A 125,083-nucleotide genomic window follows, 5' to 3' on the forward strand; every position below is an offset into this window, starting at 1 on the left:
GGGCCTGTGATTCATATTACTACTTAAATAATAATCACTAAATACCTACCTATAATTATTACCTATATCTAAAGCAGTGGCGTGCACAATGTTTTTAACTAGGGTATGCACTATACGAACAGATTATACACAATAAAAAATTTCTTCTCCAAAAAATAGATTTATCAAATTTGATAACTGAAATGACTTTAAAATAATATTTATTGCTGTATAATACATTCAAATTATCCTATACTAATTTAATTAGGTAAGAATTTCGCCCTCTGCACCATCCTCTCAGCCAGCAGAGAGGCAGAAATCACGCAGTTCCAAAACATGTAATTATTTACATTTAGGTCCTTTTTTATTAACTATTTGGTAACTGCGAGACGCTATGATGTGTAAATGTGTCATATTTTGTTAATTTTCTTGTACCCCTCTAGTAGTAGTACAGGTACTGTTAGCAAAATTTACCGTGGAGTTATTGGAATTTTATTTCAATCCTGAAACCTCCCTCAAACCTTGATGGGTTTAAGGCCCATTGCTGAACTCGGGCATTCAGCATTACAAGGCAAAAGAAGTAATAAGAAATACAATATATATCTTGTTTTCTCTTTACAAGATTCAATGGTGAAATATTTGGTTATTGTTTTAGTGGTGATCGAATCTTAGATATTTACTTATAACAATTCTAAAAAGTAACAGGTTGATATTTTAATAAATTCCGCGCACGGCACTTTTGAATGTCAAAAAGGAACCGGATATCCGGTTAAATAAACGTTGAAGCCTTTGAATATTAATTAAATACTAAGCAAATAATAATTATTTATTTATGTAGTAGAAGATAGGAATAAATATAAAATTACCTCAAGCCTAATCGAGTTTTAATATAAGATTATGATACGTAGATAACTATAGTTACGTACCTACAATTACCTACATTCCTAACACCTTGTTAATCATTATTATAGGTACCTATGTATGTATGTATATATGTATATATACTTACATTGTAAGACAAAAATACAGTTTTTTAATGACAAAAAATATTTTATAAAAAAAATTGTACTTGGGTTTTACACAAAACGAGGACGCAGCATTCGGAAAATACATATTAAAACATTTTTAATATAGCGCCATCTCTTGGCGAATCTCTATATTTCTTCACCGTACTATCGTATAAATGAACCACTCGAACTTTTAAGTGCTGCCATCTATTTAAGAGTTTACTTAATCAGTGTTGCCTCCAACAAATTTTGTATTTAGATTTTAACATGCAACACAGATATGAATGTCATTTTAATTAATTAAATTTTTTTACTCTGTCAAGAAACAGTGATCGAAGTGGTTGTGTTTTTGGAAGTTATAATTTTCCCAAGAGTATGATCGTTCCAATATGAAAATATTACGCGCCCTGTAATCGATTTCCTTTCCTATATTTGGAACGCTATAGCATGTTGCAATTCTGAAATTGTATTCTGAAACTGAGTAGCAAGAGATTACAGAAAATCTATCAAAATGGCAAAGTAAGTGTATTATATTTAATTTCAGTAGATGCAATGATTAGCTAAGGCTAGACATCGACAATTCTGCGGTCGAGCTCATGAGAAATACTAGAATCCATAAAATATCAATTTACAAAACCATTGAAGTGTTATCTTGTTCGATTTTTGAAGTCGCTCATTCGTTCGTAATGTTTCTTTCGATAAATACAGAAAAGTAAGTGTGCTCATGCAATTTGTTTTTATCTATAAGTAGGTACATATAAACAAATATTAATTAAAATAATGGGAGACTTCAGTGAGAGAAATTCTTCAGTGGTTATGTATATCATTAAAAAGGCATCAATTTAACAACTTTCACTTCTCGAGTTGTTACCAATGTTTTAGTAATGCTTTAGTAATTTACAGGTATTTACTATGGATATAATTGTAATTGCATTATTTAAATGTCTCTTAGTTCTGTAAACAAACACTACTATTGTTTACATAATTTACAATTTTATTTCATAAATCTCAAAACTTATTGAAATATAAGATATAAAAAGCTCAGATACTCATATGCACAGTTACGCTTTAAAAAGTAAAGTGCAATATTAACTAAAAAATATGGCTTATTCAATTAGGTATAGCACAGGGCACAGATAGTGATGTTTTTGAAGTGGGTCACTTAATATTATTAATAGGGATGGCCTTCAATATTGGTTAATTAGGTCATTTTACAAATTCTGATTACAACCAAGGCACACCAGCCTCGCTCAACTATATTCTAAATAGTGACATTTTCCAAACATTTAAATTTAGTTGTTTCTGAAGGTTATTTGAATGAATTCGAACTAAAATGCAATCATTTATATTCAAATGAAACAAGTATTCTATTTTTACATATTCTCAGGAAAATCTAAAATTTATATACTTAGAATTATTACTGCAGATGTGTTTATCTGTATTTAGTGTTTTCACAAAAAAAGTTAACCTGGATTTGCCAGGGATAAACATGGTAAGATTTAGTATATCTCAGTGCTAATTTAGGGTCTAATCTATCTCCATTCTGTAACACCCAAGTGATTTAGCCTTCCGGTATAATGTTTAGAAACCAAAAAGTGTGTGGATTTCACTTTCCTCCTAACCAGTAGTAGTGCTAGTAGTAGTAGCCCGCTTCCATCTTAGATTGCATCATTACTTACCATCAGGTACTAACTTGTAAAAAAAAATGTAACGTTTTGTAGTTGCAATGTTAAGGACTGACAAGTATACACACTTAAATACAAACATTCACCTTTATAATATTAGTGTAATCTACACTAATATTATAAAGAGGTAAGATTTGTATTTTTGTATGTAACATATAAACATAAAAACTTCTGGACCAATTTAGAGAACTCTTTCACCAATGGAAAGCTGCATAGATAGTGAATAATTAATGATATTGTTTGCTCTCATATTTCCACGTTAATGGGAACTACACAGGTGAAACCGGGAGTTCTGATAGTTCTGAATATAATTTGGTTTTAAAACAGATTTGAATTGTATATGTCTAGACAAATTTAATATTTATTAGTAAAGTTGTGTGTATCAATATTAAATATATGTATTATAAGTAACTAAAAATTTATAGGTGGTAATAAAAGAAGACTATGACATATAAAAATATTGATGATTATTAAAATTTTGAAATATCTGTTTGTATTCACAATGATATCCAAAACGATTCAAGGCTAAAGCTATTTGTTTTATATACTAGAAAATATCTAAATCTTCTTTTTAATTTTCAGAATGTAGGTCTTTAGTTTTTTTTATATGTATATATTAGTTTTCAAAGCAAATTTTGTATGTCTATACATTATAATAATTTATTTTCAAATTATATGTATTCAATGTGTTACGTTATATATATGTATATAATATTAGGTATGCATATTGTGTATTTTAGTTCCTGTCTAAATGAATTAGTGTACTCTAGTGGTATTACCTCATTTCCTTTTGTAATTGGATTCACATTCTGTCTGTATAACAGGATTAACTATTCCAATTTATTTCTGCATATCATATGTACTTTTTTGTACTTATAGTACTAATTACGAAATCTTTTTTAAATATTTCTGTAAAGTATAAAAATTTTAATGTATTTTACAAGATCCAAGAATGTTGAAGAGTTTGGCCTTTGCTAATAATAACCGATAGTCCCAGTCAAATACATGAATAAATAATTAAATTGAAGTATCTGTGATTTCAAGATTTAACTATGTTTATCAACTGATTATAGTTGTTTACGCAATACCAAAACACAAAGGCAGATAGACAAACAGACAAAAATACATTTTTAAAATTTTTGTCTGTTTGTCTATCTGGGCTAATTTATGAAACAGCTGAACCGGTTTTAATGGCTACTTTTTTGCTGAAAAAATACATGATTTGGTTTATGAAAAACTGAATTTCACATGGACACTAAAAAGCTAATTAAAAATATATTTTGTGCGATTTATGTAAATATATTAAACAATCAAAGAAATTTTGGTTATTTTACTTATTTTATAGTGGATAGGGGGACATACACAAAAATGTTAAGATTTTATGTCTATTACAGAGAGATGATGATAGTGTTCGTGTACGACACCGCGTGTTGCGTGGCGGAGGAGGACGACCCGGCCGACGCGGTGCTCTACTTCCACCCGGGGTGGGTGTCGGACACGCAGCGGCTGGCCCTCGCCGGACAGGTGTGTTCGTGTCCTACACTCGGTACAGAGAGATGATGATAGTGCTCGTGTACGACACCGCGTGCTGCGTGGCGGAGGAGGACGACCCGGCCGACGCGGTGCTCTACTTCCACCCGGGGTGGGTGTCGGACACGCAGCGGCTGGCCCTCGCCGGACAGGTGTGTTCGTGTCCTACACTCGGTACAGAGAGATGATGATAGTGTTCGTGTACGACACCGCGTGCTGCGTGGCGGAGGAGGACGACCCGGCCGACGCGGTGCTCTACTTCCACCCGGGGTGGGTGTCGGACACGCAGCGGCTGGCCCTCGCCGGACAGGTGTGTTCGTGTCCTACACTCGGTACAGAGAGATGATGATAGTGCTCGTGTACGACACCGCGTGCTGCGTGGCGGAGGAGGACGACCCGGCCGACGCGGTGCTCTACTTCCACCCGGGGTGGGTGTCGGACACGCAGCGGCTGGCCCTCGCCGGACAGGTGTGTTCGTGTCCTACACTCGGTACAGAGAGATGATGATAGTGTTCGTGTACGACACCACACCGCGTGCTGCGTGGCGGAGGAGGACGACCCGGCCGACCGGGGTAGGTGTCGGACACGCAGCGGCTGGCCCTCGCCGGACAGGTGTGTTAGTGTCTGATCTGATAGATCTGATCGTTATATATGGCATAACGACAGACCTCATGGCCTTTAGATAACACAACACACTGGCCAAGTGCGGAAAAGGCAAAATGAAGAAGAAGAAACACAACACACAGCTTCTTCGTCTCCAAAGAGGTGGACCTCGATTTTGTATATCACCCGGACTTACATTCCAACCACGTTTCTAGAGGCGTCTGCACTGGTTACTGAGCTCACAAACCTATCGATAGAAATGTCCTCTTTAAGCCAAAGTTCGAGTCAAACAGGAAACACCTTGAAAGAGACATTACATCAACCTACATTCTTCTAGCCTTCGGGCTGAACTCTCGCAGAGATTCTCTGTAACTGGTTGTGGCGAACTCTTTCGTTCGCCCACTCCAGGTCTGGCCACCAACACTTTCATATTTAGAATTCAGGAACCGCGCATTGTTTAATAGATTGGGTTTGTTTTATTACCCAACAATTACCCATTACTCCATTTTCTCTCCGCTCCGCTACTCAGCAAGACCTATTTTATACTCCTTTTATTTTATGTTCTTGTACATTATAAATTATACTTATTCCTGTAACAACCTACTAATCTCTTCGACGATACGATGATGCTGGTGCGATCTCGTTTAAGTCAGAAAGATTCATGCATAAAAAACGTATAGGCTTCGTAAATTGTTGTGCAATGTTAGAAGAGAAACCGGTTCTTTAGTTTGACCCAAACATCGTTAATGTATTCCAACAAGTCACTAATGAAATAAATTATAATGTTGCCTAATCGCCTCTGGTCGACCACTAAAATGTTTTCTTTCTAAACTTATTCTGTCGGATTTAATCATGCTATTAATGTATTTTTTAAATAACCAAGAAATGCGGTAAAATGTTAAGATGTTTTTTCTACAAACCTATAACAACAAGAACCCTATTAGCTCTGTTAGATACCTATCTACATTTTATTGGCACCACGAAGTATCTGAAATAATCAATTTTTTTTTGAGAATTTGTTTTAGTGGTGTTCATATTTGGTGCCTTTCCTCTATTAGTTTTATATATTTCTGTATCTAACAAATAAATTTCTATTCTATTATTTTTACAGCCCAATATAGGCTATAAAAAATACCTCTAATACCGGATTATGTGTGTGTATACTCTACTTAACTAAACTTAACATATGTAAAAATTATAAACTCAACAGAGTGCATCAAAAAATAGTCGGAAAATGCACATCGCGGTATAAACGAAGAGCAATTCGTCGGATTGCTGACTGGGTCAAAACGCGAGGCGCGTTGACTTTAATTCGTTGAGTGTGTTTTCAAGTTGTTTTACGTGAAGTATGAAAGAACAACCCATTACTATGTTACATTGGTGTTTAAAGTATGATTACAAAGTCAACATAAATATAAATCAGTAGGTACGTAGGTCGGTATTATAAAAGTTTTAGAAATAGTAGCTTTTGTGACAGCCGCGCAAACCAGCCTCCGTGACGCAGTAGTTTGCGCGGTGGATTTAAAAGACGGAAGTAATGAGTTCGATCCCCGGCTGGGCCGATTGAGGTTTTCTTAATTGCTTCAGGTCTGGCTGGTGGGAGTCTTCGGCTGTGGCTAGTTACCACCCTACCGGCAAAGACGTACTGACAAGCGATTTAGAATTCCCGTACGATGTCGTGTAGAAACCGAAAGGGGTGTGGATTTTCATCCTCCCTCTAACAAGTTATACCGCTTCCGTCTTAGATTGCATCATCACTTACCATCAGGTGAGATTGTAGACAAGGGCTAACTTGTAAAGAATTAAAATACAGGCCGTGTGGGGAAGCGTGAAAATGTGTTTTGGTCAGAAATGCTTGGTTGCCGGTATAATTGCATGCAAATCCGATGACCAACGCGGCAAATCCGCGAAACTGTTGACAACGCTCAAAGATGTAAAGAACAGTTTCATTTGGGTGAAGTTGCCGCGTTGTTTCATCGGATTTCTCGTGGAGTATTATAAATAATTCATAATAAGTTTTTGCAAAGTAACGCTTACGAGTCTACAAAAAATGTAACATCTGACAGAGTCTCTTGAATATCATTCTGTGTCGCAAAACTATTTAGAGATATTTTGAGTCGTGAACTATGAATTATCTACTCAAACCTCATTATTGTGTTCTACAAACACTTTGTCGAGTGTTTCTTTAAGCATCATAAAAGAATTTTTAATTATATTCCCTCTGCGCATTTCTACTCCCTCGGGAGTTTTACTAGAGCTCACTTTTGTATGCCCCGCGTATCTGAAGTACGTATTGACGGCGTGCATAATGCATATTTTTTTGCTAAATCTGCATTGGAATGAGTTGTTTTATTATGCGTACTCAGGCCACAAACGTCCTCAACTAAAACATTTTTTTTTATTATTCTACGACTGCCTTGTTTGGTTCATTAATAGCGATCATATTAAATATGAGATTAAACTTCATAGAGTTTCAGTCTGTGAAAGAGCTGTGATAGCCAAGTGGATATGACCTCTGCCTCCGGTTCCGGAGGGTGTGGGTTCGAATCCGATGCGGTACATGCACCTCCAACTTTTCAGTTGTGTGCATTTTAAGAAATTAAATATCACGTGTCTCTAACGGTGACGGAAAACATCGTGAGGAAACCTGCATACCAGAGAATTTTTTTAATTCTCTGCGTGTGTGTAGTCTACCAATTTGCATTGGGCCAGCGTGGTGGACTATTGGCTTAACACCTCTCATTCTAAGAGGAGACTCGAGCTCAGCAGTGAGCCGAATATGGGTTGATAACGACGACGACGAGAGTTTCAGTCGATGAGATTGAATAAGGAAGTGAGTCGTCATTCTGTAGCCTACGCGGAGCAAGAATATAAAAAAGTATTATGGAGGATAAGAAAAATATTAACTGGCGGTAGTGTGTGGGTAGTCTAATGGTGAGTATGCAGTATGATTTAAACTAACTGCTAGTTATTCTACGTCGATGGTTAATGCAAAACAAGTCGACTGAATGACTGTAAGTCTATTGCTTTTAATTTGGTCGTCTCTACCACCATCCCTCGGGGAAGCCTTTGATATCATCAAATCCGTTTCAAGTTGTGGAAGTAAAATATACAGAAGTTAAAAGTCCTATTTTCTGTTACGATCTTGGCTCACACACTGCCGTGTCTAGAAACGGTTGCCGCGGCCGAGCTGGAAATTTAATTATTGCGGAGTGCTTACCATTGTAGAGATTTGTATGCGAATTAAATTCTATTTCTAGCGGTTTTAGACCACAACACACATATAGCGTGTTGTATGAAAACGTGTTTTCGCATGGGCTTACTACATTTTGTGTAACCAAGTGTTTTAATGTTTTAAAAGAGAGTAGCCTGTACGCAACAATGAAACATGAACAAATTGTTCCGTTACATATTTCTGTAAAATACTATTTTACTCTCTCTCTCTCTACTAATATTTATTCATGGCCATACTATAGGTACTCTATCTTAATAATATTATGAATGTGGATATTCGTGAATAATCGGATAAAACTACTAACGTATACTAGTGGTGGGGCGTTTTTTTTTTCAAACTATCTTTCAGACTTCGTTGCAAATATGCCCCCTGAAAATAATCCGACTAGGTTACCACTTTATTTTATTTTGACAAGTCGCGTAGCTGAAATGGCAATGGGTAGGGCACATATTTCAAAGAGCCGATGGACGTTGAGGTCCCAAGGTACTGGAATAGCTCTCACCAGATGGGCTGACGGAATCAAGCGAGTCGCAGGAAATGACTGGATGCAGGCTCAGAATGGTGATGTTTGGAAGTCCCTACAAAAGGTCTGGACATCCATCTTCTGATATGATGATGGTAATGAATAATTAATGCCATAACATAGTTGTGTCCTAATGCTTAGAATACTTTTGGTTTTTGACTTGCCTAAGTGGTCTGGTACAACTACAGTACTACAATAGTGTTAAGGGTTAAGTGTGTAACACAATTTTTGGAATAAATGTTTATTTCTTTCTTTCTAATTGGAGGTCAAAAAATATAACAATAAAACGAATTGGAATCTATATCTCCATTGTTTGGTCAGGTGGTTGGCGCCGCGCACTGCATCAAGTCGCTGTTCTCCCAGCCGCTCGCCATCACGCTGCAGAGCGGCAAGTTCATCATCAGAGAATATGGCAGATACATATTGGTAAGAAACTCGTGATAGCTCAGTGGATATGATTTCTGCCTCCGATTCCGGAGGGTGTGAATTCGAATCCGGTCCGAGACATGCACCTCCAACTTTTCAGTTGTGCGCATTTTAAGAAATTAATTTTCACTTGTCCCAAACAGTGAAGGAAAATCATCGTAAGGAAACCTACATACCAGAGAGTTTTCTTAATTCTGTGCGTGTGTGAAGTCTACGAATCCGCATTGAATCAGCGTGGTGGACTATTGGCCTAACGCTTCTCATTCTGAGAGGAGACTCGAGCTCAGCAGTGAGCCGAATATGGGTTGATAATGACTATGATGATATTAGCAAGTACCCCGTTGGTTCAGTAGTTAGTCTATGTAGCTATCACGTGGTCCAAGGCTGGTCGACACTGTGCTGTAAAAGTTCTCTGCCCGGAGTTAGGAGTTGATGGTTTTACATCAAAATGCCTCGAGCACGTTAATCCATCTAATAACATCTGATAGAGGTCGTTAATAATAATCATGTCAATCATACTGATAACATTATTATGGGTTTAGTAATAGTTAAACATTTGGAAAGTCTGACGTTTTAAACATAACCTAAGACAGTTCTTCTAATTTCCGCAAGTCCAAGCAAAGAAATGTTTACTTCGGCTTGCGGAAGCTACGAGTTTTTAAGCATCTAGTTTACCAAATCTAATTAGTACCATCATGGTATAGTAGAGTGAGCTTGCTCTTACTCGCTCCCCTTTGTCGTCACACCCAATACCATGCGGGTGATAACTCAATTTAAAACTTTCATTCGCTCTTGAAGACTTTAAATTCAGGGTTCGTCAACATTTTCCACCAGGCAATAGGCAGCGACCGGAACATACCCGACTGGGTGCTAAAGAACCGAGCCAGCTTGCTCACGTCCATGATCAAAGTGTACCACGGGGACCTGCAGGCGCTCGCCGACAGCTTGGAGGACCAGAAGCGGTTGGCTGAGAAACTGTACCAGATCTTCGAGACGTATCTGCCGGTGCTACAGTATGGCTGTCATATATTCCAAAGGGTGCCAATGTTGAGCCTTCCAAAGGTTAGTGTTACAGATGTTACTGATTGAATAGACGATATATCTATAGGAAACCCGCAGTCAATGTCCATATTATTGACAATAATAAAAGTTAAAGTTGCCCGCAAGGAAATTATACTATCAAGTCGATATTAATAGACTTCCAGAACACGTAACTACATGAGTACAGTGTTGTGCTCCTCACCATATAAATTGAACATCATTATTATGATCTAAAGTTTCTTAAACTTCAAGTTTGATAATGAAAAAAATAATCTTAATACAGGCCATAGTGCAATGGTTTTAGTTACGCATGTCACATATTAAAATTAAATCGTATTTCTACACGTATGTCTTTGCTACTTTAAAATGCACTACTTTTAAACGCGGCCCGCGAACGTATTTGCATGCTATAGTTTGGCCCAGAACATGTAAAAAGTTGCGCATACCTGTATTAAACCATATTTTTACACTTATATCCATTCAGTTAAATGCGATTGTGGTCAAATGCAATCCCATCTTTTGTAAAAAAAGTCTGTCTCTCACCGACGAAGTTTGACTATAATGTCGGCCTTTTTGCCTTGCCACGTGCTGTGGCACATAATCACAAAAATTAACCTTCACCCTGTCATAACCTTCACAAATGTAACCTTATTTCACCTTTAAGGCCTTAAATCTTATTAACGCATTGGTCAACCACGCTACGGTACTATAACAGGATTAACGAATTACTTTTTACCTGTGGGTAGGTATTTATATTTTATACCTACGAATAGGTACATACTACGTAACGACCTACTCTACAGTGGTTAACTAGTATTTACTTATATATTGAACATTTAAGTATAGATTTTGCTTACAATTAACAAGATAGTAGCAGATAGTACCTTATTAGATAGATAGGTGTTAGGTTTCTTTAAACGATCTTTGGTTTCTGATATGTTAATTAATCGACCATCATGCAATCTCTCTCTGTGCTAAATTTCATAAGCGATTATAAGCTGAAAATGGCTAACACACCAAGAAACAAAGTCACTAAACATTTATAACAAAAGCATACTTAATCAAAAAACAAACAAGTCATACGAATCGAATAGCGCGCATCTTTCTGTTTCACACCTCTGTCCCTTTTTCGTGATAGGAGACACAGATATAATCGATCGAAAAAGTAAAATCTATTCAAGAAGCCTATTCTGTAACATTTTCATAACTCTACAGCGGGAGTTTCGAATTCGTCTACACCTCTCCCTAGTAGGTACTTACCGATAGATAGAGACGAATTCTATCGAGATCGAAAAAAAATATTCCGACGAATTGAGGACCTCGTCCTTTCTTGAAGTCGGTTAAAAATATAGATACTGGAGACCGCTATAGTATTTTTTTCAGTTCATACTTGTATTGCGTATGATAGAGTTTTCGAATGATACCGTTTTGTAATAATTAATATAAAGTCTTTAAGTTATCATTATCAACAATACTGATAAGATATACTATAAATAAACACTTGAAACATCACAGAGGCAGCTCGGAAAGTTTCTGGATTAATGGATTACAGGCATCATTATAGGCAATAGTAGATTAATAGTACAGGAAACTTACTTCGCTACTACTGATAATGAAATTGTTACTCTGCAAACAATACAATTCAGTTGTTTGAACGAACAAGTATTGTATTACCTTATAGTGGTAATATTGAGATCCAGAGCCAACCTCTATTTTCTAATAACTCAATAATTTCACGCAATTTATATCAGTCTCAACGTAGGACAAAACTGCTTAGTTAAGGATATAACCTTACTTACTCTTTTAACTAAAATTCCTTGAGGCAGCAAAGTCTAGACGAGTGACTTTAAAAAAAAGAAAAGAATATTTGACCAATGACCAATATTCCCATTACCCTCCAACTAATCGGGAAATGCTATTAGTAGTGGGTACGACAATAGACCAACGGGGCGGGGATCGAACCAACACCCCTCGGTGATGAGTCCGACCGCTCCTTCCGTTGAGCTATTGAGGCTCTAATTAAAGTAAACATTTCCAGAGTGCTACGTCCGTGTACATGGAGTCAATGCAGATCTTGGAGCATTGTCGCAGGAGTAAAGGTGTATTGGGCGGTGTCATACTTTACAATAACAAGTAAGTAATTAGATCATAGATGATAAATTCATGAAAGCAATCGGCTCTGTTTTCTTCTGCAGACAAGACGTGCTGCCATAAACTGTTAGGCTGCCTGTCCACAAGAATGAAGTGAGGGAGCGTAGCGGAAAAACTGACTAATGCGGAGGCGAGTTGCGTACCGTCTGTTCACCGGGGCGGTGTTGCAGACCATGTTAAATAAATAAATGTTAAATTTAATTTATTTAACCTCTCTCCGTTTCGGTTTTATATGATTTTTTAAACTAGCTCACAAGTCCACTTAAGAGAAGCGGAGATTTTGTGCAATCCTATTGGTTAATATTTCTCCGATTCTCGGCTCCGCTGCCTCGCTCCGCTTCGCTTTTAAATTTTGAATTCACAAAACTGACAAATTTACCACCTTTGGGCAAGTTGCGTCATCTGGAAATAAAAATAAAGTCTTTCAAAATTCTGTCCAAAGAAACTTTTAAAAGATTGTTACAGAGTTAACTTAACGTTCGAATTGTTGCAGAATCATTTCAACACAACTACCGCCAAGTTTGACCTCATATTTAACAGTGGTGGACCCATATCGGATAAAATCACCCGCCGAGAACCTAGAAACTGACACCCCTTTGCCTTTAGGTGCTCAACTTTTAGTAGTATATGTAGGAAAAAAGACTTACAACGCCCTAAGGAAACAAACAGACAAACTACAAGATTTCTACCAAAAGGGAGACGAAGTTATCGCTAAATACAAAAAGGTAATTTTTATACTTATCTTTTTAGACGTCAAAAAAAAAGTACTAAAGACTGTGTATAAAACTTTGTTATTTACGCGTACCTTTTTATTTGTCTGATAATTTGAATACCTTATTCTTTTATGTCTTCTCCCACAACAAGAATTAATAGAGAAATATCCTATAAATAGGTCCTTGTATTGGACTTACATAACAACACATAATAATATTAAACATTGTAACGTAAATGTGAACACACATTTTAATGAAAAATCTTTTAACATTTACTGTCCCTTCGATATTGCATATAACTATTAAATTAACCAAACAAATTATGAATTTGATTGTAGTTACAAGAAGCAGAACGTGAAAGAGCTCGGGACCATCCCCAATCGGGTATGAAGAGAGACAAATCCCTTCTGTTCACTGCGGTACCCGAAGAAGATCACACAATGATATCCCCGCCAAATAAAGAAGAAAATCCAGGTGTAGAAAGAAAACCCAGCATGCCTGACGTAGTACCGTTCACCAACAAACCAAGGCCGCGCCCAAACAAATTATCTCTTAGTTTCAAAAATCAGAAATCGTTGGATGAAGACGCAAAAGAAAACGAAAACGTGTTTACGGGTCAAACCAGCGTATGCTCTACACCCATGGTGGAATACAAACGACTGCATGGAAACATGCTATCTATATGTCAGAATCCCGATAAACCCGATTTTATCGCAGACGAACGAGAAAACGTAGAACCAGATGTGCTTAAAAATATAGAGAACACAACAAATGGCATGGATGATGAAAAAAGAGATACCAAAATAATTTTAGACAGCAACTGTATAGGAGAACATTTTATCAATAAACCAGAGCCGATAAGAAAGCTAGCCAGCGTTACAGATTTACAGGAGACGTTTAGAAAATTATCCACAAGGACATCGTCAAAGATGAAGTTAAAACGTTCCAAAATAGACGGGCAATCTGATCCTTCTCCTGAAGAAAAAAGTCAAAACACAATGACAATCAACGATCCGTTATTCCCAGTGTTCAGAAACGACGGGGTCGCGATTTCAGAGTCCCTATTCAATCAATACCTAGAGCAGTATTATTCTGGTATCAAACAAAAAACGAAAGAAGATAACATGTTTAATTTCAACCTCAAACTTTGCGAACTAGACAAGTTCAAAGATTTTGATTCAGATTTGATAAAATCACCGCAGCGGACGCCGAAGAAAGTTGCGAAAGATTCCACAAAAACAATACAAAGTGATCAATCTCGACGGAAATCATTGTCTTTACCTCTAAAATCATTATCAGAAAGTAGTGAAACTCAAATTGGAACAGAATCGGAAACTGTTAGTTTAAAGAAAAAGTTGTCGGGAGTACAACTGACGCCTTTAATGGAGAAGTTAAGTCATTTGGCGTTTTCGGACAAGTCGAGCGGGTACAGCAGTAGAGTTATGACACCTTTAGAGCTAAGAGAATTACTGACACCTGCTTTGGAGAAACAAGTCACATTTTCGGAAAGGTAAGTCGTAGTCAATGCTTCCACGCAATCAATGTTGAAATTACGCGATGTTATATTTGTGTAACTGTAGAATGTAATTATGTATAATTATTATAGAAAGACAATTAGTTCAGGCAAATTTGACTATCAAACTTGTCGATAATAATAATCTAACTTCTCTACTTTACCAAAATGCTCTCATTTAGTGAAAACGTACCCAGTCGATACAAATCTGCAGGACCCCAAAAACATTAACAGGCATTCTAAAAATACACACCATTTGCATTTAAGGTGAACAGGTTCTGAAAGTATTTTTATCGCCATAAGGTTACATTTTAAAAATAAACATTTCAATGCGCTAAAAATAAACGCAACCCGCTTTTGAGGTAGACTGGTTTTCAAAAGTATTTTTAAACCCGTCCGAGATGCTAAAAATAACCACAGTTCGACAATGACCGTTACTCGTTATATGGTAATGTGTCCAATTTCAACATTCGTTTATATTTTTACTTTATTTGTATTTTTTTGAAAATTCAGAATAACTAATGAGCACAGCGTGTTTTTGATTTAAGAGGAAATCCTAAACCAATGATGATTAATTTTTGTAATCCGAACAAATCGGGGTCAACTCAATTTCAGAATTTTATATTATTTTAATTGGAGGTGCTGATCGATCTAACTTACTAGTTAACGCTCGCGACATCGTCCGCCCTTAGACCTTAATCCGACCCTCTCGCAAAATTACAGACATACTCATAGCATCTACTATAATCCAATCTGCACTACTTCGCTTCGATACAGGTCCCAAAAATTAATTTTCGTCTATGTATTACTATCGATGATTTATTGTTTCATCAGTTAAAATGACGATGATTGCTTGATTATATATTTTATAGGACACAAGTGCGACACGAAGAAAGCGAGGAGTCCGAGTCGGACGGTGACAGCGACGTGGAGACGCTGCCCACGTACAGCGCGGAGGCCGTCAAGTGCGCGCTGTTCGTGAGCGGGCTGCACAACATGGCGCTGCTGTCTTTGCTGGACCTGGACGCCGCGAACGACGCTGACACCATCAACTCCTTGGTAAGTGTAAATTTGCGGCAGCGATTCACGCTGACACTATCAACTCCTTGGTAAGTGTAAATTTGCGGCAGCGATTCACGCTGACACTATCAACTCCTTGGTAAGTGTAAATTTGCGGCAGCGATTCACGCTGACACTATCAACTCCTTGGTAAGTGTATATTTGCGGCAGCGATTCACGCTAACACTATCAACTCCTTGGTAAGTGTAAATTTGCGGCAGCGATTCACGCTGACACTATCAACTCCTTGGTAAGTGTATATTTGCGGCAGCGATTCACGCTAACACTATCAACTCCTCGGTAAGTGTAAATTTGCGGCAGCGATTCACGCTGACACTATCAACTCCTTGGTAAGTGTATATTTGCGGCAGCGATTCGCGGTAACACTATCAACTCCTTGGTAAGTGTAAATTTGCGGCAGCGATTCACGCTGACACTATCAACTCCTTGGTAAGTGTAAATTTGCGGCAGCGATTCACGCTGACACTATCAACTCCTTAGAGGTAGATTACCACCTTGTAATGTCATGGTAAAATGGCGCGGAAGTTACGAAGTCAAATAACTTCTGAGCACATGTCTTGTAGGTATTTCCCTAATACTCGTTTTGCGTAAATTTACTATGCACGGCTAGGATGTGCAAAGCCCTTGCGAAGTCTGTTTTCATTGTATATTGTATTTCGCTTGGGTGTGTTTAGAACAATATTGAAGAGGGATTTTAAAAAAATATATGCGCGTTACATCTTAGACATCACCTATAATGAAAATGTTGTTTAATTGTTGTATTGAAACTGTTTAGAATAGTTGCCATTTGCAACTTTATTTAAAGGAATTGAGATAGAGTGCATTACAGTGTTGAAGTTAATTAATGAATTTTACTTTATTTAATTTAACTTTTTTTTTCAGTGGGAAACGTCTTTGAACGCGTTAGGGCCAATCGAGCAGAAGTGCATAGAGCCGCTGACGACGGAGACGGACGCCTCGGACTACAGCTACCTGGTGCTGGACCCGGACTGGGGCACCGTGAAGAAGGGCGGCCCCTGGGCGGCGCTGGACATCGCCACCATGGGTTACATACACAACGAGTTCGAGGAGCAGCCTGATCTCACCGAATTTATACTGCGGTAAGTCCGATTTCTAGACAACTATTAAATTTTGCATCTCACTTTTTTCTTACCGTCTAATAAGTTTCCTAAAAATGGTAGGTTTTTCCTCCCTTTAATAAGTATGAGACGAATATCTTTGCATTCCATGGATGCACCGGGCCGAGTCCACCGTGTGGCAGGAGAAAAATTCTAACATTCCAGGGCCTTCTTTAAGGGGCCCTTTTAAGAGAATGTCAGCACTGGCCTTTACTGCCCAGCCAAATTCAATAGGAGCAGCTTTGAACGACTGTTTTGAGTATAGTCAATCTACCAATTTTCAGCACTCCTAGTTGGACCAAGATTTTATTCAGATAGAGAATAATGTGTTATGTGATAGTGTGCCTCTAGCACCCACTTATACACTAACCACACAGCCATATTTAATTAGTTCACATGTTAGGTCATAATGCGGTTGTAAGTGTAAAAAGCATATCAAAAAAGTAAATAATTTAGATATAGTTTCGACGTGTTTCTCTCGTCATATCATCATATCGACATTGTCACAGGAGCGAGGACAGCGTGGTGCTGGGCGCGGCGTGCGGCGGCGCGCAGATCTACTACCAGGAGAGCGGCGCGCGGCAGGCGGGCCCGCCGCCGCCCTCCGACATCCTCGCCACCGCGCCGCTGCGCGCGCGCCGCCGCCTGCACCGGGACCACTCCGCGCTGCTGTTGTAAACTACCCCACGGACTCAAAAGGACTTAGAACTCAGAGCCGCAATTAACTACCCTACACCTACTTTTTGTAAACTACCCTCTTCAACTACAACTGTCAGTTTTCAAGCTCTTTTTACTGCTTCACCTCTGATACATGGGACCCAACCTCGTTGGTCCAGCGGTTAAACTTATGTGATCCGAAACTCACGAGGTCCCTATGTTTGTAAACTACCCTACATATAAAACTACAATTGTCAGGTGATATGCTACATTTCTCTCACCTGAACTGCTTTGTTGGTCTACTAATTAACTTGGGACTTCGGATCACATAATTTTTCATACAATAACTGCAGTTAGTGTTGTTACAACTCTATCTGCGTACCTGCAGTAGGTAATCCTACGTTTTCAGAAAATGTAAAAAAATCAACAGTCCAAGTATCAAGTTTGCAATTGCACGTTGTAGAGTCAACATCTCCTGAGGATGCTCCGGTTTCGGGGTGAAACGTACGTAGAGAGTATTTTGTCGGACCTGGGTGACGTTGTCGCATGGGTTCGCCGAATTTTCGCGGATAATAGCAAAATAAATAAATCATTAAATAATCATGATGAACTTCCGCAAAGTAACGCCTGCTTCTATCCAAGTATCAAGTTGAAAAGTCATATGTTTCTTCGCTAATAACTGTTTGTATTATGGTGTAGTTTTGTCGAGCCCGAATCAAAAATAAATGAATTTATCAATACCACGTGTACTGAAAGGTGTTAGTTTAAGTACTTGCATTACATTGCCGTGTACAAAGGACACTATCATTAACTGTGTGTAAACTCTGTATGATATTATTTACATTTACTACTTATTGTTTACATTTACTAATTTTATGGACTACTACTTTTAATATAATAGGCAACATTGTGATACATAGATTCAGTATATCAATAAATGTAGGGATACCTATAACTTAGAGAGAGTATGGGCGGTCGCAGACAAGTGCAACTCGATGACTTTTTACGTTTTTAAGCAACTTCAAAAAAGGGTAAAGGTAGGTAAAGTTAAAGGGGTAAAGTAATCAAATCGACGCGTATGATTTTTTTAATGTTTGTTACTTCATAACTTCGTTATATTTCTTAACCAATTTAGAAAACTTTCATGAAAAAATCAGTTCAGTACTTTTGTGTTAAAATGAAAATTTCAGTAATTTTCATTTTAAGTAAACGAAATTGCCCATGTGGTGTTTTCGGTCACTATAGACATATAGGACACACTAAAAACAGAAAAAAAAAGCAAAATGATAAGTGTCTATTTGGCATAGCACCGTTTTCGATAAATAGAAAGGACATAGGTATGATGGTATTTTTCGCTTTTTAGAGTTATGCATCTTTGAAGTTGGTTACTTTTATTGATAAAAAGATTTTTGCAGTAATATTATCGTACGAACGGTTCGATGGACAACGAGTATGCTAAAAACTATTTATATGTTAAAAAGTATAATGTAAAAAACGGGCAGGAAAATGCTGTGTGTAGTCGAAACCTGCGAATTGCAACAACTTTTTTATAATGCTTGCTAACATAATAAGGCGGTGAAATAAGAAGCATAGTATGAAATGCAGATAACAGATAGTTCCAGATAAAATAGTAGAGGCAATATTCTGTATCAAATCTCAATACGTGACAAATACCTATCGTGATGTTTATTGATAAACTGAATCTATTAACGCTAATATGATATTTTATTTTTAATATGTAAATATTCCTTTTATTTGTATATTTTTATCAGACTTACAAAAAAGAGGAGATTCTATATTCTAAAAATAGTTTCGATTTAGTTTTAATTTGTTGTTTTGTTGGTCTAATGTAGTCAAAATGTGGCAAGATATTTGAATTTGATAGATTTAGCATAATATAGTTATGGAAGACGATTTTTTAAAATGAAGGTAGATGTAGTTTTGTCGTTTATAGAATAGATATTGGAAGTAGACAATCCAAAATAAATTTAAAAGACTAATCTTAGTATTAATACATAGTTGCAAACTGAATAAATAAACATTCCAAGCCAAATTTAGTAATTTCAAAAAAAATATCTAGTCTAATGAGAAAGCATTCTGAACTTTTAAAAAAAGCCGTTTCCAATATTTCATTGTCTACTATTTGCCATTTTCCTATTTAGTCCGTAGTAAAGTTTACAGGATCAGTACATATCTTTGAATCCATCTTGAAAATTAAAATAGTAATTTATTAATCTTTAGCAAAAAAAAAAGAAATAGTTTGCTGCCCAAAATATTGCAGCTTGATTGCCAATATTTCAGAGTTGAGCTTATATTGCGTTTTGAATATTGTATAGTTTTGAATTTCGCGATCGTTATTGCCAAACTACGTTCCGCCTATAAATTTCAAAAATACATTATATACATATTTATTTTGTATAACTTTATCAACATTCCATTTCAGAAGAAAAATTACTCTACATTCCAATCATACAGATTACGTCACTAAGTTGACAATCTTCTTGTTCAATTTAATTTTTTTTTTGTAAATAATTTGTATCTATAGTTTCCGTCTACAATGTTGAGGTACAGATACTTATGCAGATCCCCAAACCGGTTTCCAGCCGAAATCATATACCGGTTAATCCTACCTACCAAATCGCTTGACAGAAAAATAACAAAAGTGGACAGATAAGTGCCCCTTCACACAGACCGGCTCGGAAAGCATCTGACGGCGTTTTTTTCACACACACCGCGCTAAACTGCACGCAAACGGAGCTACGCGAGGGTGGAACATCTTCCATTTCTCTGATAAATACAAGCTATTGCCATTCCCCTCCAATTAGTTGGGAAAGACCACAGAACAGTCAACGATAAAAACTAACGCTTTTAGCAATAGAAGTAGCAAGGGGGCGAGGCCCGCGTACACCCGGGTGTGCGGAACATCGCAAGCGTGCCCGCGCATGTACTAGCAGTCTTGTTTTGTTCTGTGACAAAAGGTATAAATAATATTCAACTCTAACGTAAGGGTGGCTACATTTTTCACTAAATATTAAACAGCCATTTAGGCCACGCCCCTGGGTACGCTGGTTTCAATACAAAGAATTGATACTTTATAAATCCAGTTACCTCTTATATCTGTGGAAAAGACTGTATTACGGTACGACAATAGTCCAACTGAGTGAGGATCGAACCACCACACCTTGGTGAGTCTGACCGCTTTACCGTTGAGCTATTGAGGCTCTAAATTATACAACACTATCCAACCCTTTAAATTCTGACACACCCCAGCTCTACTCTCTGAGCCGGACGCCTTAGGTGCTTATAAATTACACCTACTCTATGGACTAAAGAGCCTGCAATAGCTAGACATCTCTGGCTCTGACGGCCTCCGTGGCGCAGTGGTATGCGCGGTGGATTTACAAAACGGAGGTCCTGGGTTCGATACCCGGCTGGGCAGATTGAGATTTTCTTAATTGGTCCAGGTCTGGCTGGTGGGAGACTTCGGCCGTGGCTAGTTATCACCCTACCGGCAAAGACGTACCGCCAAGCGATTTAGCGTTGCGGTACGATGCCGTGTAGAAACCGAAAGGGGTGTGGATTTTCATCCACCTCCTTACAAGTTAGCCCGCTTCCATCTAAGACTACATCATCACTTACCATCAGGTGAGATTGTAGTCAAGGGCTAACTTGTAAACAATAAAAAAAGACATCTCTTTTTATGAAAGCTGTTAGTTTTGATTGTCTGTGCCTATGCTTCTATCATAGACAAGTATGGAGTTTGCTCTAGACCATAGTGGCTTTGTTACATAGCAGGTACAAAGTCAACTGTACACGTTTAAAGCATATTATCACACTAATATTTTAAAGGCGAAAGTTAGTGTGTAAGTGTGTGTTTGTTCGTCCTTTGCGCTGCGTCTACTGAAGCGATTTGACTGAAATTTGGAATGGAAATGGATTAAGCTACTTTTCATCCCGGAAAAATCCATGGTTCCCGCGGGATTTGTGATTTTTACGCAGACGAAGTCACGAGCGGTTGCTAGTTGTTAAATATTTTCGCTCTACTACTTAATAATTAATCGCCGTGCTGGAACTAAAGTCGAGTTTTAAGAATTGTATTCCCAGCATACATCCTCTGTTCAACTTCTGTGATGAAATCTGTATAAACCGCAATATAAACTCAATTCCCACATACAGTCCACCCATTTTTAGTACTCTACTAGTTATTTATGTAGTCTATTGTAGCCAAAAAAGAAAAAATTAGTCTCTTGTACGCTCATAGTAATCTCGCCACTAGTTAGTAAGTTCCGGCCACGTAGTATATATATTGCTATTTATTCTGTGCTCAATCTTGCCATCTTGTAGCTTATTTATAAATATAGCCCGATTTATTTTTTAATTTATTAACAATAGTCATCGACTATATGCCTTAAAGGTATTAATAAAGCTGTTTTTTTTACTGCAAGGTGCATATTAAAGTTCGATACGTTTCCGTTGGATTAGTTAAACGCCAGCCACACAACGGTCACATATATAAGTCTGCATCGCACTTTGGGGTTATAGTTGTAGGCAGTGAAAAAAATATCGAAACCATACCCATAACCAAACGATACTTGAAGATAAATCTTAATCGTGTGTGGCTGACGTTAGGGAGCTTCCGATATGGTTAAAATTATATTGGTAAACTAATTCCTTAATCCCGTTTTCTTTAAGATCACTAACAGCAAAGAAATCAACTAATTGAACGATCTATAGAAAAGTACATTTAAAAAAAACTCTAAAGAGTCGAAAATAATCCCACAGAATCTACACCCGTCCACTGAAAACCCTGCTTCAATAGATGAACTAAGCTTACTTTGCAGTACTGTTGAATTATAGCAAAGTAAGATCAATCCTAAACACCGATGTTAGCAGTGAAGTGAAGTATTAAGTTATGTATAGTTTTTTAACATTGTTTTTATTTAGTGCGTAAGTACCTTGAACTTTAATCATTCCCAAAACTATTCTATGTATTTTAATTTATCAAAACTAAGATATTCTTCAAACGTGTCAATGCATACGAATCGCGTCCAAAGCCAGAACTCTTGCCGCTTTAAAGTTATTTTTGTTATTTTCTTGTTTTGTATTTCTACCCTCTTTAGTCATAAAAACAAAACCTAAATAAAACTTGACGAATTACTCTTTGACAACATGGTAAAAGAAAGACGTATAGACAGCGTAAAAATTAACGTAAGAGGGAGGGACAGCGGGGAGGGATATCTTTCGCGCCTCAGACCAATTATTGTATAGGACCTGAAGACTAATTTACTGTCGTGACGTATGCCAGTTGATTTATATGAAATTGAGATTCTATGTAAAAATGTCATCCGGTACTTACTGATGGATATCACAGTTCGTAAACGACATTTTGTCAATTGATTTGATGTTTATTTTAATAGGTTGTTATTAAAGACCAAAATAGTGAATAGGCTAGCCGCCTTGCTAAACGTTACTTTCTGTCAAAGTATATGATCAACGATCTAATGCGATTATAAAAACTGTCTCTTTAGCATCGATGTTTCATAGTTGTAATCATGTTCGTCGGTAAAGACCTCCGTAAAAATACTTTTTTGTGAACAACTTAGTTTTCCTCAAAAAAAGTTGAGCTCGTTTTCATGACAGACAATTTTTTTCAGACAAATTCCTTGTGAAATTGGATGATACTGGTCCCTCTATAATTGGTCTGAGCTCCTATAGCCTATGCAGCGCTGGCAGGTAGTTATTTATGGTTTTCCTATAATATGTTTAAGTTTGTATTTTTATGATTATGTGGGTAGATATATTTTTACTACTTACATACAGTGAAACCTTGGACTTGCTTTTAATTATTTCTTTAATCAACACAGAATATTAAGTGCAGCGCCTGTATTCCAAGGTTTAACTGTATGTATTGGAAATAATGTTAAGGAGTGCCAATGCGTCACAGATATGTGGTGTGTATTTATTTATTATTCTACATAAATAATGTAAGTTTTAATAAAACCCGATAGTGAGATTTTGTTAATTGTACGCCAGTGTATAAGTATACTCCAAATAAAGTTAATAAATAATATTACAATGCATTATGATTTATAAATATTCTGATTACATACATATTTCAATGTTTTATATTCTAAATTACATAAACGACCAAATCTAAATGGTATTTGAAATCCCTTTAGAGAACAGAACAGTTAATTTTATAGTGAATTTTTAAAATACAAAATAATTTTCACTTATTTAAATTGCCATTGGATAATGTTGTATTCAATCCCAATGATTTAGTATATCACCACATAGAGGTATATGGAGGTCAATAAAGGACAGAAAATGGAAAAGGATGGATAGAATAGAATTCATGAAAGAAGAGTCATTGTGACATTAAAAAACTATTAATTTTATTAACAAGTCGCTCACAACACAAGTCTAAAACTAGAATATATAACGGTGACACTACAAGCTACAATATCTGACAAATAGATACATATAATGAAACAGATAAAATGCATAAGGATCACCATAAATACAATATGTTACTGTGTTTTGTTTGTGAGTTGGGAAAGAATATGATCAGTGCGTCAGAGCGCCTCCGTGCTGCGTGCTTGAGTTGGCTACAAACCGTGACTCGATCATATTCTTTTCGACTTTTCATGCGCGAGCGTTCGCGAGAACTTCGCTTCGGCACCGACAGTTTCTTTTCGGCGCCCACCGGCCCGGTCCGGATTTTCGTAAACCGCCAGTTCGAAAGCTTTTCAATCAAACATTTTCAAAACTTCATTCAACACAGTTAGTTTTTTCAAGGAACTTCATCCTTTACTTCTTGTTTCAATACCTTTTCAAACAAAACAAAATCATCATTAGACTTAGTATTAGACCTTTATTAAGAGCTATCTTTACATCCTAGAGGCGTCGCCCGAGGGCGTTTACAAACTAACTTACAGCTACACCCTTTGTATCACTTCTACAGTATAGTAACAAACGTGACTTTGGACTGAAGTGCGCTCGTTGCTGGGCAACGCGCTACTCGCGTCTTACAATAGTGAATCAGCACTAGCCGGCCCGGACAGGTACGGGTAAATGCATTAGTGGCCGGCGGGCATTTGCTAGTGATGGTGTATCAAAAACTATGCTACTCTGAAGATGACCTCAGCGTCACGATATTAATACCGACCTGTAAAGTCAAAGAGGGGAATAACCATAGTGTCCAACATCATTAGAAGCCTTAGCAGCGTTAGCGGACTTTCGAATATAGTTCCCCCACATATTGCTCTTCAAACCAACATTTTCGCCAGTACCTTGTACCATTTTGGCGCATGTGGACTATCGTACATACAACAAACTGAGTTTAAACAAACAACTATTCTCATCTCAAAACTTCTTTTCCGAATCATCTCACAAACGTCTATGAAGCTTAATTTGATTTTAATTTTAAATGAAACATTACCACTAAAGAGTAACCACTGATTGGTGCTTCGTAAAATTCGAGTTAGCCTTATATAAAGATATTTGAACTATATTTGAATGTCTGTTAATGCTGTTATTTAACACATTTGTTTATACTACTGCTGCTAATTTTCTTCCCTGGATATGTGATACCCTCAATCTGAAACAACAATATGCACTCATATTGTCTTGTCTTCTCAAATCGTCAAATTACCTACAGTAAAGTTTAAATTAATTCGCTATAAAAGTTATTCCACATAAATAAACAAGAATAATTATGCAACTTTATAGTAAAATCCATATTGAGGAAAGAAAAAAAGTATGAAGTAAGTATGAGAAAACTCAATACTTTTTTATGATCTAAATATTGTCTATTAATGATGTGCTAACCAAAACCTAGCTTATGGTTTAACCTTTGGCAAGTAGCTAGTTGTCAGATGTGAGATGAGATTCGTTCATTGATCTCAAATAAAAACTAGATATGCATAGAATTATTTTAAGCATTGTATCACATATTTCTCATTTGTAGGAAAAGGGCTTATGAATGTAAGCATCAAAAACAAAAACAAAAAATTTGAGGAAATTTACTTTTTCATAGAAAAAACAGCTGTTGTTGAGTCGGTATATCGGTTTGACTTCGAATAAGTATGTACTTTAGGATTTTGTGCATAAACTGAACAAGCAAGTTTGTGTGTACAAACAATCCTTTTTTAAAGAACTTTCTTCATTTATTCACCACATGCGTTGTCTGTAAACAGTTGTCTCTATTCTCTAAAACACTACTTGTCTCTATTCATCACCCAAAAGAAATGAGATTTTCAAAACAAGACAAACTTGAATGTCCTTGTGATATTGAAATATTAGAATGAACATATATCAAGTTTGATATATCTCAGCTGAACCTCTTTTTTATATGTGATCAATGATCAAATCATGCACAATTACAAATTAAGAAAACTAAAGTTCATTTATATTTTCCTACAATGACATAAATCACAATAGACCGGAGTCTATTTCATATTGAAGATAAACCTGACAAACTAGGATATATCAATACACCGATCACATTGAGCCTCACGGAAAGGCATATTTTCCAACTCTTCAAACATCAGAAATTAAATGATACGAAAGCTAGTCTAAATGATTTATTAATTTGCACCTGGATTAAAAAATTTGCATAATATCCATTTGTTTATAAAAATGTAGCTACATATTTCCTATCAAAAATTTATACCAATATTATTATTTTTATATTACTTATAATATTTATTCCAAGTGCAAAGTTTAGTCATAAAAAGTAAATAAGTCAAATCACCAATAGTAAAAGATATATGAAAGTGTTAATACAAAGACGATAAAATGATCAATTTTATGTTATATTTTACTAAAGGTGTATGAACAAACATTGACGATTAAGCCTTGGTATATTTTAAAATTCCTTCAAAAAGAAAAATAATAATAATTATATACATATTAAGTATGTACAAAAATTATGCTTTACCAAAGCTAAATCATCAATGAACATACCGGTTTCTTATCTTACTTATAGATGAAAATGATTACCCAGAAAACACAGTCAAATCATAATTACACAGAATCAAATTTAAATACATATAATGTGTGTTCTGAGCTAGAAAAAACTATTCTAACAAAATAAATGTGAAAATCTGCAACAGTATGGTCAGTATATGTCTCAGTCATATTCAACTAAAGATTGATAAAATAATAATAATTGAATGTTTGTAAAATAATAATAACATTTTAAATTTTAATGTAAATGCAAAGAAAAAAATTCCTTGCCATAAAACAAATATATGTTGTAACCAGAGTGAAATATAATTAAACGAAATTGTAAATCCTTACATGAGGTGATCGAGGTAGGTCCTAGATCGATTGTGATGAAAGTATTTATTCAGTAGGTAAATGTTTCCTACAAAACTACTGCTATTGACCTCGCCTCGTTGTGACCAGCCTGTGACGGTCTTTTTCTATTGCTGTCGAAGCATACTGAAGAATTATGACACTTTCGAATTTCCAATTTTATGGGACAGGGATTTTAATATGGTGGATTTGTGGCAATTTCATTATGAATATGATAGGTAGTCAACTCACATAGTAGTCATATAACGGTCTAGATCTAGACTTAAAAGCAAGAAGAAAACTATCTGAATAATTTGAAACAAACTAGCCAGTCAACTGTCAGTTACATGTAGTAGTGTATAAAGTTCCCAGTGAGACTTGTGCAGCGAGAATAAATCACACTATAGCTTGGCAAACTCATTCAACACTCCTGATAGTTCGCGGGGGCGGGGGGCCGGGTAGCGATAACGAATAAGTTGACCGCTTCACATAAGTTATTACGATACAAATAAGTCTTCAGATATCTCTGAATATCTTAAATGACTCATACATAACATACATAACTCGATATACAAGAGTATGTGTATTATAGAATAATAAACTGTTTAATTAAATATTATACTATAATAATAAATGGCGGTGTAAAGGTTTTATTTGTTGTAAAACATTTAATGAATTGAAAAAAAGGACACTATTAAACAAAAATAACAAAATTAGTTTTTTCATTATTAATATTTACAAGTTATTTGGTTGTCGTGACAACCAATAACTTAGCAGGTTGTCACTCATTTTCGAATATGAACATCATGTATATTTTGTTCCGACAGCTGCAGGTCATTTCATAGGAGTAGTCGCCGAAAGAGACCGCCCGAGTTTGATGCACCTGACTTAATACCCCTGCCCCATCCCCCGTCGCCCGCATGCCAAGTTGCCAAGCTATAATAGAATGATCATGAATGGGACTAGCGGTCAACAGTCACACAACAGTCGCGTCGGGCAGAGACTAGGGTCCCCAGTAAGACTTACGCGGCGAGTAGGAGCGCTCGCGCTCGTAGCGGCGGCGGCGGTAGTGCGGCGACGGCGAGCGGTGGCGGAACCCGCGCGCGTAGTAGTCGCGCTCGCGCTCGCGGTAGTTGCCGCCGCGGTAGTAGTAGTCGCTGCTGTAACAAACAGACAACAATATTCAGTTTACATTGCTAAATGAAATAAAACAGCGTCAGAAACTAAAAGTTTATTTAGTTTGCAACTAAATATTATACAATACTACGCTATTATACGCCCGCGACTTCGTCCGCTTGAAAGTCGATGTAAAGTTTTAACTACCCCTACCCTACCCTCTCCATACCCCTAATTTTCTTTGCTATAAACCTCACGGAGCCCGAGACCTTTCCAAAAAATGCAAAACCGTGAAAATCGGTTCGTGCGTTCTGGGTTTATAGCGTCAGGAAGAAAAACCCGATTTATTTTTATATAGTAAATACACAGTAGACTAAATCTTCGAACAGTGCGTGTTGCCAGTGATGACTTACGGTTCCGAAACTTGGTCGCTGACTATCTATGGGCCTTATTAGTAGGCTCAAAGTCACTCAGCGGACGATGAAGCGAGGTATGCTTGGAGTTTCTCTGATAAGATAAGGTAAGTCCATATCCAATGGATCTGTGACAACATCAATTGAGTCACTGGGAGCCACTGGATTGTAATGTTTGGAAGTCCCTACAAAAGGCCTGTTAATATGATGATGAAGAGTCCATATTATAAGAATATTCACATTTATTTATAGCCTGACCTGTAGGCCTGATGCTCACAAATTAGGCCAACATGACATCTGATACGAGAGAAAGACAAAGCGGCGGGATCAAAAACAATTGAAACATATCCCACCACAACTAAAGAGGGAGATTTTCGATTCTAATATTGAACAGACAGCCCCTATCCAGGTATTTTTATATATAAAGTCAAGCCATACTTGGATATTAATATCAGACTAATCACATATGGACTAGCATCCACCCAAATTCACAAACAAAATTGTAATTTTTTGAGAAAAACAATAAACAGTGGTGAAGATTTTAAACTATTCACTACACACAACATTAACACAAAGTATTTCTAGGATTGAAATAACCAATACTTACTCTCTATCCCTACGTCTGTCGCCATAGCCATTATCTCCTCTGACACTGTAAATGAAATTTAATTATATTACCAACTGAATTTTGAATATAATATATTGCTTAAGTAGAGTCTTAGAAATGTTTAAGTAGGCCTTTAGTAATCCAACAAACTCTAAGCTGGCTTACTCTAAATCTACTTGTATATTTTATGTACCAACACACCTTAATACAAAAAGTGAACAAAAACACCCTTTGTTTAAAATACTCTTTAATGTTGGAAATATTATGTGCAAGTCACAAAAATTAGTACCTCCTAGGCTACTAGTAGTATTAATAGTCAGTTGAGAATATTTGTGTTTGTGCAAAAACAGCTCAGAAACTTGAATTTTTTTTTTTTTTTTTATTTTTGTTCTAAGATTTTTTAAGGATACCTATGCAATGATACCCCAAACTATGTAAAAAATGAGTAAAAAAATTCATCCCCTTTACATGTCCCTACATGTACAGTGGGGATAAATTAATAATAATAATAAGAGGTATCCTAAAATAAAACATTTTGCAAGACTATGTTACGACTTTGTTAATATTTTTAAACTCTTTCATGCTTATTTACAGTTTTTTAGTAGTAATAGTATCTGTACTAAGCTATGGACGGACGGACGGACTGACAAACGGACATGGTGAAACTATAGGACTTGTGGAAACCTACGTAAAAGGGAGACAGCAGAAACATGAAGAGAATTTACAATAATCACATACGAGAGCAATGATAGAGGTTCAATCTTTCTCACTATAGCTCTCTCCCACCTCTCACTCCATAGAACTGTGCGTGATACGACGTTCGCTCTGTCTCACTTTTTCTCTCAATCTTTCTCACTTGCTTGCCACTACTGTCACTCCACGGCTAGTTGCTTCATGCCACGTTCGCCCTGTCTTACTCTCTCTCAATCGGTCTCGATCGCTCTCTCTCTCTTTTTCGACACTTCCATTGCATACCGGCGTGACGTTACATCCGTAAAAATTTTACCCTCATGCGTCTAAAGAAGTTTCACTTCAAAAAAAGAAGACAAGCTTACTGTGTGGGTTTGCCCATGTATATGCCAGGCGTAGGCGTGTGCGCGCGCTGTGTGATGGAGAAGTCGACACGGATCCGGCGGCCGTCTATCTCCATGCCGGTGCATTCGTTCTTGGCCACCTTGGCGTCGTCCTGAGATTCGTAGTACACGAAGCAGAATCCTCGGGAGCGACCAGTCTGGGGACACAGAGTTACAGTAAGCTAATCTTCTTGTCAGAGTTACAGTAAGCTAATCTTCTTTCTCTCTGTAAGTTGACTATGCTTTCATTATCAGGTATTAGACGGCAGTAAACATAGGAAAATCGGCAATTACATACGCGTACGAAATTTGACATCTTTAACTGTTAGATGTCCACAGATACGAGTAGACATAGGCCTACTGTAAAACACCATTGAATAATATATATTTTTTTTTTTTTTTAAATTCATTACTATTGTGCAATCAGCTGCAACAGCTTTAAGCAAATTGCTTGTGGGTACTACATGGCATGTGTAGCTGACCTTCCATTGAAGGCCATGCTAATTTATTTTATTTGTTAATTTTTTGTATTTCATTTGTACATTTGTACATTCTTATTATTTTGATTTTTTTTACAGGAGATCCCATATGTAGGCGCGCTTTAGCCTTCTAACATCTATTGGATGACCGAGGGCAGTAGCAAGTTTATTTTCATGGGTGTTTATGCGATTTTTATAGCACATTGATCTGAGTTCAACCACTTCTTTTACTGTTTTTATGTCAAGATACTCATGTAGTTCCGATATCTTAGTGAACCATGGAGCATTTGTGATGGTTTTTAAAACTTTATTCTGAAATCTTTGTAGTATTTCCAAGTTTGAGTTTTTGGCTGTGCCCCACAGTTCAATGCCGTAGGTCCACACTGGTTTTATTACTGTTTTATAAATGAGCAGTTTATTACTGAGTGAGACATGCGAATGCCTTCCCATAAGCCAGTTAAGTTTTCTGAAGGTTTGATTTAGTTCATCGCGTTTTTTTTTACTATGTGCGTTCTCCATGTTTGTTTTTTGTCTAGGTGTATCCCAAGATATTTTGCGGTGTCACTGTGGGGGATAATATCAAGTCCCAGTTTAACAGGAGTACATTCGTCCATTCGTAAGGTAAATGTCACATGTGTTGACTTCGTGGAACTAGCTTTGATACGCCATTTAATCATCCATGAATTTATCTTGTTCAGGTGTACTTGTAGAATATTTGAAGCCATATTTGCGTCTTTGTTATTACACAATACAGCTGTATCATCAGCAAATGTAGCGGTGAGTACGCTGTTTGAGATAGGAATATCTGCAGTGTATAATAAATAGAGTGTGGGACCCAAAACGGAACCCTGGGGAACACCTGCTTGAATGTCATGGAAGTTCGAATATGCGTCATTGATTTTCACTCGAAATATTCTCTGATTGACATATGACTTCAGTAACATGAAGAAGTTGTGTGGGAGGCAATGTTTGGCTTTAAAGAGCAATCCATTGTGCCAGACCTTATCAAAAGCCTGTTGAACATCCAAAAAAACAGCAGAGCAATATTGTTTACTTTCTAGGGCTTCTCTAATTTGTTTGACTATTCTGTGTACCTGTTCCACAGTGGAGTGTCGGCTTCGGAATCCAAATTGATGCTGGGGAATAATTTCCCTTTCATGAAGAATGGTTTTGAGTCTAGACAGAGTTATTTTTTCAAATACCTTGGACAATGTTGGTAGTAGGCTTATTGGTCTATAAGATGTGACTAGATGCGGTGGCTTCCCAGGTTTCGGTATCATAATAATTTCCGAAATTTTCCAAATAGACGGGTAGTGGGATGTTCTCAAGATGCCATTAAAAAGCTGAGTCACAAAGACAATCGCTTTTCTTGGAAGTTGTAGTAAGACCTCTGCCGTTATTAAACAGAATCCTTGAGCTTTGTGAAGTTCAAGTTCTTTTATTACTCTCCAGACCTCTCTGGGGGTGCAGCTTTTTATTGGTAAGCTTAGTTGAAGGTCGCTATCCAGAAAATCTGCGACTTCTCTATCAGTGTCTGGGTCGCCGTTATTTGAAGTAAAAACTTCACTTAGAAACTTGGCAAAGGCTTCCGCACGTTCATTATCTTTCCTGGCCCAAGTACCATTATCTAGTTTTAGTGGGTGTTTTATGGTTACAGGCGAAGCTTTGTTAGTCTTTACGGCTCTATACAATGAATATTCATTGTTTTTCGAAGCAGACAGATTAATCAGTTTATGTTTCAATGTGTCATTTTCTACGTCTTTTAAATAGGATGTAAGTTCCGCTGCTGCCAGGTTTAGCGCCTTTTTGTCCAACGGATGACGACTAGTATGCCAAACTCTTCTGAGCCTCCTTTTCTCTAGTACCTTATTTTTGATATCCATGGGTAAGTTGTTACTACCTGGCGTGTATCTTATAGCCGGTGTAGAAATCCATGCTGCAGTTTGTATCATGTTTGTTATGGTTTCTGCTGCTTTATCGATGTCGTCATTCGTTTTGAGTGAAACTTTTAGCGATAGATTAGTATCAATATATTTTCTGAATGCTGACCAATCAGTTTGTTTGTTGTATAGACATTCTTTGGCGGGTCTTGAAATTATTGATGTACTAACCGTACTTAGTACTGGTGTATGGTCTGAGCAACTATCATAGCAACTATCTATACTTATATACAAGTTTGATAGCCCTTTATATATATAGAAGTCTAAGAGGTCCGGTAATTTGTTGGGATCTGTAGGCCAGTAAGTTGGTTCACCTGTACTTAAAATACTGAGGTTATTTTTGATTATACTTGAATTAAGTTCTCTGCCTCGAGGTAGAGTTAGTCGTGATCCCCATTGCACGTTTTTGGCATTCCAGTCACCACCACAGATGTATCTATTTCCAAGCGTTTTAAAATATTCTGTGAAGTGAGTTTCCTTTGGGTTTGGTTTTGGGGGGCAGTAAACAGCTGAGAGAGTAAGTGACCCATGATTATCGTACAATACAATGGTTGTAGCTTGTAAGTGAGGTGTTTTGTAGTCTTCAAGGATATCATGTTTCAAAGCTTTCCTTACAATTACTGCTGTTCCAGCATGGGCAGTTCCATCAGGATGGGGTGTTGTGTATGTTATATAGTCTTTTATAGCAAAATTGTGGTTGGTAGTAAGATGAGATTCTGACACCAGTAGTACGTCTATTTTGTGGATTTTCAATATTCGACGTCACTCTTATGTCCAATCAGACCATTAACATTCCATGTTGCCAATCTTAGAGTAGCCATTAGATTATCTTTTGTATTACTGTGGTCAATAAGTTCATCATTATTGACATTTGGTCTATTAATTTATCTAGCTTTTCAGCTTGTTTTGTGAGTAGAATCTCTAGCTTAGATTCTGTTGTAGTTTCATCTATGCTCTGAATTTTAGCGACTTCTGCATATGTCCTAGTATTAAACTGGCTTGAGGAGTGTTGTCTAGTATATGCGTGTTCCTTCTCCTTTGATGCGAAGGGTCTATCTAATTTTTGTATATTTTCTCGTTTTCCAGTGCTTTGTTGTTGGTCTTTAGCCTCTGTTTGTTTTCTTGGTTTTATATAGTCTCTTCGTGAAGTATTTCTTTTTCTTTTGTTGATTTCTACATAAACTTCACAGCCTTTGTAGTTTGCTGGGTGATTACCTAAACAGAGGCAACACTTTGCTGGGGTATTCCGGTCTTTTTTAGGGCAGTCTACTGTGTTATGGCTCTCTGCACATTTCACGCATCTATATGGCCTAAGGCAGTTATTCTTAGTGTGGCCATATTGCTGACACCTTTTGCATTGGGGCACATTTGCCTTTCTTATTGGATCTTCAATAATGACCTTTGTATTGAATATATGGGTAATTTTCTTAACCTCTGTATTGTTTGGATGTGGGTCTAGGTTTACAAAGAATGTCGATAGTGGTATTTTATTAGGTCCATATCGAGCATTTATTATTTCACCACAAACTGTGTTTCCGGACTGCTCTATAGCTTCTTGTATTGCCTCTTTAGGTGTACTTGGATGGAGCTTCTTAATTACAATTCTGTAAGGTCTTGTATCCTTTCTAGAAAAGGTGTGTCCAATCAGATTGTTTTCTCTTACTATTTTCATAAGGCAGTGATAAGACTCTATAGTCGGACAACTAAGTCTTAATTGGTTTCGGGTAACAATTTTGATGGTGAACTCTTCTTTATCTAATTTTGATCTGATTAGTTCTGTCAGTTTTGCAACATCTTCAATGCCATATAGCATGATGGGTGGAGGTTTGAATACATGCTGTTTATTGTTTGTAGGTAGGGTTTCAGAATCATCTACATCAATATCCAATGATCCGAATTGGTTTGACACTGGCGTGTTCCCTTTTGGTGATGGTGTGGCCGACATATTCTTTCGTTTTGGGTTTCTGATTGTAGGTACCCTCTGCCACTCAGGGTGTTGAACAGATGTATGTGTTTGGGGTTCCTTGTTGTTGTGGTCAGTGAGATCTATAGGTGGTTCTGTTTTACTAAAGCATGGTGCACTACCTGTAGACATACTCCTTGTTCTCACAAATAGGCTGGGATGAAAAGCCTGCTGAATTAGTTTCTAATAATATATAAATACATAAAAAATACTGTAATATACTATATCCAGTGGCTATATAAAATTAATCTTAATCTGCAATAATATAATTAAAGGATGATTTTTTGTTTGTAGTGAATAGGGTCTGTAACTATTGAACAGATTTTAATAATCCTTTCACCAATACTAAACTACATTATTCGCGAATAACATACGCCATATTCTATGCCTGTATTCCTCAGGGAGTCGGCTTGTATTAAATTAAACATGATATATACCCTGGCATGTACGTAAAACCAAAATGGCAGTTGTCTGCATAGATACAATTGTTAGACGCGTGTTCTGTTGTTGCCCGATACATTAATGAGGATGATGATGATGAAAACAATAAAAGATGATGATGAATTATACATACCTTTGCATCAATAACAACTTGAACTTTGTCAACGGGGCCATACTTTGAGAAGATGTGATGAATCTGCTGCTCAGTGGTATAAAGGCTCAAACCAAACACACCCAAGCACCGGGATGGTGTAGGGTTTTCCTGTAGACAAAATACGGGTAATATACACATTTTTTTAATTGTAAACACAATAAAACCTTAAAACTAGCTAGATGATCTTCAAAATCTTAGTAATAGAATAGAGATGAAAAAAATGTCAGACATATATACTATATTAAAATAGTCAATGCTATACTGAGTATTTAACTGGTATGATTTTATGTAATTTATTATCACACCAGCAAAAATCAATCATTGTAAACTTTTAACCCCTATTTCACCACTTTAGGGGTGGAATTTTAAAAATTCCTGAATCACATTTGTAGGAATTAGTAGAGAGTACGGGGGGTACCGATCGGTTGGCTGGAACGACTTGCGATATAAGGCGCTCGTCGTACGGTCGGCTTCAGTATGACTTGAACGCCACGTTCAAGACCTACACATCTGTTGTTGTTATTTATAGGTTACTTGGGATAGGCGAGAGTGATTTGAGTGGAAAAGGGGAGTGTTTGTTACCTGTCAAGGGTCAACCCTACACACAACGTTTACAGGTGCGTGACTAACTCAAGGTCATTCTCTGCCATTCTAGGGATCATTTTGGTTACAGTTTGATTTATTAATTAAGTTGGCCTGACAAATGTTGTGAATCATAACCTTTGTTCGACATTGGTTTTATTTTTCTAATCCACTTCTGAGTCTGCTAAAACATTATATTTCATATTTTTTTTATAATTTTTGAACAAATTTTTAAATCTGTAACTCTTAAAAATGATGGACTTTGCAACCCCTATTTCACCCCCTTCTATTTTTATTTTAGGGTCAAACACTGCCCAAGTTTTGCCCCAAGGTCCCATTTATGATTATACCAAAATTCATCTTGATCGGTTCAGTCATTTAGGTGTGAAAAGGTAACAGACAGACACTTACTTGCACATTTATAATAATAGTATAGATCTGGTGTTTGTAGATGAATTATTATGAATAACTTTAACATAATAATGTGATATTTATAAATTTGATAGGTAATATTGAGTGATTTTATCCTTAACTTAAATAATTAACTATGCTAATTAAAACTATAAAAATAGATGAACCTCAAAATGTACAGAAATATAATATTTCCTTATCAACTGTGTTTAATTAAAACACCACATTAAAAACAAGATTAAATGGATCATATTAAATTTATATTTCCCAATACAAACCAGCATTCAAACAAAACTATGTGTGGTCTGCCTGTTAAAAGGCAAAGATACATGGAAACATTTGTTTAACCTGCTTATGAAATTAATACAAACTAATGTAAAACCATGGTTATTATTACTGTAATTTTTTTTTTAATTTTGTGCAATCAGCTGCAATAGCTTTAAGCAAATTGCTTATGGGTACTTCATGGCATGTGTAGCTGGCCTTCTAACACTATTTGAGCATAATAAAAAAAATTGTTTTTAAAGTGTAAAATGAGGCTAATTAAAAAAAAACAAATTTAATTTTATATGGATTTAAGGAATACAAAATCTGTACAATTTGATATCCATCTATTGGTTTTAATAAAAAAAATTGTGTCTGTACCAAAAGTCTCACCCGATCACCTTGGTGGCGCTTTCGGGATGACATGGGGCTGTGCGAGTGCGAGCGGCGGTAGGAGCCGCGCGGCGAGTACGAGCGCGAGCGGCTGCGCGAGTAGCGCGAGCGGTAGCCACGCCGCGGCGAGCCCGAGCGGGAGCGGGTCCTGCGACAACATCGACTGTCGTTAGTAGAAGTAGTAGTAGTAGTAGCACCTTTTGTGACGGAGCTCGTCCAGGGAAATCCTTGAGGGAGTATCAGGTCATAAATGCAGGATCTGAACTTTTTTTTAGTTATATATCAGCCATGAGCTTGTCCAGAGAAATTCTTGAGGGAGTATCATGTCATAAATGCAGGATCTGAACATTTATTTTTGTTAGTTATATATTAGCCATGAGCTCATCCAGGGAAATCCTTAAGGGAGTATCATGTCATAAATGCAGGATCTGAACATTTTTTTTTAGTTACATATTAGCCATATCTTTTAAATATGACCAATATTCCCTTACCCCTCCAATTAGTGAGGATAGACTGTTTTAGGAGTGGTTCAACATTAGTCTGCCACTCTTCTGTGATGAATAAATTGCTTTACCATTGAGCTACTGAGGCTCAATTAAGTTTCAATTTTCAAGCGCAAATTTTAATAAATAAGATTTATATTTATAAAAATCCTCATATCTGGTAGCTAACAGGATAACATATCACAAAATTTGTAGGACAATGTTACTGTTAAATTACTACCTCAACAGCTCAACAGTAAAAAGGTCAGACTAATCACTGAGAGGTTATGGTTCAATCCTCGCCTAATAGATTATTGTCATACCCACTCCTATCAGTACATTTGGACTAGTAGAAGGGAAAAAATCAGCTTAGATATTAACAATTTGCATATTAGTAAAATTTGGGAGGTCATCAAGGCATACAAGACTCTTTAAATCTTATTGCCAATTATTTCACTGGCAACTGTGCCATCTAAACCAAAGCATCCAGTCCAGTTGCTTGTTATATTTAATTATAATCATTGTTATCTTTCTATTTGCATTCTCTGGTAGTCAGTTCAACTTATTAATTATGATTTTCCAGCACAGTAATGTATGCCCTGAATTTTTTTAATAGCATTTATACAAATATCTATCTGTATACCATTCATAAGTTTCTCAGCAACATAGGTATACAAATTCTTTATATCAATAAAAAATTAGAGTTGATCAACCTGACCTTGTATTTAATATTCACAACTCTTAGCGATAAACAATAATACTTAATGGTTTAGAGATCCACTGATTTTTATGATTGTACAACATATTTTTTTATATTCAAATTAATCTGATTGTATGGCATCCATTTTCAATGGACATACAGATAAACATCTACTCAAGGCCTCTCCTGGTTTCCTAAACATTTAAGAGGTTATCATATTAATTAAACATCCCAAAACCACTGTAATTATGATTAGATTAATTGGTAATGTATAAATTATACAGTTGTGTAAATATATAGTTTTATGGTTAACTACATTGTCAGTGTAACAAACTAGTACCCTATAAAACTGATGAAACTTAACAGATATTAATTTTATATCAATTTATACTTTGTAAAGAAATAAACTAACTCAACAAACTCAAAGTCAACTGTGCAATTTATTATGTCAAGTAAATTGATACAGCTGAATTGTTTAAAAAAAAAACATGTCAATCCAAGAAGATGTATGTACACTACAATATGTGAAATATTACTATAAAAAGGTAATCTCTGGATCTAATGATCCAATTTTGTAAATTCATTTAAAACTAGAAAGCCATGTTATTTGTGAGTGTCATACTATGAAACAAATATCTTAGCATTCCATGGATTCACTGTGCAGGTGCCGGGGTCCATCGCATTGAATCCAGGTCCAGGACTTGTGACTACTGGAAGTAGGGTTAAGGACTTCCTGCTTCCCATGCTTGTGTTGTTCTCCCTGCCTAGCCAAATTTGGTAAGATCCTATTACAGCAGCTTTGAATACTCATTCTAATATAGAACTTGCTGCAGTTCTAGAGACCAAGGTCTTTAAGCAAGTTATAGAGAGATTTTGCTGGTAATCCTCTCGCACTCACTTCAGGCATACAGTAACTACATAGCCATTTTTAGTTAGTTCATTTGTTAGGTCATAAAATTTATTCACTTTTATAGTCTCCCTCGGCACAGTAAGTTCAACAAGTACTATACGCTTAGTTTGCTTAGAAAAAAGAAAAATGTCTGGTCTAGATCTCCGAATAGCAACATCCTCTGGGGTTTTATAATGTTTTTCATATTATATTTGTATGCATTAACAAAGTCCAGTCAGACTAGACTAGAGGAATTTGATTTATAGCCTTCTTTGACAAAATTAATTTGTCTTTTAGTTGTAGTCAATCCTTTTTGAGCTCTAGCTGACACTGAAACTGAAAGGCTTATAGCTTCACGTATAATTTTAAGTACTCTACTGATATTATAAACGTGAAAGTGAGTGTGTATATTTGTTAGTTACTCTTAACGCCGCAACTACTGCACCAATTTGGCTGAAATTTGGAATAGAAAGATTTTACTCTGGATTAACATATACTTTTACCATACTAGAAAAATTCATGGTTCCTGAAGGATTTGTGAAAAACTAAATTTCATGCAGTCATGGGCGTCCACTAGTAGCTTATATTTAACCCCATATTCAGAAAATGGCAACTATGAGGGTGAAACTGTGTAAAATAAAATGAAATATTTTTAAACATGGTAACTATAGTACAGGGTACTGTGTAACTACAGTAAGTTATGTTGGATAACATCCTCCCTATGCTTATCAACAGGTTTATTGATAAAGCTGTTGCTATAGTATTGACGCATGAGTATTGATAAAACAACGCCTCCTTATGTTGACCAATGACTCTTATAGGCACATAATTATGTACATTTATAGTATTTTGTTTAATAAAAATTGTTAATTTTACATCCACATTTTAATATCAAATGGTACAAATGTAATATACCACAGCAGTTTTAAAATGTCCAAGCAAATAAAACATTAGTAAAATTTAAAACATTTTGTAGGTGTGTTAATTAAGTAATGTTCTTCCTAATAACACATCATTAACAGAAAAAAGCCCATACATGTTAATACTAAAGTATAGATGACTTAACAAAAAAAAAGTGAAATCTAATCATACATAAACATTATTATTCTATAGAACCGACGTCCATACGAATGTTTTGGTGGCGTAAATACATTTATATCCTATACATACTTATAGAGCTATAAATAATAATTGCGCAACGTTTGCCTTGACGACGAGGTTATAACAAAAAATTACACGGAAAATATGCAAATTGGCAAAAAACACACACACAGAATACCCGAAACTATATTAAGATTGCGGAATAAGATAAAACAACTCACGGGCTTCTATATTTTCGACTTGTCGCTTTTGGCGGAGGTGGCGTGCGTGACCGGCTTCTGCTGTGTCCCCGTGACATCGCAGCCGCCTTGGGTGCAGGCTCCCGGGACCCGTTGTGAGTCCTCGAGCGACTCCTCTGAAACCACCCAGGAAGAATTGTGAATATTTCGCTTGACCAGCTAAACAAATGAAATACGCATGAGGCGCGAGCGAGTCACTCCGCTCCGGTGCTTAGATAATTATAGTACCTCACGATCCGACATGACGAGTATTACAATTTACAATTCAAACAACAAAAGCGTATTAACACTCAATAAATCAATCTAATAATAAACTTTAAATTTAATAAAAATAAATCACTAAGACCCAAACAGTCTCAGCGACAACGCGGCGGCAACGAAAAACAAAATGGCGTCAGTCAGTTTAATTTTTTTTTTCAAATCCGGCAGACAAACTTGGCAGTTGGCATAGCAGCAACATTGCCTGAAGGTATTATACTAATTCCCCACTAATAAAAGCTAAATTCCTCAAATTGGGAAAATAAAATATCCCAGTTCCCCATTTGTAGAATTAAAAACTAATACTGTTTTATTTAGTTACTAGCGGAAGCCCGCGACTCCGTCCGCGTTTTTAAAAACTGTTAGCTTGATGCACGGCTTGGATGTTAGGTTTTATTTTCGGATTACGGAATATCGTGACTATCATATCTATCCAATATATAATGTCAAGGTTCATTTGAATTCATTTGGTAGTATCGGCGTTATGCGCGGTCAACAAAAAGACGGACAGACAGGCAGAGAGACACGTAATCCAATAAACTATGCAACGAGCTTGAGCGATGTGTTTGTTGGATTGTATTAAAATTACACATGTGTTTATAGCGAATAGAATTTTTTACTTACTTGTATTAAGAACACAATACATATATATTCTTGTTGAATATTTCGATGTATGAGTAATTGAGTATGAATCGTCCCCTTTAAAAAACGACAGACAATTTTGTTAGTAAAATTCGTGCGATACTAATAACGCACCTTTTAACATAAACTAAATATGACTAAATGAATATGTATATTAATATGACTGAATATGACTAAAATGGACTTGTCTTGTATTTGTTTTGAGCCACTAGTAATTATTAAGTGTCGTGCAAAGTATACGTCGTGCTTTGTGTTGTGTTTACTTGCTGACAATGAAAAATGCCTACGAAAGAACCAGTCCCCACTATTGGGGAATGGTCCAAAATCGAGTTTAAATTCCCCGTTATTTGAGGTATTACCAACAGTTTGGCAATGTTACTTGGCAGGCAAGAGACAAAATCGCCAAGCGTGACGTCAAAACCGGCGTCTGTAATCATGCGCGCCAAAACTCGTAAATAGAATCATAGACTAATAATTATTTTGGTAGTTTTGTTTTTACCATTTATTTCATACGAATGAGATCTTAGTCTAAGATTTTTAAAGATAGTCCAACATTTATATTATCTTTTTAGCCGTTTGTGATTTATATGTAGAAAACTACGAACAAAAATACTTCCTACTATTCTTAGTTGCACTAAAGTTTGGATTTTCGTCTATCAATATTAAAGTAAATGTCAATTTATAATATTTTTAGCCTACAGTCTACTAAAATGTCAATTGTCAACTGTCGTCCGCAATGTCAAATGTATAGACTTTGACTGACATTTCACTTGTCATGTCATTGTCAACCTCGACTGTCTGTCGTTGTCGTGTCGCTCTTTTCTTTGAAACTTTGAAATTGATTGTGTCTGATTTTATGCAGCATGGTTCATGGTTATAAAGTGTAAATGACGTGTTTTTCTTGCGGATATTGTAGAATACGTGATTTCCAATAAACATGACAGACAGCGAACCCCAAATTGGTCCAACAGAAGACCAGCCGCAGGAAAAGACCGCAAAGCAACTGGAGAAAGAGGCAAAAAAGGCTGCCAAGTTGGAGAAATTAAAGGCAAAGTTGGATAAAAAGAGCACCGCACCAGCTGTTCAAAAAGATAAGCCTGAGGTAAAAATAATTCATTTTAAAATATCATTGTAATTTTTCAGACTTACAAGTATATATGTTAAGGAGCTATTTCTAACTAGATTTATTTTGATTCTTCATGTATGTACAACGCGACAGTGAAAGGTGTACGTGTATTGTTTTAAACATTGCATCAGTTCCGCGGGTATTTGGTGTGTGTTTTTTTTTTTTGTATAGTTCAAGGTTATTTTATAATTTATATTGGTTAATATGTAGAAAATAACCATAGTTTTCAGTTATCTTTTGACTTATATTCCTAGTTTTGTTTCTGATGTTAAAATTTTTGCTTCAATATTTATCTGTTGATTTGGTATCTAAGGTTGAGTATTTACCACCGTGCCATTTAAGAGTCGCTGGAGAGCCCAGTGGAATAACCTCTGCCTCCAATATCTGAGAGTATAGGTCTGAATCGCTTCAGTTATGTGCATTTGAAAGTAAATATCACATGTCTCAAACAGCGAAGAAAAAACATAGTGAGAAAACCTGCACACCTGAGAATTTTCTTAATTCCCTGCGTGTGTGAAGTTTGCTAACCCACATTGGGCCAGTGTGGTGAACTATTTGGCCTAAACCCTCTCATTCTGAAAGGATACTCGTGAGCCAGAAATGGGTTGATAATGATGATGATGATTTGCCATCACAGACACCATCACATTTATAGCAATTGTTAAGACAAAGTGACTCAAATGGTTCTCTTCAAGTCCCTTGACAACCTTTTTAGTACTCAATTTTTTGAGTACATGGGGTCTACCTAACTATCTGGGCTTTCATACTCTTCAAAGGAGCTCAGCCCTTGAGGCTGTGAGCTTAAAAATAATCAAATATTTGAAGACAAATATGTGATGATTTTTCTAGAGCCCTCTCTAACAAATTTACTGTGGGCTCTCATACAGGGTGCTCGGAAGTATTTCCCATAACTCTGGGATTCTACTCTTTACCAAAAATTAATTAAAAATGTTCAAGGAACATGTGTTGTAAAATTAATATTTTGGGGGAATAAAGAAATACTTCAGACAGTTTTTTTAAATTTTTTTATTTTCTTCTAAAGACCTGAGACATAATATAACTATAACATAATATAACTTTACATAATATAATATTATCTTAGGGCTAATTACTATTACACTTATCTAAATTATCCTTCACTATTTTTATAAAACCATGCATTTTGGCTGGCAAGCTTCTTAAAATAACTTGAAACAGATGATAAACAAAATTTGTATAATATTTTTCAGAAAAAAGTAAAAGAGACCAAGGAATGTGCTGTGTACACAGCTAACACTGCAGTGGGGGATAAGAAGGATATATCTGATTCTATGCCCGATGCATACAGCCCACTGTATGTAGAGGCTGCGTGGTACTCTTGGTGGGAGAAACAGGGTTTCTTCAAACCTGAGTATGGAGTAAGTTTTGATACTATAATACAAATATTTATTTCAAAATATACTTCTCATCGAACTACTGTTCAGGAGGAAAGTTTAAATGTTTTTTTTTTTATATGAAAAGTATATTTTTGGTCTAAACATATTATTTGAAATTCCCATATTTTTGGGGGTGAATTAATAAATTATAACCTAATTCCATTATGTAATGGCAAAAATTTTTCAGGAGAATTTAATTAAATGATTCTCCTGAAAATTAAGAGATTTACTTTAATATACAAGAAATCTATTCTATTTAATTTGATCCTATACTGCAGAACACTTTTTGCAGTATACAAATTTCAAAGAATGTTCAGTTTAATTTAGTTAGACAAGCTTTATATCACAAAGTGAAGCAAAACATCCTGAGGAAACCTGCATACCAGAGAATTTTCTGAATTCTCTGCGTGTGTGTAGTCTGCCAATTACCATTGGGCCAGTGTGGTGGACTATTGACCTAACCCCTCTCATGCTGAGAGGAGACTCAAGCTCAGCAGTGAGCCAAATATGGGTTGATAACAACGATAACTACGAACAACACAACTGTACAGGGAAAATTTTATCATACAATTTATGCAATTTCAGAGAAAGTCTGTATTGGAACCTAATCCAAAGGGAAGTTTTGTGATGGTGATCCCTCCCCCCAATGTAACTGGGTCTTTACATCTCGGACATGCACTTACGAATGCTGTAGAAGATGCTATCACCAGGTGGCATAGGTATGTTAATGTCACTTGTTCACTTTTATTGTTAATTGCGAGTTGAGCACCTAAAAGCTGGAGAGTTAGTAGAGCAATGGCTCTCCTATCAGAAACTGCCGTAATCTTACACTTGAGGGTATTTTAATGTTTTAAACTCACACAACTCATACTCATCTACTTAGACTTAGGCTAATTGCAGATGCCAAGTAATCTTAATTCCTACTTACATTATGAATGTGAAAATATGGATGTTTGTTTGGATGTTTGTTACTCATTAACACTGCAACTACTTAACCAATATGCTGAAATTTAAAATGAAGATAGATAATACCCTGGATTAACACAGGCTTCTCTTCATCCCAGAAAAATCCATGGTTCCCGGAAGATTTGTAAAAAGAACGAAGTCGCGGGCGTCCGCTAGTATTTTAAAAATAAAAAAAACAGCAAAATAAAATCAGTCCAACCTATTTGAAAGACCTGGTGGCTAATTAGCACCCTACCGGCAAAAACGTAAGCGATTTACTGTTCTGGTACGATATCCTGTATAAACCGAAAGGAGTGTGGATTTTCATCCTACTCCTAACAAGCTAGCCCGCTTCCATCTTAGATTGCATCATCACTTACCATCAGGTGAGATTGTAGTGGCTAACTTGTAAAGAATAATAAAGAAAATTACATCTTCCTCTTTAGTTTTAATTTAGATTTGAGTGTACATATTTCAGGATGAATGGTCGCACCACACTGTGGAACCCGGGCTGTGACCACGCTGGCATTGCCACTCAGGTGGTGGTGGAGAAGAAGCTGTGGAGGGAGGAGCAGAAGACGCGCCACCAACTGGGGAGAGAGGAGTTCATCAAACGTGTGTGGGATTGGAAAAATGAGTGAGAACACTTTTTATTCTACTTGATATTCTATAAATAGTATACTAAGTGCACTTAAAATAGTGCTGTTACTGTTACAGAAATAATAAGACCCTAAAATACATGGCCAAGAGCTAGGCCAAATTCATGAACAAAATTGTCTGTTATTTTTTGAAACGAGTATATCTTAAACGAGTATATCTATCTTATACTAAACTAGAAGTTGTTGACTGTTTATACCATTCAAAAAGGGATATAAGGGAAATATTTTTAGGGAGCTCTAACCAACGAACATGATTACAACTATGAAACATCGATTCTATAGAGACAATTTTTTATATTTGCATTAGATCATTGATCATATACTTTGACAGAAAAGTAACGTGTTGGGTGTCGCGTATCTGAGGCCGAAATTTTGCAAATTAAGCTAAAATAGTATAATTGAATTTTTTCAGAAAAGGTGACAGGATTTATGAACAACTACGCTCACTTGGCTCGTCATTCGACTGGTCTCGCGTCCGCTTCACGATGGATCCGTCCATGTGTCGAGCGGTCAACGAGGCGTTTATACGGCTGCACGACGCGGGCGACATCTACCGCGCCAACCGACTCGTCAACTGGTCATGTACTCTCAAGAGTGCCATATCCGACATTGAGGTGGACAAGGTGGATCTGCCCGGGCGGACCATGCTGTCTATACCGGGATATGACAGCAAAGTAAGTTGTTCCACTCACCGAAGTTAATCGTCGCTCAATTAGATCATTAGCTTCAAGGTAAGTCACATCAAGGATTGAAAAGATATATACAGTGTGATAAGCTAAAAGCTATTAAGCTAAAAGGCTGGTTATATGCTTCTTTTTAAATCAATGAACAACTACGCTTACTGGGGTCGTCGTTAGACTGGTCTCACGTTCAATTCTCGATGGATCCGTCCATGTGTCAAGTGGTCAACGAGGCGACAACTGGTCATGTACTCTCAAGAGTGCCGTATCCGACATTGAGGTGGACAAGGTGGATCTACCGGGACAGACCATGCTGGCTATACCGATGACAGCAAAGTAAGTTAAAGCCACTCATTTAGATTCTAGTGACATATGTCTATTATAAAATCTTTGGTTTTAGTAGTATTAGACATGTGATATTTAATTACTTAAAATGTACATAACTGAAAAGTTAGAGGTGCATGCCCCGGACCGGATTCGAACCTACGCCCTCCGAATCGAAGGCACAGGTTATATTACGTGTCTCAAACGGTGAAGATAAAAACACCGTGAGGAAACCTGCATACTTACCAGAGAATTTACTCAATTCTCTACGTATGTGAAGTCTGCCAATATACATTGGGCCAACGTGGTGGACTATTGGCCTAATCCCTCTCATTCTGAGAGGAGACACGAGCTCAGCAGTGAGCCGAATATGGATTGATAATGATGATAATGATGATTCCTTAGACATTTTTAATTAAATTTCCTTAACACTTAGGGACCCGCGCTTCAAATTGCAACACAAACACTCCCTACCGGGTCCTACGGACCCAGAAAATATTACGTGTTTATTCAAAAACTTCTTAATAAAAGTGTTTGGTAATTTTAAACATTGTTAATGATGTCCAAAAAATAAACAAATATTTAATAAAATATGATGAACTTCCGCAAAGTAACGCCTGCTCCTATCGTATATTTATTGCTTTACTTAATGAATACAACTCTAGAGTTATGGGAAATATATCCGAGCACTCTGTATATTATATTTACGAACTAATTTGCAGGTAGAGTTCGGTGTGCTGGTGCATTTTGCGTACAGAGCGGAGGACTCGGACGAGGAAATAGTGGTGGCCACCACTAGAGTGGAGACCATGCTAGGAGACGTGGCAGTCGCCGTGCATCCCAACGACACCAGGTAATTGCCTGCCTACTAGTGTCACCTGATGGTAAGTGATGATGCAATCTAAGATGGAAGCGGACTAATTTGTTAGTAGAAGGATGAAAATCTACTATTTTTTCTAAACATATTAAAAATGTGGGTGTAGATCGCTAGTCATTTTACAACTAATAATAATTATAATTAACCAGCTGACGCCGCGCGGTTGCACCCGCGTGGTTCCCGTTCCCGTAGGAATATGGGGATAATATATAGTCTAAAGCCTTCCTTGATAAATGGGCTATCTAACACTGAAAGAATTTTTTAAATCAGACCAGTAGTTCCTGAGATTAGCGCGTTCAATCAAACAAACAAACAAACTCTTCAGCTTTATAATATTAGTATAGATTGTTCTTATATTAATAATTTAGATTAATAAGCTCAGAACAATCAATTAAAGTTTTGAATAACATTTTATAAAAAAAAATCCATAATTTAAAATAAATGAGTTATGAAATGACATGTGTTTTCTACCTTCATTTATAATTAATTTGTTTGTTAGTAAACAATGATTATTGAGTATGGCTTTGTTAGTGTACTTGTAGTTGGTAGCACAAATGAAAGGTAGACTTCTTTACCAAAGACAATTTTACAAAAATGGTTGTATAAAATAAATATGACAGTGTTTTAATCTATGTAGGATTTACAACTTTTGGGAGCACGCATAACTCCGAAAAAAAAAACGGTTTTTTTATGGGTGATACGGCTGATACGACGGTAACTACGCCCCTGTGTATGACATACGTCAAGGTTAATGAGTTGGTCTGTGGGTTATTAACACGTTCGCTGCGGTACGGGGTCGATTGACCTCGTACGTCTAGCTGCTTCCAGAGTTACGGGGCCGATAGACCTCGTACCGCACTACCAAGTTTTAGTACGAGGTCAAAAAACCTCGTACCGCAACAGAGGAAAGTACAGAAAAATCAGGCCGCAGCGAACGTGTTAAGTCATAGGGCTTATTAACATAGGGTTATCTCCTCCGAAGTGAGGTCGGGCCCAGGTAAGATTCCTCCCCCTTTTAAGTTTTCCAACCCCGTTTGGGGTTGATGCTTTAAGACCTATGGGTTGGTCAGAAGGCTTATGTGGCCCGCTACAAGTTGATTGAAACATGTTTCCCACTAACGCCGATGGATGGCGCCACACGCCAGTTGTGTCGCGCTAACGTTTTTCTACTTCTGATACCGTAAATACATTCGTACACTGCTTACGAGATTGAACGGATTTTGATGAAATTTGGACTTTTTTGAAGATCATACTTCTGTTAAAGATGTTTATGGTCTAAGAAATTATTATGAATGTGATACTGAATCTCTGATTTCACACTGTGCACTCTAGTGTTGGGTAGGACATGACTTGAAAAAGAGTTTGTAAGTGTTGCCTCTTTTTTGTACCGAGGCAGTACAATGTCCCACTTCAAATGAGGCGAGGCGTACTGAAGCTTGGCACTACATTTGAATTTTGAAGTAACGAATACAAATGTCATATTTGAACTTTGTTTGAAGCAACGTGTACAAATGTCATGTTTGTACTAGTACAATAATATAGCTTAGTAATCATAGATTTACGATTCGGTACAAGTATTCTATGTTAGTAATAGTTTGTCTTACATACTGATATTAAATGCCAAACTTATTTTTAACCTATATAAAATAGATCGATTCACCTTGGTTATTATATTTCAGTTTTTAAATTGTTAAGTAATTTTTATTTTTATAAAATGTCAATTGAATAAATCCAAATTCAAAAAATAATATTTCTAAACGCATCGTATACTATTTCCGTCGCGTTAAGGGATATAGTACAAAATTATATGACAGGACCACAGAATGACGTCCCATTCGACTTTTGTACTAGTGTCTCGCTTTCTCTCGCGTACGGGTAAAGCAACTACCGCGACAGAAAATGTGAAGTAGTACATTTTTAAATGTTGAGCCGCTCTTACATTGTGACGTCATGTACGGGACAAATGTCCTGCCTCTTGTATGTCCTACTCAACGCTAGTGCACTCACAGTTCTGAGTTCATAATCATAATCATACGTTACATTGTTGGACTCATAAGCTAGAACCAGAAGTAGAAGTCAGAACTGTACAAATACATGACTACAGGCAACTGTTTTATCATAATTTCGTATACCTTGCCTGTTGTTCAATAATGTTTAAGTATAGCAACAAGAATGTTAAACAGCCTATAAATAATAATCAATTGTAGTATTTTGCTAAAATTCCGCCAGAACTCTGCGATAACGTCACCCAGACTTTATAAAAAAATTGTATTTTTTAAATTGCCAAACTTCGAAATATTTACTTCAATAAAGTGTTTATATGTTGGTAAAAGTTTTAATAACATTGATTTGAAGGGGAAATAGAAAAACAAATCACTTATTCATCATCATTCATCATAATAAGCAACCCATATCCGGCTCACTGTTGAGCACGATTCTCCTTTCAGAATCGGGATTTTGATATTTTTGATTAATTTCAGATATAAGCATCTCATTGGGAAGAATCTTGTACATCCAATATTAAAGAGAAAGCTGCCCATAATAGCTGATGATTATGTTGACATGAATTTTGGAACAGGTAAAAGGAATGATATAATTTTAATATTGAATTTTATTTTTTGAATAAAAACATTCTTTTTTCATGTTAAACCTACCGTTTGTGGACCATTTTTCACACATATGACTTGAAAATGTTAGATTTTTAATTTCAGAAAAATTCCAACCTCTTTAAACCTGGGTTGAACTTTTTATTCCTATTGAATTTCACATTATATCGATAGTCAATGTAATCTATTACCGTGAGCAAAATTTGAGTAATGACGGACTTTTATAAAAAAATTCAACCCTTTTTAACCCTTAAGAACTTACTTCCTTTTTAATGTTAGACAAAGCGTATGAAGACCAATTTTACAAATATATCTTGATAAATGACTGATTATTATTTTTTCACAAACTTCAACCCTGTTTAGCCCTTCAGGGGTTGAATTTTAAAATTTTTTACAAATAGTCAACTGACGTGTCAAAAGTGCTTGTAAACTGAGCCTACTTGAAATAAATGAATTTTGAATTTGAATTTGAATTTTTTGAATTTGAAATTTGTAGGTGTGGTGAAGATAACCCCGGCCCACGACCCCAACGACTACGAGATAGGCAAGCGCCACAACTTGCCGTTCATCACCATTTTCGACGACGAAGGCAGAATGTTGGACAACTGTGGCCCATTTGCTGTAAGTTTCATAATAGAATATTTAAAAAAAAAAACTTTTATCCATTGGAATAAAACATTACTCGCTCATGATTTTGACAGCCTCCGTGGCGTAGTGGTATGCGCCGTGGATTTTACAAGATGGAGATCCTCAGCTGGAACGATTAGGGTTTTCTTAACAGGTCTTCGGCTGTGGCTAGTTGCTACCCTTCCGGCAAAGACGCACCTCCAAGTGAATTAGCGTTCCGGTACTATGTCGTGTAGAAACTGAAAGAGGTGTGGATTTTCATCCTTCTCTTAACAAGTTAGCCCGCTTCCATCTTAGACTGCATCACCACTTACCGGGTGAGATTATAGTCAAGGGCTAACTTGTAAAGAATGATAATAAAAAAATTAACAAAAATTCTTTAAAACCGGTTAATTGGTTTAAGCGTGAATGAGTAACAAACTAAGCAACATAAACCTCACTTTCGCATTTATAATATGGATTCCAGGGCAAGAAACGCTTCGACGTGCGACGCGAGATCATCAAGACACTGGAGCTCGCTAAGTTGTACAAAGAGACCAAAGACCACGCGATGGTCGTGCCGCTCTGCAGCCGCTCCAAGGACGTCGTGGAACCGATGCTTAAGCCGCAGTGGTGAGTGTACCTTTCGTCATCATCATCGTCACAGTCATAGTCATCATCATCGTCATCGTCATCGTCATAGTCATAGTCATCGTTATCTTCAGCGTTATAGTCATAATCATCGTCATCCATAGTCTTAGTCATCGTCATCTTCGGCGTTATAGTCATCGTCATCCATAGTCATAGTCATCGTCATCTTCAGCGTTATAGTTATGGTCATCATCATCCATAGTCATAGTCATCGTCATCTTCAGCGTTATAGTCATAATCATCGTCATCCATAGTCATAGTCATCGTCATCTTCAGCGTTATAGTCATAATCATCGTCATCCATAGTCTTAGTCATCGTCATCTTCGGCGTTATAGTCATCGTCATCCATAGTCATAGTCATCGTCATCTTCAGCGTTATAGTCATAATCATCGTCATCCATAGTCTTAGTCATCGTCATCTTCGGCGTTATAGTCATCGTCATCCATAGTCATAGTCATCGTCATCTTCAGCGTTATAGTTATGGTCATCATCATCCATAGTCATAGTCATCGTCATCTTCAGCGTTATAGTCATAATCATCGTCATCCATAGTCATAGTCATCGTCATCTTCAGCGTTATAGTCATAATCATCGTCATCCATAGTCTTAGTCATCGTCATCTTCGGCGTTATAGTCATCGTCATCCATAGTCATAGTCATCGTCATCTTCAGCGTTATAGTTATGGTCATCATCATCCATAGTCATAGTCATCGTCATCTTCAGCGTTATAGTCATAATCATCGTCATCCATAGTCATAGTCATCGTCATCTTCAGCGTTATAGTCATAATCATCGTCATCCATAGTCTTAGTCATCGTCATCTTCGGCGTTATAGTCATCGTCATCCATAGTCATAGTCATCGTCATCTTCAGCGTTATAGTTATGGTCATCATCATCCATAGTCATAGTCATCGTCATCTTCAGCGTTATAGTCATAATCATCGTCATCCATAGTCATAGTCATCGTCATCTTCAGCGTTATAGTCATAATCATCGTCATCCATAGTCTTAGTCATCGTCATCTTCAGCGTTATAGTTATGGTCATCATCATCCATAGTCATAGTCATCGTCATCTTCAGCGTTATAGTCATAATCATCGTCATCCATAGTCATAGTCATCGTCATCTTCAGCGTTATAGTCATAAAATTCAAAATTCAAAATTCAAATTCAAAATTCATTTATTTCAAGTAGGCTCAGTTTACAAGCACTTTTGACACGTCAGTTGACTATTTGTAAAGATTCTACCACCGGTTCGGAAGGCAGGTTCTGCTGAGAAGATACCGGCAAGAAACTCAACAGTTGCTCTTTTTAAAAAAGTCATACAGTATTACAATTTACATTTGATAACAATTAAATTACAATTTCTTATAGTTTTATTTCCTGTGTGAAGGTGGAAGCTGATCCAACGGCCTCCAAGCACCTTTGTCGTTAAGGAACTCATCAATAGTGTAGTAACCTCGACTAAGTAAATGTTTTTTAACACATTGCTTAAAGTTGTGCATTGGCAAGTCCATCACAGTCTTGGGGATCTTGTTATAGAAGAGTACACCCAAACCCACAAAAGATTTTTTAACTCTTTGGAGACGATATGCAGAAATAACTAACTTATGCCCGTGTCTAGTAAGACGTGGGTTTACATCTCCTTTTCGTTTGTACAAATTAATATTTTGTCTCACATAAACTATACTGTTATATATATACTGACAGGCTACTGTTAAAATGCCTATTTCTTTAAACTTTTGACGAAGGGACTCGCGTGATTTTAGTTGATATATTGCTCGAATTGCTCTTTTTTGAAGTACAAATATAGAATGTATATCAGCAGCCTTGCCCCACAACAAAATACCGTAAGACATTACGCTGTGAAAGTACGCAAAATAAACAAGTCTAGCTGTATCAACATCAGTAAACTGTCTTATTTTTCCCACTGCAAAAGCAGCTGAGCTGAGTTTACCTGACAGTTTTTCTATATGAGCACCCCACTGAAGTTTAGAATCCAAGGTCACTCCCAGGAAAACTGTGGAATTCTCTATTTCTTAATCATCGTCATCCATAGTCATAGTCATCGTCATCTTCAGCGTTATAGTTATGGTCATCATCATCCATAGTCATAGTCATCGTCATCTTCAGCGTTATAGTCATAATCATCGTCATCCATAGTCATAGTCATCGTCATCTTCAGCGTTATAGTCATAGTCATCGTCATCCATATCATAGTCATCGTCATCTTCAGCGTTATAGTCATCGTCATCCATAGTCATAGTCATCGTCTTTATCGTCGTCGTCGTCGTCGTCGTCGTATATTGGGAGTACTTTTCCTAAAAATATCCGGGACAAACCAATTATTAAACATTGTTAACTTTCATTAATGATAGTTTGGCCAAGACTTTTTGAGGCAACCTATTACTAATATATTTTTAACATACTAAATTTGATATAAAACACATTTTATCCATTAAACAGATGGGTGAAGGTCGTTTTTAATTGCCTAATATCCGTATTAAAAACTACCTTAACCCATCTGTTTTATGGTATAAAACTTTAATTGTTTAGTTATTTTGACAATGAAGGTACATCCGCTGCGACACGATGGCTGCTGAGGCGATCAAAGCGGTCAAGAGCGGCGAGCTGAAGATCATCCCAGACATGCATGAGAAGATCTGGTACCACTGGATGGAGGGCATCCGGGACTGGTGCATCTCGCGCCAGCTCTGGTGGGGCCACCGCATACCCGCCTACCGCGTCACGCTGCCCGCTGCCGAGGTAAGGTACCCACACTGTATAACTTCATGTAACATCACTTGATTTAACGACATACTGGCTAAAGCGTCTGCATCACGTGGTTTTGATTTGTCTAGCTAGCCTTCCATACAATGATACACTCTATATAGCATTACATCTTAGACCATTAATAACTGGACGTGGTTCGCACGAAAATTCACTAACAAAAAAATCTGTCGTTTTTTGAAGGGGACAAGGTAAACTCACACATTGAAAATATTTAACACCATTAAATATATTCTGTGTCCATACACTACACATCACTATAAATTTTACTCGCAATACACACACGTGTAATTTTTACACAGAATAACAAAACATCGCTTAGACTATCCACAGAATATATACATAGAATATTCGATTACTTGATCGATTTTTTGCTGTTCCGTCAAAAGAATCTACTTTCTTTTATAACAAATTTGATAAAATTAAGGTAGAAATACTTACAAATGAAACGTTACTCCATATTCTACTAAACTACAAGTTTTTGGCCGTTTTTTATGCCATTCAACTACACAAAGTGGCATTTTTAAGGAGCTCTTTACACGACGAAAACGATTACTACAATGAAACATCGATTATATAGCAACAGTTTTTATAAAGGTGTTGGATCATTTTTGATCTTTGCCAGAGGGGTAACGGTTAGCGAGGTAGATCCCGTTATTAATGGTCGAAGCCCGACACATATTGTGTAAACTTCATGTGACATCACTTGATTTAACGACAAACTCGCTAAAGCGTCTGCATCACGTGGTTTTGATTTGTCTAGCTAGCCTTCATTACAATGATACACTCTATAGCATTACATCCACTCTCAATAACGACAACAATTAATTTTGGCAACTTAAAAGTAACTTAAGCATATTTTATTGCAAAACGCGCAGTTGTGAACCGTTCTGTTGTTGCTTTACTATCCTAGCCCGTAATACACTCGATTGTGGACATCATGCAAAAAAACTATCTAAGAAATTCGTTCTTTTGTTTACAAATTGGGATTGCACGTGTAGACTGTTGTTGACCATGACTTATAAGTAGAAGTCATGGACTTAATACGTTATCATGTTCTTATTTGCTCACAAACTTTCAAACTGTAAACATAGTTAGTAAAAGAAAATGACTTTGTATTGACAAAAAAGTTTTACTCGTACATTTTTCATCTTTCCATTAAACGACAACTCTATGACGCCATAAAATGTACAATCCCTTTAGTGTTGTTATATAGAGTTTACACTATATATGACGTACTATCCGACACCTGCGACTTCGTTTAGGTGATTGAGTCGCACGGCATGGTACCACGCTACCGGATGCCGTCCAGTGCACTACCATAGTAAATGCGCGCGTGGTACCTATTTAATTATTATTTTGTTTCGTAATTATTTTAAAACAGACAATAAAATTTTGATATTCATTAAAATCAAATTATGTTAGGGGCAATTAAGTTCACAATTATAATACTTGTGACTTGTGTATTGTACTTATTACGATAAGGATTAATAAATATCCGCTCCTGCTATTGTATTGATAGGCAATTAAGTATTCATTGACTCGCGTCTCTCTTGCTCTCCTCTGTTGTCATACCTGTCATTTTCACACATTGTGCTTTTGTAATGTATTTGATGTGAAAGACTCTAATGTTATATATGTACGTATTATTATATGTTCATCATCATAATCATCTTTATCAGCCGATGGACGTCCATTGCTGGACGTAGGCCTCCTGCAACCTGCTTGATTTCCTCGGTGCATCTATTGGTGGGTCGACCAACACTGTGCTTTTTTTGCGGTGTCGCAATTCCAGCACCTTGGGACCCATCGGCTCGTACCCATCGCATCGGCAACGTCCATCGGCTCTTAGAACTATGTGGCCTGCCCATTGTCACTTTAGCTTCACGACCCGTTGAGTTATGTCATTGTCTTTTATTTTATAATAGCGCGCGCGTCTTTGTGCGCGTAGAAATCAATGTAAACTTTACTATTTCACCACTTTAGGGGCTCAATTTTAAAAATTCTTAAATCACATTATATTTTGTATTAATTTTTATTGATGATTGATGAACAAATTTTTAATACTGTAACTTAAAAAATTAAAGACTTTCCATACAAACTTTGAACCCCAATTCCACCCTCTTCTATTTTTATTTTAGGGTCAAAAGTACTCTATGTTTTGCTCCAAGGTCCCATTTACCATCACACCAAAATTCAACTTGATCGGTTCAGCCGTTTAGCCATGAAAAAGTAACAGACAGACAGAATTACTTTCGCATTTGTAATATTGATAAAGATTATATTATTTTATATAAAACTAGCTGACATCGCGCATTCAACCGCGTTCCCGTAGGAATAATGAGCTATCTAACACTGTAAGAATTTTTCAAATTGGACCAATAGTTCCTGAGATTAGCGCGTTCAATCAATCAAACAAACAAACAAACTCTTCCACTTTATAATATTAGTAAAGATAATATAGTATAGGGGTACGCTAATATAAATGAGTAAACGTATAGGGTACCTATCCAGCTTGTCTTTAACGCCAGATGTGGTATTTTCACGCCGCAAGGAGCCCCGCCAGGTGATCAAGCCGCGCCGGCGCCGCACGCGCTCCGGCCGCAAGAAGGACGTGCGGCGCATGCGCGCGCCCCCACCCGCAGTACGTGTGCCTCGCGACCTTGTCTCTGCATGCTCTCCCATTGTGTTGCATTCCTCATTTGTCCATTTGTCCATTTGTCCATTTTTTTTTGTTGCATTGTGTTGCATTCGTCATTTTTACATCTATTTTTGTTACATTCCCCATTTTTGTGTCTATTTTTATTGCATTCCCCATTTTTGTGTCTATCTTTATTGCATTGTGTTTCATTCCTCATTTTTGTGTCTTTTTAATTGCATTGTGTTGCATTCCCCATTTTTACATCTATTTTTATTGCATTCCCCATTTTTGTGTCTATCTTTATTGCATTGTTTCATTCCCCATTTTTGTGTCTATTTTTATTGCATTGTATTACACTCCCCATTTTAGTGTCTATCTTTATAACATTGTGTTTCATTCCCCATTTTTGCGTCTATTTTTATTGCATTGTGTTTCATTCCCATTCTTGTGTCTATCTTTATTACATTGTGTTTCATTCCCCATTTTTCTGACTATTTTTATTGCATTGTATTACATTCCTCATTTTTCTGTTTATTTTTATTGCATCGTATTGCATTCCCCATTTTTGTGTCTATTTTTATTGCATTGTGTTTCATTCCCCATTTTTATTGCACTTTGTGTTTCGTTTCCCACTATCATGTGTCAATTTTTTATTGCATTCTCCATTTTTATGTATTCCATTGTTCTGTTTTTAACAAATTCTAAAAAAGATGAGGTTTAGTTATATGTCGTATTAGGTTAACCCGCATATTTCATTATAACATTTTTTTCAGACAATTTAGCAGGTTTATTCACTATCTTTGACATATGCTAGTTGGCATATACGAAATTGAAATTCTATGTAAAAATGTTATCCGGTACTTACGTGTGGATATCACACAGTACGTAAATGACATTTTGTCAATAGATTTGATATTTATTTTTTAAAGGTTGATAGTAAAGACCAAAATAGTGAATAGGCCAGCAGACAGACAGAATAAATGTTCATTATTAAAATTACATGATTTAAATATAAATAATAAATGATATTTTGTGGAAACCTGATATGTACGCTCATAATCGAAATTGAGTCCAATCATTTCACATCATAATACTACTAACTAGTAATGTTAAAGCTAATTTGTTATAGTCCATTTCAGGCCAGCTCCATCTACTAGATAGAGTTGAAATGAAAATTTATTGTTTTACCAAGTTTACATAACTGATTGGGCTGGGACCTTGTTCTAAGTCCTGTATCAGAAGGAAAAAAAAAATTTTTTTTGTTTAAAAAATCCAACTAAAAACATGGTAAAGATGATAATGAAAATCCAAGATTTATAGATACAACAATGAAAATCGAAACTACGAGTGTCATTTGTCCCGCCGCTATTGGTCGACAAATAGCCGCGCGTTACAGACATACAAGACAAGTGCGAAAAAGGCTTTTTTTATATTTTACATGTAAGCCCATGACTACAATCTCACCTGTTGGTAAGTGATGATGCAATCTAAGATGGAAGCGGGCTAACTTGTTATAAAAATCCACACCCTTTTCGATTTCTACACGACATCGTACCGGAACGCTAATCGCTTGGCGGTACGTTACTTTAGCAGAAAGAAGAACAATGGGTATCCGCTCACAGCGAAGAGGAGGCGCTATCGAAAGCCGCCGCCAAGTTCGGAGTACCTGCGGGAGACATCAAACTGGCGAGAGATGAAGACGTGCTGGACACGTGGTTCTCCTCTGGACTGTTTCCCTTCTCTATCTTCGGATGGCCGGACAACACCGAGGACTTGCAGGTATTGAGAGGTTTTGAATATTTAACAACGCTTCAGGGTCGGTAGCCATGTGGCACGAAGGTTCTCTCTTTCTACAAACGCTAACGCTTCGAAAACTAAAAAAATGTATGCGAATGACAGATCCGGTCGACAACTTGATCGCGTTATTAAACGCAAGCTTTTGGGAAAGGTTTATTATGGTGTTAATGATTATATTAATGATAAAAAAGCTTAGCGTTAAACTGTAATATACGACTGTGTGCTTAGTTTTAAATGAGTTTGTAAAATGGTGGTAAACAAAAAAAAACCCTTGGCTGAATTTGTTGTGGGCTCTTCTCGGACCAAGGCGCGTTTGGAACCCTCGTAACTTTAGTTTTAAGTTTTTGACTATTATTATTAAATTACATTAAATTATGACATAATATTGACCTTTCAAAAGTGCTTGTAAACTAAGCCTAATTGAAATAAATGAATTTTGACTTGACTTTTTGACATGTCGATAGCAAATATCATTCCCATCGTTCGTTACCAACCCATATTCGGCTCACTGCTGAGCTCGAGTCTCCTCTGAATGAGAGGGGTTAGTCCACCACGCTGGCTGGTATGCAGGTTTCCTCACGATGTTTTTCCTTCACCCTTTGAGACATTTGATATTTAATTTCTTAAAATGAAACGTTGGAGATGCATGCCCGGACCGGATTCGAACCCATACCTTCGGGAAACAGGGGCAGAGGTCACATCCACATATCATGGCTCTCGTGATATACTTATCTCTCTATTTTAAACTTATATGCAATATATTTTCAGGCGTTTTATCCCGGAACTCTGCTCGAGACCGGCCACGACATCCTCTTCTTCTGGGTGGCCAGAATGGTGTTCTTTGGACAACGGCTGCTCGGCAAGTTGCCTTTCAAGTTAGTAATTTTTTTAACTATATGACAGATGCAAATTTAGTGACAATCAACTCTTTTGATATACTTCTGTTTCATTTTTACTACTGTTTTGACATAATATGTCACATGGATATAGTGAGTTTTTTACGTTTAAAGTCAAAGTCAAAATTCATTTATTTTAATTAGGCTTAGTTTACTAGCACTTTTGAAAGGCCAAAATTATGTCATAATTTAATTTAATCTAATGGTGGTAATAATAATCGAAAACTTAAAACTAAAGTTTATTAAAATATAGTTAATTAACGAAATAAACATTTTGATTAACAGATTAACCTTTAAGTTAACTTTTAAAAAATGTTAACGGACACGTTAACTTCCGTTAATATGCAGAAGTCCGTTAATCGTCAATCCAATGCCTAATGGTTCAGACGAGTAAGAAATGAAACAAGTTCCGGGCGGCGCGTGGCAGCGAGTGAAACAAATACAAAATTAGATTTATTTTCTATTTTAAATAATAAACACTATAAGTACTTAAAAACAATGTATAGTGAAGTTTTTTCTGAAAGGTTAATTAATTATCACAGGAGTTGTGTATTTTTGGTACATAATAAAACATCTTCGTTTACAGAGAAGTGTACCTCCACCCCATGGTCCGAGACGCTCACGGGCGGAAAATGTCCAAGTCCCTGGGCAACGTCATAGACCCCGTCGACGTGGTGCGAGGGGTCAGCTTGGAGCAGCTGCACGCGCAGCTGGCGGACTCGAACCTGGACCCGCGCGAGATCGAGAAGGCCAAACAGGGTCAGAAGCAGGACTACCCTAATGGCATACCTGAATGTGGTACTGATGCTTTGAGGTAAGCTTAAGCTTTAAGCTTTACGTAAGCTTTTGACGGCCTCAGTGGCGCAGTGGTACGCGCGGTAGATTTACAAAACGGAGGTCCTGGGTTCTGACTGGTGAGAGGCTTCGGCCGTGGCTAGTTACCACCCTACCGACAAAGACTACCGCCGAGCGATTAAGCGTTCGGTCGCAGTTGGTCGATTTGTGCTGTCTCAAAAGTGTGATGAATATCTAGGTGACGACTGATACTGCAATATATAAGAGTCTAAGTTACTAAAAATGCCACTAAAAAACTCGCTGTGGCAACACCACATTTACTGTATCACAAAGATCTGACGAAGACAAAGATCAAGAGATTATAGAGCAACCAATCATTATTGATAGTTTCATAAAATTATTAAAATCATAGTGGAAATTCGAATAATTACCAGACCAGAATTACAATACATATAATTTATTTAGATGATATTGACTTGAATTTATTTAAATGTAAATTATGAAATCTGCTATCTAAGCACCCATAACGCATGATGCTTTGGGGCTAGATAGTAAGTTTTTTCAAACATAATATATTATTTTATTTATATTAAATAATAATATTGTTTTCAACAGATTTTTAATACAATTGTTTTCAACAGATATTTAAAATATGAACATAATATTAAGTGGATGACAGAACACAGGTTTAGCCTGTAGAAAGATAGATAGATATACTTTATTTGCACACCACAAAGACAAATACAAGTGAAATAAAAACAAATTAGGAAGAGATCAGCATACAAAAGGCGGCATTATCGCTAAGTAGCGATTTCTTCCAGGCAACCTTCAGTTTAGGAAAACTTAAGGACATCAGCAGGTGGCGCAAAACAAAAATAACCATAGTATTAGTAATACACATACATACAAATAAATTACATCCTAATACATAAACAATATTACACAAATACCTACAATAATGAATAAAATACATATCAAAATATCTAATAAATACATTATATTGAAGAGAAATAATATGCCTAAAATAATAGCCTATGAAAGTCAATAAGTGACTAAAGTGCCCTTATTTAATTTCTACTATTTTGTGTCGCACTATATGTCCAGAAATACTCATCTAAGATGATGAAAAAATGTTGTTTGTGTGTGTCCCCAGATTTGCCCTGTGCGCGATGACGCAGGGCCGCGACCTGAACCTCGACATCCAGCGCGTGCAGGGCTACCGCTTCTTCTGCAACAAGCTGTGGAACGCCGCCAAGTTCGCGCTCATGTACTTCCCGCCCGACACCAGCTACGAGGTATTGTTTGTATTTGTACACAGAACCCCAGCTACAAGGTATTGTTTGTAATTGTACACAGAACCCCAGCTACTTTTTGGTTTTGAGAGTTGTTTGACAATATTTCTGTAACTTAAAATTAAAACACAAGTTTTCGATTCGAGACGAACTTATATTATCCTCATGAATACTTGCATGGTGACATTACACCAACTATCTAACTTATAAAAGAGATTGCATTATCCAATGCGGAGGATGATATAACTAGCTACACAAAGATATTTTTTGTATTTGTACACAGAACCCCAGCTACATACAAGACCGTGTTTGTATTTGTATACAGTACCCCAGCTATATACAAGGCCGTGTATCTATTTGTACACAGAACCCCAGCTATACACAGAGCCGTGTTTGTATTTATACACAGAACCTCAGCTATATACAAGATCTTGTTTGTATTTGTACGAAGAACTCCAGCTATAAACAAGATCTTGTTTGTATTTGTACGAAGAACTCCAGCTATAAACAAGATCTTGTTTGTATTTGTATACAAAACCCCAGATATATACAAGGCCGTGTATCTATTTGTACACAGAACCCCAGCTATACACAGAGCCGTGTTTGTATTTATACACAGAACCTCAGCTATATACAAGATCTTGTTTGTATTTGTACGAAGAACTCCAGCTATAAACAAGATCTTGTTTGTATTTGTATACAAAACCCCAGATATATACAAGATCTTGTTTGTGTTTGTACAAAAAACTCTAGCTATATACAATATCTTGTTTGTACACAGAACTCCAGCTATATACAATATCTTGTTGTATTTATACACAGAACTCCAGCCACATACAAGATCTTGTTTGTATTCGTACACAGAATCACAGCTACATACAAGACCGTGTTCGTATTTGTACACAGAACCCCAGCTATATACAAGGTGGATTTACAAGACGGAGGTCCTGGGTTCGATCCCCGGTTGGGCCGATTGAGGTTTTCTTAATTGGACCAGTTCTGGCTGGTGGGAGGCTATGCCGTGGCTAGTTACCACCCTAATGATAAAGACGTACCGCCGAGCAATTTATCGTTCCGGTACGATATGGTGTAGAAACTGAAAGGGGTGCGGATTTTCATCCTCCTCCTAACAAGTTAGCCTTTTTCCATCTTAGACTGCATCGTCACTTACCATCAGGTGAGATTGCAAGGGCTTGTAAAGAATAAAAAAAAATTAACAAATTCACTTTATAATCTACAGGTCCACGAGCCTGCGCTGCCTCAGGGCTTGTCCTCGATGGACCGCTGGATGCTGTCGCGGCTGGCGCTGGCGGTGCAGCGAGTCAACCAAGGCTTCAGGAGCTACGAGTTCCCCGCCGCCACCACTCACTGCTACAACCTGTGGCTGTACGACCTTTGCGATGTCTATTTGGTGAGTCAATATACAGGGTGTCTCGTAATTGATGCATAAAACGTAAATAGTAGATACACCATCTAATTATTTGAAACTGAATTAATTAGTTTTGAAAAAATCCCAAGTCATTAGTTCCGTTACTGTTTAAAGTTACGTCTAAGTTTAAGTAGTTCTATCGTTAGACGTGGATTGAGGCTTGGTGTTTGCAGTGAGTCGAGCCGTGTTAGCCCTGTGGATATGACCTCCGATTCCGGAGGGTATGTCTTCGAATCCGGTCCGGGGCATGCACCTCCAACTTTTCTGTTGTGTGCATTTTAAGAAATTAAATATCACGCCTCCAACGGTGAAGGAAAAACATCGTGAGGAAACCAGCATACCAGAGAATTTTCTTAATTATCTGCGTGTGTGAAGTCTGCCAATCCGCATTGGGCCAGCGTGGTGGACTATTGGCCCAACCCCTCTCACTCTGAGAGGAGACTCGAGCTCAGCAGTGAGCCGAATATGGGTTGATAAATATGAATGAATGAATGTTTGCAGTCATATGGAGTGTATTTGTAAAGCGATTTAAAAACATCATGTTTAATGTTCGCAGGAATACCTCAAGCCAGTGTTCGGCCAGGGTTCGGAGGAGCAGAAGCTGGGCGCGCGGCGCACCCTGTACACCACGCTGGAGTACGGGCTCAAGTTGCTCAGCCCCTTCATGCCGTTCATCACCGAGGAGTTGTACCAGCGGCTCCCGCGACAGGACGCCAGCTGTCCGTCCATCTGTGTCGCCGACTATCCCACTGTGAGTTGCCACTGGCGTATATAGCGGGTGGGCCAGGTGAGCCGGGCCCACCCTAGAATAGTCCAGTGCCCACCCTAGGATACTGGGCTACCAATTTGAAATTCTACGATGGATTGATTCGAACTTTGTTTTATTTTTATTATTTGTAAATTTGTAATTTGTAAATTAATTTGTAAGATCTGTTAACTTTTGCACGCCAACTATGGCAGGATATGTGTTAAAATATAATATAAGACCTATGTAAATGTACCATATTCTGGCGAAATAAATTGATTGATTGATTGATTGACGCCGAAATACGAATAATTTTACACAAAATATCATTTAAAATATCAAATAATAACAATTACAACTTATAATAAAGAAAAACCTTTAAGTAATAAACATTTTGAAAAATATATTAAGACCATTTCTGATACCTACTATAGATACAAAGAAATAATAAATAATAAATAAATAAATAAATTATAAATAAGTCTAGCCGTTTCAGAGGTCTGCAAATATTGCTAACGAAATTTTTATATTGAGTGTCGACTCTGTTCAGTGATATGTAGGCCCATCCCAGGACCACCCTAGGCCCGTTCTGGTATGATGCCGTATAGAAACCGAAAGAAGTGTGGATTTTTATCCTCCTCCTAACAAGTTAGCCCGCTTCCATCTTAGATTGCATCATCACTTACCATCAGGTGAGATTGTAGTCAAGGCCTTACTTGTAAAGAATAAAAATATATATATATATTACTTGTTTTATACAGGAGTCAGATACACCGTGGCGTTCAGAAGAGTTAGAAGCCAATGTGGAGACTGCCCTCAAGATAGTGCACCTCATACGTTCCACGCGCTCCGAGTACAACCTGACCAACAAGCAGAAGACCAGCGCCCATCTGGTGACCAGCGGAGACCAGGCCGAGGTCAGGGAACTGTTCGCCAGTCTGCAGTCCCTGGCCAACAGTGAACTGAGCGATGACCAGCCACCGACCGGATGTTCCATACTGACTGTGTCTGATAAGATTGAAGTGCATTTAGTGTTGAAGGTTTGTTTCACTTTCTTTGAAAATATATCACTAAGCCTCTTTGAGCGGCCTCATACAGGACCAGGTTTCATCCATTACAGGAGAGAAGAGAATATTAATCTAATGTTCTCGGACTAATTAGACAAGGACCTGCCTCACAAGATGTTACTTTTCTGTCAAATTCTGTCAACGATCTAATGCGATTATAAAAACTGCCCCTATAAAATCGATGTTTCATAGTTGTAATCGTGTTCTTCGGTTAAAGAGCTCCGTAAAAATACCTTTTACCTCAAATTAGCCGTAAAGACTAGCCTAGGTGGTGGTACAACAATAATTCAACCCAAGATCGGGTTATAGAGCTTAAGTCTGGTCCTGTGGGCTGTAAAACTTTATTTTATTGATTTAAAAGTGTACTTTAGCAAATGGAAATGTTTACAATACGTTGCCTGTAGTGTTAAGATGAGCTTGCTCCATCGCAACGAAAACAGAGCATTTACAATTTCACCGCTACTGGAGCTTTAGCCATGTGGTACGTCGATTCTCTTTCTACAAACGTCCAAAACATCCTAAGCATGCCGTAGATATATGTTGTTGACACATATTAAGCGAACAAAAGTAATTACATGATATTCATACATTTTGGTTTACAGGGACTGATAGATCCGCAAAAGGAGATAACGAAACTGGAGAAGAAGAAAGAGTCGCTGAGTCAAACGATAAGCAAGTTACAACAAGCGATATCAGCTGACGACTACACCACCAAGGTGCCGCTCGAGGTGCAAAAACTGAACTCGGAGAAACTTACACAATCCCAAGGAGAGATGGAGCGGTTGCAAGCCGCTGTAGAAACATTGAAGCTTATGTGATGATTTGCTAAGATTTTAAACGCAGATATGGCATGGTGGCATTATAGACAGCCTATGGAACTGAGTCTTCCCTGCGCAGTCCAAAATGGCACTCTTAGGTGAGGTCGGAGTCTCACAGTGGTGTGTATAAAGTTCTTGATTAGGGTAGGCGAAAAAATACAATTTATAATCATTGACCATCATCTTATAATAAAAGGACGCACAATCATGTGGAAAATTTGGTATAGAAAATTTGGTAAAGAAAATTATACCTTTAAATATAGTCCAATATTCAATAAAATCCCAAATTCAGAGCAAATTCGACCTTAAGTATTGATTTTAAGGTTGAATTTGCAAATGTGACTACTTGAATTGAGTGTCAAGAAGTTGTGTTTGGCACTCATTGAGTGGGGACGTTTTTTGGTCGCAAATTGTGCATCCACTTTTTAATGGGAGATCGATGATTATAATGCGTCCTTAAGGTAGGCACTAAGCAGTACATTTTTGTATGCACGAAGACCAGATGGCGGAAGGCCAGAACCATACCCCGATTCTTTGACAGCCTTTAGAAAGGCGTTAGGATAGCAAAAATTCTATGATTAGCCTTTATGCATATCTAGCGATTTAAATTTTTGACGTGTGACTTGTTAGCGAAATGTGTACAATTTTATACCTTGTTGTTAAGTGAAATGTTGCAAATATCTTTGAATATTTATTTTAAAATACTCACATTCGAATGGAATGTAATAAAATACATTGTAAAAACTGTTGTCCTTTTGACTGATACAAAGTAATGATTGAGATTTGATAAGTTGATTATTGTTTTATTTTGCTATTTTCGCGAAAGTATCAAAATACAGACTAAATTTATTACAATACAATTTCATATTGTGTAGACAATATCTCCTGAGAAAGCTCCATTTTGAGATTTTTTTTCTGCTTTGCCCGTCGATTTTTCGCGGAGAAATGCGGAGAAGCAAAATAAATCGATTATTCATTGTTCATAATAAACTTCTGCAAAATGACTATTCAGAAATTGTAAAGACTTGTAAAGTATTGTGAAGACTATACATACAGATTTCAGTTATTCTTAAATACCCACAATTGTTATGCACTAAGATCAGAATCCAGTATTTTAATTTCAAAGTACCAATAGCTGCGTGGTTATAGGGACGTTCTGAAATCCGACAGGTCAATGGGTTGAACCATGCGTAATAGTTTTTTATTTGAATAAACTGTCTTGCTCTTACTGAACAACTTGCCGAAAGTGAACTTTGATTTTCTTTAATAATCTTTCGATTAATATTAATTTATTACTCTGATCTTTTATTTTAATAGAAATGTTACCTTCCTATTTATTTGCCTTTGTAAACAATAAATATTTCAGTTTTGTGCTTCAACATGTGTTTTCTTTCTAAGAACCTATGAGGCCTCATTTCCAAAAGAAATAATTTTGCATTTGTTGTGTAGGTATCTATGGGGAAGCTACTATGTTTAGATAATCTCTGTAGTCAAAGCTCTGTACCTACTCTTAAATCTATGTAACAGTATGTTGGAAAAAATCAAAACAAAACTTGGCAACCATTTGAAATAAGGAGATTGGAGGATAGTATCTCAGACCAATTACCTTTTATAGGACCTGCTTCGCTAGAGGTTACATCTTTTGAAAATACATGTTCATGATTCGTGATCTTAACCACATGATTCATGATCAAACGTGTTCATTCATAGTTCATATCATAGATTTACGATTCGGTACGGTTCATATACATTCTACTGGTTACATGGTTCATACTAAATGCATCTATCGATGAATCGATGTTTCATTGTGTTAAAATTACACGTTGTATTACGATGTAAAATTTATAGTTGACTGTAGATTATTTTCGATGTGTGAGTTTACCTCGTCCCCCTCAAATAACGACAGGCAATTTGATCCTAAGCCTAACGTCATCTTAATGACGGTGGAAATAAAAAAATAAAAATGACCCTTCTATATTCTCGGCGAGGCATAGCGTTTATTTTGTCATAGTTTGTAAAATAGACGAAAAAGACTAGATTCTAAAGCAGTAAAGACAATAAAAAAAACAATCAATGTCAAAGTGGTCAAACTCAATCTAATCTAATCTGTGATCAAATCAAACCACAGATTAATAGATAGAGATACTCAGGGTTCCCAACTTAGGGGTTTTCCCCCCAGATTTAGGGGGCAAATAAGTGAAATGGGATTTTTTTAGGGGTCTGAAATTTTTAGGGGTATTTTCAGGGATTTTTTGACTCTTTAATATTTTTAAATTGATGATAATTTTAATATTTCTTTCTTGGCCTAGCGACTTATAACGACATATAATATGTTATTCTACAACCACTCTGAGGCAATTGGAGGCAATTTTCATCGAATAAAAAAAAATTGGTAAATTTATTCATTGTCAACATGTATGATTTCAAAAAATCTGAATCTTCAGATAAAGACGTAGTATTTTGTCTGTATTAAATATAGACTTTTAAAACATATGACAGCATATATTTCTAAATTATTATGAATTTATATTTTTTAGGGGGACAACTCAATAATTTAGGCGATTTTAGGGGTTTTTGACACCAACATTAGGGATAAATATTTTGGAGAGTTGGTAACACTGGAGATACTCTACAATCAAACTTTTTAATTGAAAATGAAATGTCATGTTGCTTGTACTTTGTTTCTCATTCTCATTTCTCAATTTTCTCATTCTCAACAAAACAAATAATATTTATTATCATTTTTAACAGTCCTTCGATTTTATTACAAAGAAGTTAAAATAGTTGTCTAATATTCTGTTTAAAAAAACAAAAGACAGTAGCACTTTTTAACCATTGACTATTTGTGTAACCACTTCAAAAGGCTTTATATTAATTATGGAGTTTCCTTCGCTTGGTGAGCACTGCCAAAACAAAGATTGCAATCAAACAGACTTCCTGCCTCTGCAATGTAAATGTGGAATAGTATTCTGCCGACAACATTTCCTCGACCATTGTTTGTCAGGCGAATGCAGTTTGGCGCCAAAGCCCAAAGAGGTTAACTTTGAAAATGAAGATCAGATTTACAGATGCTCATCAAAAGGTTGTAAAAAAGGAAATCTTCATGAAATGCTTTGCAATAAATGCAACAAACATTATTGTATAGAACACAGGTTCCACCCGTAAGTAATCTTTGATTTTTTCCAAGAGAACAATTTGAATAGATTTAAATTAAATGTACTAGCAGAACCTTGCGGTTTCATCCGCGTATTTTCCGTTTCTGTAGGAATAAGGGGAATAGCCTATAGCACTCAGGGATAGTGAAGCTTCCCAACAGTGAATGAATTTTTCAAATCGGTTCAGAGCTTAATCAATGCAAACAAACAATCAAATTTTTCCTTTTTTTAATATTATATAGTATAGAAAAGTAGTTTTTAGTAATAAAATTGTAGTAAATGTTGTTTTATAAGAAGCAATAGATTGTAATATGTAGTATATTATGTATAAACTTTATAGGAACCATCATAACTTTAAGTTAATTCTTGAAATGACTTAATATAATTTGTAGTCATAGTGTAACTTCAGAAGAAGATGAGCTCACAATTTTGTATATGCTACCCCAATATAGATTCAAATCACAGTTTCAGGGTTAATAGGTTAATTTGGCCCACAAACCCAATCGCTCCAAAGCGGAAGTCTTTGCCTCCTAGGAGTTGTTATTTAATGCCACCTTCCAAATTCCTTTACCCTTCAGGCTAGACTGATGAGCCACCCAAACACTGACACTTCTGTGGCTCCAGCAACAAAAACACTATCAGAAAAAACAGGTGATTCTTACATTTGATTATTTGCCTCAAGCGTTGAAGGAAAAACATCAAGAGGAAACATCATAATTCTCTGTATGCCTGTAAAGTCTGCCAATCCAGTTGTGGACTAAGGCCTAACCCCTCATTCTGATAAGAGATTCATACTCAACAGTGAGCCAAATATGGGTTTTTAATGATGATTTTAACATGAAAAGAAAAATTGGGTCAAAAGAAGTCCGTTGACACTGTGATATTGATTGTTGTATTGTTCACAAGAAAATTATTGAAAAAATTTCATAAATGTTAATTTATTTTAATTTTTGATTTAATTTTTTAACAGATCATGCCCTGAAATAGATGATGAAACTATGGCAGCAAAAGTAGAACAATTTGAAGCACCAAGGCGTCAGTTCCGAGAAGCTAATAAGTTTCTACAAGAAAAGGTATATTAAACACATTAATATAAATCCTTTTTTATTTTAGTAACATTTAATTAAATATTCAAAACACATCTATAATCTATATATTGTAAAAAAAAGTGTTAGTTATGCTATTTAAAACTCAAGAACGGCTGGACCGATTTGGCTGAAAATTGGTGAAGTGGTAGCTTAGAACCAGGAGACGGACATACAATACTTAGGGTAGGGGTAGGGGTAGGGGTAGGGTTTCACACAGACGAAGTAGTGGGCGTCTTCTAGTTAATAGTATTTATTTTTATAAGTCTTTTCAGCGTCTTTTGTGTCATCAAATTCAACCATAAATTATCCAATCCACAGTCAACCTACCATATAAATTCTTTTAATATCTCTCATTTATGGAGTAAACAGCTATTAATAAAATTACTCCTTTAGTAGTATTTTTATTAATAGCTGTGTTTCTTACCAAAGATTACAGAGAACATAAGGAAAGCACTCCAGTCATCAGCAAAAGTGAAGACTGCATCCAAAATCCACTTAATGAGAATCAAACAAAAAGCTCAAGGACCCAAATCCATACCAATTACGGATAGAGTATATTTTGCAATAAAAAAACCTACCGACATGCAATCAAAAGCAGTCACTATTGTGAATGATGAAAGTACTATAAAATGTATTGAATCACTGACACTTGATCCAGATTTAAAAGACACAGTACCAGTATTTATTTCTAAAAAATGGAGCCTCGGTCGTACAATTGATTCTATATGTGATACATGCAATATAAGAAATGATAATAACAAAATTGGAGACATCAAACTAAGGTTGTTCAGACAATTGGACGGGTACTGTATTAGCCCTTTAAAAATGGATGTTGACATTGAAGAGTTGCTGGCAAAAGAGGTTTTGTTAGAGGGTGATAAGCTAGTCATAGAATATATAGATAGTAATGTTATAAATAATCTTGTTGATAATGCACAGATATTTTTAACTTAAATATACATTATTCTCCATTTTTTTAATGTGTTTCATTTAATACTACACCTGTGATCTAAGTGGAATTTGATTTTTTCTGAATATCTGATTAAACCAACTCAAGCAAGCCTGCTCAAAGTAAGCTTTATCAACTGAGTTTTGAGTTATATATGAGCAAAAGACACAAAGACTTAGTGAAATTGTCTATGTTTGTGAAGTCTATCAATCTGCATTGGGCCAGCGTGGTGGACTATTGGCCTAACCCCTCTCATTCTGAGAGGAGACTCGAGCTCAGCTGTGATTCGAATATGGGTTGTTAATGAAAAAGACCCAAAAATGTATCAAGGAATTGAGTTTTACAGTTAATAATATTATTTTTCTGGAAAAATGAAATACTGAAAAATTTGGTGTTAAAATACAGATATTGTTTGAAATAAAACAATAGAATCAAATAAATATCCTATAATAATATCAATAGTAATTTTTATAATTAGCTTAATATAGTTACAAATTGTCTGCTTCGCCATTTTCTTTGTTCATCGATGTCGACCTGTTGTATTCCACGAGCGGCAGCAGCAGCGGGGGCGCGGAGGGGTTGGTGTGCGCGGTGGGCGGGGGGGTGGCGGCCAGCTTGTAGCGCTGCACCAGCCAGTCGCAGCGCCCCGTACGCGCCAGCAGCGTCAGCAGGTCCCTTCGGTACTGCTTCGTTAGTATCGCGTACAGGAACGGATTCGCGCACGCGTTTAGCGGATAAAAGAACACCAGCAACACCTTCCCGTGACTGACGTCCACTAAAGGAACGCCAGCCAAAGCCGTCACTCCAAAAAATGCAACAGGCGCCCAACACAGCAGATCGGTGCCGATCAGTAGAGCCATTTTATTTGCTATCCGTCTCTCCGCCGCCGCGGCCGCGGCTCTGCCTCCGTATTTCTCGCCCCCTCCTCCCAGAGATCTGTAGATCTGGACGTAGCACACCACGATAGTCACCCAAGCGACAGCGTTCGTCATAAACAAGGAGCCCTGGTAAACGGCATCGCCCACTCCCTCGCTCTCCACCGGCAAGCAGATCGACGTCGAGGAGTAGTCGGAAACGCCGGCCAATGGCATCCCGGCCATTAGAATCGAGAACATCCATCCTCCGATCATAATCTTCGCCGCCGCACCCAGTGAAATCCTCCTCTCCAAGTAAATGGCGTACGTGATAGCGAACCATCGCTCCAAAGTGACTATAGTCAGCGTAAAGACTGACAGCTGTCCAGAAAATACGGACAGGAATCCGGCAATCTTGCATCCGACCCCATACTGCCAGTCGTATGCGTAGTTGAAGAATTCTCCGTAACTCCTGAGGTCGACTACCGCCAACATGAACAGATACAATCCTGTGCATAGATCGGAGAACGCCAGATGGCACATGAGGAACCTCGGCACGGTCAGTTCTGTGTGGTTGGCGAGGAGGACGAGCAGGACGGCGGTGTTGCCGACCACGGCCGCAGCTACCACGAACCACACGCTGGCGCGGAGCCACGACCAGCCCATCACGTCTTCGCAAGGGTTGAGCGCGTCCGGCTGAGGGGTGCATAGAACTTCTCGGCGACGGCTGAAAGAAATTAGATTGTTTTTTTAGCTGGTGTAATATAACCAACTTCCCCACACCCCACTTCTAGGTCCGAGTCTCAGAGGAGACGCCTTTAGAGAGTCGTTCCGCCCATCTACTCTGCTTCTGCCTTCGCGCCTCATCAGGCGATGCTTCTGCGCTCACCCAAACCTCCCCGGTGACGCCGCTGAGGTCCCATAAGGAGCCTACGGCTTTTACACAATCAGTAAAAAAAAACCGTCCTCAGGCTGAGAATTTTTAATGAACTGAAAATTTCAGTTAAGAAATAAAAGCTCAGAAGGTTTTTCACAACTCAATCCACTCGTGATCCGAAGCCATATAGTTTAACCTCTGGATCATTGAGGTAGTTTGAGCATTGTCATAACACAACGACATTTTATACTATAGCCATGTTACGTACCTCACCGCAGAAAGTGATCTGAATATAGCTACTCCACATAGAGCACACATGCATTAAAATATATTTAAGTATACATAGATATACACTTCCTGAACACACAACTTGACATTGTATAATATTTAGGTATTATTTGTTTAAATAGCTTTCGTTGCGACTAAATGAAATTAAGACAATTAGGGACATTTGTCTGCTCCGGTTTGCCATATCTCTAGTATAAAATTTCGTTGCTTTAACATATTACGTTCATACTACGACCAATCACGCAAACATTGATTAGAACAAAATGAAGTACCTTAAGCTGAAGTTGCCGCACTCGACGGAGTAGGCCACGCCCAGGCTGCCGTTGACGGGCTCGTGGAAGTTCTCCAGCTCCTCGTCCTCCAGGCTGCCGGAGTACTCCTCGCTGCCCCACGACTGGTACTCGTAGCTCGCTGTTGAGGTGTCATTTGCGTCACTGCAAGAGATACATATGAGCACCCGGACTGTAGCTACGTATAATAACATTAAAAGCAAGTGTCAAATATGATGTAGGTATAACGTGTGTTCCTAACATATTTTGTATGCATAGGTACTCAAACCAGGCCTTCTAGCACGTCGATTCTCTTTCTACTTTCGCTAACGCTTCGAAAACTAGAAAAATGTATGGAAATGATAGATCTTGATCACGTGATCTGACGATAGCCAATGTAATTCCCATACAGCTTTCTAGCTTTCGAAGCGTTAGCGATCGTAGAAAGTGAATCGACATGCCACTTGGCTAGGGGGGCAGTTAATTCTCACTGGGTCAATACAAGAGTTCCATATGCGCACTCGGACTGTACCTATCTACTAATAAGCATGCGGTATGTAAACTTTTGCAATGTTTGATTGAGATCCTTAAAGTTTGTATTTAACGGTGCTTTTAAGGCTATTACAGATTCTTAGTTCATTAGTTACATATTATTTTTATTAATGGACAAATTATTAGCATACTAACCTTGAAAGCGTAGGTAATTTTTCACTATACGTCGATCGTCGCTTCCGAGGGTCTTGAGTAGGATTCTTGTCATTTTGATTGCATTTCTATTTTAACAAAAAAAAATAAGCAGATTTTATATCAAAGTAGTTATCTCTGCTCAAGTAGATACATGCATTATTCTATCCGCAGTTGTGTTGCATATGGTTGTCGGTCAGGGTATGCTAGTAGGAAAAATTAACCAAACTGGCTAAATTGCATTTGATAAACATATATAAAAACATCTCTTAGGGTATGCAGTACTTTATTGTATATCTGAAGTGCACGCTACTGTCTACTCGTGATCACTGATCTCACAGTTTTATTTTTCCACGAATATATACTCAGAGGCGCAATTATCCGCCCACTTTAATATACTCGCGTCATATTAAAGTGGGCGGATATTGTGCTTCTGAGTATATTTTATCTGTAGAAACTAATGGTCTTGAAATAGCCTAATTTATTAATGCATTTTCACAGTAGTAGGTCAAAAGAATCACGCGATGTCAAAATTGCTGTTACCGAAGTTTATGGGCTTTTACCTGATATCCATTAAAAGGTTTTATTGAGAAAACATTACGTTAATAGGTTTGGGTGTAAGGGCGTTTTTCAGGTAAAAGTCAAACCCACCTACTGTTTAGTGATTAATTGATTATATTTATAGTCAACAATGCCCGACGTCAGCCTATGGCTTACTTCCGCATATAAACTTAACATAGTAGACGCCGCGCGGTTTCACCCGTGTGGTTCCCGTTCCCGTAGGAATACGGGAATAAAATGTAGAGTTTGTTTATTTGCTTTTATCCCCGTATTCCTACGGGTACGAGAACCAGGCGGGTGAAACCGTCAAGCCGTCGGTCCTCATTAACATCTGATAGTGGTCCTTAATGAATTTAACATTATCACTATAAACCCGCCATCCGGTATTGGATCAGCGAGTTGGGTCTAAGCCCCATATCCCCTCTCTTACAAGGAGATTTGGCCCTTTAGTGGACCATTGAAATGTGCTGATAATGATGAAAAAGATGCATAAGCAGGTGCATAGATACTATGGCAGCATATGTGTCAAATACCTATACAATTATTTGTATACCATAATTTACATGTAGCATATTCTGTCAAAATAAAGATTATGATTATACATAAAGACTAGTGTAACTGACATAGCCCAGTAGATACGACCTCTGCCTCTGATTCCGGGTTCGAATCCAGTCGGAGGCATGCACCTCCAACTTTTCAGTTCTGTGCATTTAAAAAAATTAAATATCACATGTCTAAAACGGTGAAGTAGAAACATCGTGAGGAAACCTACATACCAGAGAAAATTCTTAATTCTTTGCGTGTGTGGAGTCTGCCGATCCGCATTGGGCCAGCGTGGTGGACTATTGGCCTAACCTCTCTGATTCTGAGAGGAGATTGAGCTCAGCAATGTGTTGAATATGGGCTGATAATGATGATAATGACTAACTTGTTTCATGACAGCGATCTGTGTCTCGTAGAGTTTGTGTCGCGCGGGGTTGTGTCTCTCGGGGAACTGGAACGCGCAGCAATGGAAGTGGTGCGTGAGGAACGCCTCCCGCAGGTTCTGTTTACAGCACACACCGGTTTAGACCTTCCAGATACTTACTACGTGAAACGAGCCTGATAGATCAGAGAGCCTGACCTTATACAATACCAGCGGACTCCCGCCCGCACTTAGACGGAGGTCCTGGGTACGATCCCCGGCTGGGTCGAGTGAAGTTTTCTTAATTAGTCTAAGTATGGCTGGTGGGAGGCTTCGGCCGTGGCTACTTAGCACCCTACCAGCAAAGACGTACGATTTTGCGTTCCGGTAATGTCGTGAACCCCGAAAGGGCTGTAGGTATATTTTCTTCCTCATCCTAACAAGTTAGCCCGCTTCCATCTTAGATTGCATCACTTACCATGAGATTGTAGTCAAGGAGAAGACCCGCATAATTTGTTCCTCCCACAAAATCCGTTCTCAGCAGATGTATACAAACTATTAACTACCTCCCTGTTGAATTTCAATATCGGTCTTCAAGACATCGTGATGTCCTTATAAAAGAGTTTTTTTTTATTCCATCTAAGTTAGCCCTTGACAGCGTTCTCATTTAAGTTATGCGTCGATACAGTCTAACAGCTGATTTCAATAACCTATCTATCCGCCATTTCGCTTACTAAAGTTAAGATTTATCTTTCTGTTCTTATCTGCTTTTCAATAGCCTACTGACAGATTGAATTTTTAAAGATAGTTTGACTGTTACTGATAATCGAGGATAGCTATCTATCCGTAATCTTAGGTAGGTCTCACTCTGGTTACTCTGTGATTCTACCCATACCGCTGACGGTTATAAGGCGGTACGTCTTTGCCACGGGTGGTAATTAACCACGGCCGATGCCACCAGCAGGCAAAATCAAAAATCAAAATCAAAAAATCATTTATTTCAAGTAGGCTCAGTTTACAAGCACTTTTGACACGTCAGGCTAATTCACTATCTTTGATTTGTGCGTTGACATATACGAAATTGAGATTCTATGTAACAAATGTTATCCGGTGCCTAATTGTGGATATCATACGGTATTTAGATGATATTTGGTCAATTGATTTGATGTTTATTTTAATAGGTTGATAATAAAGACGAAAATAGTTAATAGGCAAGCTGACAATTTCAAAATTTGGGACGTAGTATTCGTACTTCGATATAATGTCATTTTTACCCGTCACAAATGTTACAAATGTTATTTTTACCCGACTGCGTCAGAAGGAGGGTAATGTTTTTCCAGCGTATGTATGTGTGTATGTATGTTCATTTCTTTGGCACACCCTACAGCCCAAAAGGCTGGATGTATTTTGACATATGAGGTGTCATTGAGTTCATTTTTTTTTCTTCGCGGTGAGGAAAAACATCCCTACGGATCATTGAGTTCGTCAGAACTGTGATACTGACAGGTATATAAATTTTCAAAATGGCGCCCGTGAATGTAAAAGGGGGGGGGGGGGCTATGTTTTTTTACCTTATCCTAACAATATGGGTATCAAATGAAAGATCGTAAAAAACCATTTCAAACATACTATATGGCGGGCGGGCAAATAATACTTTCTTACGGGCAAAGAAAATAATGAAATACCAATGTTTGTCACCATATGCGACAACATAAAGAATTTAGTCAGAACTTTAAACTATAGATATTGATAGGTACTTGTTTTTGTCTTTTTAATACATTACGCTTAAGCAGTCGGGTTTTTTGTTTTTATGATAATGTTATTTTTCAAACTTGTGTTTAAAACTCTGGATTCATAGTTGAATTTTTTTTAAATTATGTATTCAGTAAATTTTCATTTTAAATTAAGTTTTCATTTCATTTGAACTTACTCTGAAATCATAAATGGAAGGAATGTATTTCAAACTCGGCGTCTTTTCTATTTTAAGAGTCTCGAGGTTCTCTAGTCCTTTGGTGGGCAGCGAAGTGACGCCGGTGTTGCTCAGATCTCTGAAACATTACAAAATACTGCCATCTTCATCTAAACTACATATTGATATTTTAAACGTAAGGTTGTTGTTTCATGTTTATTTGTTACGAAACTACTGGACTGATTATAAAAATTCCTTCACCAATAGATAGTTACATTATCTATCCGTAGTAACCGTAAGCATTCCCGTAATCCCACGGGAATGGGAACCAGGAAGTCTGCTTGGTGCTATTTCTTTCTTTTAAGTTTCTAGGGAGGGAGGAAAATGTTTCTTTTATGTGGTCGTTAAACGGGACTAGAATAATTATTTGTGTATGGAAAGCAATGGTAAGCTAAAATTGTAAATAGTAATAAATACAAAGATAGACTCTACTTACAGTTGACGCAACACAAGGTTTCCTGCAAACGCCAAGTCGTCCAGTCTTCTTAGTTTCGTGTTACCTTTGAAACTCCTGAAAGTTATTTTTTTTACATCAGTATTATTGGTACTTCCATTTCTTAATCTACTCAATATAATACCTCAAACCATATCACAAAACTATCCATTCCTACAGGTCGTTTGGTAATGGTCATTATGACACGGGTAAACCGTGCTACAATGTTCTTTTTAAATAGTTCCATGGGATTGGCTACAAAAATTCGGTTTTCCTCTAAGAGACAAAAACTAAGAGGCCATCCATGCCCAAGGCCAAATAAATATTATTTACCAAGTTTTGTTAATTCTTTTATTTATTCTATGATGGTCGTAGAAAAAGTATAATATGCCTCGTGCTCCAATTGCACTCATTGCATGACAGTGGCATATATGTATTATATACCTACTCGTATCGTATAACTATTAACGAATAGCTTATATAGGTACTAACCTACATCGTACAGCTACGAGTAGGTATTTTATAACTCAATAACGGCCCTTTTCAATAACCTACGCAAGATTACGGATAGCTATCTTCGATTATCAGTAACGGTCAAACTATCTTTACATAATGATTTTAAACTTATTTCGTGGTTGTTCGTTATGAATGTTATTTAAACGGGTACATACCACGATAAAACGACGAGATTTTTATTGTCGATATTTCGACCCAGTTGCATTATCTTTACATAGTCAAACTATGATAGACCTGCCAATGTATATCTTTAAGCAATGTGTTAAAAAAACATTTGTCGAGGTTACTGCACTATTGATGAGTTCCTCAATGATAAAGATGCTTGGAGGGCGTTGGATCGGCTTCCACCTTCACACAGGAAGTAAAACTATAAGAAATTGTAATTTTGTCATCAATTGTAAATTATAATATTATATGATTTTTTTTAAAAGAGCAACTGTTGATTTTCCTGTCTGATTCTTCGAACCGATAGTAGATTCTTTACAAATAGTCAACTGACGTATCAAAAGTGCTTGTAAACTGAGCCTTCTTGAAATAAATGACTATCTGTCAGTAGGTTATTGAAAAGCAGATAAGAACAGAAATTTTCTTAACTTTAATGAGCTAAATGGCGGATAGATAGGTTATTGCAAACTACGGCCGTTTGCAATAACCTATTTATTCGCCAATTCGCTTACTCAAATCAATCAATTTGAATACCTTAGGTAGCCAAATTGTTGTACAAAATACGCGTACCTTGAAAATTACCAATATAATTTTTGTTCTCATAAACCTTTGTAAGAATATATCTATCTATATTAATATTTTATAGGAGATTTGATTGTTTGTTTGCATTGAATAGGTTCCGAAACTACTGAATCGATTTGAAAAATTCTTTCACTGTTTGGAAGCTACATTATCCCGGAATGCTATACGCTATGTTTATGCTTTTACTCTCATTTATTTATTAGCTCTTTTTTTAATTTTTAACAATGTCAATATAAGTATAAAATAAAAAACACTATTAAAAATTACAATTCTTACGGTAACGGAAACTACCAATAAGATGTTTACTTAACTTACAGTTTTGAAATTTGTGAATTTTTAAACGCGTGTGCCGGAACCTCTTCGATCAAATTGTAGTTCAACGATCTGAAATCAATTACAATTTTTAAAAATATTTACAAAAAAAAAATCGTTAAATACATAAATAAAAAAAATTGTCCCATTTTTTAGAAAAAACTTTCTTACCAGTAGAAAAGCTCTTAGCGTTCATTACATGAAACAACTATTCAAAAATAAGTAATTTTTCAGCAGTACTACTTAATTGCACTGTATTTGTGTATTTTGAATAAAAATTAATGTATCTTAAAAACCTTGAAACTTCGCCTAGCATATAATTCGTAGTAGGCCTTGATGTCACCTATCATCCTACAGAGTATGTCGTAATATTTACGGGACAAAATTAATTATTTAAAAAAATAAATTAGTTACAATAATTAATATCTATGTATGCATGCCAAATAAAAAAATATCGCTGGACATACATAAAAAAAAGCATACATACAGCCGAACGTAGAACCTCCTCCTTTTTGGAAGTTGGTTAAAAAAAAGACGTTTGGCACTCGGGGACTGCCGCAGTAAAGCTATTGCATAACATTTTGTATCAAATTATGCAATTATAATTATTTATTTTTTTATTTTATTCATGCAGTATTTCTTTTTCTTTGATATTAATTCAATTTCAAGTTACTCGTAGAGTCGTACAATACGTCTAATCGCACGCACGCCGTGTCGAAGACTGCCGAACTGAAACGACGTTAGACGAGCCTTAAAGCCATACCTTTCGTGCCCGTGTTCTGAGTGAGGAGCGTGAGGTTTTTTCGTTACGGAATTTCTGGATTCGGTCCCCGCGCTCAAGGCCCACCATAGAAGCTATGCAATATCTTAAAAAAATCTAACTACCCCCATTACAGGTTACCTTTCAAAGACGTGAATAATAAAACGTTTTCAATAATTACTCAACTTGAACAAATATGCGGGCATATCCTGAACGGTTATCTTCGTAGTTATATAAAACAAATACAATTATTGTGTTTGTATGTAACATATCTCGCAAGTGCCTAACGGCTACACCAACGATATTTTATACTATAGACAGGTTACGTGACTACAAAATCACCGCAAAAAGTGATCCGAATTTATCTACGTACGTTTGTATTATTCTATTTTGTATTTACTTATATTATATATTTAAGTATATATAGGTTTTTCACTTTCTGAACACACAACTCAACATTGTAGACAATATTTAGGTATTATCTGTTTAAATAACTTTCGTTGTTTAGTACAAGACTAAATAAAATAGGCTACTCGCCTGCTGTACAAAACTAAGAAGATTTTTTGCGTAGAGGCAATTTAGATGCCTAGAAACTCTAATCACATTTTTATTTTTGAAAATAATCTACTCATTACTAATTAACTATTACTAATTAATTGTAATATTTTTATAAAATAAAATTGTATTTTTATCATGTCACCGCAAACGCCAATCATAAACTGTAACGTCATTTGCTACAAGGCATCGGTTTGTGGTTGGCGCTTGCGGTGACGTGATATAATCTCATTACTGCAAACGCCAATCACGCTGGTATCTCTATGAATGACGTCACTTGCTAATGTTTCGGCGGCAAAAATTTTATGTAGATATTTTTTCATTTATTTTTATTTTTCATATATTATTTTTCATATTTTTTCATTTAAATTTTTTACTGGTTATTATTGACGGGACAAAATAAAATATAGCTTATAATACTTCCATAATTTAGTTTAAACACTGTTTACAAAAAATGCAAGTAGCCTATTATGTAGTCTGCCTCAGTTTTGAAGCACTAGTGCCCTATCTCTAGTATGAAATATCGTTGGGCTACACTCTACACGATATTTGCTTCTGGTCGGCCATACAAATATTTGCGGGCGGGCCAACAGCATTGTACGCTCGTTATTTGTATGTATGTATATATTTGTATTTACATTTTCAAAGTCAACTGAAGTTTAATTTCTATCTTATTAGGTAAGGAATGTTGTGGTGCATTATCGAATAATTACACGTGCATCCTGCTTGCATTTGATTTCACTACAGAAGTTGTAGCATTAATTTATTTTATGGGTTCGATCGATGATTTTATACTATTAGATATGGCACTAGCGCGTCGTAACTGAGCCGAGCAAAGTCACTCAATTAACTTAATTTAATTTAGTCGCATAGTACACAACGAAGGTGCCTCTTGGACTTAAGGGTAAAATATACAAAACGGTTGTAAGACCTATCGTGCTGTATGGATCAGAATTCAGAATGTTGGGCGGTGAAAGGGACAGATAGTAAACGAATGCATGTGAACGAAATGCGTATGTTGAGATGGATGTATGGTGTGACAAGAATAGATAAAATAAGTAATGAGTATATAAGAGGAAGTCTGAAGGTGGCGCCAATGACAGAAAAATGGAGGAGTAGAAGGTTAGCTTGGTATGGACATGTAATGCGTAGGGAGGAAAGTCATATTACTAGAAAAATGTTGAATGTGCAAGTGGAAGGACATAAGAGGAGAGGAAGGCCAAAGAAGAGATGGTTGGATTGTGGGAAAGAGGGCATGTGTGTAAAAAGAGTGGATAACAAATTGACGAGTAATAGAGACGAATGGAAAAGATTGACATATTTTTCCGACCCCACTTAAGTGGGATAAGGGTAAGGAGATGATGAGAGAGATTTTGCTTGTACGCCTCTCCCACTCACTATTGCATATAAGTTAACAACAAAGCCATTTAAATTAAGAACAAAACAAAACGTAAATAAATTATCAGTAAGTATGTACCTAGTGACTTACACTTGGTCAGCGCGGATGCGCAGCGCGTGCGACGGGATCCGCCGGATGTGGTTCGCTTCCAGGTCCCTGAATGAATGGATACATTCGAATGAATGAACGAATACAGTAGAACCCGCTTAAAACGATTTCTCGCATAATACGTCATTTTACGCCAGTCCCTACAACATGAGACATGTTTTCATACATTTCCTAACGCTTAATACGATTCGTCATCCCGTTTAATACGCCTACATGTCACACGCGTGTAATTCCAAATGCGACAAATAACAACAGAAAGATCAGGACATCTTAAAGATCCTTAAACAAGGTTGCAGGACAAAACTAATACATATCTTAAAGAACTGAAATACCCTGACAGCAAACGACCCTTGACATGATGCGATTCTAAACTGAAAATTTTGAAGACGCACTACAAAAGTAAAATTTAATTGAAAATTTAATAATTGCTAATGCATCAAAATCGTTTTGATACTCTATATTGATCATAACAAAGTTAAATTATTACTTAAGTACCATAATTAGGTAGTCTTTACACCAAATACACAATTTTTTATAACAATCTATGTGTACATTAGTCGTTATATTTTTCATTATCCCCCACCCATATCCCGTATAATACGCTTTCCCGTGTAAGACGCGTTTTAGTTGGATCCCTACGAAATCGTATTAAACGGGTTCTACTGTATATTGTAAAGCGGACACTCGCAACTCCGTTCGCGTGAAATTCTGTTTGTCATAAATCCCGTGAAAACCATGATTTTTCGGTATAAAAAGTATCGAAAATATTCATGACAGAAAAGACTTCCCGAAATTTTTTGACTGCCTCCGTGGCGCAGTGGTATGCGTGGTAGATTTACAAGATGGAGGTCGTGGGTACGACCCCCGGCTAGGCCGATTGAAGTTTTCTTAATTGGTCCTGGTCTGGCTGGTGAGAGGCTATTTAGCGTTCCGGTACGATGTCGTGTAGAAACCGAAATGGGTGTGGATTGTCATCCTACCCCTAACAAGTTAGCCCTATTCCATCTTAGATTGCATCATCACTTACCAGGTGAATCAAGGGCTAACTTGTAAAGAATAAAAAAAACTGAAGTTATAGTACAAAGCCATAGAAAAGCAAGGTAAACAATATAATATACCTACTTATTATTCAAACACTACATCACAATATCTTATATTTAATCTATGTTTAAAAAAATATCAAAGTATTTAATTAAATTAGTACGGATTTCCCTATCTATATTACGGAATCAAGATATCGCTGAGTCACATATATACGAGTACATGGAATTAAAATACCTTGTAAATATAGAAATTCATGTTTATTTATATTTACGAAATTATATTTTAAGCCACTTTGAGCAGAGAGTGTTTATTACCTCTAGAGGAGTAACTATGCAGTTCGACATTAGCCCCAATAAAAGGATACAATAATGAAATATGTACATATAAGACTCACGTAATTATTGTCGGAGTACGCTCGGCTAGTTTCAAACTCCTACGGGGCTCTTAGTCATGTTCATGCAATGCGGCGTGAGTCAAACTGCATGAACAGGCTCTTATATTTTTTAGTTATCATATAAAATAACCTGAAGAAGGGAAAATACTAAATGCTGTGTCTTTCAGTTAGGTTTCAATTTAGTATTTCAGCCTTTCGAAGAGCTAGACATTTTATAAAAGTGATAATAAATTGATGTTAAAATTAAAATTTTCTGTAATTTCCTTTAGATATTAGTGCCTATAAAAAGCATTAACACTTTAAATACTAATTTACTCGTAATCTTATCACCTTACTGACACTAGATTGTTGCCTAATAGAATATTATCACTTGCATTTTATAAATTCTCCTTATTTTGTTAGCCTATAATCTATCTAATAAAGTGACTGGAGTCCAATAGTGACCGTGACGGTCACTATTCGACTCTCGGGTTGAATAACATCTCACTGGATTGATTAATGACATTCGTTGCCGTATCAAGTAAGTACCTACGTTATACGTTATCGTTACAAATAGAAAAAAAAATGCTATTTATGATGCAGCGAGATTAGATTTTCCGCGGACAAATTTCCCCTTCTTTATCTAATCAAAAAACTCGATATTAAGGCGCTGACTTTTAAAAATAATAATTTTATGTACGCGATTTCATTTGATTTAGCCCTTGACTACAATCTCACCTGATGGTAAGTGATGATGCAATCTAAGAATTAAGATATAAGCGGGCTAACTTGTTAAGAGCAGAATGAAAATCACACCCCTTTCGGTTTTTTGCTTGGCGGTACGTCTTTGCCGGTAGGGTGGTAACTAGCCACGGCCGAAGCCTCCCACCAGCCAGACCTAGTGACTGGTGGACATCTCGGCGATGAGTCCGCGCTATTGAGGCTTTTTCGTTGACGAACATATTCAAGGCGGTGCTATGCCAAATAGGCTCCTAAAGTTCATATTGTTTTTTTGCACCGCCTTCAAACCGATCAATAGAAAGGACATAGGTACGATGTTATTTTTCGCTTTTTAGTTATACATCTTTGAAGTAGGTTAAATTTTTTTGTTACGAATTGAGAACCTTCACCTTCTTTTTAATCGCTTAAGAGCCCTAAAAGTCCCTAAAAGACAACTAAAAGTTGTCAGTGAGCGGCCACCCTAATAAATAGAATATCTTATATATATTTTGTCCACACACGAGTAATAAAATAAAATAAAATAAATCAAACAGAACATACAGATACTGGTCGAGGACAAAACAGGTATCCACCTCAGCACGATGCCACAGCGAGCTGTGGCGCTGGTTTTTAGGTGAAACCTCGTGAGTTCACGGACGTGTCTACGTGACTATACGTAATAAGTAGCACTCACACTGCCTGCAGATACTGCTGCGAGCGGTTGGCGACGTCGTTGTCATGCACGTGGCTCAGGTTGGGCACCTCCACCAGACCCGACGTGGTGATCATTCTGCAATACACCAGACTTACAATACACCAACCTGAATCTTACATCCGAGATTAGACCACATCATCATCATCATCATCATCATCATCATCATCATCATCATCATCATTATCAACCCATATTCGGCTCACTGCTCGAGTCTCCTCTCAGATTGAGAGGGATTAGGCCAATAGTCCACCACGCTGACCCAATGCGGATTGGCAGACTTCACACACGCAGAGAATTAAAAATATTCTCTGGTGTGCAAGTTTCCTCACGATGACCTCACGATGTCCTTTACCGTACAACTGAAAAGTTGAAGGTGCATGCCATGGACCGGAAACCCTCCAGACTTCAATTCGCCACAGCTTTAGTCATGCATTTTTGGTATTATATCGATTTTAAAGCCGTTTGCTCTTAATTAATCGAATTTTCCTTAGACAGCATTGTCTTGTTGGTATTACATTCAACAAAGTTAGGTAAGTACCTTTATAACATATTTGTTCGTAAAGTATCGCTTATTTCACCAATTTCAATATCGAAATGTATCTCATTACGAACATGTGCCGTATTATAAAGTAAATTAATAATAAAACCATTATCATACGTCCAAAAACGAACTGTACTTTTTTAAATCTTGGCAAAAAGTTTTTATGCCAGAAATACGTCCAAAAACGAACTGTACTTTTTTAAATCTTGGCAAAGAGTTTTTATGCCAGAAAAGTGCTTAACATTTTATGAATATAATAAAAAACATTTAATTCTTTAATTTTAATAATTTTGACAATAAATGTCAACCATTTAATCTGTATCAGAAACACAAAAATATAAATTAACTTTATTAGTAATTTTGGTGCATTTGTCTAAAAAAACAAACGCTTGTGTGCGCACTTCGTTCTCTGTGCAAAAATGACAAGCGTATCAAAATGCCATCCTAAGGAAAATAGGCAAAGATGCAAATTAATTTTTAGAAAGTGTGTTAAACGTGTGTTTCCTCGCAAATGTGTTATAAAACGTCGTATGACATACGTGCGCTTTGATAATTACAGCCTCTGGTTCCTTACTTATAGCTCTTGCCAAGGCTCGAGCTGCAATATCGTCTCGGTTGTAATTTTCAGTTTACCGCACTTATATATGTGATTACATTTACTAGGACTAGGAGGGAAATGACACAAAAATACATACGTACAAGGTGCGCAGTTCAGGCAGCGGCGGCAACGGCGCTATCCTGTGTAGCAGAGGCGCTTGGGTTATGCTCCTGGAAATAAACAAACTTTTATATAATGAGTTATTTATTTTGCTATCATCCGCGAAAAGTCGACGAACCCATGCGACAACGTCACCCAAGTCCGACAAAATACTCTCTACGTACGTTTCACCCGAAACCGAAGCATCCTCATTCATCAGGAGATGTTGACTCTACAACGTGCAATTGCAAAGTACTAGTATTTTTTGCTAGTAGTCATTTGTACTACTCATTATATAATCATGATGAACTTCCGCAAAGTAACGCCTGCTTCTATTCAAACAAACTTTTACCAATAAAAAAAAAATAAAAACAATAAAAAAAAATGGACGATGGATCACGAAGATCTAACCAGCGCATGCACTCAATATTTATAAATAGAATGTCAATTACAATGTCACGAAGACTCAGACGATAATCAATAAAGGCATTGACGTTATTACCTATTTGATTGATGTACTTAGGACTTTGTAGCTACCCTAATATATCTAGCTCAAAAGGTAAAAGCGGAAATCCTAATCAATCAATTTTTGACCATCCTTCTGTCAGTACCTATCTGTATGTCTATCTGTCTTTTTCTTTTATCTCAGGAACGCGTGGAGGTGTGAAACTGTCGAGTTTAAAATTAAAACCATAACTTTATATAAATTACTTATAGATAAAGTCCCTTGAAGCTGTGAAAAAATCTTTCCAAGTTTACGCAAAAATAATACTCTCTCTCAAGGGAATCAAACCTTGTAACGACGTCATTGTCGACGTCATGTTTGCTTCTTCAGAATGCACTGTTAACAAGCTACAGTTAGTGGATGGTGATGTTTAATTTACAAAATCAAGAGGAATTGGAGTTTGCGGCAAGTGCCGATAATTATTTTAGATCACGTCTTTTTATAATTAATATAAAAGATGTATTTCAAATAGCCTGTCCACCATCTTGGGGAGGCCGCCATATTGGATTTGTAATGACTTTTCTTAGCTAGTAATGTATTGTCATCAGAAAATAGTGTGTGTGTGTGTTTGCTTGTGCAAAATTTCGTCCTCATCGAAAACCGGGAAGTGGGTCAAGTTATGTCCAGCAGTGGACGTCGATCGGCTGTTGATGATGATGATGATGATGATGATGATGATGATGAAATATATTTAAAAACGAACCATGCCAATTTCTTAATTGGCATGGTTAATTTTATAGAAATACATCAATGTCCATAGGTACTTCGCAGTATCATGAATAATTAATTTTAGTTTAATTTGCATTCGTATCATTAATAAATAATGTTGTCTTTTCACTTACAGTGATCTCAAAGCCAGCATTTGTGTCAGATCTTCAACAGCTATATGTTCCAGTTTTGGCGCGTTGATGATTATCCTGGAATACAATGTTAAAACATTTTGATACATAACAGGTTCGAGTCTCTGGAAGGCAAACGGAATAGGCTATATAATTAGACACTTACTGAGTATGAAGTATGTTTAACAATGTTTTGACCATTCTGGCGCAATCAGTAATGCTGTGGTCTTCCACAGAGAGGTCCTGAGGTCCAATATTTATCAGCGCTGTGATAGCCCAGTGAATATGACCTCTGCCTCCGATTCCGGAGGGTGTGGGTTTGAATCCGGTCGGGGGCAGGCACCTTCAACTTTTTCAGTTGTGTGCATTTTAAGAAATTAAATATCACGTGTCTCAAAACGGTGAAAGAAAAACATCGTGAGGAAAGCTGCATACCAGAGAATTTTCATAATTCTCAGCGTGTGTGAAGTCTGCACATCCGCATTGGGCCAGCGTGGTGGACTATTGGCCTAACCCCTCTCATTCTGAGAGGAGACTCGAGCTCAGCAGTGAGCCGAATATGGATTGATAAATGATGATGATGATTTAGGTAGTTGGTGGTGCTCTCGTGGTGCATCGGATGGTGATGCCGATGATGATAAGGATGATGATGATGATATAGAATAGTAATGACTAATTACAAATGCTCGACTTCGTCCAAGCGGTAGCCGCGTGCGGCGACGGACCGCGCGGTTAGCCGCGTGATGTTGGTGTGCAGGAACTCCACCGTCGTGCCCTTTGATTCTTGCCCTGTGCATGACTTTACTGGAACAATACAATCAGAATTGAGTAGAAGCAGAAGTTCATTATAGATCTTCTTAAAGAATTAACTTTTATGCTTTTAGGTACAAAATTGATATTTATATTGTGTAGCAAATGTCAAATTTATAATCGAACTTTTTAAAAATAACATGGTCTCATCAAGAAATATTGAAAACCGCTTGACAAACAAAGATGAAATTGGTAGACGCCCGCCTACATCTAATCGTATTAATCCGGCCCCCTCGTCAAATTTTGCGAGTGAGTCGTATTAAAAAATCTAAGGGCAGACGACATCGCGAACGAACGCTAGTAGGGGTATATTTGATTTGTTTTTCTTCATGACAGAGAAAGAATACAACAAGGAACTAAAGCCAATTTATTTTAATAACTATACAAGTCATGCCCGCGTGGAATGGTGGCAAGAATACTGGCTGCATTTCCGCGCTGGACAGACAGGCTGATCCTTTGCACAAATAATGAGCGCCCTTCTGTCACCAGTCGAGGCAACTAGCCGCGGTGAAATGATTCGGAGATTTTTTTTGGCACTGCCACTCCATTGCCCAAGGGTCTCCACAGCAAAAGGAACAAACAGAGAGGCATACTTGTGTCACCAGCTTTTTTGCTGCGGCTCCCTGTTTTATTTTGCTATTTTTCCACGTATCCAAGCGACAACGAACAACAAGCGAAAACACGTCACTATAAAATAAAAAAAAAATTAAGTCTTTATTGCTGCTTTTTTAAATAAAATAATAACAATTACTATCGGCAAACGGTCGTTAGTCTGCAGCTTGTCTTTCGACAAAGGCATCCTCTAAATATTTCCATTGTATTCTATTTCTTGCTATACAAGACCACATTGGCCCCGCTATGCTCCTTATGTCATCTTCGCACCTTTTAGTCTGTCTGCCTCTGTTTCTCTTGGCAAGACACGCCACTACAACTTCACAAATTCACTACCTTTATCTCGTTATTGATATAGATAGTTAGCTATGTACCTACTATAAATAGAGGAAGCATAATTTGTATGTTTGTTGTATGAACGTAATAAATGTCGGGAACTTCAAAGACTGGCATTGAGACGTGGATGCTACGTTAGTAATTTTGCTGTGATTTACTCCAACAAACCTATAATTCATATTTTGATTATAATAATATACCTATTTCATAATTTTCGGTTAGAAATACGTCCTCCTACAAGCTGTAATAAAGTCATGTAATTGTTATAATCAGTATACCCTTCAGATGAAAAATAGCGACTTTTTGTGCGAAAGGAAACAGCATGGTGACTGTTTATAGGTTACGAAGAGCCCTACTACAATTATATAGAAACAGGGGCGTAGTATGTCGTGTCTGGCGTATTAATACCATAATAGTTTATTCATTGCGGCAGTAAGAATTTATAATAAGTTACCAAAAGAAATTAGGAAAGAAAAGAATATAAATTGCTTTAAAAATAATTTATATAAATACCTAACTCAACAGGCATTCTACAGTGTAAATGAGTATTTAAGTTGATATTATTGTTATTTTCATAAATATTTTAATTGTAAAGATGTAAATTTTAAATGGTAAAATTGTCTTTTAAATCATTAAATACTTAATAAATAATTTGCATGCCTAATTGGCAAGATACATTTACCATCTACATCTACCGACCACCTGTATAAATAATGCATTTATCTGCAAAGAAATAAATTGATTGATTGATTAATCATACGGCTCCCCCGAACTACAGGGGCCCCTTACGTGGAAAACAAAAAAATTGTACAAGTGAGATTGTGTTTCTTTTGTGAGAAATCTTTATTACCCTTCATGTAGACTAGAGCGGTTAGCAAACTTAATCTAAACCTTACCCGTAACTCTTTCACCACACAGTAAAATTGGTAACTAAAGAAGTTTTTCGAGGTTTGTCGCTCGTCCATTAGTCCCCTTAACTTTTTCTGATATAGGGCCCTTCCAAGGCACGCTACGTCACTATAACGGGATATGAGAATACGAGTAGTACCTACTTAAAATTAGAGAAGCTCGCCAACCTGCGTAGGAGCTGTGTGGTGAGTCTACACTCAATATCGCGCTTTTTAACCCTCGTAACTTTAATTTTAAGTTTTCGACCAATTATTATAACCATTATCTAAGAATATTATTACCTGAGGTTTCGTGCTTGTGCTTGTAAACTAATCCTAATTGAAAACAATGAATTTTGACTTTGACTTTGACTTTATCTCCCTCTCCTATAAGAAGGGAGGCCTGGAACATGGCGGCCTGGCCCTGTAGTGGGCAAATAAAACAGGCTGATAATGATGATGCGTTGGAGAAGCATCAACATCATCATTATTAACTGTCGATGGACGTCCACTGCTCATGCTGGACATGGGCATCTTTAAACTGCTAGAGGTCAAGTTCTGTACATTGAATATATTTTGAAAATTTTAGTTAGAAGGCAAAAAATATTTTTTCTTTTCCGTCTTTTTGTTGACCGGGCATCATGCAACTACTGAATGAATTCAAATGAAACTCGGCACGATTGAAGACTATAAGGACCATCTTGGACCAGTATAGGATACTTTTTGTTGCGAAAATAAAATCAGAAGGGGTGAAAGTTTGTATGAAAAGTCCTTTATTTATCAAATTACGTTTGTGAAAATTTGTATGTGTACTACCAGAAAAATATTAAAAATAATGTAGTTCAAGATTTTTCAAAATTCTAAACGGTCAAAAAGGCGTTGAAGTTTTTAATATCGTTCATGTTTTGAGTTACTCGTACTAATATATATTTTTGGCTTCAGTATCGATTTATAAATAATGCCCCAGAAATGCAAAATACGAGTACAGATCTGTTACAGTTTTATTATAAGTAAAGATTCTTAAAGTAGGCTCTGAAACTGGACCAATGTGAAAAATACTTTCACCATTAGAATCCTACATCCTATCTTTGAACATCGGTTATATTTTATTCACACGGGAACTGGAACTACCAGAGTGAATAATAGAGCTACTTCAACATAAACACAAAACAGAAATTCATATGATAAATAAAGATAATAAATTGAAAAGTCTTTTTTAAATCCGTATATACAAATAATGCACCTAAACTTTCCACCGGCAAATGAAACATCCATTTCCTCCCGGGAATATATACAAACAGAATATAAAATGTAAGTAATTTCAAATAACTATGTAGTAAACATACGTAAATAGTACGATCATGTACTCGTATGTATTACATCGTGAATATGCTCGTACAATAATGGGTATACAACGTGTCCCAAAATTCAACGATAAGCGGGCGCCAAAAGATTGACCTGCTCATGAGCACTTAAGGAAAAATAATAAAAAAAATATACCTAAATTTTTTTTTTAGTTACAAAATAAATTTTAAAATTCTTTGAAAATTTACACCTTGTATGATATTTTGAACTACCGCAGCTACAATTTCTTAAATATGCTTAAGATTTTTTTTGTATCGGAACCTAAGTAGTACTACTATTCACCACAACTCTTAAAAACACCACAATGCCCGCAGTTTTTACACAAAAAAAAATCAAAATATTTTTTTTCCCTCAAATTTTTAAAGATTTTTACTTTCAGTCTACTTTGACTCATGGTCTTGCAAAAAAAAGTATGAACACCGCTATGGCAAGTTATTTTCAAAGTTGACGCAACTAATCAAGATTTCAAAATAGTATAATACCCTAGGATAACTAGTCACAAAAAAAAATATGCGTACCATTTGTAAACAAGAACCAAATTTCTTAATTGTTCTTGTTGTTAGTAATAAATTTTACTATGTTCCAAAAATGTGTTTGTTATTTTAATTACACAACATTAAAGTAAATGTTCGAATTGTTTTCCACCGGCATTAATACAGGCACGACATCGCCTTAAAAACGACCGTTTTATTTTTCGCGCATATCTTCTAGCATTGATATGTGCCGCAGCCTGAGTGATTTTTTGCCGAAGCTCGTCCAATGTCGTAATCGGTTTTGCGTAGATCCTGTCTTTGAGACAACTCCAATAAAAGAAATCCAGGGGGTTTAGGTCGGGTGATCGGGGTGGCCATAGGATAGGACCAAGTCGCCCGATCCAACGCCCCGGATACTCGTGGTCTAGGTATTGTCTCACAGGACGAGCGTAGTGAGCTGGGCAACCATCATTTTGATACCACATATTTTGAAGGTCGCTTAGGGGGACGTCTTCTAGTAATTCTTGCAAATCATTTTGTAAAAAGTTCAAATAACTGTTCCCATCTAAGTTTCCTTGTAATTCAAAAGGCCCAATCACTTTTCCATTTAAAATGCCCGTCCATAAGTTGACCTTAAATTGATATTGGGATTTGTCTTCTCTCATCAGGTGCGGATTCTCATTGCTCCAGCTGTGTAGGTTGTGAAGATTTAAATAGCCATCTTTCTTGCAGGTTGTTTCATCCGACCATAGTACTTTATCCAAGAACTGAGGATCTTCCCGATGCTTTTGAAGCATCACTCGGCAAAATGCGATCCGCAGTGGATAGTCCCGTGATAGTAACGTTTGTACACGTCTGTAATGATATGGGTGTAGCCGATGACGTTTTAGTATTCGATGTGCTGAACTTTTTGGGATTCCCGTAGCTGCTTCTATGGCACGCACTGAGGTAGTTGAATCAATGTTTATTTCATTGAGAACTTCTTCATCGCATTCCGATCTAGGTCTTCCAGCGTTTCTTCTAGCTGACGGCAAACGACCCTCCGAAAACGCTTGATGCACATTCATAAATACCCGATAATCTGGATATCTTTGAGCGTTTGGGTACCTTTCTCGATACAATCTGCTAGCAGCGTTAGCATTGCACCGACATTCTCCATAAATGAGATGCATGTTAGTGTATTCCATCGGCGTGTATGGTTGCGGCATGATAACGCTAAACAGTCCAAAATACACCAAAAGTCCAATTCACAAAACACAGGCACAGTCCAAAATAATGCCAGGTCAGTTCAGTTTGCAGATCACTTAAGTCCAGTCCAAAATGCAAAGCCAAAAGTCGTTAGTACGAGAGCCACGTCAATTGAATACGGAAAGTTGCGCAGTAAACAAAGGAGCAGAGCGTACTGACTTGCTGGGAACAGGATTTTCTTTACCTGCATCATTGTCATTCAACAAAGAACATCTGTCTATCCCTCTCTAACGTATACTTATCGCTATCTTTCTCTCTCTCTCTCTCTCTTATTTTTAAATGTTATCGTTCGTTCCATTAAAATTCTAGGAAATTGCAACGTATGACTCACATCATTTTGTGCATAAAGTAAAAGTGATTTCTAGGAGCAAAAACATTTTAGAAATTTAGTTCTTGTTTACAAATGGTACGCATATTTTTTTTTTTGCGACTAGTTATCCTAGGGTATTATACTATTTTGAAATCTTGATTAGTTGCGTCAACTTTGAAAATAACTTGCCATAGCGGTGTTCATACTTTTTTTTGCAAGACCATGAGTCAAAGTAGACTGAAAGTAAAAATCTTTAAAAATTTGAGGGAAAAAAAATATTTTGATATTTTTTTGTGTAAAAACTGCGGGCATTGTGGTGTTTTTAAGAGTTGTGGTAAATAGTAGTACTACTTAGGTTCCGATACAAAAAAAATCTTAAGCATATTTAAGAAATTGTAGCTGCGGTAGTTCAAAATATCATACAAGGTGTAAATTTTCAAAGAATTTTAAAATTTATTTTGTAACTAAAAAAAAAATTTAGGTATATTTTTTTTATTATTTTTCCTTAAGTGCTCATGAGCAGGTCAATCTTTTGGCGCCCGCTTATCGTTGAATTTTGGGACACGTTGTATAGATTTAGAATTAAAGTAGGTACTTGTAATTTTCTATTTAATTATGTAAAAAATGTAAAAATGTAGCGCATGCTACTCCAACGTCTTTGCTGGTGGTGATTATGGGTCCTAATTTTCGAGTCATCCGGATGTAAAATCAAACAACTGTCCCTCATCGTCAGAATCGACCTTCCTCAGTCCACGAACCTCAGCGGTCCTTCCGTCGACCCTGATCTGACGCCCATTAGAGACTTCTGGATTCTTTGTTCTTAGTTTGACTCAGACAGAGCTTCAACGCTTTATGTAAAGAAGATTATGGCTCAATGAGAAAATATTGGCAAAATTATTTAAAATTGTAGAAGCCAAAACAGCAATGCTGTCACACGGCTGAACGGATGACTGCTACAAAGTGGTGTGGTACATATCTTCAAGTCAAAATGAAAAGGACTTTCTAGGACTTGGGGTGTAGACAACCACACCTCTTTCACCGCAGACTAAATACAACAACTTTAAGCTAGACTATTTAACTATCATCTACTTATTTATACTTATAATAAATCTGTAGAGAGCTTAATTCTGTACATGAAATATATTTCCAAAATTACTATCAGGGGGTGGGGTGATTAGTGATCGATACTGATGCCAAAAATGCAATCAGTAAAATTTTTGTCTGTCTGTCTGTTTGTATGTTCGTTATAGAAACAAAAACTACTTGACGGATTTTAACGAAACTTGGTACAATTATTCTTCATACTCCTGGGCAGGTTATTGTATATACTTTTCATCACGCTACTATCAATATAGTATTCTTTTCATCACACTACGATCAATAGGAGCAGAGCAGTGAAGGGAAATGTTGGGAAAACGGGAGAAGTTACTCCATTTTTTAAGCTTCCGTCGGGTAGAGGTAGTGTAGGGGTAGGGGTACGGTAGAGGTAGGATAGGGTAAGGTAGAAGTAGGGTAGGGGTAGGATAGGGTTAGGGTAGGGTAGGGGTAGTTGAAAGTTTACATCGACTTTCACGCGGACGAAGTCGCGAGCGTCCGCTAGTAAAAAATAATGCAAGTCTCGTACTATTAGTAGTGAAAACTTAATTATAAAATGGCTAAAATAATAACAGAGCAAAAAAATATTTGTAAACGCCGACAACACACGCAGTTGGATTAACGACTTCACGTTTTATACAACTGCTATATTATGAGTATTTTTGGGTTTAGACGTTTAATTAAACAAACAAAGAATTAGTATGAACTAGTTCTTATTTATTATACGGCATTATCTTGCATTGTAACGGCCATCATTCAAAACCCAAATAATATTATAGACTAGACACACATTTGAAAGTTTTCAGAATCAGTCGATAGATTTTTAGCGCGAATACCTTCGAAAAACACCGTATTCTACATTATGATATAAGTGCAGTAAGTTGGAAATTACAGCCGAGGTTGTTATCAAGTATGTCATACGACGTTTTATAACACATTTGCGAGGAAACGCACTTTGAACACACTTTCTGAAAATGAATTTGCATCTTTGCCTGTTTTCCATAAGATGTCATTTTGATACGCTTGCCATTTTTGCACAGATAACGAAGTGCGCACACCAGCGTTTGTTCTTTTTAGACAAATGCACCAAATATAGCCAGTAGGTATTTCTAATAAAGTAAATTAGAAATATTGTGTTTTTGATAAAGATAAACGGTTGACATTTATTGTCAAAAATTAGGTATTAAAATTAAAGAATTTAATATTTTTTTATTATATTTTATCTTACAAGGTTAATTTTATTCATAAAATGTTGAGCACTTTTCTGAAGTAAAAACTCTTTGCCAAAATTTAAAAAAGTACCATTCGTTATTAGACGGATTATAAAGGTTTTATATTACATTACGGCACATGTGCGTAATGAGATACATTACGATATTGAAATTCGTTAAATAAGCGATACTTTACGAGCAAATGCGTTACAAAAGATCTTCATCTAGCCTCTAGCTTTAGTGTCTAAAATGCCGGATAACTTGAAAGAGGTTTAAGTTTCTTCAGCTCGTGTATACTGTAGGTCTCAGGCCAACTACCTAATATTGAACTTGTATCGCACTGAAATTCACCTACAAAATTGTTTGCCGTTTTTCGAGAGGGACGAGTTCTTTTGAAAGTGGCGCATTTCGCCTGAATGTCAGTCATGTAGAGATGTCATTGCTGTGCTAAGCTGTTGAAAAGGAAAAGAGATACACTGTAGAATCCCTCATTGATTGGAGTATTTGATTTTAAATCACAAATATGCCAATTCACCCAGTTACTTTATATAAACAAGTTAGGTAAAGTCGTGACCACTGTAGTAGTGACAGTATTGACTCGGGCGCTTAGCGCTGCGCCGCGTGACGACTTCGTTATACGTTATTGTGTGTTCAGGCCCGGAATAAGGGCTATAACACGTTTATTAGCATCATCCCGTAATGGCCATGTGGCACTGATGAAACAAGAAAATTGACAAACATGAAACATTTTCTCTATCACTAAGTAGGTAAGTATAGACGAATATCATAGCATTCCATGGATTCACGAATGCCAGAAGGATTGACCACAAAGACCAAAACCTATATACCTACCGTTTATGATGATTTACTTATTATAAAACGTTCCGCGTGTTGCTTTTCCGGACGCTTTTATTTATGTAACTAGCAGACGCCCGCGACTTCATCACTGTTAGTTTTATAATTCTAGGTAAATTATAAAAATATCCGATTTTTTCTTTTTATTGTCTGCAGCAATGATATTTTATAGAGATAGGGCACTAGAGCATCAAAACTGAGGTGGACAAATGCGTATAATACCTAGTCTTAATTTCATTTAGTCGCTTATTAAACAACGAAGTTATTTAAACGGGTAATACATAAATATTGTCTACAATACCGGGTTGTATGTTCAGGAAGTGTAAAAACTATTTAAACATAAATATATAATGAAATTTTATTCTAAATCTAAATTGGGATCACTTTTTGCGGTGATTTTGTTGGCACGTAACCTATCTATAGTATAAAATTATCATTGGTCTGTAGTATCTATTTTTCAGTGCATAGTTTTAGGAATCGCTAACAGCTTAGGTGGGCCTGGGCTGGTGAAAATGACGTCGAATAATACATATTTATGAGTTTTCCATTACAATTTATAGCCTAATTATCGTGAAATAAACAAGCAGTCATATCGTATACCAACGTGAAGTATTAGTTATGGGATTTACACGTTGAAAACTAATAACTAATGCTATACGTCCAAAATAGTAAACAGTCGAGATTTTGTTTATTACACGTACTAACGACCTATTTGCGTTTTGCTGTTTGCTGCGTAATTATTCAAAAAATAGGTACGTGACTTGAAAACAAATTTGGTATTACCATCGATATATGGGATGGGTATTATTATACTTTATTTCGTGCTATAAGTATATATATATTGTATCTACCTACCTATAACTTGTTTTTTTAACAAGGCAATTAATATGACATTATGACTGTTTGTTCTTGATTGGGAAGAGATTAAAGCTTCTGTAGGTACTTACATATAGGTTTATTATAATGTTTTGTTAAAGACGGTTATATTATGGTTTTTTCCTTTGATTATATACCTATACGGTTTTTTCATAGGTTTGCCAACTTTTTTTAATGACAAGGTAGCTTTTTCTGCGGTCTCATCTGATTTTATGTGACGATGCAGTTTAAGATATAAGGCTACAGAAACGATAAACTGCTTGACAGCAACGATATTTTATATTATAGATATGTTTACCTACGTACCTACAAAATGACCGCTTATCCTAATTTAGCTACTCCACTACATTATACTATATTTAAGTTTTTACACTCCCTGTACATACAACTTGACATTCTAGTATAGTATAGTAGTATTACTCGAGCTGGGAATAAATTTAATAAATGTAAAAAAAAAGCTGGGAATTGAATCCAGAACCTCTCTGTTTAATCAACTAATGACGTCAAAACTTTACCAAGTCAGTCGTCCACATGCATCGACCGTTCACTAATTACAGTCTTCAATATAAAACTAATAACTTTCGTTCTATAGACAAGCTGTCGTGTTTTTAATTTTCCTAATTGTTTTCCAAGTAAAATGAAGGGTCTTGTTATTTTTCCTCCAACGCAAGGTTAAGTGAAGTGGGACTTTGTAGTCTGTCTAACAAAAGTAGGTTTATCAGTAACTTGTGGATGCTTACAACTTCGTGGACCTTAACTCCAATTTAGCGCTTCCATCTTCACTGTCTTCACCGTCACTGAACATTTTTGACGGCCTCCGTGGCGAAGTCGCATGCGCGGTGGATTTTCAGAAGCAGGTCCTGGGTGCGATACCCGGCTGGGCCGATAGAGGTTATCTCAATTGGTCGAGTAGGTACCTACTCGAGTTGGCTGGTGGGCGGCTTCTGTCGTGGCTAGTTACCACCCTACAAACGGTATGATACCTAACGTCTGTCCGTCGTCATTGTATGCCGTCGGTCTCGATCATCACACAATGATACATTATCTGATAGTGGTCATTAAAGTGGCTTCATTGTGCTTGGAGGTCCATGCAAGAGGCCTATGTCGTAAAGGTAAAGTCGTTAAAGAATTTTACATAACTTAAACCTAACCCTTATTAGATCAGCGTGGTGGGTCTAATATTGAGGAGGTGGGACAACGTTTGACTTAGGGTGAGAGGGGTGGGTTAGGTTAATAAACTATTCCAACCCTCTCATTGCTGGAATGCAGGTTTCCTTCACCGTTTAAGTCACGTGATATATATTCCTTAATTAAATGTTGGAGGTACATGCCCCGGATTGGATTCGAACCTCGTATCGATAAATAATGACATACAATGTAACCCCATGTACCTACTTCCCAACTTTGAGCTGCTACTAGTATCTATACTAATATTATAAAGCTAAAGAGTTTGTTGTTGTGAACTACTGGTCCGATTTGAAAAATTCTTTCAGTGTTAGATAGCCCATTTATCGAGGAAGGCTATAGGCTATATGAAGTACATGCTCCAATACGTCCTGTTCGGCTTAAGCACCTCCCTGCTCCCTGGCTTACTGAGGAAATTAAAATTTTACAGGGTAAAAAAAACTCGGCTAAAGCCAAGTATAGATCCAACAATTGTGATGCCAATAAGGAAAAATATCATATTATTCGGAATCGCTGCAACAGGTTGTGTAGAGACATGCAACGACGCCATATCCACAAATCCATACTCGAAGAAGAAGATTCAGGTCGAGTGTGGACATTTCTTAAGTCTCTAGGAGTTGGGAAAGCGCGTCAAAATAATAGCTCCTTCAACATAAATTTAAATCAGCTTAATAGCCACTTTTCCTCTACTTGCGTCATTGATGACGCCACTAAACTTACTACTAAAAATAATTTACTAGCTTTACCCACTTCTGATGATCCTGCTTTTATTTTCTGTCAAGTCACTGATAGTGATGTTGAGAGAAGTATTCGTGAGGTCAACTCTGATGCTATTGGTACTGACTGCATTAGTCGGAAGATGATTATTCCTCTCATTAACCTACTAGCTCCAATAATTAAATCCTTATTCAATTTCTCCATGTCTTCCGGGAGTTTTCCTTCCTCTTGGAAGGATGCTCAAGTCATTCCACTACCCAAAAAATTAAATCCTTCCTGCTTTTCTGACTATAGGCCTATTTCCATCCTCCCATTCCTTTCGAAAGTTTTTGAGCGTTTAGTCCATCGTCAATTAAGCCTTTTCCTAACCCGACAGAATCTTTTAAATCCTTTTCAATCTGGTTTCCGCACTGGTCATAGTACGACTACTGCATTAGTAAAAATTACCGAAGATATTCGTTTTAATATGGACAATCAGTGTGTCACAGTGTTGGCCTTACTAGATTTCAGCAATGCATTTAATAATGTCGATTTCGAACTTCTACTAGCCAAACTAGCTTCTCTCAACATATCTCCTAATGTGATTGACTGGTTTCATAGTTACTTGTTCGGACGTCGGCAGCGTGTGCGAGTCAATGACTCTGTGTCTGATTGGTGCACAATTTCTGCCGGCGTACCGCAAGGTGGCGTGTTGTCTCCTCTTCTTTTTTCTCTTTTTATAAGTTCTATTACTCTTCAACTTACCTCGCTCTATCACCTGTATGCAGATGATCTCCAAATATATGCTCAGTCCAAACTGGCTGATTTACCCAATGCAATAGATGCCATAAATAAAGATTTAAATTGTATAGTGCAATGGAGTAAGGCTTATGGCCTTAAAGTCAATCCGTCTAAAACCCAAGTTATTATTATAGGCAGTCACAGTTTGGTTGCACGTATTGACTGGGATAATATTCCATACGTAATCTTTGATGGAACGCGTGTGCCATTTAGTGACACGGTTAAAAATCTCGGAGTTACTTTTGACAAGTATTTCACTTGGGCCCCTCAGGTAAGCAGAGTAAGTGGGAAGGTGTTTGCATCCGTGGGGTCACTTCGTAGGTTACGAAACTTCCTTCCTTTATCTACTAAAATTGCGCTTGCACAATCTCTCCTGTTACCAATTCTCGATTACGCAGACACTTGTTATCTAAATTTGAGTGAAGAATTACTGGATAAACTTGAGCGCATTCAGAATGTTTGTATAAGATTCATATTTGGACTTCGCAAATATGATCATGTTTCCGAATTTCGCGAAAAACTCAAGTGGCCCTCGATCCGCCTTCGCAGGAATACTCACATTCTGTCTTTTTTGTATAATGTCCTGTTTAATCCTACGACTCCGATTTATTTAAAAGAGCGTTTTAGCTTTCTAAGTGATACTCACTGTCGCTCCCTTCGCTCTGAAGACAACCTAATCTTAAAAATTCCTTCCCATAATACTTCCTTCTATTCTAAATCCTTTTCTGTTAAAGCTGCTCGGCTCTGGAATTCATTGCCCTTAGACACTCGGCGTGCCCAATCTCTAACCTCTTTCAAACGGCTGGTAAACATGCACTTTTTCCCTCCCTGATCTTTTAATTTAACTTATTAATCCAAATTACGCTTGTATGTGTATGTTTATTTATTATTATTTTTGAATTATTTTGTTTATTTATTTTTCTTTTGTCTTCCATTAGATGCCGTCTTGTTTTTATGTTTTGCAGGTTTTCATGTATGTATGTATGTATGTGTGTATGTATGTATGTATGTATGTATGTATGTATGTATGTATGTATGTATGTATGTATATATGTATTTCTTTGTATATATGTATGATGTAGTTAAGTATAGTCTATGTATTATTATTATGTATTATTGCTTAATATTTATGTATTTAAATTACTTAACTTTTTTTATTTTTTGTGTGCGTATACCCGAATCGGTGCTTACGTTTTTTTTTTTTCTCTTCCACAGTGGTTGTCTGGAAGAGATCGCTCTTTAGCGATAAGACCGCCATTTGTACATTAGTTTCTAAGTGTTATTATAAGTTATTGTTTATTTTTGTTTTTAATGTACAATAAAGTATATTTCTTCTTCTTCTTCTTCTATAGGCTTTATTTTATCCCCGTATTTATACGGGAACGCGAACCACGCGGGTGAAACCGCGCGGCGTCAGCTAGTCTTCCTAAAAAGCTCAACCCAGGTTTCGAACTTAGGACCTCACTAGCGGACGCCCAGGCCTTCGTCCGCGTGGAATCCAGTTTTTCACAAATCTCACGGATGGAGCCATGGATTCTTCCAGGATAAAAAGCAGCCTATGTGTTATTCCAGAGTAAAATCTATTTTCATTCCAAATTTCAGCCAAATCGCTTCAGTAGCCGCTGTACAAAGAAGGAACAAACATATGACACTAGTCACTAGCACATACACTTACACATAAACATTCGCATTTATATATTAGTGTAATGTGATGACAAACATAAATAACATGTCTCTCTGCGGTAGATCGAAATTTCATTTGGACATATTTTCGTATAATTTAATTTCAATTATGTATATGTATTTAAATGTCAATCTTAATTGTATTTATTTTATTTGTAACAATTTAAAATTGTAAGTGAATAATATTACTTAAACAGTGCTTTATAAAATTGTAAAATTTGCACTGTGACTAATTATACTTGTAAAACACCATTTGTATACGTGTATTAGGCAAATTAAATTTAATTTAATTTCATTTCAAAAAGACAGAAAGGTATGTATAGATCATCAAACCAAATTCTATACACCTCGTTCAATGGAATCCACAGTGGAAGCTCTGTGATATTTGCGCTTATTTCTTAAAATAAATTCCCTGTCAATATTCAAACAGCCAAAACATACACTGTCGGAGGGTATGAGAGCTTGCATTAGTGGATACAGCGGACAGCTGACTGACGTGGCCTGATTTATTTCGAAGAGGTTATATTTGTGTTTTAGGTCAAGATTGCAAGTTCTTGGCCGATAACTGAATGAAAAAATTATTCTTATTGAAGTGAAACTTCTTTAGGCGCATGAGGGTAATTTTTTTACAGATGTAACGTCTCGCCGGTATGCAACGGAAGTGTCGAAAAAAAAAGAGAGAGAGCGATCGAGACCGATTGAGAGAGAGTAAGACAGGGCGAACGTAGCATGAAGCAACTAGCCGTGGAGTGAGAGTAGGGAGCAAGCAAGTGAGAAAGATTGAGAGAATAAGTGGGACAGAGCGAATGTCATATCACGCACAGTGCTACGGAGTGAGAGGTGGGAGAGAGCTATAGTTTGAAAGATTGAACGAGAGAGAGAAATCGCGCAATGTAAATATTAAAGAAATCAATTTAAAAAATTAAATTTATAATTTACATTAATTTTTACCACTTTTTATATTTTAATGACAATTAAATTACTAACCTATCTTCCTTTTTCCCTTCCTCTTAGTCTCGGAAATCTAAAGTTTTAGATTTGTATAAATATAAACAAGATTTATAAATTAGTTCGCCAAAGAAGTTTCACTTCTGATATGTGTACTTTGTAAGCATGCATTTTTTTTTATATGGGCGACTGGGGAGTTACTACAATGAGAATGACCTTGGCCTGTAGCCATGTGGCACGTCGATTCTCTTTGTACAATCGCAAACGCCTCGAAAAGTAAAAAATGTATGGGAATGACATTTGCTATCGACGGGTCACGTGAGCAAGTTGTAGGTCGGATTTGTCATTCCCGTACATTATTTTTTGGTTTTCGAAACGTAACAAACAAACATAAGGTACTAACTCCTCCGCTTTATCATATTGATTATAGATTAATATCGTCAGAGATAAGTAAATTATAGAGAAACGTTTAGACCGCATCATTTCATTTAGCATATAGGGTGACGTAATAAAGAAAGAGGAACTCTTCTTCGCCTTTCTTGCCTTTCTTGATGAGTACTGTTTACCAAAAAATAAATTAGAAATGAAGGTAGAAAACGCATGTCATTCATAACTTATTTATTTTAAATGATGTATGGTTTGTATATAAATTGTTGTAATATATTAACCATATCTAATTGTTCTAAGCTTATTTCAAACTTATTTTCATTAATTTAAGAACAAGTAAATTATAATGGGGATGATGACTAGGTTTGAATATATTGATTTTTATGATACATTCGGGTAAATAAGGTCAATGGTAACTAATTTATACATAAAAAGCAAAGATTGACTGGATATTTGCAAAATAAATAAGATTATAAAATTTCAAAATCTACTAAAAATATTTTATCGTAATTAGATGAAAATTAATACAGTTTTAGCTTCCTTACATTAAATGTGACATTTTTTAATATGTGAACTATAAACATAAACGCAGAAATAACAAAGATTAGTAATTTTGTTTAAACGCCTATACAAATCTAACGATCATTAATTGCCTACGACGCAAATCTAACCCTTTAAATAGCTGTAGCTCCGAAAGTAATGATCGCAGATACCTTGTTACTTTTACTATTAGCGTACTCTTCATTTATATACAACTAGCGGACGCCCGCGACTTCGTCCGCGTGAAACTCGATGTAAACCTTCAACTACCCCTACCCTACCCCTACTCCTACCCTACCCCTACTCCTACCTCTACCCTACCCTACCCATACCTTACCTCTACCCTACCGCTACCCTACCCCGACAATATTGGTTTATAGTACATGCTATGTATCAGAGATGACTTTGTATATAAAAAAAGATTTTCCCGCTTTTCTGTTGAAATTTTTCCTGAAATTTCTTTGCTATAAACCTCACGGAGCCCGAGACCTTTCCAATGAATGCAAAACCGTGGAAATCGGTTCGTGCGTTCTGGAGTTATAGCGTCAGGAAAGAAAACCCGACTTATTTTTATATAGTAGAATTTAAAAAACTGTCATCATCCCTATTATTATTAGGTGTGAAATGACTAGCGATTTATACCCCCATTTTTAAATTGTTTGTTGGTGAACAGTACACATCAAGATAGGATGTAGTTTAATTATGTGATACAGCATTATGTTCTTTATGTTCTGTGGGTGACATATACAACGAGACGAGAGATCATCCACGCAGACCCTCACGGGTCTCGGGGGCTACCGGTTCGGTGATGGCCTCTTTCGGGTCACTAGGTGGGATCACTGTCGTCAGCATCAATTCGGATATGTCATATCCGTTGTACTTCACCGCACTGCCACTGCGATCGAGCCCGCGAGAGTCGCCGGCGATATACAAAGACATTATAAACTGGTATAAACAAAGATTGTAATTTTTTTATGAGATCAGTAAAAATCACTGTCGAAGTGCCGTGGACGGTAAAGCATCAATTTAATGCGCCAGAAAGACCGTTAAATCGAGAGCCATGCATAAATAACGTCCGCGTTTATTTACCGCTGATTCTATTGTAACATCTCAATATAACTGCGGTTGAGTTATGGGCAAAATATTTAGATTATAACATTCCTTGCGGTTTTCAATTCAAGAAGCAGTTTTGCGAAAGTTGCTTTGGATTAATTGATATATTTTTCTAATCGCGACTCTGTTCGAAAATAGAAAACTCCAAATGAAATTCTGTTTTTCACAAATGTCGAGGGAAAGCTGAACTTTTCTACCTATGTGTAGTCTATTGTCATTTGAATTGTCAAAGGAGATGTCCGAAATTGGGCCCAATTTGTTAAATAATATTCGTTAATGGAAAATAAGCTGAATTTTTTTCACACTGATCGTAGTGTATCTCTTTATGCGTATTTCACTGATCGTTCTTTCAATGTTATAGTCAATCAATGAATGTGATGACATTGTCAATATTATCCAACTGACAGTTTTCCCAAGGATTTGGCATCATCGTATTTTTTTTTCTTTATTTATTCCTGTATGGAAAAGGCAAAGGTATTATACCGTAAAGCCATGTCTTAAGTATTTACATTCTGGTCCTTTAATTCATGGTAAGGCACAAGGCCATTTCTTCAGTATTTTCCAAATCCGGTTAATTCAAATGTCTTCAATTGTAGAAATAATATACTCATATATAATCTTGTAAGCTTCCATGTTCTTTAAAAGCTCTTGAGTTGTGCGCGGGATAATTTTTGGTGGTTTATTGGCATCATAGTATTGTGTCGTAACAATTTTGACTAAATGTGTCAAGGTAGTGTCAAATCCTTATTAAAACTGTCGCCTGTCAGTTTGACACTGACATTGCAATTAATTTTTTGTCAAAAGTATACGAATTATTTCCCACCTTTAAAATAAATTTAACTGATTAGGCAAATACAGATTTCTTTGAAAATTGGCCTCATGAGTTCTCACTAATTGTCCTAATTTATGGCCAATTTTCAGTTCTGTACCATTCACATAATTTGGGCCCGAATTTGTATGGAGATTGGGTTTATCCTTTCAGCCAAATCGGTGCAGTAGTTGCTACGTAAATAAGAAACAAACATACTGAACGCCGATCAAGGAATCAAAGTATTTAAAATCAAATGTATTTAATTCATTCACCATCATCATCATATCAGCCGATGGACGTCCACTGCAGGACATAGGCCTTTTGTAGGGACTTCCAATCATCACGATACTGAGCCACCTGCATCCAGCGAATCCCTGCGACTCGCTTGATGTCGTTAGTCCACCTGGTGGGGGGTCGACCAACACTGCGCTTTCTAGTGCGGGATCGCCATTCCAGCACTTTGGGAACCCAACGTCCATCGGCTCTTCGAACTAAATGCCCCGCCCATTGCCACTTCAGCTTCGCAACTCGTTGCTTTACTATGTCGGTGACTTTGGTTCTTCTGCGGATCTCCTCATTTCTGATTCGATCACGCAGAGATACTCCTAACATAGCTCGTTCCATCGTCCGCTGTGTGACTCTGAGCCTTCTTATGAGGCCCATAGTTAGCAATCAAGTCTCGGTACCACAGGTCATCACTGGCAACAGGCACTGTTCGAATTAATTAAGTATTTTAATTCATTAAGTAAGTAAATTTACCTTAACCTTGTGCGACAGTTTTAGATCTTTGGAAGTGCCCGCGCGGGTAATTGATGGCAGTGATAAGGTGATAACAGTTTGAAGCGGTAAGTGGAGCAGAGATTTGTGTTTTCATTTGGATATCCACATTGGTAGGTAAGTAGGTAACGTGGGATATGGATTAGGTTATTTTTATCAGGTAGATGCGTATTGCGAGTCGCGTAGCTGAAGCGGCAATGGGCGGGGCACATAGTTCGAAAAGCCGATGGACGTTGGGGTCCCAAGGTGCTGGACGTCCAGTATTGGTCGACCCCCCACTAGTTTGAGCGACGACATCAACCGGGTAGCAGGAAATCGCTGGATGCTGGCGGCTCGATAGCGTGTTATTTGGCAGTCAATACAAGAACAAGCTTATGTCGAACAGTGGGCGTCAGTGGAGTGGAGTTTTCCAAATTAAAAAAAAATACGCCATATAGATCCGGACCCATGAGACCTTCTACCTCGAGAAGTTTAGAAATACATATCGACATAAATACGTACTAATGTAAGTTAGAGCCAGAAAGCTATTAAATTCTGGTATAATAGTATATTATATTTAAATATTTATCGCAAACATTTAAATAATTTATATCGAACATCTAATTTATTTATAAATGTAACTATGTAAACACACATTTCACAAGAAGGAATTCGCCCGTATTCTCCGCCAAATTACAAAATGCGGGTACTATTAAAATTAGGTAGGTAGGTGTTATTATCAGTCAGGTAGAGTTTGAATTCAAATATCCGCTAATACCTGCTATGATTATAATTTGTAGCAGTGCTGAGATCAATATTTTACCCATCGATTTTACCAAAATAGTATACTCTATTTTGAGTAAGTACTTGTAGCTGTAGAACTTTTAGTGGCAGACCTTAGGTACTTGTACCGAATCGTTAATCTATGGGCAGACCTCTTACGATATTTATATAGCACAATGACAACTTGACACTGGAGCCAGTGACTTCATTTCTAAAAGAACCGCAGGAAAGAAGAGCTGTCAGATGTTTAAACGTTTATGATATAAACTATCGGTAAATATAGGTACCTGACACCAGCCATCATCATCATCATCATCATATCAGCCGATGGACGTCCACTGCAGGACATAGGCCTTTTGTAGGGACTTCCAAACATCACGATACTGAGCCACCTGCATCCAGCAAATCCCTGCGACTCGCTTGATGTCGTCAGTCCACCTGGTGGGGGGTCGGCCAACACTGCGCTTACTAGTGCGGGGTCGCCATTCCAGCACTTTGGGACCCCAACGTCCATCGGCTCTTCGCACTATGTGCCCCGCCCATTGCCACTTCAGCTTCGCAACTCGTTGAGCTATGTCGGTGACTTTGGTTTTTCTGCGGATCTCCTCATTTCTGATTAGATCACGCAGATATACTCCTAAGATAGCTCGTTCCATCGCCCGCTGTGTGACTCTGAGCCTTCTTATGAGGCCCATAGTTAGTGACCAAGTCTCGGAACCATAGGTCATCACTGGCAACACGCTCGGGGTGTAAGGGGGAGGCTAGTACCAGTCTGTCTCCCCAATTGTCAACCTCACCTGCTCGTGGTGCACCCTGCAGATGGACCGACGAGGCTCTGGCGACCGACGGCGACCGAATGGCCGACCGAATGGCGGTATATCCATTCCCAAAGGCTAGATTATGAAATGCCTCAGGCCGGTGTCGGGCAGCAGCGACATCGGCGCGAATAATCTAGCACTGCGCTGACCAACCCGCATGCCCAGCGTGGTCAGTATCGGGCAAAACTTTGTATGGACCGAACAAATATGACACCAGCCATAACATTTTTAATTCTCTCATTTCTTTATTTGATAATTTTCTTTTAAATTTTCAACAATGTTACAAATACTTACAAAATATAATACAAAACACTATATAATAATACAAGGCGTTGGTCGAAGCTTTTTACTATAATACTTTGACATTGACTGAAACAACTATCGGAACATTATTAGTTGATTCAACATTCCACATGGCGGTAATCTCGTGAGCGAGGTCCAAATATTTTCTTTTCGGCTTTAACCAGATTATCGTCATGTGGAACAGTAATATCAACAATTATTGCACGGTGCACTGACAATTCAACTAGCACTTTATCAGGTCACTAACACTGTCAGTGATGATCGTTCAGTCCCAGTAGATCGTAAATAGGTAGGTCGTAAATATTGTAAGGCATCTTAGAATCGATAAGGCCATACGGAAGAGCAAGCTGTTGGTGGATTATCTTGGTTACTTGATTATGTGTATGCAAGTATTCGCCGTTAGCAAGATGAGAACACAATATGCCTGAGGGAGTCTCCAGGAGGATGATACGCTCGACAGATGTCTAGAGTGGCATCTTTCATGATATGTTTCCGGTAGTTTCTCGTCTTTACAACTTCGTCCATAATTGCACAGACAAACCCTCGGTTTCCCCAAAGAGGTCACCGAATTGCAACCAAGATACAGATGTTATTTGATCTACATCCGGCCCAGTAAGGGCCTTGTAGAATCGTCCATGCAATTCCTTGCTCTTCCATATTGCTACACGATCTGAGCTACTAATTATTATAGGCCTCCTCAAGTTCTCTTTGCCTAGGGATAGCGGATAGTAAGACCCTTGTCCATTGCAACGACATCCTGATATATACCCACATTCATCTTGAGAAAAGGATCTCTGAGATTGCACACCTCACGATTATGGAGGTTCTTGGCGTTGGAGAAGCCACGTCCTCCACACTATAACGGGGGTTATGCATCCGGCATGACGTCAGCAGTTTGCGGACTTTACGGTCCAGGGAATCCAGTTCTGTTGGAGTCCACTTTAGAATGACAACAAGTGTATATAGGTAAGGGCATGACCCAGCTATTGAAGGCACGCTTCTTGTTACCGCCTGATAAAATACTTGTTATGGCTGGTGTATTTCGATTTTTTTTCACTGCCCACATCCCGAGGCGCGCTGAAATCTGGACGGCAAACTTGAACGTGCGTGGCTGGCGAAAAAAAATACATACAGCCAATCATAGAAGTAGAACCTTTTTTGAAATCGGTTAAAATTAAAGTGGCAACGGCTGATAGCGAGCATCCTTGCGAACGTGATAAGCGTCGATTTGTGGCCCATTATCTATTTACAAGATTACAATGAAAGACGTGGGCCACTTCAACGGACACTTTATACGGAACACGTTGGTATATATATATATATATATATGTACACATATAAATTGTTTGTTCAAAACAACTGTATTATCAGTTTTTGGAAGCTGTTGAACATGAAAGCACTTGACATCTGTACAATGGCATTGAGAGATACACCTCATATACCTACCCACCTTACGGTAATACAGTGTGAATTTTGAATTCGTCTTTATCTTTCTTTATTTATTAAGATAACATAGATAGAGAGAAATATATAAAATGAATTTGAAATTTGAAACTCACACTTCCGAGTGGTGGAACCCTACAAACTTTAGCTCATTAGCAGTGGCGTAGTGTGCCTTGGATGCCCTGTATCAGACTTAGTTGGGGGCCTAATGAAGGGTAAAGGTTTATCTCAAAAGAAACAAAAATGCTTATTAGTGCTTATAATTACTTATAAGTATGGCAGTGGCGTAATCAACTTACAATTGTTGGGCGCACGCTTAACTCGGGAAAAAAGAGACTGCTTTTTTCGACTTTTGTCATTTATAAAGTGACCACCACTGATGGGGAGCACCAGATTAAGTGATATTGTGGATTACATCTTACTAATGTTTGCTTGTAGTCCGGGGGACCCGTATCATATAAAGCTGAAGAGTTTGTTTGTTTGCTTGAACGTGCTAATCTCAAGAACTACTGGTCCGATTTGAAAAGTTCTTTCAGTGTTAGATAGCCCATTTATCGAGGAAAGCTAATTCTATATTCCTACGAGAACGGGAACCACGCGGGTGTAATCGCGTGGCGTCAGCTAGTCATTGATACGGCTGATACGGCATTAGCTACGCCCCTGCTTATTAGCTTCCTATAACACAATCGCACGAACTTTTATTATTTAAACCTACAATATAAAGTAACAGATGGCCCACCTGATCTTAATTAAAGAAAAAAGTGTTTATGTTTGTGAGTCGACGCACGACTGGAGTTTACTCCTCAAGTAACACAGAATACACAAACTCTTTTTGGTAACGCTTGAACGAATTTCACTGCTCATAAAATGTTTATAGCAGGCGCCTAATGTCAGCCACTGATCACCCTATAAGTTCATGAGTTTGCAGCGGCAGGGCATCCGATAAAACTGATCGTGTGTTAGTCGCCATGTGCATGAAAGATCGCGACCAATACGTGATTTTATTGGATGGTCGGTGGCTGACATTATACGTGCTACAGACCTGCAGTTTTAGGTTTCATCTGATCGAAATATCAATTAAAACTAAACAATTTGTGTCTACACACGGACGAGTTAACTGAATAATTCGACTGTACAGTTATAACTGTAAGTGTAACCCGCATTATATTATAATGGTTTGGAACAAACTCAAAAAAACAAAAGTATACCTAACAGAACACCACTTTGGAGCCTAACTTGATAGAAAAAAACAATTTATATCAATTTATTTTCAGAGGGGATTCAAGTATTTTTTCCCAATTCAGTATCTAATCTAGCCTTATGATTATAGTCTTTATGATTATGTATCTGATACAATCTGCTGAAGGCGTGAATAAAATAAATGGTTCGCGCTCGAGCCATATGGAGGCGTGTTAAAAGTAATTTTAGATCAAAATTTCTGTGCACTGATGGATTTATTTATATGACCCTCGTGCCGTACGTACCTACCAACAAAATATGGTACCTATTATATATACTTATAGCACTGTTTTCTGAAAATACCTCGTTTGTCAAAAATGTTGCCGGCTCTTCTCAGCACATGCTGCCCACCGAAACGCTGGTCGAGTCACTATCTTTTTGATAATGATGACTGTGTCCTTTGAATATTATTGTCCTGTGACTTTTGAATATTGATAATGATGACTGTGTTCATTTATTTCTTTATATTACCTAATAATAGCTAATCTTCGAATCGGTTTTTCTGATGTAAAACTGCCACAAACTGTACCAGTAAAACTGCTTCTAGGTACCTAATTATAGTTCCCAAATAGATCGACCCTATGGGACAAACACACCGACAACGTTAAGTCCGGTAAACCATTCCTCTTTGCATCGGAGCTTATAAAAGATAACTGCCTTATTAGAAATTTTCTTAATAGAGACTTCTATACAAAAATGTCATGTACCTACTACAAGTACTTGCACATATGTTATCTGTGCTACAAGTCCATTTCAATCATTTACCAATGTCGTGCTTTCTTGTTTTTGTTTATTTTTGTGCGCACATAACATTGTACATACGACACCTTGGAATCACCATAGAAGAATTGATGTGATTGAATTGAATAACATTGCCACTTCAATGTGTGACATGACTGGACGCAGCGACACTGATTGTACCATTATTTTGTGGTAGAGGAAACAGCTCAAGCATGTCCCAGGACTTGTGACCTTGAGAGTAGGTTTTAGGGATCCCTTTAGAAAGCATCAACACTCACCTTCCCTGACCATGTTCTCCATGCCCACACTAAACAATTTGTTATAAACAATTATTACAACACAAAACATTATCAATAATTACAACATGAAACATTATTGCACAAAATCGCTAACACAACTGGCAGCGTGACGGTATATACGCTGCCTAACAAACAACTGAGCTCAAGTCACCAAATACCCTCTTATTTATACTAACACTGATACCTCCCCTCTAGAATGAATGTTAATGCAAATTATATTCAATTCATGATTCGATTCGTAGTAATTTGACATTCGGTGCAGTGAAGATACTACAGGCATATCGCTCCCCCATCTGTGTGATTCTAGATCTAGCCTACAAGTATATCAGTACCCACTTCCTCTCCCAATTACACCGCAAAATAAATATATACTCAGCCAAAAGTTTGCGTACAACTAAACCAACAGTCCGTAAATCTAAATTGGACGCCATTAAACATTCTTAATAAGGCGCGCGGCTAAATAGACATTTACGAGCCCAAATGTAATTAAAAAATTTATAACCTTCGTGTGTCTTATGACACAGGATTCATTATGTAAAACCAATGATAGTAAAACCGATAACTAAGTAATGGTTTATTATTGTCTATCGATTCAGCCATCATTTCAATTTAATTACGCGTGATTTCGTGACTCATCACGATATGAACGTTCGGCGATGCTGTAATTTTGTTAAAAATTAAAACGCTATGGATGTTTTTTTTTAGTCTATCATCCTTAGCACGCATAGCTCATGATGTCAGACAGATGGAAAGATACGTGCTAAGATCGAGAGAGCTGGACCTGTAGCCCTGTGGCATGACGATTCTTTTTCTACAAACGCTAACTAAAAATATGTATGGGAATGACAGATCCGATCGATAACTTGATCACGTGACCTGTTGATGTTCGATTCCCATATATTTTTTTAATTTTCGAAGCGTTTTTTAAGCTCTCACTTGCCATTAGGAATTAAGTATTAATATGTAAAATGTCACCGTTTCGTAGTAGACCAGGCGCTGTGAGGTATTGAGTGTACATAATTCTGAACAACTCTGGATGAATTCTGGATGAACTCAACCATACTCTCGAACCAAAAGGGGTATAACAAAAGAATGGACCAACAAACCTCCTGGCAACATGCACAATCGTGATCTGCATGCTTTTCTGAGTTCAAAACTGTAAACAAAATGCGGTCTTCGAATTATGTACCTACAGCACCTGGTCTATAGCTTACCTTTGACTTAGCATAATGCATAGTTGACAAAATACAATGTGGCCGTCAATCTGAGCCTATTGCTATGACGTAACTTTACCGACAACCAGCCTATGCCACCTTGTAAAAGAAAGAAAGAACAAGAATTGACATCACCAGGACAATATCCTGTGACATGCGGAAGAAAAGAAGCATAACCTAGAAGAAAGGTTCCAGTTTGGATATTACTTACTCAAAAGCAAAGAGCATGCAGTGCTAAGCAGCCCAGGCCAAAGCCGATGTACCAACCAAGATCCATTAAGTGTGTTGTAAATATTTATCAGGCGTTTTGTTTATTCTAGCAATAAACCGTGTTGTCGCATCGTGGTTGACGAATTACCAGCTTTATAATTCAACGATAACGCGGAAAGCGGTGCCGCCTGCGATAATAGTTGCTAACTCGTTGCGATTCTGTGATCTCTATCATTATACAGTATAGAAATAGATCTATTATTTAAAAAGCCGACCACTGAAAGATCACGTTTTAAAAGTTATAGGTAAAAACCACAGAATAAAGAATGTGAAAAAGTGAAGCCGGTGAAACCAATAAAAAAAACAAACGTCACGTCTCCTTAACATCCGCAAATACAAACTTTTTTCTTAATTTGTCAAAATTTAACACTAACGACAATTAGGTACCTACGTAAATAATCATAAAATCCTTAAAATTAATATACTAATCAATAATTATCAATAAAAAAAAAATTGCATCTTTACTTTTGTGAACAGTTCTTAAAATATTTAAAAACATAAGACGCCATTTTTCTTGAATAATATTGATAATTAATGATGCAGCGCTTCGTTTCGTTTTGAATTTTGACACCGTGCGTCGTATGTACGTCGTACGTACCGACGCTCTATCTGCTTATTGATCTTTGATATGTGGTAAAAACAGAAATTATTCATCTACAAACGTCAGATATCTTTTGATAAAGAATACAATAAGAACTTAAGCTACTAATCATATTAACTAATGTACTAACTTACTAGTCATGCGTGGAATGGTGACAAAGAATCTGGTTAAATTTCCGCGTTGGACAACCATGCTGATCCTTTACGCAAAAAATGAGCCAGCACTTATACTGTCACCAGCCGAAGCGACTAGTTTTAGTCAGTTCTTACTAAATAAACAACTTACAGTAAATAGAGAACTAAATGAACTTTCGCAAAGTATTGCCTGATTCTATTCAATGATACCGTATTTTAATGTATAAGAAGCTTCCATAAAATTTTCAAGTGGGTGCTTACGTATGCAAATTAAACATTAACGTTTGCCAAAGTTAGCTAAAATGGCAACTAATACGCAGAGTTAGAACGTCTGTATCGACTTACGTCTAGACTGCCCTTGAGAGTTGAGAGCGAGTCACAGTTCCTTGTTCATAACTTTATTACCAAAGACAAATATCAGAATAAACGTCGAAAGCATCTAATTAATTTTTTCCACAACTGCACAGTTGATAAAGTGACCACTGCTTGATATTTGATCGAGCTGAAGTTGTATTAATGCAATCAATAAATATTTTAAAAAGGTAATGTTCATGGTATTGTACGAGGTATTCTCTGATCTATGGGCCTCATTAGAAGGCTCAAAGTCACACAGTGGGCGATGGAGCGAGCTGTGCTTTGAGTTTCTCTGCGTGATCGAATCAGGAATGAGGAGATCCGCAGACGAACCAAAGTCACTAACATAGCTCAGCGAGTCGCGAAGCTGAAGTAGTAATGCGCAGGCCACATAGTTCGAAGAGTCGATGGACATTGGGGTCCGAAGATGCTGGAATGGCGACCCCGCACAGGAAAGCAAAGTGTTGGTAGACTTCTATGTCCAGTAGTGGACGTCTATCGGCTGATAAGGTAAGGTAAGGTAAGGTAATCTATCATCTACTGAACCGATTTCGAAAATTATCTTGCCATATTAAAAAGCTATTTTATTTCTGAGTGTCAAAAGCTATATTTTATTCCAAAACAGTTAGTAAAATTCGGAGTCAATATGATTAATATAATATATAGTGATTATAGGTACATAATCAAACATAGAAACCTAAACCTCCCCACTATAGCCCAATATATGAAACAGCTCTAGAAAACTCATTTTGAGAGAGCCGCCACCCACCCCTACCAACTAGTAGTAGAGGCTTGCAAGGTCCCGATTCCAACGCTGAATGTAGGTCTAGACGCCAAAAATACGTCATTTATGATCCTGACAATGACGTAATGAACGACAATGCTTCCCAGGCAACACCAACACACGCTACACAGCGTCTTCGCCGGCGAAGACGAGGTCCTCGATATTTGACGTCACCCAGACGTGGGCTCACTCACAATGTTGAGTTGAATCCCACGGGGGCTGGGACTGATACACTCAGGCCAAAACACCCTTTTCAAACGGCCGTCTACGCCGAGATCCGAGTTTTACAGGAGACGCCCTTACAGCCAGTTTCTTCATGTAAAGCTAAAGTAACAGTAAAAGTAGTAAGTAGTAAAGAAGACTTTATTTTTCAGTGAATAAGACCGTCACTTTTGATTTATGACGTTACTTTGACTGTTACTTGCGATGAAGAAACTGGCCGTTAGAGAGTCGTTCCGCCCATCTACTCTGCTTCTGCCCATTTAAGCGATGCTTCTGCGCTCGCCCAAACCCCCTGGTGACGGCGCTGAGGTCCCATTAAGGGGCCTACGGGACTTGTTATCAACCCATATTCGGGTCGCTGTTGAGTTCGAGTCTCCTTTCAGAATGAGAGGGGTTAGGTTAGGTTAGGCCAATAGTTCACCACGCTGGCCGAATGCGTATTGGCAGACTTCACACACGCAGAGATTTAAGAAAATTCTCTGGTATGCAGGTGATATTTAATTTCTAAAAATGCACACAACTGAAAAGTTGGAGCCCCGGACCGGATTCGAACCCACACCCTCCGGAATCGGAGGCAGAGGTCACATCCACTGGGCTATCACGGCTCTTTTGTGATGTCACTGATCATTAGATACAAAGATAGAGTTGTTACAGCTCTAATGCTTAAAGTGTCGATATAGCGCAATAAAGGAGTGTTAGAATATAGCCTGCGATAGCCGGACCGTCCTCATATTATACAAATTTGTCAGGTCATTCTCCTGGCATAGGTAGGTACAGTGGTGTGCATGGTTTTTAACTAGGGTATGCATTATAAGTAAAAATTCCGTCTCCAACTATGTATTATGTGATGCAAAATATGTTTTTTAAACTAACAAAAAAAACTTTTTATGTTTTCATACAGAGTTATTCAAATAACTCCGATTATCCATGTAAAACACGCCTATCCTTGCATTTAAAAATACGTAAGGTAAGATTGTCGATATCGACGAGATATTGTAGCTGGTTCTCCGCACTTCACTAGTAAGCTACTTCATGATATTTATCAATGAATAAGTTTGGTCATAATACAAGGATGCGTTATAAGGTACATAATTTGTGATCTATTTACAAAAGAAATATTTTTTACTCTGAAAATATTCATTTTACAATCACAGTGCCTAGTGGCAGTTCTCAATGTTTTCATACTATGACGACGATAAACGTAAAAGCGAATTTCTAAGGAATTAAAACAGCGCCATCTAGTGGCACTACTTCACATCTGTTTCAATTCCTTACAAATCGCGTTTTCGTGTTTTCGCGTTTACGTTTACGCGATCGTCACAGTATGAAAACATTTAAAACTCCTACTAGGTACTCTGCAGTGGCACTGCTGTGCAGTGGTGTCTTGCCCAAGCCCAAGACACGCTATAAAAATTAGTTGGCGGGCCCAATGTGAAGGGTAAATATCTCTTAAAACAGAAAGATGTTTAAAGAACCTATGAATATACGGGAATTCTTATGAACCTTCAAACAAAAGGGGATTGTGAATTACATTTTACTAATTCGAACTATCACACATAACGGGCCCCTGCAGTCCGGGGGCTACGCCCCTGGCACTCTGTACCGACTCTTAAATCTATATTTACAACACATGTTCCTTAGACATTTTAAATTAATTTTCCCAAAAAAATATAACCCTACAGTTACGGGAAATACTACCGAGCACCCCGTATAATGAAGAAGGTCTAGCCATTGCAGTCTTAATCCAATACAAAGATAGAGTTTATGTCACAGCTCTATCGACGTGTAGTATCGATGTACCGCAATAAAGGCGTGTGGGTCTGTGTAATCTAGCGAGTGTTTGCTCACTGTCCCACTTTCATCGCAAATGTTTTATTTTCTACACGATCCGTTGGTGTAATCATCATGTCATCTTATCAATAACTAAAGTTTATTATCTAGCGGATACCAGGATCAATGTTAGAGATTAAGGCCTAGTACGGACTACTTTAGAATTTTTGTATTTACCGGCCAAAAATTGTTCGTAATCGACTAAAATACTAAAGTAGTCTGTACGGCCTATAGAAAGAAAGAAATATCTTTATTTTTAGGCAGTGCCACACATTACAATAATAAATTCTAAATATATAGATTATAGCAGTACATAAGCAGCAGTATATAAGTTATGCAACAAGTCCAAATGCGAAAGCTGGAATACCTGGGTCATATAATGCGAAACTCCAAATATCACCTGCTCCAGCTTATTATCCAGGGAAAGATAAAGGGGAAACGAAGGCCTGGGCGTAGACGTACATCTTGGCTCAAGAATTTACACCAATGGCTTAATATGAGTACCAGATCACTCTTTCGGGCGCCAGTGAACAAAGTTAAATTAGCCTTATTGATTGCTGACCTCCGATAGGAGATGGCACTATAAGAAGAAGAAGAATAAAAGAAGAACGCCCTGCAATATGTGGCATAACCTAGAAAAAGGCCCTAACTCAGCATTTTGCATACTTCCTATCCAAAAAAAGTATGCAGCACTGATTTTCAGTAGCGGCCAGTAGTTGAATTAAACATCTTATTAAAACATCAGAAGTTTATTATTTATTTTGTGAATGATTACTATTCAGATATTGACCGCTATCGTCGCCTTAATATGCTCACCGAAACATGGAGGGATTCACGGCGTCCGTGGCGCTGTGGTATGCGCGGTGGATTTACAAGACGGAGGTCCTGGGTTCGATCCCCGGCTGGGTCGATTGAGATTTTCTTAATTGGTCCAGGTCTAGGTGGTGGAAGGCTTCCTAGCTAGCTATCACCCTACCGGCAAAGACGTACCAAGCGATTTAGCGTTCCGGTACGATGCTGCGTAGAAACCGAAAGGGTGTGGATTTTCATCATCCTCCTAACATGTTAGCCCGCTTCCATCTTAGACTGCATCATCACTTACCATCAGGTGAGATTGTAGTCAAGGATTAACTTGTAAAGAATAAAAAAAAAGTCCTAGGAATGTAGTACCCTTGAAAGCTTGTTCGGGGTAGTACTATCACCATCCTTATCCATAAACCATTCAGCAACATCACAGAATTGTTGGAAAAAAAAGTATGTAATATGACAGTCTTTTTGAGCTAGAGTAGTGAAAAATATTTGTTTCATTGAGATACTTACCGAAAAAGAGCAAACATGCCAAGAGAACTTTGAATTTTCTCGAGAAAAACATTTTCAATTCACCCATAACACTTAACAGTAAAGTTTATTTAACCATTGTTAAAAACTTCAATTGTAATATCATAATTAAATTGAGATTTATAAAACTGTTTTCAAGTCACACCTACGTTTCTTCTTTGTTTCACTTTTAAACATTTTCACTATTTTAGTCACATAACTAATAATTACCCTGCTATTTTATATTTAGATATTAATTTATTAGTAATAATTTATTTATCACCAAAACTGACTTTCTATCACAGTAAAAGCGTCTTAAAAGTTAAGACATAAATAAACACTTTCTTTCATACACTTAATAAATAATAATAACTAAAATTCACCGCACAAAAAGTCACAACACAATTCATAAAATTAAAAACATTTTTTATCGAAGCATTACAATTTTTATTTTACGACTCCTAAATATTCGTAGAATAAAATATAAACTCGTGACACGTCCGCGCACGTGTACTTTTCGCGCCTTACTGATGAATGATGATATTTTTTTTCAAACGTTGGCCGCTGAAGGAATTTTCAAAGGAAATGATTTTTCGCAGAAGCAAAGTTCTTTGTGCATGAGCTCGTCTGGGGGTGTACTAATGCCATCCCTATAGCCTCGTGTGTGAAATACTGAAACTAGGAGATCCAGCAGAAGAAATATACCCTCATCTGTTATTTATTTGGGACTAGCGGACGCCTGCGACTTCATCCGCGTGTATTACAGTTTTTCGCAAATCTCGCAAAGACCATGGATTTTTTCGGGATATAAGCCAGCCTATGTGTTAATTCCGGTATTATCTGTCTTCGTTTTACATTTCAGCCAAATCGGTATAGTAGTTGCGGCGTTAAAGAGTAACAAACATCCGAACAAACATCCAAACATACATCCAAACTTTCGCGTTTATAATATTAGTAGGATAAAAAATAATAAATTATAGAAAAATTAACTAGTCAACGCTTGAGCGCTGATACCCAAAGAGATGAAACTCTTACTTTTGTATAGGATTCGACAATAGGTCTCTAAACTCTGCAGAGGGCCTACTAGCAGTTTGATACTGTTACTGTCGCGTTAACGTAAACGCGAATTTCTAAGGAATTGGAACAGCGCCATCTAGTGACACTACTGCACAACTGTTTGAATTCCATATAAATTCGCGTTAACGTTAACGCGATAGTAACAGTATAAAAATATTGAAAACTCCCACTAGGCCTACAGATTTATGTGTATGTATAAAACGAAGCTGCAAAATGTATCTACATAATAAATATTTAATTTATGATATCCATACAAGAGCCATGTTATGTTCCATATATTATGAGTATAACTGAAATCGTTCTATGATACATGGATACAACTATAGAATACCATATGAAACAGCTCTCGAAAACTTATTTTGAGAGAGCCGCCACCCACCCCAACCAACTAGTGGCTGCAGCTACATCCCCGATATCAACGCTGATTGTAGATCTAGACGCCCAAAAAACGTCCTTTACGATCCTGACGATGACATAACGAACGACAATGCTTCCCAGGCAACACAAACACAAGCTACACAGCGTCTTCGCCGGCGAAGACGAGGTCCCCGATATCTGACGTCACCCAGACGTGGGCTTTTTAACTCACGATCTCGGGGGCGCCCGGACTGATACACTCAGGCCAAAACACCCTTCCCGAACGGCCCTCTAAGTCGAGGCCCGAGTCTCAGAGGAGACGCCCTTAGAGAGTCGTTCCGCCCACTACTTTCTTCTGCCTTCGGGCCCCATCAGGCGATGCTTCTGCGCTCGCCCAAACCCCCCGGTGACGCCGCTGATGTCCCATAAGGAGCCTACGGCACTTAACAATCAGAAAAAAAAAAAAAAAAAAATATAGAATACCACTATAGAGTTTTGGAATATATCCAAACTACAAATTCTTCATTTATCTTCATTATTATATATTTATTTATATTACTACATTCTTATTACCACGGGTTTTTTTAGTTTTATCTAGTATGTACGATTATAAGTCCTTACTACTGGATAAAATGCCTTTCAAGTAAGAGCAACGTTTGAGAAACTATTAGAAAGTTTTCTTTTTTTACTATTATTTAATTAAACTAGGCAACCTATTTGCAGCAATGTGTCACTGGTAATATTGTCATTGCAACATAATTTTTCGTAAAATTCACCTTGGGTTGCATGTTAGTGCATATGTGTCACTGTGAATTTTATATTTTCATTTACATTAATTTTTTCGCTAACGTGTGAATTTGCTTGAGCCCATTTTTAATATAACTAAGCGATTCCTTGTATTAGACACATTTAAATGTCGTTGTGGCTTATAGACGCGGTGACGGACTCGGTGTTTATTATGTTTAACTAAGTTCAGATTTTTTAAACTTCTCAAATGACTTATAATGCGTTTCCATCAATGTAGATAGAGATGTACGAGAAATATTTATACTGTGTTTAGTCTAATTAAGAAGGTCGTATAGTTAAATAGGCTATCTAAGCGGGAAATCGCGGGTAGGTATTCTATAAAAAATGTTAATTGTTGTATTTAGGTAAGAATCTACTAACAGATCTATTGTTCTTTATTGCATTAGATTATTTAATCGCGTCACTGCATCGGTATTTCTTTCCGATCATAAACAACTTTATTTTATGATTACAAATCTGATAATTATGGCAATACATTTACAAGTCTTAAATAATATTGTTTCATTGTTGTAAACAATAGTCGTAAGGTGTATAATTAAACTAGGTTGAACGTTGAACCTTTGCGTAAAAAACATACTTCTGTCACCAGTCGAGGTAACTAGACACGGTGAATTAATCCATCAGGCGATGCTTCTGCGTTCGCTATATGAACCGCAGCACTATGACACTTACCTACACAAGCAGAAAAATAAAGGTTACAGAATTCGGATAATTTTTTTGGCGACTCTATGACCCAAAGATCTTCACGTCAAAAAAAACAAATATGTTACTGCCGGTCAGTCTTGGAGCGGGATACTTGTGTTGTGTCACTTAAGGGTTTCAGTTTCGCTCTAGGGTTGCCAACTTTTTTTACAAGAAATAAAGTATATTCTGGTCTATGAAGATTATTAAACAGTATTTTAGAAAAACGATCATCTTTTTTTAAATGCATCAATTCCATCAGTATTTGCATAAGATGTGGTCACGTTTAACTATCGTCAGTAAGCCGATTTTACAGACAACCGATTTTTTAACTAAAATCGGGAAATACCTACTCCCGAGCACCCTGTATATTTTTAATATGACCAGAATATTCCCTTTCGCCTCTTATAGGTTAGACGTAAATATTGTGTTACAAGATAGTACAACCACGGATGGCCACGGATACAATACGTTAGCTTCAGCGTTGTTCTGTGGGTACAACTACACTTCAGCGGACATTGTTGAACTAACGCTACTCGCTAGCTATAGGTAAAGTATATCAGCGCCCCTATCCAAGTGGCACGACGATTCTCTTTCTACGATCGCTAACGCTTGGAAAACTAGAAAAATGTATGGGAATGAAAGATCTTGATCACGCGACCTGTCGATATCAAATGACAATCCCATACATCTTTCTAGTCGAAGCGTTAGCGATCGTAGAAAGAGAATCGACGTGCCACTTGGCAAGGGGACCTGCTGTGAGTGGGAGAGTTCTGTGGGATTTTGTACTATAATCATTGGCGTATCTAGGATAATTTCCTGGGGTGGGCCTACATATCACTGAACAGAGTCGACACTCAATATTAAAATTTCATTAGCAATATTTTTGGATGCAGATCTCTGAAACGGCTCGACTTTTTTTTTCTTTGTATCTATGGTAGGTATCAGAAAAGGTCTTTATATATTTTTCAAAATCTTTACTCATAGGTTTTTCTTTATTATAAGTCGTAATTGTTATTATTTTATATCTTAAATGATATTAGTATTTCGGTGTCCATCATAGAATTTCAAATTGGTAGCCCAGTATCCTAGGGTGGGCACTAGACTATTCTAGGGTGGGCCCGGCCCACCCGGCCCACCCGCTATATACGCCTATGACTATTATCAAACATGTGAGTGAATGATTTGTGCGAATAGAAAAATAACCGAGTTTATTGTTCCTAATACCGTCAACTTAGTGTCGTTTATTTACAGCAAGATTACATTTAACACCGTCCATAAAGATAGTAGCGCTATTTTTTTCTGTTATTCCTAATCCCTCTTGGCAATAATAAAGTCATAAAACTGCTTTTGTGAAACTGGATACTTACGTACCTATAAAACAAATAAATTAAGTCAACAAAGTAACCATATAAAAAAAAATTAAGTAACTAGCGGACTCCCGCGACTTCGTCCGCGTGACATTTAGTTTTTAACAAATTCCTCGAAAACCATGGATTTTTCCCGGATGAAAAGTAGCCGATGTGTTAATCCAGAGTAAAATCTATTTTCATTCCAAATTTCAGCCAAATCGGTTCAGTAGCTGCGGCGTAAAAGTGTTACAAACATCCATACAGACTTTGCGTTTATAATATTAGTAGGAATTATCAGGATCATTAGCATGTGCCATCCTCGAGCCGAAGTTTATCAATCAATATGTGAAATGCTTTCATGTTTTTAGCTGCTTCTTTAAATCGTTGTACCCAACGATTTTATATGATTATAGATATGTTACGTGCCTACAAAGTCACTGCAAAAAGTGATACGAATTTAGCTAAGTCAGTACTCCACTCAGCTCACACATGCATAATTTTGTGTTTACTTGCATCATCTGTCTATACTTATAGAAAAACTGTAGCAGGTCCAATTCTATACATTAAAGATATTTTGAAAATTGTTGTTGGGGGACATTATACTCGTATAATCGATACTGAAGCTAAAAATATTGTTTTTCGATTTTTTGATGTCAAAATAAAATAAGAAGGGGGTGAAATAGGGTTGAAAGTTTGTATGAAAAGTCCTTCATTTTTAGAATTACAGGTTCAAAAATTTGTTCATAAATCATAAAAAAAATACAAAATATAATGTAATTCAAAGAATTTTATAATTCAACCCCGAAAATTTCCACACGGACGAAGTCACTGGCTTCCGCTAGTAGCAAATAAAACATAAGCAATCATTGTTCTGAGTCACACTTAATACTTGATATTTATTAATTTAAATGCCGTTTATGAATTAATTTAAGTTTAAATAAACAGGATTTTAATGCTAATGAAATCACGTGTTAAGTATATGGATGATGGATTTTACATTTGCATAAAATTATACTATGGTAACTTTCCTTTAATACTTACAAGATTTTCTGATTTATAAATTTAAAAAAAATATACATACAACATACGGATACAACGTCGGATACAACGACATCCGCGGTATCATCCGTATACCTACAAGGCTCATAACCTCAATCGTACAAGTTTAAACAATAATTTTTAGAGTTTACTCGCTATGAAACTATTTTCATACCACATATACCAATGATAATTTTATACTATAGATCGGTTACGTCCCTACAAAATCACCGCAAAAAGTGATCCGAATAATATACTACAAAGCTGAGCGCACACATGCCCAATTTTGTTTTTAATTCCATTATTTTTTTATGTATATATAGTTTTTACACTTCCTGATCACACGACTCGACATTGTAGACAATATTTGGGTATTATTTTTTTAAATAACGTTCGTTGTTGACCACAACTAACATTAAGATGTGGAACTGCGAAAATTCCTTCTTCGGCTCCCCTACTATAGTACCTATTAAGTTGGTACCAATAACATTAATTTCGTGTAGTACATGGAATAAGGGTCCGAAATATATCGATATTTATTAATAAAAGTTAAGGATTTGTTTCTTATAAAATTTTTCAAATTTTCCAATCCTTAAAATCGCTGTCATCCATTTTGTGACGTCACTAACACACTTCATTCGCTCCGTTTGTAAGGGATTTATTATAGTGGGCGTCATGAAACAGTTGAAATATCATGATCGACTCGTATTGTCAAAAACATATTCAAAAACTAAAATTTTCATGTAATCACGTCTCAAAAAAATATTTTGCTACCTAGTTGAACGATAATGAACAATTTAAAACCATTTAAAAAAAGTGTCAACTAGCCTATTGACCAACGCGACTCTGAGCTTCGTGGCTTACAAATTAGATAGTTTATAGTTTGTACAGCAATCAGCGGCTAACTCAGTGTATGTAAGCGACACTGTGTCAGCATTGTCCCGCACAAACACAGCTAATTGAGAATCGATGTTGATGGTTCACATGCCTAAAAGAGATTGATTACTGTGACGCAAATGAGGTTGGTGACTAGTGACTATGACGTACTCGACTCGAGTAAGTTTGACGAATGACTCAGTAAAGCCTGTGACGGCCTTCGTGGCGCAGTGGACTTATAAAACGCAGGTCCTGGTTCAATCCCCGGCTGGGCCGATTGAGATTTTCTTAATTAATCCAGGTCTGGCTGGTGGAAGGTTTCAAGCCATGGCTAGCTACCACCCTACTGGCAAAGACGTACCGTCAAGCGATTTAGCGTTCCGGTACGATGCCGTGCAGAAACCGAAATTTGTGTGGATTTTCAACCTCCTCCAACAAGTTAGCCCACTTCCATCTTAGACTGTAGTCAAGGGCTAACTTGTAAAGAATAAAAAAAGCCTTGGCTTGCAACAGATAGGTCTTAGTTCAATTCTTAGCTCAATTTAGTGTTCCGTACCCAAAGAGACAAACCAGCCAAGTATGCGAGTCCAACTCGCACTTGACCGGTTTATTTAAATTGGCTAGGTCTGGTCTGGTGGTAGATTTCTTCCATTACTATTTAATACATTACCAGACAATAGCATTGGCGTATCTAGGATTATTTCCTAGGGGGGCCTAGCCCCTAAAATCAAGTAAGTATATTATTAGTATCATAATATAATTCCATATCAGTAGCCCAGAATCCTAGGGTAGGCACAGATCCATTCTAGGGTG

General features: G+C 37.1%; 5 protein-coding genes across 13 annotated transcripts; 3 read left to right on the top strand and 2 right to left on the bottom strand.

Annotated features, from left to right (window-relative positions):
• The first annotated feature begins 1,312 nt into the window (after positions 1-1,312).
• LOC112057897 (uncharacterized) lies at positions 1,313-23,331 on the top strand. Of its 2 annotated transcripts, none has more exons than XM_052885635.1 (10): positions 1,313-1,505; positions 4,066-4,195; positions 8,884-8,988; positions 9,823-10,050; positions 12,068-12,162; positions 12,674-12,905; positions 13,232-14,403; positions 15,279-15,465; positions 16,369-16,586; positions 17,114-23,331. In XM_052885635.1, exons 1-10 carry the CDS (start codon positions 1,498-1,500, stop codon positions 17,280-17,282), a joined length of 2,544 nt encoding a protein of 847 aa, XP_052741595.1. In that variant the 5' UTR covers positions 1,313-1,497; the 3' UTR covers positions 17,283-23,331. The 2 variants fall into 2 exon arrangements, with proteins under 2 accessions (XP_052741595.1, XP_052741594.1); XM_052885634.1 differs by lacking the exon at positions 4,066-4,195 and adding an exon at positions 4,382-4,669.
• Positions 23,332-23,628: 297 nt separating this feature from the next.
• Positions 23,629-40,207, bottom strand: LOC112057896 (transformer-2 protein homolog alpha). 3 transcript variants are annotated; one of them, XM_052885636.1, is made up of 8 exons: positions 40,037-40,207; positions 39,791-39,924; positions 36,386-36,545; positions 34,727-34,855; positions 29,753-29,928; positions 28,698-28,742; positions 27,588-27,721; positions 23,629-24,090 (listed from the first exon to the last, which is right to left on the bottom strand). In XM_052885636.1, the coding sequence occupies exons 1-8, from the start codon at positions 40,049-40,051 to the stop codon at positions 24,065-24,067; spliced, it is 819 nt and encodes a 272-aa protein (XP_052741596.1). In that variant the 5' UTR covers positions 40,052-40,207; the 3' UTR covers positions 23,629-24,064. The 3 variants fall into 3 exon arrangements, with proteins under 3 accessions (XP_052741596.1, XP_052741597.1, XP_023954266.2); XM_052885637.1 differs by having other exon boundaries at positions 23,629-24,861; XM_024098498.2 differs by having other exon boundaries at positions 23,629-24,429; positions 40,037-40,205.
• Positions 40,208-41,508: 1,301 nt separating this feature from the next.
• On the top strand, positions 41,509-66,249 carry LOC112057895 (valine--tRNA ligase). Of its 4 annotated transcripts, none has more exons than XM_024098493.2 (19): positions 41,509-41,810; positions 43,064-43,231; positions 43,835-43,968; positions 44,673-44,831; positions 45,266-45,527; positions 46,580-46,710; positions 49,215-49,312; positions 49,837-49,961; positions 50,434-50,579; positions 53,174-53,366; positions 55,945-56,034; positions 57,622-57,810; positions 58,597-58,703; positions 59,311-59,538; positions 60,673-60,814; positions 62,052-62,222; positions 62,797-62,991; positions 63,747-64,025; positions 64,655-66,249. In XM_024098493.2, the coding sequence occupies exons 1-19, from the start codon at positions 41,646-41,648 to the stop codon at positions 64,868-64,870; spliced, it is 3,198 nt and encodes a 1,065-aa protein (XP_023954261.2). In that variant the 5' UTR covers positions 41,509-41,645; the 3' UTR covers positions 64,871-66,249. The 4 variants fall into 4 exon arrangements, with proteins under 4 accessions (XP_023954261.2, XP_023954262.2, XP_023954264.2 ...); XM_024098494.2 differs by having other exon boundaries at positions 57,625-57,810; XM_024098496.2 differs by lacking the exon at positions 55,945-56,034 and having other exon boundaries at positions 57,625-57,810.
• Positions 66,250-67,543: 1,294 nt separating this feature from the next.
• LOC112057918 (AN1-type zinc finger protein 1) lies at positions 67,544-70,088 on the top strand. Its single transcript, XM_024098531.2, has 3 exons — positions 67,544-68,031; positions 68,996-69,098; positions 69,543-70,088. Exons 1-3 carry the CDS (start codon positions 67,748-67,750, stop codon positions 70,065-70,067), a joined length of 912 nt encoding a protein of 303 aa, XP_023954299.2. The 5' UTR covers positions 67,544-67,747; the 3' UTR covers positions 70,068-70,088.
• A 405-nt stretch (positions 70,089-70,493) lies between these two features.
• Positions 70,494-118,593, bottom strand: LOC112057894 (lutropin-choriogonadotropic hormone receptor). 3 transcript variants are annotated; one of them, XM_024098489.2, is made up of 13 exons: positions 118,086-118,593; positions 87,413-87,536; positions 86,736-86,810; positions 85,391-85,459; positions 84,130-84,225; positions 81,281-81,346; positions 78,480-78,548; positions 76,905-76,979; positions 76,430-76,547; positions 74,524-74,640; positions 73,038-73,123; positions 72,354-72,515; positions 70,494-71,643 (listed from the first exon to the last, which is right to left on the bottom strand). In XM_024098489.2, exons 1-13 carry the CDS (start codon positions 118,150-118,152, stop codon positions 70,551-70,553), a joined length of 2,217 nt encoding a protein of 738 aa, XP_023954257.2. In that variant the 5' UTR covers positions 118,153-118,593; the 3' UTR covers positions 70,494-70,550. The 3 variants fall into 3 exon arrangements, with proteins under 3 accessions (XP_023954257.2, XP_052741383.1, XP_023954258.2); XM_052885423.1 differs by lacking the exon at positions 118,086-118,593 and adding an exon at positions 91,261-91,471; XM_024098490.2 differs by lacking the exons at positions 87,413-87,536; positions 118,086-118,593 and having other exon boundaries at positions 85,387-85,459; positions 86,736-86,800.
• Positions 118,594-125,083: the final 6,490 nt, after the last annotated feature.

This window comes from Bicyclus anynana, chromosome 14 (assembly GCF_947172395.1).
Source record: "Bicyclus anynana chromosome 14, ilBicAnyn1.1, whole genome shotgun sequence".
Lineage (NCBI taxonomy): Eukaryota > Metazoa > Arthropoda > Insecta > Lepidoptera > Nymphalidae > Bicyclus > Bicyclus anynana.

Bases quoted from the DNA above. Each gene is read 5' to 3' on its own strand.
- LOC112057896 (XM_052885636.1), bottom strand. The intron at 29,929-34,726 runs GTATGTATAATT...CTGTGTCCCCAG, and splicing joins AAGTTGTTATTGATGCAAAG to ACTGGTCGCTCCCGAGGATT. The intron at 24,091-27,587 runs GTAAGTCTTACT...TTGTTTGAAAAG, and splicing joins CGAGCGCTCCTACTCGCCGC to GTATTGAAACAAGAAGTAAA.
- LOC112057894 (XM_024098489.2), bottom strand. From the start codon at position 118,152: ATGGGTGAATTGAAAATGTTTTTCTCGAGAAAATTCAAAGTTCTCTTG. The intron at 76,548-76,904 runs GTAAGTAGAGTC...GTAATGTTTCAG, and splicing joins AACCTTGTGTTGCGTCAACT to AGATCTGAGCAACACCGGCG. The intron at 74,641-76,429 runs GTAAGTTCAAAT...TGCTGTAAACAG, and splicing joins CTTCCATTTATGATTTCAGA to AACCTGCGGGAGGCGTTCCT.
- LOC112057895 (XM_024098493.2), top strand. From the start codon at position 41,646: ATGACAGACAGCGAACCCCAAATTGGTCCAACAGAAGACCAGCCGCAG. The intron at 45,528-46,579 runs GTAAGTTGTTCC...ACTAATTTGCAG, and splicing joins TACCGGGATATGACAGCAAA to GTAGAGTTCGGTGTGCTGGT. The intron at 62,992-63,746 runs GTGAGTTGCCAC...TGTTTTATACAG, and splicing joins GTGTCGCCGACTATCCCACT to GAGTCAGATACACCGTGGCG.
- LOC112057918 (XM_024098531.2), top strand. From the start codon at position 67,748: ATGGAGTTTCCTTCGCTTGGTGAGCACTGCCAAAACAAAGATTGCAAT. The intron at 68,032-68,995 runs GTAAGTAATCTT...ATTTTTTAACAG, and splicing joins ATAGAACACAGGTTCCACCC to ATCATGCCCTGAAATAGATG. The intron at 69,099-69,542 runs GTATATTAAACA...TTCTTACCAAAG, and splicing joins ATAAGTTTCTACAAGAAAAG to ATTACAGAGAACATAAGGAA.
- LOC112057897 (XM_052885635.1), top strand. The intron at 4,196-8,883 runs GTGTGTTCGTGT...TTGTTTGGTCAG, and splicing joins GGCTGGCCCTCGCCGGACAG to GTGGTTGGCGCCGCGCACTG. The intron at 14,404-15,278 runs GTAAGTCGTAGT...TATATTTTATAG, and splicing joins CAAGTCACATTTTCGGAAAG to GACACAAGTGCGACACGAAG.